This window comes from Lepeophtheirus salmonis, chromosome 6 (assembly GCF_016086655.4).
Source record: "Lepeophtheirus salmonis chromosome 6, UVic_Lsal_1.4, whole genome shotgun sequence".
Lineage (NCBI taxonomy): Eukaryota > Metazoa > Arthropoda > Copepoda > Siphonostomatoida > Caligidae > Lepeophtheirus > Lepeophtheirus salmonis.
Window position 1 is genome coordinate 53,389,328 of NC_052136.2, and position 144,179 is coordinate 53,533,506.

The 144,179-nt window shown below is 29.3% G+C and overlaps 1 protein-coding gene, 1 long non-coding RNA gene and 1 pseudogene across 5 annotated transcripts; all 3 read right to left on the minus strand.

The window, feature by feature from the left end:
* Window positions 1–1,657: 1,657 nt before the first annotated feature.
* On the minus strand, window positions 1,658–100,838 carry LOC121119809 (urea transporter 2). 4 transcript variants are annotated; one of them, XM_071889688.1, is made up of 10 exons: window positions 100,717–100,818; window positions 79,248–79,360; window positions 77,252–77,326; window positions 53,485–53,607; window positions 40,918–41,037; window positions 31,591–31,748; window positions 4,450–4,699; window positions 4,244–4,391; window positions 2,493–2,686; window positions 1,658–2,427 (listed from the first exon to the last, which is right to left on the minus strand). In XM_071889688.1, exons 3-10 carry the CDS (start codon window positions 77,297–77,299, stop codon window positions 2,257–2,259), a joined length of 1,212 nt encoding a protein of 403 aa, XP_071745789.1. In that variant the 5' UTR covers window positions 77,300–77,326; window positions 79,248–79,360; window positions 100,717–100,818; the 3' UTR covers window positions 1,658–2,256. The 4 variants fall into 4 exon arrangements, 3 of the variants coding, with proteins under 3 accessions (XP_071745789.1, XP_040570539.1, XP_040570542.1); XM_040714605.2 differs by lacking the exon at window positions 79,248–79,360 and having other exon boundaries at window positions 100,717–100,838; XR_005864846.2 differs by lacking the exons at window positions 1,658–2,427; window positions 79,248–79,360 and adding an exon at window positions 3,744–3,811 and having other exon boundaries at window positions 2,551–2,686; window positions 100,717–100,838.
* LOC139905874 (uncharacterized) lies at window positions 61,231–63,884 on the minus strand. Its single transcript, XR_011780983.1, has 2 exons — window positions 61,762–63,884; window positions 61,231–61,704 (listed from the first exon to the last, which is right to left on the minus strand). It is a non-coding gene; the product is annotated as an uncharacterized lncRNA (long non-coding RNA).
* Window positions 100,839–128,298: 27,460 nt separating the features above from the next.
* LOC121120082 (ADP-ribosylation factor 4-like) lies at window positions 128,299–131,982 on the minus strand (annotated as a pseudogene).
* Window positions 131,983–144,179: the final 12,197 nt, after the last annotated feature.

A 144,179-nucleotide genomic window follows, 5' to 3' on the forward strand; every position in this document is an offset into this window, starting at 1 on the left:
TGTATTATATTATTTTGTAAATCTTTAAACCTCCAGGGCTGGTTGATTTTTGAAGATTTATGTAGTATTTTTTTATGCTTGTTATATATTACAGACCTCATAATAAAACAGTGCAGTTTTCATGATTCCAAAATATTTTGTTTTTTAGGACACCTTAACGACCATGGCTGATGAGCCGAAGATGATTGAGGTAGCTTCAATTCTGCGCGCCAAACTCCCCTTTTTGATGTCATAAAGCCTAGTAGATCATTCCCGGCAACTATTTTTCGAATCCAGAAGCGTTTACATGATGGCCACGATATTACCACAAAGACGAATAGTTGTATGCTAAAAAAATGGACTCAAATGAGGTCAAGGAAGCTTTTCAAGCCAATCCCAAATATCCATGTCTATTTTCGCAAAGAATAAGACTGCCAGCTGCTCTATTGTGTCCAGAGCCATCAATTATGGGCGTGATACCTCTCTATGAGCTCGTGAGTACCCTCTCCTCACAGAGGCCCACCTGAAAAAACATAAAAAAACTCCAACATCATGCAATTATGGGGCACAAGCAACATGCCTTTCATGTGCGCCATCCAAATATTGAGTACATGCATCTTGCGACTAGGCATGGATCAGAATATCCAAATAATATCTCATCAAGGTATGTCAGGGCTTCCGCCACCGTATATAGGGGGGGAAAAAAAACTGCATTTTTTTTAGGTGCAAAAAAATTTCTAATTTAATATTTGAGTCATAGATTGAATAAACTTGTAGAAGTTTGTCTAAAAATTACTTTGTATTTATATATATAATATATTAAAATTAAATATGAATAATTTTTAAATTTTTTGAGGTTTTTTTCTTTTTTAATCAAATGTCAATTTTTAAGAATAAATGCCACAAAATGAGACATATTGGACAATAAATAACTCAAAAAGAACCTGAACATAAAACAGAGTATTTTTAGTTTTTGGAACATTTTATTTAATAAGTTTTGCAATATTTCCAAAAAATAAACAAGTTACTGAGCGGTTATTTATTACAATAACGGCGGTACAATATTATTCTCCATAACTTTCTTGGCCTAGCAAGTACATTACAAATCTTAGCATTCATTGGCATTGTATAGGATAAAACATAACTTCTATTTACTATTTCTCTTGCAAAATTAGTGCAAAACAATTTTTTTTTAAATTCATAATAATAAATTTAATATACAGTTTTTATATTATAATGCCTATAAGAATACCCTCACCGTACTGGTCTAAATATTAAATAGAAATATCATTTACCCTTGTCAATATCACTTTCCACTCACTTTTTGTCCTGAGCAACGCTTTGTAAACTTTTGATATTAGATATATATTTAATGTACAAAATAAATTGATTGAAGGTAAATTTAATAACTAAAATTTATAACTAGAAGTGAGAAAAATCATTAATACCTGAAAAAGCGATCGTAATAAAATTGACCACTCATTTAAATTTCTTTTTTTAGCATATCTGATGGATATTATTACAAGTGGTCATTTTGTAGTTAATAATTATTACTAATGACTATATAGACCCTGATAGATTGAAATTTAAATACATAATACAAGTTATCATTGAAAAAAGAAAAAAACTGTAACTCCTGGACGATATCACTAAATAAAAAAATCAAACTTATTAAATATTTAGATATCAACGTATCTTTATTATAAAATATAGCGAAAAATAGAAACTATTTCAGCATAAACTTGAAGATCATAAATGAAATCATGTCATATTTTCAGAAATTTAACATTTAGCAAAAGGTATTAAAGCAAATTTTTGTTACATGATATTGTGTGTCGAGGGTTTGTTCTGATTTATGTTACGACGGTGTTACTCTGTACTAATAAAATTGTCTAATTGGTTGTCTTGCTGTTACGTAAAATACATTATATCTTCTAAAAAAATAAGTTATTTTCAATTATGTAGTAACACAAGATGGTCATATGTTTATATTAATGATATATAAAGCCAATTAAGATGAATTAAAGATGGCATAACAATTTCAGTAAAAAACAGTTATGATATTGACTGTTTTTCGGTTCTAGTGTTAACCTTCAAGGTATTTTGAGTCGAAAGTATGAAAATTTCTTTGAGGTAAGATATTTTTCCAGAAATTTTAAATTTCATAATTTATCCTGCTAACATGAGAGTTATTGTTCAGTTGGTTCATATATCTACATATAAAATTTTATTACAATGATAATAATTTTTTTTTGACTCATACATGTTAAAAGCTATTTATTTGAACGATTTACAGGCTCTTAAATATTGTTCTAAATGTATTTCAGGGACAGAAGGAGATGCTACCCTGGAAAGGGCAGTTGACGTTTGACTTGTGTTTAAGTGGAACATCCAACATGCAACAACGAATGGTAAAGTACAGACAGGAATCTGTACAAGGGAGTTTCCCTGCAATTAACCAAATAAAAAATCGAATATTATTTAATTGTATTTTATTGAATAATTTTTCTTACGGCATAAGCTGCTCCGATCGCAATATGTAGTGTAACAGTTAATATTATTCCACAAATGCAACGTATGAAGGAATGCCATGTTAGAACCACGAAAAAACCTCCAAGAGCTCCAGCTGTTAATACAGAGTTATAGCCATAGATTCCGGTATATATCGCCTCCAGGGATTTTTGATCGTTTCTCAATAGAATTAACGCTGAATAAATAATGAAACATAGTTTTATGACTAGATTGTTTGAAAGTTAGACATAATAATTATACCATATTATAAAGCAATTGTCTACTTATTTATAATATTTCAATCTTTGAGTTTGTTATAGGTCTAAAATTGTTGGTTGGTTAGATATAGCAATTTATTTATTCAAAAATGTTTTTACATTCTATCTAATCCTACATGGTAGTTGTATATAACATTATGAAATTTTGAAAACTCCGGTTCAACACTTTCCATCAAAATATATAGACAAGTTTGATGACTGACTAAAATATGCAATACAATGAGATTTTTATTCGTTGAAATAAAACCTGACTGATACATTATCAAGTGGATGTAACAATTCGATTATGAGGAGTTCAAGATTTATCGGTAATCGATAAAAGTTTAGAAATTATTTATTATTTTCCCCTCCTAAAAAACAAAATCAATAGTCAATAAGAATGTTCTAAGATTTTAAAATTACTTAAACCTTGAGGACCCAAGTGTTTAGAGAGCCATATTGTAAATTTACCCCTAGTTTTTATTCTTATTTCATCATTTGACCTTGATAAACAATTTAACTTAAAAATGAAAGCTGTTTTTACTTTAAAAAAGAAACCATTTATTGCAAAAACAACAAAAATTTGTATGAAGTCAGAGACATGAAAAAAAAAAACACTTTTTGAATTCTGTAAATTCACTATATAAAAATTATTAAGAAATAACAATGGTTAAGCTTTTTTTCTAATTTTCTTGTCCAGATTTCAAATGTTAATTTAAAAATCAATGATCGACCACATAATATTCAAACTACCAATAATTTGACGTACACAAAACAACAAAAATATGGGGCCCAATATAAGTATCAGGAAACGATGAGTACAAATGAATTTATATAATACAAAAACGTACTTGTAAGTTCCTTAGTTGTTAAAAGCTGAAATAAGCCATACAATAGGTTACTTATTGAGGAAAAATGAAGAAAATATCATCCAGATAGTCTACATAATCTTATGTTCACTAAAGATAATTCACTACATAAAATAATAAAACTTACTGTAAGGGTCAAAAATAACATCCTTGATTGCTATGAGGGTGTGGCTTATATCTCGTACATCATTTAAGCTAAGAATACGAAACTATATTCATACTATGCTTCTGGTAAACTAAAAATAGAAAGCTACAAAAAAATTATAATTATCAATAGGTTGAGTCCTAGTCTGGATATATCAAATATACTGGGGCTATTTTAAAAACCTAAAAGACAAGTAGAAATAATGTTAAGGAAGTAACTTTGTAGTAAAGTTTTTTTTTAAACATTTTTGAGTATTTGATAAGCTAAATGTTTTATATAAATTGACCGTGAAACTACAAATATGAATTTATAACTATTCTATAAGTTTTTTTATGTTTCCATAAAAAATAATTTTTTAGATGATATGGTCCAATATTATATGAAAACTGTGGGATTTATATATATATATATTAGAATGTAGCACGTAGATGTGCTTATAAATCGATGTCATTTGACAAATCATACTTACACAAATTACTAACCTGTACAAGTTCCTAGAGCTCCCCCAAGTGACATGGAAGCTGCAAGTATTGGGGAACAAATAAAAAATCCAATAATCATCACTAGAGATCCAATCAATGTATTAATAGCATAGACCTGGCCAATTGATAATAAGGATCCTTCAGCAACCTATAGAAAAAATAGTTAAATATAATCGATGTACACAAGTTGTCAAACTAATTTGAACCTTTAACCAGTCGACGGAGCTATGAGGATTTGTTTCATTTGTATATACATCATTCATGGGCTCGTTAATGGACAAGGACTTTGCTCTCAGAGCCAAAAGAACAAATGATATTTGCCCCACAACATTGAAAGGAAAGGTGAAAGAGACCATTCCTAATTTTCTTTCCGTGAAAGAGCCATCCGATGTGAATGTGGAACTTTTTGTGGTCAAGGAGTGTAATAAATTTCCTATTCCGTTTTGAATTGGAATGCTAAAGTAAAATAACTACTAATTATTTAAATATAAATTGTATACTGGTTAAAACTAACCGTCATAGAAAATATCATTAGTATATTGTGTCAAACACAATTTAAGAAAATAATAGCATCTATCATAAGAGTATAAGATTAATTAGGACGATCATCTACAAAAAAACTTTTTATAAAAATTATTAATAGAACTACATATAAACGGGGAAAAACTTTCCCATCTCGTTGGATTGTGTAATATCATTAGTAAACATTAAATTATCATATAATTTTTAAAAAGATTACTTAGTCTTAATATCTTAAGGTGAATAATTTCTTGGGACTTGAAGTACCCCAAAAAAAAAAAAAACATGTTATTAATTTTGTATAAAATATTTAGTTAAAAAGTAACATTTTTTGCCATAGTTTAATGTGATAAATATATTATATAATGAGCAGTGTTAGGCGACAACACATGCCACAGCTCTTTACATAAGCTGTTAAATTTTCCTCAATGTAATATCTATTTATTAATTTCAACCAGTGGCGATAAATAAAGCCTCTAAAGTTCAAATTTTATTTAGTGTTTTTAAAATATAAAAATTATCATTCTTAACGGAAGTTATAATACAAATATTAAAACTTTGAAATAACGTGACAGTGCAAAGAAAAAAAACCCAACCAGCATAATAAAATAAAACACAAATGTTAATGATATATATATATATATGGATATACGTGTCAAACACAAAAAAAAACTAAAAATCCCTTTAGGTCAGCCTCACTTCCCTAGCGAAAGAAAAAAGGTATTGTATTTCAAAGACTCGTCGATCTGTAGTAAAAACCTTGCTTAGAAATGTCAATCTATGGTTTTAGTCAGTAACAATAGTGTTAACAAATGACTGACTTTCTTGTAGTTCATTATTTTTATCATAAAACACTCCCACTGAAATTGTGGGTGTGTCACTGTTTTCAGTAGAGGGTACTTTTTCTTCCTACTTTGCTTAATTTCCTTGAATTTTAGGAGATCAAATTTTCGGAGTTTTATAGATTTGTCAAGTAGATTTTTAATTGCCTTTTTTTTGGGGGAGGGATTTGCCATATCTAAATGGCTTAGCAAATCTTTTCAAGTTTTTCCATATTTTCGACTCCATTAAAATCTCCATTCGCTCCATAATCCGAATCTTAGTGTCGACAATTCCATCGTTCAATTATTCTTTGCTTACACTGTCTTTCAGAATGGTACTATTCAGAATCCATATTTTATTGTGTTTCTTCTCATTCGTAGTTGAAAATTCTAAAAGCATTTATTGATGATCAGAGATGAAGTTTGGAAGTATATCAATCTTAGATGGTTTGCATCCCCCATTGCTTCTAAAGAGGCACATGTCCAGCCTTGATGTCACGATTTTCTTTTTTCTTTTTTTTTTGGTTGAGAATGTATGATTATTTTTATTTAAAAAATCCGCACAGTCGATAATCTTCTTACTCAAATAAAAGAAAGAATGATGTTTTTAAATATATATGATATCTGTAGTGGCCTGATGTTTTAATTCTTTGTGACAGAAGAACCAGCATGGCAAACTATCATGGTATTCCCAAAATGTATTTTAACGAATCTAACTCAAATGAGGCAAGAAGGGATTCAAGAATTGTAACAAAAATCTGCATTGAAGTCTGTGATACCTACATACATATAAGTGGAAATATATATGTAAGGTCAAAATAAAACTCAAATATTGTATATATAATATTTTTGATATTATGTCCCGAATCAAAACAACCATATTTTTACTCAAAACTACTTTCCCCACTTGTGAAGAGTTGTGACTCAATATTTGCTGATAATTTTAACTTACGTTTTATTAATGAAGACTCCATAGCAAAACGAAAAGGTAATCATAAGGCTTCCACAGCACTCATAGCTATGATGTTGAACGATACAATTCATTGTTGAAATCGAAATTTCTGCTTCAATCATTGTATATTTGTATATCATTGTGCCATTTTTTAAATTTCTTACATAACTTTTCGTAAAAACAAACATTCAAGTCTACAATGTTTGTTTGCCCTTATTAATTATCCCTTATTACTAAAATACGACCTAAGAAGTTCTTATTCAATATGTAATACAATATGTTTACTTGTATTATGTCACAATAAATGATGAGATTTTAAAAACTGTATAGATCAATTTTTTTAAATCTATTTACTAAGACTTTTTTTTTAATGATGAAGCCATTTTGAAACTAATAATGCTCGAAATATACTTAAATCATTTAAAAAAAAAGAGTTTCGTAATTGGATAATATGAGAAACAAACAGTTTCCATTACAAAAAAATAATAATAATAACTAATTTGTTTTGAAAATAATTCTTCTTAATTGAAAAAAAATACTTTTATGTTCTCAATGTCTGGTTTGAGCCAATGAGCTGAATATGTTTAAAACTATTTTGTATGCAGAGATTTAAATACTTCAACAACTTTCTTGAATAATAATAATTTCAACAATTTGCTACATTTAAAAAAACTGAAATAATTAAAGATAACCCTGGATAATTCAACAAGTTGGTATTAATCAATAGATGTGATATTACTCTCTTGAGTGTAAATATGTAGATATATCAGTTTGAAATGATCAATCTAAACATAACATACTGAGAAAATTATACTTTTGTATCCTCAATTTTTTATTTTTTATAACATAAAGTTTACATCTTAATTATTTTCAGGTCGTGAATGTCATAAGTAGAGATGGATATACATAAACTGGATTGAAATAATCTAATAATGACCATATTTCATTTCATTTTTTTTTAACAACTGAAAAAGTTTATGATTTACAGTTTTTAACAAAACTTTACACTCTCTTCTTTGCTAATACTAGGAATAATTAATAATAACAATATTCTTTGCAGGTTATTAACATATTATACTTTTTTTTAAATTTACACTCACCTAAATTTAGACTCTTACAAAATCTTTGCCGTAGGTAACCTATTTTTTTACTTATGAACCATACTGTCAGGAACAAAGTTAAAAAATGCCATCAAGCATATAAAATTATCCTGTCACTTCACTATATGAAAATAAAAGCGAAGAAAAACTTGACGTCACAAAGTCTTAATCAAATATCTATTGATTAAGTCTATTTTTTTTTAAATCATGCAGGTTTTCCTTTAATACGGACTTAAAATTGGTTTCAACTGACATCCTGTCGTATCCCCGTCATAAGTCTTTGAAAAACGTCTCATATTTTAAAATACCCTCCACGCTTAATCTAATTTTTAAGAACATTTGACCTTGACTCTTTATTTAGGCTTAATTACTGTTTTTATTTGTAATCCAAAGACAGGATTTTTATACTTCCAGGTTCCAATATCGATTAGATATGTTATCTGCTAACCTTGCATGTAGATCTCTATCTATGTTAATATCATGGATCAAAGTTTGTTCCGAATAAGAAATGTCCATAGGTTTTGAGACGAAATGAGATTGAAAGTCAAAATTTAAGGAACAATACATCTTCAATAATTTTTTTTTTGTTAAATTTGGGGGTTTTAACGCGAAAAAGTGGAACTTTTTTTCTAATGACGATATAAAATAATTGTTGAGATAAATATTATATTTTTATGATAAATTTACTTTTAAGTGTTATTTTTTGAAGGTTTTTTTTAGATTTAGAGTTGATAAATAAGACAAACCGACAAAAACTATCAATATTTTAGGTTACATCCGAAAATCAATAGAGTAGAGAATGTGCAGTTTTATTAACAAATTTTTTATAATTATTTAATTTTTTTTTTTTTTTCGAATCGAATACTTTTTTATCATTATATACATTATAGACATAATGTATAGAATAGATCGTTTCACATAAAAAAATTTATTTTTGCTATAAATATTAAACTTTAATACAAAATTAAACAACTTCTTATTTATTATCTTTTGACATGATTTGAAGGTCATCAAAGAGCTGATGGTGCTGCAACTTGACATTTGTTCCATACAATTAAAAAATTTAATCTCTGACAGATAAGTTTGCTTTTAAGTAGTTTAAGTATTTTGCTTTTAGTGCAACTTTCATTTTCCCCTGCCATTTTCCTAATGCCAACGTCCGAATGTGGTAATGCTCATGAGGCAACATACTGACAACTAAAGTTTCTGGGTTGGAAAAAAAATATTTTTTTCGATGAGACAATATATAACAGACTTAAGATTTTCTGATAAAAATCCAGAGCAAAGCCTTTGTTAAAAAACATGTTTATTTCCATCATTAAAATACATGTTTTTCTTGATAAGGAACCAAATTGAAGCGTTGATTTTAAGCACTTACTTGGCAAGCACTTGCATAGATGTAGTATGTATTTGAAAAAATGTTAGGTTGAGTCAAAACATGTATTTTATAAAACTTAAAAACAAATTTTAAAGCTACGAGCAAAGTTATAAGCTTATCGGTTAAGTGGTTTCGGTTCTTGAGCCTCTCGAACCGGGTCCCAAAGAGTCGAACCGGTACAGCAATATATTGATTATCGGTCTGTGTTCTTGTGCTTTTATTCTTTTTTAGAATATATAATGAAAATATAATATACAGTATAAAGAATAAATTATCTATAAAAATTATTCAATTTTCTTAGGTTTTTTTTGTGTGCAATTTCTGCGTTTTCCAATGATTTTTTTATGTTACCAGGGTGATAAAGTTTTATCTAAGTTAAAAATAGCTATGGGCTTCGTATATATCTGGTAAAGTTGTTTTAGACAGTGTAAATAGAAGAGGGAAGAGTGGGGTATAGAACAGATATAGGTTCGCTACTAATCTTGTTGGGTTGACTAAGATGTAGCAAAATATAACACAACATACCTAATTCATTTTACAATTATTATAAATAATTTAGAGATTAAACTGACTACGACGACAATCGAAACAGTTGAAAAATAAATTTTAATACAAATTTAGTAATCTCGTACGCTAATGTAGAAATTACATCGTCTATTTTATGTACCCTCAAATCATTTCATAAATTAATATTGGTCGTGTTGGATCGGCCTAGAAGGACTGCAGTACTATCAGTCCTGTTTAAAAAAATTTGTTTGTCATGGGATGGGTCCTCATCGGTATTTTATCGTTACTACAGAAGCTGAAACGAAGTAGTTAGTATGTCCTTTTAGATTTTGAATATAACCTCTTTCAAGGGATAAGATATGTAAGATTTAAAGTAGGAGGTGTCTGGCTACAACCTACTATTTTACGTTCTAGCTATCTTTTATTGATTTCTTTCTATTTATATTATTCAATCTTAGCTATGAGGGAAGAATAGCTGGGATCGTAGGAATAAATGACCGATGTATCTGTCCTTAAGACCATGGAATGGTAAAAAATATCGGACAGTTAAAATCAAAGACTGAAAGGGGGAAGGGGGAAAAGACTGATTAGGCAATCAGAACTAGTACCGATTCAATACTAATAGTTGGATGTATTTGACAAACGATTTTCAATCTAAGGAATATTTCATTGGCAAATAAATTATTAAATTAAATACAAGAATATAATTAACAATGCGAGACTCTGGTTAAAAAAGAAAAAGATTCTACTATTAAGATGAATTTTTGTTCTCTATATATACTTAAAGGGCCATAAAAGAAATTCATCAGGAAAAAAAAGTAAAAGTAAAGAATAAATGGTTACAAAGTGTACTTCCACAAGAACTAATTAGGTTTTTTGAAAAAAAATATTTCCCTTCTTAAATAAGGGAGAAATAACCACTAAAAAAAGGTGAAAAAATCAACTTTTTAAGGAGTTAAACTTTTTTATAACCTTTGGTAGAAGTATAGTTTATGTAATGTATAACTATTGCTTCTAGGCTTTAAAAAAAAATTATTTTTATTTTTTTCAATGATATTTTCTGCTGTAAATGATATTATTTGTAACCAATTTCTGAAAAATTATGGAATCCTCAATACATCAGATTTAAAGAGACAATTTTAGGCCAACTATAAGATAAATATAAAGCTTTCTAATAGCTACCATTATTCAACGTCAAATTAAGTAGGATATAACGAAATTTTTTCAACTTATAATGTTTGCTTAATAGTCATTTATGTGTAACCAATGGATACACTGTATAAGTTTGCCCACACGTCATACTTTGTCTTTTTATCTTGAAATTGGAGACAGTAACAGAGGATAGTTGAAATTCAATTATCGCAACCTTTCAATAAGAAGGAAATAACTTTGGTACGTCAAGCGTAGGGACGCGAATTGAAAGAAGAATATTATTGGCTATTCAACTATCCACTGTCGCTGTTTCCAATAGAAAGAGAAAGTATGACCTATGAGCGAACTTATACACTCTACCCTAACCAATCACATGTTTCCTTTCTTTTGTCAAATTACCTTATTAAATTGATATATTCCAAATAGTTAATTCAAGTATAACAATCAACATTTATCATATTTATAAGGCGTCATGAATAGTACAAAAAATCGACTGCTGACAAAAAAATAAACGTAAGTGGGATAACGTCGTGAGATAAGTTTCTATAACGCTTTATACCTCACGTCATGGGCAATAAACAATAACGTAGTTTGGTAGATACGTTATTCAAAGAAACTTGTAATTATTTCTTACTTGATTTTTTTTTTGAAAAAGTTATTGGAACGATTAGAATTTCATATACAGTAATATCTTGATTCTTTCTTCTAATTTACATGTTGGATTAAAAAAACCTTAGCTTTAAAATACAAGTTTATTATATATAAGAACTGGTTGAGAGTAATTGACAGTCAAAGATACCTCTTTCAATTTATTTAGTAATTTCGTATATGATAAATTGCTTTGACTTATGAGTTCTGTTCAGGAAAAAATAAATTAAAACAAATTAATTTTTGTTTTTATTTTTTGACAAGTTAATTTTTCTTGGCCCTGACTTCGGGCAATATTTTGTCCTGAAAGTAAACAAATAAAAGTAACAGTGAAATAATTATTATTTTAAAACAAATATTTAAAATAACTAACACATATATATTTAAAATAACATAATTTAAAAATGCCGAAATAAAGTATTTACATATCTAAGAATAGTTTATCTTTTGAAATTGATTATTCATAATCAATAAAACTTCTATACAGAGTTTTTGATTTCTTTACAATTAATAATAGTCTATAAATTGTAGACACAGATTTCAGTGTAATAATATTAACTCTCATTAAGTTCAACGACATGTAGATGTCCCCCTCATCAACAATTGCCAAATATTGTCTAATTCTCATTCTTCTATTTTGTGAATAAGGACGCTTCACGAATAAAGGAAATTCACCATTTTCTTTTTCCTCTCACAGCCTACAAATATTTTTACCGCTCTTTTTTTACCCATTTATTTGTAGGTAGCAAATTTTGAATGACCCTATACCTTACCCACCACATGTTAATAGGAAATCAGAAGTTTATGAGTTAGAATATGTATATATTGACAAACGTTATATAAAATTAAAACAAGGTCAAATCAAAGTGGTTTTTTTAATAGTATTTTACACTTTTTTTTAAAAATTTTAAATTATAATTAAAAGAAAATTACTTATGAACACATTCAAAGACTCATATTTGAAAATATTAAAAGAAACAAAATAAGAACAAGAGAAAAAACTGCCGTCAAAGCACAACAATACTCGCACGTGTGTGTAACATAAATATAAAATAACATATGATTAGTAAGATAATTTTTATTTTCCCTCAATCATAATATAATTTTTCAAAAGTACGCATTAACATACACTTACAACGCATTAGCCTAGGATGTATATATAAAAGAAGAGATGGAAAAGAAACCCGACCTAAAAAAGATATCTTGAAAGTTTCTTAATTTTTCTCTTCTCCCTCCCTATCAATCTTATTTCCTCTCGGCCAACCTTGCCCACCTGAACTCATTTAATGCATCCAAAGCTAAACGACTCGTAGGAAAACATTACAAGGTATGTACCTATGAATTGATACTTTTTTACTAAATTTTGAACGTTAATTGTGAAAAAATGGTTACATATTTAATTTTTAAAGTATGCGCCTTCGCTAGCCATCCATTTTCGCCATCTTGTAGGGAATTTGTGGATGCCTTTCCAAAAAAAAATGTTCATCTTTAGCTACAAACCCGCCATTGATCCATTTTTGGCTTCAGGGTGAGAATCGAAGTGTAAATAATTGAATGCATGGCCCCTCGATGCAAACAAGTGATAATCGGAAGGCGCCAGGTCTGGTGAGTAAGTTGTATGAGAAATAAGTTCCCAGTTGTACGATTCAACAAGCTGGTGGGTGGCTATAGAGCGATGCGGTGGTACGTTGTCATAAAGGAAAATTACCTTGTGTTGCGTGGCTTCATATTTTGGGCGTTTTTGGGCGTATAGCATGGTTCAAATCGGCCAATTGTTGTTGGTAGCGATCATAATTAACGGTTTCACCGGGTTGTCGAAGGTCATACCATATGACACCCCACTGGTTCCAGAACACAAACAGCATTGCTTTCTTTCCAAATCACCACCTTGGAATTTTTAAACCACCTGAAGCACTGTGCTCTGCTTAGAGCCTGCCCACCGTAAACTTCCACAAGCATTCGATGGGCTTGAGAAGCGTTTTTCTTCAATTGGTAATAGAAAATCAATGATGTCTGCATATCGTAGTTTGTAAGCACAAAATTGGACATTTTTACGTGCAAAAAAAGTGCATTGCGGAATTAAACAATGATTTAAATATTGTTGTCACATGTCGAAATAAGCATTTAGATTTTTGGACCGATTTATAATGTTAACTGACGACACCTAGGGACCAATAGCCGAAAGTCTCATTTGATAGGCGCATACCTAGTATGTTACTTTGCCACAGACAAAAAATACTGTAATTTGATTACAACTGTCGAGGCCACTCGCTCGAGATCGCTGACATCATCAAAACTACTTTTTTTTGGGGGGATGTTATATTTGATAATTTTCAAATATGAGATTATATATGATGTGTAGTTGTACAAGCCTAAGAAATGTTGATTTTCATTTTCAAAAGATTCTTTGATTCTACTCGGCCTAGTTCATCGGTGATTAATTTTTATTAAAATGCCTGTATGCAAACTTTGCTTGATTTTAATATAACAATAAAAAACTTCATTATTTTACTATCTATTGATTTCCTATTTTAAATATTTTCCTAATCAATTACACAGTATAATTATACATGCTTACAAGTAAAGTGGTTTTATTATGAAGCTACATTCTTTTTAGAGCGAATGATGTAGTTAATAATTTTCTTCAAACTTTTGTGAGAAAGTTGGACTGAAAAGATTTATTGTGTAATGTTTTTTGACCGACTTTTTTGAAATATATATAATTAATAAAAATTCAAAATGAAAAGTTTTAACGCAAAGTTGTATTAAAAGGTTCATTTTATATACAAAATGTATAGATAAAATACTTTGAAAATGTCATACATAATTTGTAAGTATAAAGATGAGACAATAAATTTATGGATCTAACCATACTTTTCTAATAATAATTATAAAAAAAAAGATGTTAATGGTCCTTGTGTTTTATAAATTAATCATCACGTCTTTTCTTTCACGACATTATTATGTATACCGTTTCTCTGCTGGGATTTATCGATTTATCACATTTACCAGAAAATCCAGACAAAAAAATGATTTTTTCAGAAATGTTCCATTTAATTATATCTTTTATAAAATTCCATCAATAAAAATTTGCATGACATAGCTCAATGGGGACTCTGCAAAAAATAATATGTTGAACTTGATGTGGATAAGTTTGTGTCTTAAAAAATTCAAAAAAAAACAAAAGAGAAGGGATAGACAATCGTCGAGCGAAGGGACTACCCCCTCAATTACGGAAAGTAAAAAAGCATGCATATCTAAATAATACCGATATGAATGTATCGAAAAAACTAGAGGCCTACGAATATTGCAGACCAATATTGATGGGCTCTCATCCAACAAAAAAAAAAGAAAAATAGTTCACTAAAGTATTTGATTGCAATCGATCTCCCCAAGGTGGGCTCTTAAAATGATACGAGGCTGCAAAGTGCAGGTGAATGGTCCTTCATTTGAAGTAATTAGAAAAATTACTCTTCCAATGCAATTTTAACTGGAGCAAATTACCCAGCAAGGTGTGTTAAAATACTTGTTACAAGAAATATCTCGGCAAGACTGGTTGATGAAGATAAAAATAGAAATTATGTAGTCACAGAGGTGTAAATTTAGCCATCTCTATACCATCGGGGGATAAAGAATTCTTTAAAACTTTGCTAACCAAATTAAGATACAATCCCATAACAGAAAAAGTTTTAACAGCTGGAGAATTGAATGTATCAGAAAGAAACTAAAGGGGATTTTACGCCCAAATGTGGTTTCTCTAAAAGAAATAATTTTATAGCATGGAAGATGTCAAATGAATTGTATGATCTTACAGATATAACGGGCAACTACAAGCCAACCTTCATTAAGCAAAATGCAAAAGTTAAATCAAGGACAGAATAGGCCATGTCTATATCTCTGATGAATGACTTTGTAAAAATATCAGATGAAAAGATAAACACAAATGGTTTATCAGATCATTTTTTCTTCGAGGTAGTATTAATAGAACGTGAAAATCAGAGGAATGCACACTCAACCGAATTACGAGGAAAGGGAGTCCATATAACATTCCAAATGGAAAGATGAGAATGAACTTGGCAAGGACGGTTTCAGAAATGACTTTACTAGGGCAACGGTGAAGACGGAAATTATAGATAAATATCTCGTAGCAATTTGGGAACCGGTCCTCAATCAAACAGAAATTTACTTGAAATATCGGATATCATTGGGGGTCTTCTTTACTGGGATACATTTTAATGACGCTTGGGCACACTGTGTGGAGTGTAAGTAAGGCAAGACAATTTCTTGCATAGTCTGGGACTGTGGAACATTACGGGACATGATAGAGAATGTGAGAAAGGGTGTAGGGGAGAAAATAGGAATAAACACTGATCCAGTGAGCTTCTATACGGCTTCAAAGGAACCAACGAGGGACTTCGTCTGCTGTCGAAGGTTATATGCAAGATTCAGACTTTTATCTCTGCAGCGCGTTTCAGAGGTGTCTGCCCTTCACCAAAAATAGAGGAGGTGGCTCTTGGGGAGTTTGAATTAACACTAATAAAGACGGACTTCTAAATTTCATTTAAATGCAACGGGAATGGTGTGGCCAAGATTATTTTTGGCTTAAATGTTGTCTATTACGTCATTTTTTAATACTATATGTGTTTGTAATTATCTTCACAACGAAAAAGTGACTATTCTTCTTTTTTTGATCACTTCAAGCCACCTTAGCTACCTGTAGTTAGTTAGTTATCCAGTACTAAAGCATGAAACCAAGTAGCGAAACGCGACCGTTAGCCAGAGGAGAAAGAATGGTGCTGCGTTATAATTTTTTTCGCGAGATGTCGCTGTTGATTTTCCTGCCACCGAGTCTCACCAATATAAAGTAACCTTCAGTGAAGCTCTTAATGCGGTAAAGTTTGAATTACTTGAATTTAAATATAGTAGTATGGATGATCATTATCTACGAAACCTCTGAAATTCACGTTTTTCATTTAGTTACTCAAAGGTTATTGCTTCCTATTACTGTTGTAATGCCTTGTACCTCAGGTAATTACATTTTTGAGAATCACAAAAATTAAATAAGTATATTTATGAACAGCAGCAAGTCGCCCAGAGTCCTTATTTCTTCACCAAATCACGAGACAGATAAGTATTTACTTCATTGTCGTCATAAAGGATTCAAGATGTCAAATTAAGTAACAGTTAAGAGACAGTAAGTGTATTTCCTTATAGTGGTGGAGGATGCTAGATATTCCGTGATCAATTACTTTCGTGAGAGGAAAATGAAAAAAACCAAACGGAACCCTCATCTATTGAAATGCCTTTCGAACTCCAATATTACTAGGACACTAGTGTTCCTAATTTCATAATGCGAGGGATTTACCAAGGAATATACTAGTTTCTACAATATATATCTACGATATCTTTATAATCAATCACGCTGAGGTTTTCGAAGAAAAGTTATCACAATCAGTATAATCGTACGGAAATATGGGGATATATCATATAATATAAGAGTTTATTTTTTTACCAAAGAAAATAAACTGATGTCATACTGTAAGAATATTGTAGATTATTTGGATCCAAGTGGTCAGCTTCAGCTTTTCTGTCATAAAGACATATTGTCTTCCTGTATTTATTGTGCAAATACATGTATAATATCAATATAACATTAAATACTTAATATTTCATCTTAATTAGTATTGTTTCCATATTTTTACTTCAAAAAGTAAAAATACTTCATAATATAACCAAAGTAATTCATTACCTTCAAATTTGATATTCAAATTAACTCATATGATCAAACTGAATCTATTTATTGAACATCCAATAAAATTATTATATAGACGGTTTTTAATAAGCTCTATAAGATTCAAAATGATACTATAAAATAATTTTAATTTATTGACTTCAGAAATGAGTTTAATAGCTTTTGACTTTTTTCTCTATTCTCTGATAATAAATTTTTTAAAAGATATAATATATTTGAAACTTTTTTTTGGTTGTGTTTGATGGTTATTGTATAGTAATAAATATATTTTAGTTTTGAAGTTTTTCTATTATTATTTATAACAAGACAGTATTACTGCACATAGTTTATATTTATGGAAAAAATAATCTTCATTTTCAAACAAAATAACTGAAATTCCTTTTCGAACGCAATTCAAATCCAGTTTTTTCCTTCAGTTTAAATAAAGACGAAAGACCATCATTATGGTATAAAAGAGTTTCAGACAAACGATCAAAATTATTAATTATTTTATCCCGTTGTACTTATAACGATCAATAAAACTATAACTATTAAATCAGGAAATTAATTTGGTATTTAGTAAGGAATGAGACAAATAAGTACATTATGAATGAGAAAGTTAGTGAATCTGAAAATATAACAAAAGCTAAAGAGTAAATTATTTTTGATACTCATATAACGCGGCTCATTCTTACCACGAAACACTAAACGGGTTGAGGAATACTGATACTCAATTCCTATTACACTCAACAATTCAATTTACGTCTCCTGGACCTTCAATGAGCATCTTCTAAGAGTAAAATCTATTCCACGATCCTATTAACTCCTCCTAATTATCTTTCCAAACAATAACCCTCTAGTGGACAAAAAATACTGTGCACCATGACTTTTTCAGCTGTTCATCACGTGGGTCCTTGTTTCGCTACTTAGTTTAAAGCTTTAACCACTACATACCTACGTACGCGCACGCTTATATTTATTTAGCGAGAAAAAACAAGGAGCAAGATTTTATTGGTTAATTATTGTTATGTTTTTATTTTAATGTTACTGATTCCCTTGGGGACAAATAAAAGGAAAGGGAGAAAAATAGGGATGTTATATTATTACTCATTAGTCATAATCAACTATGAATCATGACTTGGTATTTAAAATTATTTATATTTGTGCTCTATGTCGCCCCTAAAAATTTGCAAAGATTCATTGTTATGAGGGAAAAAAAGAAGAAGAATGTTATCTATATGTTTGTATACTTACGCATATATTGTTGTGTTTTTTTTTAGAAAATTTAGTTTTAATTCAATCACGTGTAAAGTTGTATTTATATAGAAAAAAAATGATATAATTTGTTTTTATGGAATATATATATTGAAAAAAAGACAAAGAAAAAAATTTTTCGTCTCGGTTCTTCCAAGAGAAGGAAATATACTCTAAATACAAATATTGACTTCGAAGATAATTCCTTGGTCAAAATGAGTATATGTATGTAATGCTACTTATAATGTGTACTAATATTGAATCAGAGCAAAGAAGCAATTAAAAAATGTGGAATACAAGTTTATGTGATATAAACTGGTTTAATTATTTATCCTTTACAAATGATATACTATGAATATTTATCAGAAAGTGGCCAACGAACCACTATGACAAAACCTAAAAATTATCATTTAATAATAAGTTCTAAGAAAAATTGGGTGATTTTTTTTTCCTGAAGGACATTTTGCAAAGGGCATATTTGCCATATTTTTCCAAGAAAAGGATATATGTTGTATTAATATATTCATTCATATTGAATGAATACATCGAGTGGTACTATTTATATTCTTTGATAAATACCATTCCAGACAATTATTACAATAATAGTTACATATTTTAATGCCATTGTATCATACAAGAAAAATAAACTTAAAAACTTGTTGAAGGAGCTTTTAAGTCACTTGGTAAGGTGTTCATATCTTAGCTTGAGATCTATTGGAGGTATGAACTTACATTCTTAGATTTACAACTCCAAAAGATTTGAGTCTCTGAAGTACACTTTTTGGATTAGATGGCTGTCGTCTGGAGGGTTAAGGTTTATTCAACAATGGTGAAGACATCAAAATAAATTATGATGTTTTATAATTTTTTTTGTGACTCTAATTTTCTAAATTGTATAGAACATAAAGAATTCTCGCCTAGATATAATATATAAATCTAGCTATATATATAATAGACCTTAATAAACTTCACCAGAGAAATAATAAAAGGAAAACCTTTCTTTCTTTCTGATTAATTAGCCTTTGAATATAATATTAATTTAAATTTAGAATGTAAATATTGTATTTTTATTTTATGAAGAAAAATAACCACATTTAGAGTGTTGTACCACCCCCCCGAAAAAAAATGTATTTATAGATATATACCTACACATATTAATAAGAAATAAAATATTTCAGAAATTGAAAATTCATAAATTTTTAAGTATATTTTTATAAATAAACATTCAAAATGCATCTTTTTTTTGGAATTTTTTTAAAAATTCAAATTGATGTTCCATGAAAAAAAAGAAAATTAATTGGAAATTGACAAATATTTCCGTTAAAAATCAATTTTTATGTGTTAAATTTATATGAAAATGCATTTTCTATCCAATATTATTACATTGGCAATATATATTTTTTTTTGCAACTGAACAAAAACCAAAAATAAAATTTTGTACTGATTTCTTTTTTCGCCCATGACTTATTTGTTATTTCATATATTTATTAAATATCTGTAATTGTATGGATTTTTTTGGTGACACCAGTCATTTTTTGGTATCTAACTCAACCCTTATCTACTCTCCTTGAGCTTCAAAAATATTTTTGTGTTTTGGGTATACAATAAGCCCCCTTTATATTAAACTTTCCCTGAAAATCGGAATATCCATTATAGCCATAAGTTCACAGGAGGTTCACATGCAAAGTTTAACCCATAGGTCCAATGGTGAGGGCACCCATAAAGGACACCGACAAACTGTATTATATAATAAGTTGGGGGAAAGGTAATTTCGTATTTCCGGCCCCCATTTTTTAGTTAAGTGTATTTTGATCATTATTGGTCACATGGGATCATACGATAAAGCTTTGTACGGGTATGAGTGCGTATCAACGACCATAATACTGACAAAGAGAAAAGAAACATATTAATCGACAGCGTACAACAAATGCAATGTAAAATTGCACGTTACTTAGTCGTCGCATTCTTTTTAATTATATTAAAAGGATTGTTATAAATAGTAAATATGACAATCCTTTTATACAAAAATATAAATATTTTAAATCATATATTATAAAATACAGGCAATTTTTTATCATGCCTATTTTGTATTAAAAGAATTCCATTAACATAAGGCAACTTTCTTTTGGAGTTTTTTTTCTTTTTTGTATCATATAAAAAGGAAAAAAGAAAGTACGTTTCTCTCCCATTTTATTATTATTTTTCTGTGCTTTTCTTCTACTTTTTCTCTCTTTATCTCAAAATATACAGAGTGCCCCAGGAAAAAATTTCTGCGATGAAGAAACAAAATCATAACCTAAATAACTTTTTATTAAAAAAGTCTAATAAAAAATGTTATTGAAAAAACTTTCAGCAATCAATCATGGCAAGAATTATTCAATATGGTTGCCTCAAGCCTCTATCTTACCCTCGACTTGAGGTTGGAACTTGGTACAGGTTGCCACAGTATAATCACTTCTTGATGCTGGCCTTGAACTCCTGCACATTTCTGTGTGATGTCTTCCCAACCTTGCTCTCTAAGATGCTCCACATACTGAAGTCGAGGGGATTGATATAAGGACTGGGAGAAGGCCAGAATATCTTGTTCCAGAAGTTTTTAAAGTTCTCCTTGTAAAATTTATGCATATTCAAGGCCTTATGACTAGAGGCACCATCTTGGGAACACACATAGTTATTCACATTATAGTTAGCCTTCATCCAGGGCGCTTCAAACCATTTTCTCCACTTCTTGCGCGCCTTCTGACTCCTTCCCTATTCGTCTTGGCCACTGTCATGTTCCAAACTGTCCTCACAGTCACACTAACAATGTCTAAAGTTCTTTTTTGATCTACAGCCGCGTCGAAAAGATCCGAAACTCTCTGCCTTTTTCATTCCTGTTCACTCATTTTTTGTCCGATTTTGATCAAAAGCAAAACAATCCACAAGAAAAATAACATATGTATCGAAACATTACTTGACATGTTACCAGAAACCTTAATTAGTCCAAAAAAAAACCTCAATGACGTGGAAAAATTCCCTGTCGCACTATGTATACTTATACATAATACTACCATAGAAAAGTATATAACCGAAAAATCAACAACAATATCATCAAAGTATTAATATATACACACACATATATATACATAATATATATATAAATAAGTATTTATATTAGAGTAATTAGGAACAAAGTAGCTAACTTAAAACATATAATATAGAATACACTATCTAATTTTGGGTTTTATATTCTTTCCTTTACAAAATGACCTATTTTTGATTTGAACAATACAAAACTGACGCCTTGCTGGTCATTTAAATTTTAAAATGTGATTTTGGAGCGAAATTTTTCATTTTTAAGCCCTTCATATCGTCTAAACTATGATGTTATGAGTTAGCCATTATATACTTCTTTTATTTATCAGTAAAATATATTGTACACCTTGTTTTCAATCATTCAAAGCATCTCTGGTCCTTTCCATAAGGAAAAGTGTTTAACACGGTGCTTTATTTTGATTTGTTTGATATCAGCGTTTTTATATAAAAACTATTCACTACGCCATAAAACTAAAGGTAAATAAAACAATTGTGATACACAACATAACCCCCCTATATATTACCATTCGTTTTGTAAAAATCGTATAAAATAATGGAAATCGTCAAGAATGACATTAAGAAATAAGCGTTTTTACGAAAATTCACAGATCCTTGATAAGGGCAATGAATGGTAACGAAAAGGTCATTCATTACATCGCTGATGAGGAGAAGCAATATACTTATGAATAATTAGATTGTGAATTAAGGCAATCGACAAAAACACAAGAAACACCATAAATTTTATGATGCAGCATCAGACAATGGCTGAATTTATGATATGTTAAAATTGATCTGTCAAATATCATGGAGGATATTATATTTATATTAATGTGGCTTTAGTTAATTAGTATTTACATATTATACTTATGTTTAACCGTAGGTATGATATATTTGTTTAATTAATTGTGAAATAATCACTTAAGCATATATTATCTATTTATATTAGGAATAATCATCTTGAAATGTATGACGTGCTCAAGAGGATTTTTATTTAATTATAATATTTTCTCCTGCTCTTATGCTATTTAAAATGTAGGAGTTTCTCATCTTTATAGCAAAAATTCATTTTCTCCCCAAAAGACACATCAAAAGAAATTGATTTTAATAAAGGTCCCATCTTTAATTATGAGTAATGGGAATCTTACTAATAGAGAATGGAAATGAGTGTATTTGGCATATAAAAATTAACTCTTCATAATTTGAACAATTTGCTTATGCAATTTACAATTTTTATATACTATCAGATTTTACAATTTACTTTTTGAGTATTCCCAGCAAAAAATATGAAAGATATAGGTTCATGGTAGAGAAGTAAGACATTGACTCGAGAGATGGATTTAGAAATACATCAACAATTTTATATTATCAATAATAAGAAAAAAAAATTCTTAACCACATATGTAGATAAGGTTTTTGCAAAACTTTTTGTACTCAATATGCCCACCTTCATTATGAATCACAGCCTTTACACGTCGTCGGAAGGCCATTCAAGAATTAATGATAAACTCCTCTGACAATTTGTCATAATGGAGCACTTCAGTATGTACACATTTTGGTGTGAGGTTCCTGTTCGTTTCCCTCTCCAAAGTGCCCATATTGAAAAAAGTGAGCTCAAATCTGGTGAGGAAGAGGGCCATATCTCTTTGGACCAGAATTGAGCCATGTTAAATGCGCAGAACTTTTTGGTACTTGGCGGACTTGAGGGAGGGGGTAACGTCCTGAGTCCACGCGTTGTTACCCTCCGGATAATTGGTATTCAGCCATGGCAAGATGGTGTACGTAAGCACCTTATAGTAGGGTTCCTGGCTGATTTTCTGTCCAGCCTTGAAAAAGAACAAACGCATCTTCTTTACATAACAGGATATAACACTGAGGATCATTGTTTGGCCTATATGTTTGGTGTGATAACCCATTGGACCTCTTCTTTTGTTCTTCTTCGGTCGTTCCAGCAGTTGTAGATTTGATCAACTGTGAAAATCTTCTTGTCCAAGAAAATTTTCTGAATTGCCTTGATCCATGGAAGGATGTTCTTCGAACCCTCGAGCCTCCTAGCGTACATGCCCTCGGTCAGAAGGTGGCGTGGTGTTCTTATGAAAGAAACTAATCCCAAGTTGAGTTTCATTGCTCTCCTGATGGTCCTAGAAGCCCGATAGAAGTCATTGGTGAGACAATTCATCGACTTAGTGAAATATTCCTTTATATTCTTCTTCAAACTTAACAAGACCTTCTCTGGAGAGGTCTTTTTCAATTTTTTTCATCTTGACCAACTTAAAAGTCAGGCTCCTAGAACACTTAACAATGTCCGTAATCTTCATCAAATCATCTTAAGGGTCTAGGAGATCTAATTTGCAATTATTTTTCGCTTGTTGTATGATGATGATTTGACTAAATGATTAGTTGAGTTTGTTTATGTAAAAAGAATGGCGGAAACAGAATATCACGAAAATAATCAATAAGTCTTTTCATAGCAATGAGAAAATAAATATAAATGAACAATCCACGTTTTGCTGCCCTACCCTGTATATGTACTAGGTCAATTGAGAAGTCCCATACCTAACATATAAATGGCACTACTAGAATGATAAGAATATGTTTTTAGTTAGTCTTAATCCTGAAAAGATGCATGGAAACATTAGACAGCTGTCGGATCATTAGTTTCTGAATTATAGCATTTTGAGTGAAGCAACTTTTGTTAGTGTGAAAAAGTAGATAAAATTAATTTTGTGTTTTAATAAAATATTGGTTTTGAAGGGAAAAAATATAGTTGAAGCAAAAACTTGGCTGGATGCCAAGTTTCAGGACACTTCTCCAAGAAAATCAACCATCAAGGATTGGTATGCTAAGCTTAGACGTGGTGAAATGAGCACCGAAGACGGTGAACGTATTGGACGCCCAAACAAGGTTGTTACCGTCGAAAACATTAAAAAAATCCACAAAATGAATTTGAATGTCGGTAAATTGAAATTGAATGAAATAGAAGATACTCTAAAAATATCAACTTAATGTGTAGATCATAAGATTCACGAATATTTGGGTATGAGAAAACTAAGTGTAAAGTGGTCGCCGCGCAAGCTCACTTTTAAACAAAAACAAGGACGAGTTCGATTCGGAGCAAAGTTTGAAGATGATCAAGCGTAATAAACCCCAGTTTTTGCGTCGATATGTGACAATGGATAAACCTTGGCTCCATCATTTTACTCCAAAGTCCAATTAACAGTCATCCGAGTGGACTGCACACGATGAACCCGCTCCATAGCGTGGGAAAATGCACAATCGGCTGGCAAGGTTATGGCGTCTGTATTTTGGGATACACATGCAATAATTTTCATTGACTACCTTGAAAAAGGAAGATTCATCAACAGCAACTATTGAATAGTGTTATTGGATCGTTTGAAAGACGAAATTGCCGAAAAACAGCCGCATTTGAAGAAAAAGAAAGTGCTGCTTCACCAAGACAATGCACCTTGTCACAAGTCAGCGAAAACGATGGAAAAAATCCCTGAATTGGTCTTCGAATTGCTTCCTCATCCACCTTGTTCTCCAGATTTGGTCCTTAGTGACTATTTCCTGTTCTCAGATCTCAAAAGAATGCTCGCTGTGAAGAAATTTTCGTCGAATGAAGAGGTGATCGCCGAAACTGAGGACTATTTTGAAGCAAAGAACAAATCGTACTACAAAAATGGTATTCAAAAGTTGGAGGATCGATTTAATCATTGTATCCCCCTTGAAGGGATTCATGTTGAATAAAAAAATTAATTTTGCCAAAAATGTGTTTACTATGGTAGGCCGGGGACTTTTCAATTGATTATTTTATTTTTTGTTTCTTCAATTTTTAGTTATAAAGCCGTGAACGGGACAGAATAATGTACCATTTATCGACTTCTTTGTCATACCTTCTAAGTATGTAAGAATCTGATACAAAGGATTGAAAAAATAAAAAAAATATTCATTATACTACCCTATATACGTAAACAACTTTATATTTAGCCAAAGTATACTTTTTTTGAGAAAAAAAAGAGGAGTTTTACATTATTATTGATAGTAATAATTTAAAGTATGCGTACGTCAATTGCTTTTGCAAGTTTGCTTAGTTATTTAAATACAAAAAAAGTATATTTATGGGAATCATTGGCCTGTGAAAAAAATTGAACAAATAAAAAAGGACGGCAATATGTTGACATGAGAAAAATGAACTTTTAATAGATCTGAGGTACAAATATGAAACAAGATGAAAATGATAAAAATATACTTTTTTATCTTTTTTAACTTAATATAAAAGCAAAAAGAAAATTGAAATATACTATTCAGCTCTATAAAATAAAATTTTAAAAGGAACTTGACGGAAACAATACATAGATGTGACCCGTCAACACACAAAACAATTTGTAGTTTGGATTAAATTTCTAGTCATTTATCAACAATCGTGAATTTAAGTATCATAAATCTCATTTAAACAGTGGTTAAGACTTTTGGATGTCTTAACTCAACTCAAAAAATTTAATTATCCCTATAAGTATGTCTTTCAAAAGTAGGCATGTATATAAAAATGAACAATGTTATAAAAAACATGAAGATTTTTTTTTGTTTACTCACATTTTGAAATTATATTTGAATTGAAATCAAAAAATACTAAATTGATAATACTTTGGTAAGAGAAAAAATTCATTTACCCTTACGTTATTTTCCCTTTAAATACTAATGTATTTATTTCCTGGGGTCTTTAAGTCCCCTTATAAAAAAATGATTTTTGTATTCACAGGTTTTTCCATTAAATGATATATCAGATTGTAATATCGAGAAATATAACTATCCTTTTAACAAAGCCCTTACCTTGTATTTTATTTCTTGTCTTTATGATGTAAGATAAATCTTTAAAATTGTAGTTTACAAACAAATAATGATAACCCTCAGGAATAAATTGAAATTAAAAAGTAAATTCAAATTGTTTTAGAGATTTTTTTGTGTCCTTATCTTCTTTTCTATTTTTCCTCTTTGGTTCCAGTTTCAAAATTCTTATATCCAAACTCAATTATATCACAATATTTTCCATTAATCAGAAACTACCAATACTATGACTAATTTATAGTAATTCTTATAATATTTAAGATATTTAATGACGCTTATAAATCAGGACATTGTAGAAAGAACAAAATAAGCACGGTAAAAAAAGAAAAACAAATGATCATCTTTGAAAATTCCAAGTACTCTAAGAAAGTTAGAAATGGTTTTGTAACAACAAATACACTTATTTATTTCGATTAATTAGAGTATGTTCATGATTATCCTAAATATCGTAACCTAGATATGATTTAAAAAAAATCATTATATAAGTTAAAGAACATTAGTTGAAAATAAGGATCTCTAAGACACTCTAGGAAATAAAAATATGTATGTTACTGTTTTCATAATCTGACATTATAAATAAACAGATAGTTCAATTAAGATCATATTTTTAACTCTAAAATACGGAAATAAAAGAAAAATATCAAAATATTTTAAGTAAATTCTACTATGAAATTGTTTACTAACTGTTCATTCCCCCTAAAAAGACTATAAACTAATTCCTCTTTTTATGAAAGTAATTTGTATCTGCCTTTTTAGTAAGTAGAAAGTAGTAAAACATGACTTAATTTAGAACATTTATACTATTATCTACAGATGCTTATTTCTTTACTTTATTCTTGATAACCTCTTTATTATTTGTATCTGAAAACATTTTCAGATAATGAAATAAAGTAATTTTTCGAAATAAATTTTTTTAATTAATATTCTCCATTATATCGCTGAGGTCTTAATCTATCCACATACTGAAATATCCGTGTAATATCTGGCATATACAGGGTAGTTCAAAATGGTACCACTATTCAACGTGAAAAAACTTTTGCTCGTCCTGTGTTTCAATTTATTCAGACGTGATACAATACTTTAGACATTTATTAACCACACAATGACAGATATGATTTACGAATTTGACCTCCATTGCTCTCCATGACGGCCTTCAAGCGGCTATGGAAGGTGGGCTACACACTGTCAATGTAGTCCCTTCCCATGAGTCTCCACTATTTATCCACGGAAAACTTCAGGGCAGTGACATTTGTGCGGTGTGATCTGCAGGACTTGGACTCAACTTGCCACCAGATAGAGTAATCTAAAGGTTTCAGATCGGGGCTTAGGGGAGCCCAATAGTTCTTGGGCCGAACTCCATGTTCTTTTCCATCCAGGCTTGCACAATATTGGTTGTGTGGGCGGGTGTCCCGTTCTGCTCGATGACGTAGGACGCCTTGCCAACTTCTTGGTGATCTAAAGACCTACGGGAGTACCTTGGTCTTCAAAATCTTCAAGTAGTCGTGTAAGTCCTTCGTCTTCCAACAGGATGGAGCACCCGCCCACTTGTCTTGGACACAGGGTGGAGTCTTTTTTTTCGGTAAAATTGGCCATGGACATGGCGAGTTTGGCCTCAAATGCCTTTTGGCCATTTTTGGGTCATTTTGTACGGCCTTTCGGTATTTGGCTCGATTTTAAGGCTATTCCCCTATTTCATAAGCTTTCTGACCCTGTAGACTATGTGCCTCTCGATCTCGACATTCTTGACAATTTCAGGCATGCTATGGCAGGCTCAAATCAAAGCAGTAGTTTGATTTCTTTTTAATTCCATTTTTGTTTACAAGAATAACAGACGCGATAACAATATCTCATTCGAAAGCTTAAAAAGTCAGCTGTTACGTGAAACATCGGAAACTTACGAATTACTACACCTCGAAAAATTAATATGTATTATTGGTATATCCATTTTGTACTATGCAGTATCTTATTTTTGTTGCATTTTCTCTGTAAAGGGTTAACCCATTAAGGACGGCGCTAAGATAAATCTACGTTCAACTTATGTCTGATGGCATATTAATTTCGACGAATATGATTAAATTTTTTTCCCTTCCCTTATGTTTTTAAATTTTAATCATAATTGGGAGATACTACGGTGCAACAATGAAATATTTTTTTTATTTGTTTTCCACAGTAATTTTTCACGTAGATATATTTACACTCCGTTTGTACATAAAAAATAACAATTTGGGATAATAAAATAGTATTTTAAAAAGTATATAAAATATTATTATTTTATTTATTTTTAACTGGCAGTGTTAGCCCTTCTAAGTAAATATGCAAAAATACCCAAATATATCTAAATTGACGATAGTATGATTCCATATATTGGAAAGCATTATCCCAAGCAATATATCCAAGCTGCCCAAAGTATTTGGTTTCTAAATGTGGACAATGTGTTCGAGCGGTCCGTATCTTCATTCTTTTGATTTATATCTGAGTAGGGAGCCAGAAAGTGTAAAAAAGAATGTCTCAAAAATTCGATTGGGATGAAAAGTTGTTCTAAAATTGATTGAGCAAGCAAAACTTCCAACAAATAAAAGACATAAGATTATTTTTGACAACCACTTTACATTCATTTACTTAATAGAATTACTATTATGTAAAGCTATGGAAATCTAGCATCAGGCACATGTTGGGACAACCGTACAGAAAAAAGTCTTTTATCAAGAAAAGACCACATAAAAAAAGAAAAAAAAGAGGTTCATATAATTTTTGTTTATCATACCAAATTATGCTTCTTCGTTGGAAAGATAACAAAGAATTGCATATTGCCATACATTTCAGATATTTGTCTACAAAGAAATGTCGAAGATGGGACCGAAAAAATAAATAGATATGTATCCGGATGGTGGAAAATATCCAGTAAGAATGCGTGCTAAAAAAATTGTAGTGACCAATGTTTTCCTTTATGGTGTCATCGACAGTAAATAAAGCTTATCAATTTATGAAGATAAAAGGAATAAAAATGACAAAATAAATTAAGTAATTAATAAAATGCATTTATTGAAAAATTAGGGATCTATGATTGCAAAAGTTAAGGAACACCGAATTTGCAATACAATTATATACATTCAAAGCAGATTGAACCTTCAAAATTTGACAGAAAATATTACTGGATAAGTCCCACACAGATAACGAAAGTTTGCAAAGAATTTAATGCAAAATTTCCCTTTATTTGTGATAAATGTGAAGTATTCTTTAAAAATACTACATTCCATAGAAAAATAAAATAAAATAAAACTAATATTAATTGGTTTTAATATTTTGTGTATGTAGTTAAATTAATGGGTTAATTTGATATGCATTTTTTGGTTATCACATATTTACAAGTTTTCAAATCAAATGTTCAGTTTTTGAAAAATTGCTTTTATACGCAATATTTGAGTAAAGGAAAAATATATTAGAAATATTTTATATCCGTTCAAAAATGAATAAAATATTTCATTATTATAATATTAATAACTTTAGCCTGTTGGAGAATACTTTTTTTTATCTAAAGTTAATTCCAAATAATTGCAAAGGAAACTACAGATAAAAAATATTCTGATTTAGTTCTTGTTTAGGGGAGTCTAGAGCTAATCTAAATCAAAAGATATTTCATGCATTTATTAAAAGTAATGTTGTAGCTTGTCGGTATTTATGTACAAAAATATTCTTTAATTTTCTTTTAATTAGAATAATTCACAAATGAGGACTGTCCCCATTTATAAATTATTTTAAATTTAATAAAATGTAATAGGTAAACTAAATCAATTGGTTGAAATTATGATATTTCAAATGTGCACTCCAATCGAAAAATGCCAGATTATTAACATCAGTGTTGAGTAATCCATGATCATATTTGTTTCTAACATTGATACCAAGTTATAAATTAGTTCATGGATTTTAGCTTCATTTTATTTCTTAATGTTCCTTTAATTGGTTACATGGAGTTAAACTGATTAAGTATAAGTAAATATTTTAGTATTACATTTACTCCCTCTAACCTAGGAATCTTATTGGTGAAATCCATATTCCTAGACTATACTTGTTTCTCTAGGAATCGCCTGTGTGCAAACGCACACACATTAAGTTCAAGGGAATAACTTTTTCAAAGCGCTTAGTCCCTGAGCTACGGGGATTCCATAGATTTTTATGATTCTAGATGGAAGAGAAATTTCTCTAATTTTTTTTAGTTAGCACAATAAAAAAAAATTGTCCTATCAATTAAAAATTTATTAGATATTATGGATAAAAAAAGAAAAAAAAGGTTGTAAATGACATGGATAACATTATAAAATTTTGAATAAATTATATTTTTCCGTAAATAGCTCATTCTTAAGATTAATCTTCCACGTAATCTACTTTTATTTTTGAAAGAACACGATTTAAATCTATATTTGTTTGAGTTCCGACAAATTTGAAATCTTCTCTTAAAAACTTTTGCACCTTTAATTCCATTTAATCACTTTTCCATTTACGCCTCACCTCAGCCATTGACATTATACTATTTGCTTGTTTAACTTCTATTCTAATCCTACAGAATGTAAAACATCTTTCTAGTCTAGGAAGAATAATCAATTTAAATGTAAAATATATATTAATTTTTAACAAATTGACGGTAACTTATTGCATCAAAACAGTAATTTATAAGAAAACGTACGATATAAACTCAGTGTTAAATTATTATTTACTTAATATTTTTATACAATAAGTTAAACATTGATTCTTAATTTATTACATATATGTCTTATGCTAAGAAACCCTTACTAAATTTATTAAGAGTTATGTTTAGTGACTTTTTGATTAAAAAACAATACTGAGATTATCTCTTTATACCTTAAAAATTTGTATTGAAACATTCATTGTTCAAATTTGCTTATTAATTACAAAACTAAAGTATTAGTTTCAAACAAAAAATGGTAATATTTGAAATAAAAGTATAACTGAATTTATTTCAGCAAATTATTAAATGAAACTTAGTTTTCAGAATCAAAATTAAAAATAATAATTATGACTTTTTTTTTAAACTAATTCTTGTACGTAATTATTATTTTCTTTTTTGTAAAATACATCTAACTTACTTGTATTATAATTAGCTTCCTATATTTCTTGGGGAATATGTAAACTTAGTTATAAAGATAACTAGTTAGTGTTATTGTTTTATTATCTATTTCAAGTTTTAATTACGAATATTTTATTTGGTTCTAACTTTTTCTCTCTCAAACCAAGAAATAATACAAAAAAGAGAAAAATATTATTTTATTCATAAACTAAATTTGATTTAAATTTAAATCACTTGCGAATTTTATGAAATAAATTTTACATTTTTTAAATATTAACATACCTTAGAATAGATCCAAATATTATTAAAATCCATAATTCAATATCAGTTTGTGATCCTGAGTATAAGGTTGGATAAAGGGAAGAAAGAACTGTTCCGATGAGAACGGCATTAAATTGATTTAATCCGTTTGTAACATTACAGAAGGGTTGATCAAAAATCTAAAGAAATTTAATTCAATTTATAAATATACATATATATCCAGAGATATTAAAAAGATTAAATTTTACGCACTAGATCAGTTTTTCTCAAACGTCTCCTCAAGAATGATGTAAAATAATTTCAAGTAGGAAATAAAATATTATTTAAATTTTTTTTTGTTTAAAATACTCAAAAAAATTCATAGACTATTTAGCACACTAGTCAAAAATGTTTAAAAATGAGCTAAATTAAGAAAACAGTAAAGATTTTTTTTTTCATTGACTATTGATAAAAGAGGTAAAAATAATGTCTAAGTAGCTTAATGCTAGAAAAACTAATTTTTCCTTTTATTCACTTATGGATAAAAATGAAATTAATAAAATGTCAACTCACTTTCAACTACCAAATGTTAGTAGTAAAATAACTTAAAGGGACATTTGAATTATCAAGTTTCCGTACGGTAAAGAAATGTTATTATGAATCATGTAAATTAGAACATGTGGAATTAGTGTTATTATAATATTTACTTAAAATAAATGAACTTATGTCGAATGCTAATTGGGAGCATTTTTGGAATGTTAAAAGAAAGGAACCAAGCACCACTTTAGTAACCCTTATAATTTTAAAAATGTGTATGACGTAATATTAAATCTGCTTTAATTAGCTGTGACGAGGGAGGAGGAGGAGAAGGAAGTAAACAAAAACAGGGACAGGATTTACTCCTATGTAGATCTTAAATTTTACTATGAGTTCAACTAGGACTTAAAATTATAGCTCTGCAACAAATCTTCATATGCATTTAATTGAAAGTTCACTCCTCAGGAGTTACATAATAATAATTACAGCTTAGGAAAGGAAAATCAATCTTTAATTTCCTAACTCAAAAAACAAAAAATAGGCGAACTAAAAACTACACTAAATTTTCAAAAATACTTTTAATAAATGTCAGAAGGGAAAATGAGCTCATTTGTCATGTAAAAACTTACTACTTCTTTTTTCTTGTACGAGGAAATTGTGTTAATGTACCCACCCATGATTAAAGATGCATGCATTTTCACCTTTCTCAATATTTATATCAGTTTATGATATGTTGGAATGTGAATATTGTCTAAATTGCGTTGAGCATAAGGAAAAATGCCCTACAAAATATGGCAACATTGAGAGGTGACAAATATCTGCTGACAACGTTCAGTACCGAGTGGTCCACCGAATACTTTTAATTTGAAACTTCAACAAGAAATAACTTATTATTTAATAATATAATTTCAAAGAAAATAATATTGTAAATAGATGTGTGTCTAAGCTCTCTCAATCATTAATGTAGCCACCCTTAGAGCAATGATAGTTCCAGGCAGCAGTGGAATGCTTGACACACGGTATGGATGTAGTCCTCTGTCATGAAGGCCCAGTGCTAGCTGATAGTAGGTTTGAGAGCCTCGGTGTTTGGAAGACGGATATTCCTCTCGACATGCACCCAATATTTGTAGTCGAGGGTGTTAGATTCAGGACTGTGATGGGGCCAAAAGTGTAAAAAAGGATTTAAAAGAAACACAAAAAGTCTTGAAACGGAGGAGATGGGGTTCTTTCATTGCTGGTGTCACCCTCACAAAGTTCTTTTACCCACTTTCTTGATAAATCTCTGGACAATTTCGTGTTCCACCCCCATATCTCTTACATGGGCCCTCATTGACTTAAGGGACTGGTCTGAACTACTTTCATTAACTCCTTCGGATCTAGTTGGTCTTTTTAAGAGATCATTCTTCCTTTTCAAGTTTTCATACATGCTGACAGCGTAGTTAGTTGTTTTGGAAACACCCAACTCCTGGGAGTGCGCGAATGGAAAATCGTCAATCACATTCAAATGTTATTTTCTCAAATTGTACGTAAGCTATTTATTACTGAATTAGTATTTATATTTCGAAGCAGATAAACTATAAAGTTTTTTGCTCAACGGTACATTATAATTTCCAAAATAAGTAGAAATAACTAATAAAAACATTTGAATTTTTATCATATTATCAAATATGAACTTTAGGATAACTTCAGTTTAGCCAATATTCATATCCCTAATGATTAATATGCATGTAAGTGAGAGGAGATAGATACATAACTTTTCAGTTTTTGTTTTAGATTATTAACTGACGGTTGGATTGACTAAGACAGAGTTGGAGATGGCTCAATAGTTAAAAATTCAATTCGTGTAAGAAATTCATAAACTAAACAAAATTAAATGGTGTTAAGGACTAAATATGGAGAGTTTTCGAGGTCTTGAATTAATTACTTTCATTTACATATTGCATATGAAGAGATAATAAGACCGACATATATATCAATTACTGGCCATTTATCTATATTATGGAATATGGATCGTATAAATTTACTTTAATTCAGTGAAGAATAAATAAAAACAGGGGTAAAATAATAACACTTTTACGAACTACTTTGTACCGAACGTTAAAATTTACATCCTTTTGAATTAGAGCACATTATATCAACTAAAAAAGTAATAAATAATTTTGGTAAACGGTAACATGAAATGAAAAACTGATTTTTTTTTTTAAATGTCAAAAGATTTTTCTTTGTATAAACTTCTATTGACAATTAAATCAATGAATCGATTGGTTTGGTTCTTTTCATAAAGTATGTAAAATTTAGTTTATAAAAACTTTGAATGGCAAGATATTAATGTTTTCTTCGAAAAATTTGTTTTATTATTAGGAAAAACAAGTTTATTTGATTCATAACAAGGAAAATATATTTTGTAAACAACATAAAACTCAATGATATAAACATTACAGTAATAATTTTTATAACTTATTAATAACTCAAATTACCTATTAATAAAATAGGATATTTTCTTACAAATTTCAAGAGCTTGGAAAATCATGATATATAAATATAATGTTCTTTAAAAAACTGAAAATTAAAGGCAAGTAAAAACTTGATTAATTCATATACCATTTGAAAAAAAAAAACAAACATATTTTATTCATTGCATGTAAAAAAAAAAAATCTCATGACAAAGTCATATAATTTTTTATTTTCGTAAATTTATATGTATGTGCAGGTTTAAGAAAAGGAAAGCCATCATTTTTAATGGATTTTCTTCATTAATATTAATATTTTTGGGAATTAAAACTCTGTTCACAAGACGGTCAAACTCAACCATTTTCATTATAACACCGATATTTTTGCCACTTAGCTTTCCACAGCAAGGTGCATCCAGTACATCAAAATGACTAAAACATAATCAATGAATCCAAAATTGTGCATGATTGGCTGTTATAATCATAATCACTATTCACTTTTTCGGCCACTTAGCTTGCGTTTACTCCATTATTTAAGAAAAACTGTAAGATATGAAGTATTTTCTCTTTGCTGAAGTCCATGTTTGACACTTGATCAAATAATACTAAATCAAACATTTAGAAAACTAGGGTATCATGTTTTTTAGTACATAATATTATCTTTTTAACGTTATCTAGTGTAAACCACACACAAGTTTTGTAATGATGAAAAAGGCATGATTTTTTTAATCAAGAGGGTAGAGATTAAGTGTTTTAAACTTTTTTTTATTTATAAAAAAAAGTACAATAAATATTAATACACAGACAAGCATGAACACGCTATCTTAAAGATAGCCAAAGAAAAATAGCTTATTTATGTTAAAATTTTAAACTAAAACGATTTACTGTGCTCGATTATATCAATTTTTAGCATACTATTTGGGGTCACTAAAGTGTTCTTTGGTTTTCAGCTTGTGGTAGATTTCATTATAGCCAAAAATAATCTTGTAAACATTTATGCATATGTTGATGACGTTACTATCTGTAGAAAAGATCACATTGAGTACTATAAAAATCTACAAGTTTTCATGAAAGCTGTAGATAAGTATGGCTTGACAATAAATGAGAATATTCAACCACAAAAATAAATCTTTCAGTATGTCAAATAGAAAAGGGTATGATGAAACTGGATCCAAATCGAGTGGAGTAACACATAAGAATTCCTGAACCTAGGAATAACAAAGAGTTACAACGAATCTTGGGGGTGTTTGCCCGTTATTCTCGATGGATACCATCTTTCTCAACGAAGTTAAAGTCCATGATTCACCCTCAAGATTACCCTTGGAATGCAAATGCTAAAGATTATTTCACAAAAATGAAGAAGGACTTTGGAAATGCATTCATCATAGTTTTTGATCCAATGGAAAGATTTACAGTAGAGACAGATACTTTGGAGAGTGCCATCGGGGCCTTCTTGAGTAAATGTGGAAACCCGGGTAATTTCTATTTTTCGAGATTGTTGAATAGGTCTGAGAGGCATCATTCTGCAGTAGAAAAGAATGCGTATACAATTGTAGAAGCTTTATGAACTTGGAGGCATTTTTTGCTTCTTACAGATCTGAAAGCTTTGAGTTTCGTGTTTAACCAAATATATTCTAGTAGGATCAAGAATAAGAAAATTTATATGTAGAGATTGGAATTGTAGTGCTTTTCTTTTGAAATTCAATATTAACCTGGAGAGAAAAATGTGATTGCAGATCAATTGTGGAGAATGTGTGGTATAATGTTTGATAAGTCATCTGATGAACTGCAGAGTATTCATGATAAATTATACCATCCTGGGATTACCTGACTGTTCCACTATGTTAAATTTTGTAACCTCCCATTTTCTATCAAAGATTTCAGGAAGGCGAGCTCCACTTGCAAGAAATGCCGTTAACTGAAACCTAAATTCATAAGGAATGACAGTAACAAATTATTTAAAGTTACTCAGCTTCTTTAGAGGGTTAGCCTTGATTTTAAGGGAACCTCACATTCAAATATCAAAAAAAAAAAAATATGTTCTTACCTAAGAAGATGAAAATTCAAGATTTCCTCTCACTTATCTATCTGTAGATCACTCCTCTAATTCTGTGATTAGATGTCTTCTGGATTTTGGTTCCATTTTAGTTTTACCGGAATATATTCACTCGGACTGAGGATCTGTTTTTATGTCGAAAGAATTGAAGACTTATCTAACTCAAGGATGAGTTAGATAAGTCGGTCTAAGCCTGACAATTCTCAAGGGAACGATATAACAGCATTGTTTGAAAGGCTTTGACATTAGCTCTCAAGTCTGTGGAGCTGCCTATGAAGAACGGGAATTAGTAATCAAGCTCTAAGATCTATCAGAGGCTTACTCTGTACTATTTCTAATCTGACTCTACACGAAAGGATGTTTAGTTATCAAAGGAAGATGGGCCTTCATCTCAATACCATATGATTATTAGAAACAGAGACGGCACTTCTTTTTTTTTCTTCTTAACTATTATTATTTATTCTTTACCAAAACAGACAAACATAATTATAAAATAATAAGTAAATAAGTCCATATTAATAACAAAATACACATAAGCATTATAATTATAATAAAAAAACTTTTATAAATTCATTCTTATTTTGAAAATGAGACAGTACAACTTAACAATCACGTGAGAAACAATCAAAACGTTCCTTTAGTTAAAAAGGTTGATTTAAAGGAAGTGAATCCTACGTACACACATGTCCTCATCGAAAATGGAAGAGGTAGTTGATAAAAAAAGAGTTGTGAACACAGTAAAAGAAGTAGATGAGGAACAACCATTGAAAACTGTCATAGATAATTATAGTACAGAGCCCAAAAGATCTGATTGAGAACGGTGATGTCCCTCTTTTTTAGGAATTGATAATTAAAAAATAAATAGAACAATAGACCGAAGGGAGGATATGGTGTTATATTGTCCATCGTTTTTAGTGAATGTTATTATTATCTTGTTTATATTGTGTTTGTTTATGAAAGTATTGATGCTTTCTTAGTTGGATATTAGTGATAGTAGATGTTAGTCGAATAAAGCCAAATTTTGGGTTAAAAAAGGAAGTACATATAGTGAACACATCTATATTTTGTATATACTAAGGTTTAAAATCATGTCCTAAAAAGCGGGAGCGGCTTTTTCTAGTTGGGCATCTGAATAGGATTTTTTTATTTTCAAACGCTTTTGTGATTATTATTTCATTCTTGAAGACAAAACATCGCAGTATAAAGTAATAGCTATTGCAGAGGTACATTCAGGACGAAGAGTATCAATGAGGCTTTGCTCGGGAGTTATTGGTAAGTGTAAGTCTTTATTGGACTCGTTGTAGAATTGATGATCAACATCAGAGTAATTTCAGAATAAAATTTCGTTGCTATAAACGAAGTGGATTTTGTGTTTTCTTCTTTTTTCTCACAGCTGATCTAATAAACGTCGTGGAATTTTCTATTTCTTCTATGATTACAAATGGGCGAAACATATATTATGAATCTATGTGAATAGAACTTGTCTTTTTTGATAACCATTAATTTATTTACAAAAGGATATACCCTCTACATTTAATAAAATTAAGTAATTTAAGTTGTCATTTCACAGGTCCAGCATACAATACTGAAAAAGTATTCAATTTGTTCACTGATGTTTATAGCATCATATGCAACAACTAATAAGATAAACTAATGTTTTATAATACTAAGTATCCATTTTAATGTTTCAGTAGCAACAAGAACGTCCCTCTATTATAATTTGAAGAGATAAGGAATGATAAATGGTGAAAGAAAAACCTCAGAGTGTAAATAATTTACCTGATACGTATTCCTAGTAAACCGCTTCAATACATTTTATCACATTATGTTGCGTAAATTTGGTTATCAAGTAACTAATTAGATCGCATTTAATAATAATATTAATTAACTACAGAATATAGGAACTTCATTAAACAAAATATTATATTGATGTTCAACAAACATGCCTTTAATAAGAGTTAATTAAGTAATTTGAGAGTTTTAACGATGTGTATTAAAAAAATCCAAAAGTTGTATATAAAAATAATTAGTCAGAGAATATATGACTCATCCAAAATAAAATTAAATATTGTTAAGTTAGTATTTTCAATCTATTTAGCAAAGGGCTGGGCACTTAATAGTCAGAATATTGCCAATGAGAGATAAATAAAATTTAGAAAAATAAGTAAATGATATTTTAGTATCAATAGTTTAAAATATATAGTTTTAGACTAGTTTTTAAGACATTATAAACGACTATAACCGGTCTATCCAAAATTACACCAACAATTATACCTATAACACAAATTTTATGATGTGTTGAACTATTTGTTAGTATAAATAATTATTTAGAAGAATAAAAATGGGAGTTTGTATCTTTGAAAAGAATGTATATTTGAGGACACAATATTTATTAAATATACACACCTATTTTTAAATGAATGTGTCACTAATGTTGCAAAAATAAATATGTCTTAAAATATTTATTACCCATTATCAAATAAATACCAGTACCTTTCTTATATTTGTTAGAAAAAGGATATTTGTTTGACCTAAAAGCATAAACGTCATTTTTGAAGAAAAAAAAACATGTCCAAACAAAATAAATGATTATATATAGATGTGAATTTTTGTTAATGAACAAAATGAGCTTAATACATAATGGTAAATTTTGAAAAATTGCAAAATATTTTATACTTTAAAATACCATTTTTTTACATTTAAAAATATATTTGCTATCAAGAAATTATTATAATTCAACAAATCCACATTTTTTTGACAAAGGTATAAAAATAAAAAACAGATAAAATGTTATCTTTTTTTAGAATAACATTGTAAATAAATTAATTAATAAGAAGTCAATATGACTTCCGATCTTAATTATTTCAAATTTCAAATATTTGACATATATCGAGAGTTGAATAAGTTTTCTCCATAATGTAAATGGATTAGAAAAAATTAAAAAAATTTACAAATCGATTAAACCTCGTGTGGTATTTACTTTTTATACAGACACGTTATTTCAAGGGTCAAAATGACTTAAACGCCAAAATATTCCATAAAATAACGTGTATCTTTGAGGTTTGAGACAAATTATAGAACTATAGAATGAATTATCTAACGAATAGATAACTTTTCATCTAAATTTATAATTAATTTTCAATGTAAAATTGTTATACAAATATTTGATATAAATCTAAGTGATATGAAAAAATATATTGTTCTATGACATATAGTATAACTAATTTGATTAATAGTATGAACGAGACTTTTTACGTTTTGTGTTGAGTGCTACTCATATCTAAACACTGAAAACTCAGATAAGAGAAGTAGGATATCAGAGAAGCTGACAGAAGGCTACCCTATCCAAAATTAAGATTTTTGAGCTATTTTTATTTCGACAGCTGAGAGATACTATGTTTTGTCATAAAAATCCGTATTCTTTTAATCTAACGGGGAAGTACACGGATAATTTGATACGCTACTACCCATATGGTTCAAAAAATAATATGACGTTTCTTCGCCGTCTAATACGCATCCACAGACAGTTTAAAATTTTTTTGTGCATCCATTACTTAATGTCTCCATTGTACTTTTTTAGTCGTATAATTTGGATAATTTTTATTCATGTGTTTTATAGCAGATTATTTTACTAATTTAAAAAAAGATTTTTTGTGAAATGTGATAAACTACTACAGAGTATTTTTATTATCTTTTGACTCACTTTGCTAATTAATTGTTGTATTGACTTTTGTTTAGGCATTTAATTAGGAATCAAAATGTTGATTTGTATTTGCTATTATATATGTAACTTCTCCAAACGAATAAAGTCTTTTTTTGAAAAATTTAAAAAAACTACTTGTGGTCCCACAAAGGATAATTGCAGATTTCTGGATAGCTTCTACTGGCTCTGTTCTAAATATTTCGTCAAACAATAAAGTCCATATGTTTGAAGGCCATGGTTGCCCGAACTTATTGTTCCAGAATAAGGTGTTGCTAGTAAGGAACATCTAGAAAGTTTTGGCTGTGTGATTGGATGTACTTAAACAAAACTCCTGACTACTTAGAGATCTTCATATCCTAGGAATAATTTTTTTTTGGATGATCTCAGGGTTGTCAACATTTGGGTGAGAAAATGAAAGCAACTTCCATTTGCTTACGTTTTTAAGCCATGACAAATCAATATTGTGACAAAATAAAATCATCAGCTGTTTGATGTGATTGTGAGATTTCGAAAAAAGTGTAGGAAATTTAAACAAGATTATTAGAAGCAGAATTATAAGTATTTAAATTTTGACAACATAGTTTTTGCAACAGTCAGTAGTATGTAAACAGTTTTGTACTTACCAATGAGGAAATAATTGCTGAGATGGATGCAACAACAGCTGCTAGAGCAACCACTGGGCTTCCAAGATATAGTCCAACAAGACAGAATGCTCCAGAGATTGGGTTATTAGCAAAACATACCTAAATAAGTGAGGGTATAAAAACATAAATAATTATGATTATTTATAAGCACAAATATGAAAATTAAAATACATCAGTGCTGGCGAGCATTATAATATATATCGTAGCACCTGTAAATTATATTAAATGAATTATTATGTACTTAAAAAAAAGTCAAAAACTTCAAATAACATATATGCATGAAAAAAATATAGTTTGGGAAAACTATTTTTTATTTTGTTAAAAAGTCGACATTCTCGAAGAAAATTGGAAAAAATGTTTTGTGCGAATTTTGCAAAAAAAGTAGTATAAAAGATAATACAGGGAACAAATAAGGGGGTTGGAAATTTTGCACAAATGAATTCAAGATAATAATTGAATTTATCTATGAGCACAGAATCCAAAACTGATCTCAGTCATCTGAATTCTGAAGTATCTGAGATGATAGTAATTCGTCCTTACTATCTTTCAAAGTCAATTTTTACCCTTAAAACAATCACCAAATTAAAAGTAGGAATAATAAAACTATTGTAAAAGTGTTTTTATTGATTCTGTAACTTGATTTGAACTACCATTTTTGGGTGAAAAAGGATAAAAAACGACATTCTTCTTTAGAGCCTTTATACTTATTCATAATACATAGTGATGAGAAATATCATAGCTTATATTATTGAAAATATTCAATGTATAGCTTAAAATTGAAGATTAATTTTGATGTAAGACATCCAATATTTCTCTGAGTTAGACTTGAGAGAAAAAAATACAAAGATTGTCCTTTTTCATCATTTTTCAGCCTAAAAATGGAAATACATTCTGTCATAAAAGTCCCGGTAATTGTTTAATAAAGCACAAATTTCACATTTAAAAAGAAAATTTATTAGTTTGCCTTCAAAGTAATCTCCATTTGATGCAATACACATATAACAACGTTTTCAAGTCCTCACAACTTTTTCTATATTCACTTTTTGGAATGGCGTTTACTCCTACAAAACATGTTCCACGGAGTCGCAAATTAAGTTTGGGTAACAAAAATTAGGTGAATATAGTGGTTGATAGATGATATTTATTGGATATTTGGTTTTAAATTCGCTCACAAATCGTGGCTCTGTTCAATGGCGCGTTATTGTCGTGTAAAATCCTTCAGTTGTTTTTCCATAATTGTAGCAGTTTTTGACGGATTTTCTCACGCAAGCGCATTAGACCGCAAATATTAGAGAAAACGACGCCAATTTTCTTTGACGATTTCTAGGCCCTCCTTGAACGCCTTAAAACACTCATATTCATGATTTTGTTTAAATGGATTCACCAAAAGCTATTTCTAACGTTTTCAACGCCTCAGCACGAAAAAATTCGTTTGCAACATAAAATTTAAGCCAAATTCTTTCAATAAATTTGTTCATATAAAAATCGTGGATCACTAGAGACGTAGACTGACTTATCAAACTGTTGCAAATAAATTGGTCAACAGAGTTTCTTGAAACTAGGCATCATAATGAAAGATAGTGCTGGTGACCTAGAACAAAAAAAATATAAAACCATTCACTGCGAGCAATTTAAATTTAAAAAATTTCGGTAATTTTAGACAGAATGTATATCTTGTTCAAATCAAGATACATAATCAATAAAACACTTTTACATTAGTTAGATTTATCCTTTTTGCATATTGGTGATTGTTTTAAGGCTAAAAAATGACTTTGAACGATGGTAGTCCCGAATGACTATATTCCCTGACATTTAAGAATTCAAATGACTGACACAAAAACTTAGATCACTTATAGATTCTGCACTCAAAGATAAATTCTTTTTTTGGCTTTAATTTATTTGTACAAAATGAGTGTTTGTTCCCCTGTGTAATTTATCGACATTGTAATGATGAACACACATCACCAAGTTTTTTCTTACTTGCAAAAATAAAAAAGTATGGAGAATAATGTCGTCAAAAAATAACCGTACATTTATTGCTTCATTTTTGTAAATATTGCAAAAATTAATAGTAAAATGTTCTTGAAGTTTTTAGGGTGTTTAACTTTAAGTAAAAGATATATCATATCGTGGCATTTCATTTTGATAATCGAAAATATACGTTTGATGAAAAAAAGCGAAAAATAATGAAAAATTAGTCAAATAATGATAAATATTTAAGTTAATCATAAATTCTCATTTTTTCATTAATGCGCCAAGGAATCTTTCGACAAATTTCCATAATCTATGTTTTATCTACGAATCCAATATTTAGGCAATTGGTTATCCATTCTTTCGTACTTGAAAAAATCGATAGTGAAGTTTTCACCGATTCCTTTTTTGCACATTTTTTTTTTTTTTTTTTTTTTTGATTTTGAATAAATTTAGAAAACGTACTTATTCACATAGTCTATTTTTTTTAGAGTACAGGTAAAGCATCCTACAACACCACCAAACAAAAATTGGCACCCCAATCTTAGCCTCGCCAAGCTTAAGAGAGGCACCAATTCAAAGCTTCGCCCTTCTTGCCCAATGGTGAGGGCACCCATAGAAGGAGACACGAATACACATTATATTTTATACCTATACTAGTAAAGAGTTTTGCGGTGTAGGTTGGACCAAGGAGGGAGTCGGAAATAACATTGATGATGGTCAAAATAATTGAAAAATTATTCAGAAAATACTTCATGTATTATAAACTTCAAATTACAGACAAAAATATATATAAAAAATTATCTAGATGAGAAGTATTTTTTTTTATTTTTGTAAAAAAATTACCAGATGGAAATGAACGAAGACAATTGGAAAAACACTTTTTGTACTAATTATTTATTAGCTAATAGCATTGTAACTAAAAAAACAAGCCTAATAATATTTTTGTCTATTTTAAAAACAAAAAAGTTATCAAGAATAATGTTCTTGAAAAAATAAACATTATAATTGTTTTATTTTAGAAAATGTTGGAAAAATTAGTTGATAATATGTTACAGAAATTGAAAATAAAATTGCCATTTATTTTTGATAGTTTTAAAATTTACGTACAAAGTGCATCGTTTTTTTGGCATTTCTTCTGAAAAATTTAAAATTCTCAGAAAAAGATAAAAATTGAAAAAAAAGATAAATTATTCAAAAAATGATAGATATTTCAGTTAAATATTAATTTTTATGTGTCAAATTTATATGAAAACGATGTTCTAGACCGATTTCTAATAATTGTATTTTATTTACGAATCCAATATTTCATTGGAACCTCATTTTTTTTTTTTTTTTTGTAACTAAAAGAAACGAAATTGCAATAAATAAAAATTAATTTTTTTACTCAAACTTTTTTTATTTTGAATATGTTTAGAAATCCCCCCCTTAAAAAAATTGGCAGTCCTGTTTTACCTTGACCATGTTCGAAATAGAAGCATCCACAAAAATTTCAGCCTAATAGGTTCAACGGTGTGGGTACGCATTAAGGACACACACTCAATTTTATATATACAGAAGATAGATGTTTACAAATCAAACTATATCTTTTTGTTTAAGTATTGTAATCGACAAAGTCGATTTGTCGACCCCCCCTAACAAAAAAAAAATCTCTTTTAATGGCTCTTACTATCATTATTAATTTTAAAAAAAAAAAAATATTTTCTAATAAACTTCAAATAATATACAAATATATATTTAAAAAAATTGTTTAGACTTGCCAAAAAATTGCAAAAAGTAAATTTGCACTTTGCAAAAAAAAAGTTTATAGCATTTGTAAAGAAAAACACAAACCTACCAATATTTTTTTCTTACTTGTAAAAAATTAAAATTTATAAAAATAATGTTATCGAAAAAAATAACCCGCGATAACTAGTTCATTTTTGCAAAAATTACCAAAAAAAATTAATATGATGTTGTGGAAGTTGAAGATATTTAAGTGTATAGTATAGTTTTATGTACAAAATGTAGTGTTCTGTGACATTTCATGAAAAAAAAAGAGACAAAAATAAAAAAACTATTCAGAAAAAGACAGATATTTCAGTTAAACATCAATTATTATGTGTCAAATGAATATACAAACAAATCTCCAGACAAATGTACACAGTTTTTTTTTTTTTTTTATAAATCCAATATTTCATTGAAAGTTTAATTTTTTTTGCACCTGAAATAAACATATTTGAAATTTTCAGCAAATCCTTTTTTTTTTTATGCTGATAACTTTTTTGACTTTGAATAAATTTAGAACACGTACTTATTTGTATAGTTGTTTTTAAATACCAATCACCTATGCATTCATAATTCCACTCCCGACGCAAAAATTCGGGCTACTCGGTTCAATGGCGTGGGCACGCATAAAAGACACAAACTCTATTTTGCCTTTGTGTGTATTTAATATTTTAAAGTTGAAATGGTGCGAGTTTATAATTTAAAATAAAGAGAAAAATCGATATCCTCATAATATTATTTGCAGTCTATAGAAACAAAAACAAATACTTTTATTTCTATTATATCTCTTTATTTACTTGTACTAAAGTCTTCTATTAACATATATTGTTATTAAACGCCACTTTGACGCAAAACATTGTATATATAAATTTAAGTATATGCAAATGTTGGTATTTTAAATGAGCAGGTGAACACTGCATATATGTATGTACTATAGGAAGAAAAATGAATGGAAGATACCTATAAATGAAACTTGCATATTGTACAAAACAATAAAGTCCAGTTGAAAAAAAAAATATAAGAAATACCAATAGGTTTGTAGGACACAAAAGATTAAAATAACATTTAAGGTTTAATTTTTGCATAATTGATACACGATAAAATAAGGCCAATTGGTTTAATTTTTGCCAAAGTTCAAATGCTAACTGGGGTACTTTTAATAAACAACCAGTGATTTTTGTGTGAACAAAAAAAAACAACAACTTAACTTTGCATAGTTACACAGTAATACAGTGGAAAAATTTGTTCGGAAATTACTTCAGGATTTGTATAAAGCAATAAAACGCTTTCTTTTGACATTATCATAGTTGAAGTTAGGTATTTTTGAGGTATAAACAAGCATATTTGATACGAATTGAACCCGTTGACTAATATTTATTAAGTAAAATTTTTTATGGGAGCCGTTTATTTGAATGTTTTCTTACAGACAAGAGGAATTAAACCTTCATTGCTTATCAAAAAAAAAAAAATTTAAAAATCGCAGAACCTAATTTTATATAGTTTTAATATGTTTCCTACCATTTGAAATTTTTTTGTTTTTTTTATTCGTCTAAATGATCAATTGTTACAATATATAAACTTATAATAAAATGATGTGGCGACTTCTTTAGCCCGACGAACCACCTATGCAGATGAGGAATAACTAATAATTTGTATGTATTTCTAAAATAGAAAAAGGGTTAACAAAAAATCTTAAGACTATACCTTTCGAAAAGAAAAGGATATCCCTATATTGGTGACCCCAACGTGATAATATCAAAGATGGAAATCGACAGCGTAGTAACACATATCGTCGGTGCACTGTCTTTTAAACTTCCTATGTCTTATACCAAATAACTATCGTTATGTTTTGCCCAAGCTGAACACCAGTATCAGATCAAAAATATAACTCAAGAGAAAATGAAGTTTGACTACACCTGCTTGTCACTAGATGATATTTCAACTTCAGGTACCGTTGATAGAAATCCTTCTAAAGACCAACATTCTCCTATTAAAGGTCGTTTTCTGGACATATATAAACCTTAAAACTGCAATAAGTTCAATGCTTTTCCGAATATTGGGGAATTTGGTGTGAGCTTACTCATTCGTCACTGCCGTTTCCAATGGGACTCCAACTTGAACATGCTGATTTCGAAGATCCATATCAACTATAACGTTCCGTTTATCGTTTGTATGCAAAGCGCAAAATACATCAAACAACGTCTTCCAACACGGTAAGGTCAATAAGTTAGATCGATAAGACTGACAAAGCCATTTGCTACTTTCCTCAACGATATGGAACTGGCACCAGGAGATACAGGTAACCTTGTACATGGAAACTCCCAAGAAAGTCAAAAATAGCTGTGAACGATTCAATCCTCCCTGCTTACTCACGATTTACGATAATTTTTTGGAAAAAACTTCCATGTCGATGCAGGCGCAGAAATCAGTGTAATTCTGGTAGTACGTCAATGGATAAAACCCATCCTCTCTTATTAAAGGTCGTTTTCTGGACATATATAAACCTTAAAACCGTTCATTCATTCCAGCGTACGACCGTGTTTAGCTTAAACTTATCATAAACGATCGTTTTTTTCCTTGTACATTAATCAAAGCAATATATTAATATATATCTATATGTCTTACTCCTCAGCTGATGTAAATTTTTGATAAAACCCAGGAATGTCTATTTAAATAGAGCTCTACCTCATTGTGTAGGATATCATATTTATTAAATTTTCTGTAAGTTTATATTTTATGAGTTACTCCAGAATGAATTCGTGTGAGACTTTATCAAATGCTTTTTCAAAGGATAAAAACATTCCACCACAATTTTTTATTTATTAGTAATTTTGTCTTGGAAACTCCTCATGATTCATCTGCGAGCGTTCATTTGACTAATCCTTTCTGATTTGAGTGATTCTTCTTGGTATTATGGTAAGTAGTCTCTGATTTAATGTTCTTCTAAGTATTTTAAAATATGGATTTAAGAGTGATATTGGACGATAATTATTTAAACCAAATCTATCCTTTCCTTTTTTATGTATCAACGACAATATACATGAGCTCATAAAGGCTGGGACTTATCTTTTTCGATTTTTTTTTGTGAAAAAATGATGCCAGTAATGGACTTAGAAGTAAAGCAAACTTTTGATAATATTCTATGGGTAGACCTGTGATACCTAGAGAATTAAACTATCTTTGTAAGTACTGATAAACGTTACAATTTCTTCACAAGATATGGGGGACTGAATATTTTTAAGAAATTCTGCTTCCTTTATGTGTTCTCGAAATTATATTCGTGGAGAAGTTGCTCTGAAATAATTATATGCGATTTTTTTAAATACTGGCGACTTCTAAGGATTCCTTATGTCCTACAAAATATAAGAAAATTAGGGAACATAGAAAACAAGCCAATATCATCGAGTGACAAATTATAAATAATCTTTTCCCCGCATCTATGTTTCATCTAATTAACGGCTTCATTTAGTTTTTTCGCCATTAATGGAAAAAGTCATTTTTAATAAACACCAAGACTCCCCTTGAAGGATGAAGAGTCTTAAGTATTGTATGAAATTCAAAGTTTCATACAAGTGTGGTACAAGTTGGTTTATTTTATTTTCTTCTGTTGATGAGATGTCACATAAAATTACTTTATCAGGGATCCCTACAGACTGAAGATAATTAAATACCTTAGAAGCTCTCTCGTTAATAGGCTATCAAATTAACGTAAGTCATCAGGATAGTTGGTTAGATAACAAATATTGTTTCATAAAAAAAGAACAAAATAAAACATAATTGAATGATAGTAAGGCCGTGCCAAAAATGATTTTTTTGTAGGTATGTTTTTCTTAGTTTTTTTTCTTCTGTTGGGATTAGTGTTATGCAGTGCAGCCATGATTAAATCTAAAGCTTTTTTGCCTCGAGGAGTCCTTCATTGGGCTTGCTAATTGTTGATCTATCAGTTACGATGAGTCATTTTTTAGTGATATTTTCAGTTGTGGAGTTAGATGATGTTGAACCAATATGCTGTTCCATCTCCTCACTAAATGGAGTATTGGAGACGTCTTCACTCTCGATAAAGAGAGATCTAGATTTTTTTAGGCTTATTGGACTTCTGAAGTTGTCCTGAAAGCATTCTTGGGGGCTCTCAGTAAAAAAATTTCAGAATTTCTTCCCATTTAACAGATTAACGTTTTGTCACTTGATCCAAAGTGGCAAGGCTATTTTTCTTTTGATAGCCAGGAGGAATTAACATAATGTCATTATCATCGAAAATGACCTTGTTTTTTTCATTTACGATCTCGTCAATGGCATAACTTCCCTTGTTTTGATTTTGTCAATTTTGATCTGTCACATTCTTAACAACTGATGGACCCTCGTCCTTTCTTAGAGGCAGAAAAAGGATTTTTATATTGCTTCACTATTTTTCTTTTCTTTTTGACATTTGGAAATTGTGTGACTATAATTAAAGCTGTTTGAATACTTCGCCCAGCTTTTTTTAAGTTTAATTTATTTATTTTCCATCTTTGAGAAGTGATTTTATTAAAAAATCATGTTTTCTATTCAGCTTATTTTCCCACTTCTGTTTTCTGTCATTCAAGTTTGTTCATATGCTTTAAATTGGTATTGACCTAATAATTGACTTCATTTACTAAAAGTTTTCAAAATACCCGAAGCAAAAAAAAATATTGTATCTCATTGGAAATTTAAATTTTAGAGCTACATAGATAAAAGATATAAACCGAGGTGTTGCTAGCTTTTTTGGAGTGGAGGGAAGAGTAGCTAAAAAAAAATATCAAACCTTATTGAATTATACATATAAATAGATTTATTATATGTATAGGTAAATACTAACAGAGGGTGCCTGCGTTGCAGGGATGAAAAGAGGGGAATAGAAACAAAGCATGGAGGTAGAAGAAAAGTGACAAAATGAGGGATGTTGAAAGATATATAGAAAGAAAGAGCGAAAATGAGGTTTATTTTGGTCAAAAATAGGGTCTTAATGACTTTGGATGTCCAAAAAATATCATAGGATAATGCTTATTATACGTCTACTTGCTAAATTTCAGACAGATCTATTAGATCATTTTCGATTCCATGTGGGATAAAACCAAAAACAGTCTTATGTATATATATATATATTAGATTTGTTAGACATTAGGTGAGTTCATGAACTTTTGGGGGACTCAAGTACTACCAATAATAAGGGGATAGTGATTCCACTGTGTATAATTATCTTTAAAGCACTGTATACGATTTGTAAGGCGGAATGCACCTAGTGTGACCTCATTTAATCCCATTAAACATGTTTATCAATGGATATACATAATTGTTATGATAAACTGCCCTATTATTCCTTCGTACCTAAATACAATTTGAAATACTATATTTTTTATTTGAAGATGGTGAGGAACTCACGAACCTGGCAGAGAGAAGAAGACACTTTGAAGAACAGATAAACTCCCCATTCAAAAATCAATTACCAAAATACGCCAATCTACAAGGAAATCGGCTGTAAAACTTACGAAAAACGGTATCACATGAAAATGGAGAAAACATTTCAAGAATATATCAATTGCCCTCCATATAAGTCAAAGCTTAACCCGAAATAAACCAAAAATAAGAAGCGAAAAATTCCTTAACCCACGCAAGGAGAGAAGATATTGGGGCATTTTGGAATGAAGGGAGGTTTTATTTTCACCATCTCAATCCACTAAATGATAAGAGTATGAACATGAAGTAAGGAACATGTTGAATCCACTGAAACAGTAAAATTTCCTCTGAAAATTAAAGTATTGGGATTTTTGAGCTACAGAGCACTGAGTGAGTTGCATATTAGGTCACGAGAAAAAACTGTTACAGCCTAATACTAAACATCCTAAATTAGTTTCCTCTAACAACAATACAAAGGAGTAGAGAAAATTGATCAATTATGAAAAAAAAGTTATGCATGATATTTACAAGGGAATTTTTCAACACAATTGGCATAAGATTGCCTTCAAACCAATTTCGATTCATTTCGAAAAAAGATACATGGCCTAGCAATAGTCCAGATCAGTTTTCAATTGAAAATTAGATCATTAGAGCGTAAGGAATCTGAACCTCTCAAACTTTGGATAATAGAGAGGAGTAAATTATAACAGTTGGCCCGGTATCCACTTTAGCCTATAACAGCGTCACTTTTAGTTTATAATGTAACCTGTGAGATCAGTAAAAATGGTGCATTAGTGTATTTTAATTTGCATGAATGGTCAAGATGGTAATCGTATTTTGCCATTATTGTAATTCTGTTATTTTTTATCAAATTAACACATTTTCTGTTTATAAACGAATACATGATAATAGTAGAGATTAAAACCAAAAAAAAAAACAATACCAATCTTGTAAGGAATATTTCATCTTAATGATTATTCTTATCGGGGGTTTTCCTTTTTATAAACTCATATATAATAATATTGATTTTAATAAGATATTTATCTAACTTTTATTGGTGAGCTTCAAACTCATTGTTTAGCTAGAAATGATTTACTTAATAAATCAATTTATATACAAATATAGATGGTTATTTCAATTTTTATCAAGAAAAACTGACAGTAACAATCAATAATGTTGTTTGCATAATTATTTTAAGATCTTAAAACAATTCTATTGATGTGAGAATTAAATGGCTGTAAAGATAATGTTTTAATTTCTAATCTCACTTATATTTATCTTTTATGAAACGAAAAAACTAAAATTTATTTAATGTCAATTTTCTTTTATGATCCAATTTTTATTGTTATTACTACCTATAAAGATGATATATGGTTAAATGGAAATATATAGCTAAGTTTATTTGATTTTACTTTATTTATAGTAACTTTATCGTTTTTTCATTTCGAGTAGTTATATGGGATTTTGGCATTTGTATTAAACATCTCATTTTGTACTTATATTTATCAAATATAATCTTAGTAAATATTCAATAAATTATTATTTTTTTCTCTATATTAATATGCCAAAAGCAATGTTCCCTGACGTTTTTCTCTTTGATTAAAAAAAATGATAATTAATTAACTTAAAATTAATTAGTTTAAATACGAAGGGATGATTTTTATGAAAGATTTAAAAGTTATTGAATGAGGGGGTAGAAGTCCCCTATATACAATAAAATATAACATGTGTAACTGTATAAAAGTCAATTGAGTACATATTTCTCAAAATTGACGTGTTCAGACCTTCAATAGAGGAGTCCTTTTTTATATGCCTGTATAGATTATCTTGAAGAGTTTTTGCTGTTACAGCCTCCACTTTAATGTGATTTCTCATTTCATTGTAGGGAGTAATGAGCCAATGTGACTCCTTGAGACTTATGTTAAATCTATTGGTAATGATACTCTACACCATAGATAATATAGATCTCACTCAATCACAAAAATAAAATTAATGAAACGAAGCTTCCACTGCTTCCTTTTCGTAAAAAAACATCCACAGTCCGTTTTATTAGACTTGTTGGTGTATCACGAGGATGCCGCCAACCTTTACCGATAACCCTTCTGCGACCATGTACTAAAGGGATTTGAGTGTACTATTCTTGGGTTGATTGCTTCTTTTTTTTATTGTTGAGGTACATATGTAAATTTATGATCATATCGGCTCTTCCCATGTATGTATTTGTCTATATTGTTATTTGAATGATTATTTTGGTATTATGATATTTGTAGACAGCATCTTTATGTTCATCATCTCAATATTCAAAAATTTCAATAAGTAGCAAAATGAACTTTACAAATTGATATCTTCAAAAATAATATCATATTCATGAATATAACCTACTAATTTTAAGTGTTAAGTATAACAGTTTACGTATTGTGCATTTATAAAAATTGAATTTTTTCATAAATGACGCTAGGTACATACACATTTACAAATATCTGTATTTAAAATATATACAATGATACTATTTGGTAGCTATAAATGTTTATAATTTATAATTATTAATCATAGGAAATAATTTCATTAAATATAAATACAGCAATAAATTTAGATACGTGCAGTAGCTTCAATATAAAAAAATATACATAATCCCAATTGTCATTATTAATTTGTTGAAATAAGCTAAAATAACCTTGACTCAAAATAAAGAGTTTAAGGAAAGGAAGTGACAAATATCAAGGGGGGATATCAATTTAAACTCTGATAGGTTTAATATTGTCACATGCTCTCCAAAAAGTGTCATCTCTACTCAAATTTTCGATCAAGGGTATGTGAAGGAGTTAACAAAATTGAGGTACATGTTTTTTTGTTTCATTATTATTTCAAAATCAGATAAGACGTCTGTTTTTTCCAAAGAATATTTTCAACTCAAAATAACTATTTAAGCTAGTTGCAATATCAAAATTCGATCCACACATAATGAAAAACATTTGTAAGACAAATATTCATGTGTTGCGTTTATTAAAACTAATTATAAAGCTATCATTTCCTTACAAACAACTTAAGTGTAATGAGTTTCAATATTTTATATTCTTAATTTTGGTTATAATGGCCCTTAACTCATTTTATGTTCATACTTTCACTTACATAAATTGAAAATATATTTTTAGGAGGTTAGTAATAAAGTTATATAATTTTGGACAATAAATACCTCAGAAAAATTGTCAATAAATAATAAATTGTAATATAATACACAAACATTGTAATATAACTCCACATTATGTCAATAATAATTATAAACTTATTTCTTTAGCATTGCTTAACATACATTTTTGTTTTTTGAATCGTATTTGATATGTTGACATAAAAATTACGTGTTTTAAAGAATAACTAAAAAAATTAAATGAATACCTGACCAATGCCTCGAAAAATGGCGTCTATAATTTTTAGCAAAATCCATCCTGAAGTATTTGAGCACTTGTTTAAGAACTCAGATCCAATTTGAAACTCTCCAAAAAATTTTATGAAAATTTTCTGAAAAAAATAAAATAATAAATACATGTATACCAATAAATGAAATTTTAAAAAAAATAATAAGGAATTATTTTATGTTACACTATTTTCAGCTCAATGTTGGCCTAATTTTGCATTAAATTATCGGTTTGAAGAAACCGAAAAGATACCTATTTGTTGGGCAAAAGGGAAATATTTGTCAGTCAATTTTTATTATTCTAATAAACCCTTAGCAACACTAAAAAATGGCACAAAAGGCCAAGTATAGCAACAACAATCCGTCAATATATTTTTTATCATCACAGCAAAATCAGATTTATCATTTACCTTCTTTTTCTTAGTCATTTAAAATGTTTTCCTTGTATAATTTTAAAAAGAAAATTCATTGTTGCATACCTGACAAACATTTATTTTGACATTTATCGAGTTATAGGCAAGTAGAAAACAAAAGAATGTACCTTATTTTCTATTATTTGCATCATTTTTAAGGCATAATAAAGCCTAAAGGTTAACTTAAATTTACACTTTTATTTTATGTATATGTGTTGGGCTTTAATCTTTTAGTATACAATTAACTCATGAGTTGAAAAGTCTTGGGCTTAACAAAGAAAGCATTTTTTTGTTCAAAATTATATGTTTTTAAATTATTATTTTTCTTGTTTTGGGAAAATAAGCACTGCGCGACAGTTATTTTGGAATGGTAAAGGTATAATAAAGTTTACCAGCATATTTTTTGAGAACGGTATCGAGATCATCTCTTAATCTACAATTTCTAATTTTTATCCCCTCCTGTTTTTTTGTATTTTCTTATTCTTTGATGAATAATGGAATTTAGAAACTCATTAAAAATAAATAATAATTTAAAAAAAAAAGAAAAACTATCCCATAAATTTAAGTTCACAGGCAAGGTATGTCACAAAAAGGCAATTTACAGTGCAGAAAAGCATGTAGGAGGCGTTTTGGGAAGTCTAAAAGTGTTTTAGGGATCCACATAGAAATGGTGGATTTTATATCTTCAATGGGAGACATCAATTTGACATTATAAATAATTAATGTATATAAAAAAAATCTTTAAACCAGTCAAAAAATAATCAATGGTATGCTTTGTCAAATAGCACCTTTCTCTGGAATATAAATCACTTCAAAATAGCATTCAAATTAACAAATAATATGTAAAATATATAATCAAAGGTATAATAGACATTACAACATTAATTTATTCAGTATCTTGTAAAGTAATTTATTAATCTGTTAATGCCATATACATAAATTATAGCCCGACATTAAAACCTTCAATCCATCTTTATTTCTGCAAAGCATGAAAATAATGGTAGTCGCACTTTATGGAGACAACGGACTTAATGGAGAATTTCAATAAAATTAATTTCTCCATAAAGTTTTTGAACGAACTATATGGAGACTGCAGACTATTTGGATACATTTTTGATAAAATTAGAAGTTCGAACCGTTTTTTCCTAAATATGGAGGGGGGATGAGCAAGGAAAAATAATACAAATGTGAAATATTGCTTATTTTTATACGATTCAAATCAAAGATTGATGTTCTGACCGATTCCTTCTTTGAATCAGAACAGACTCGTGTGGTAGGAGGACTACGGGTAGGAGAGAGATCCAAGATTAATTTATCATGACTTGATGTGCACAGTCGCCGTATCCCTAGATCTTTTCAAGAGTTCCTTGTTAGATGAATGAGCAAATTTTCTTCCTACTATTGTAAACAGCATACTATGCCAACAAATAACAGATGAGATGCCCAATGCGGCAGTTTATTGTTCATCAAGTAGTAAAGTTCAATTTTCAGTTTGTTTGTTCATACCCTTTTATAGGTCCCTGTGCCCACGAGTAAGATAAACAGCTGACAATAATAGTTGAAGCTTATGGAAGAGTCAATAGTGAATAAGAATTATTGTTCTGCGTTAGTCATTATTTTTTAAGAATGTCTGCTTGCTCTTTGTTTCGTTGCAAAATCACTTGAAACACTGGGTAGTTCCCCAGGCCCTGAAATATCATTTTCCAATGGAGTCTAAAGAAAGGAAGACTAAGATAAGTATTTTGAGTAAAAAGAAAAGACTCTCATGTGCCATGTTTTGAGCACTTCAGCAAAAATAATATGGCCTATTAGAATAAACGAAGAAGGAAGCGTCTTTTACCTGGAGCCATACCATGCAGTTTATATTTTCGAAGGTGTCAAGACCAAGGACTACAACCAATTTTGTAAAGTCGAGAGAGCAAGTAGCAGAGGATTATGACCTAATGTACAAGATTCGACATCCCAAACTGCCCCAGGTAGTAAAACAGAAGCCATTTATGCCTCTAGTATCGGACCATATGCTGACTGAAAAATTATAGATACAATACTGTCTCCATATAGTCCGCTGTATCTATAAAGTTCGGGAAACAAAAGTAATTTGTCAAATTATTATAATTGTAATTCTGTATTCTGTAATTCTTAGAAATTTCATTCATTTATTTGGATTTTTAAGAAAGATGTGTTGTTTTATTGAAATATCAAATTAGATCACAGATTTTGTTCTAGGTTATAACATAAACAGTTAGAGAAAAAGGGATGGAATTTCGATAAAAAGTTGTTAATAACTTCCTTAATATTGATGCTAGAGACATGATTTTCGTATTAAACTGTCTTTTTATCATTATCTATAAGATAATAAATATTTTAAATGAAAATATTGAATATGAACTTTTTTGTAACATACCTATATAAATGACTCAAAACTCAACTCTTTTTTTGACATATTTAATGAGCATGGGTTCACTGTTAACCCAAATATTTATAGAAATTTATTTTTAGAAACACACTTGACGTAAAATATCCCTAATTATTTATAACAACATTAGATTTGGGCATCAACATAATGTTTATTATTGTTCAAATAGTATATTTTCCTTTTTGATCAAAACGTCTATGAAATATTAATTACTTTTAACGAACATTTAATACTTAAAATGTATTAATTAATATTGATGAGACTGCGTTTCATATATTATGATATTATATTTGTAGCAATGTGTATACCTCCTTAAAAGTCAAGAAATTAATCAATGAAATGTACCAAACTGTGATTAAAAATTACAAAATTTGCGAATAATTCCAAGAAAATATATATTTTTCCAACAACAAAAAGTTGCATATATTCTGAATGATATTTCAGAAGCATATTAATGTTGTTTTCAACAATAAAATCAATTTTAAACAGATTTAAAAAAATCTTATCAACATTGGGGTGCAGAAAATCCCAATTCACAAAGGAAGAGTTAAATAAAAAAATTTGGATTTACTACTTTTCTTGATTTTGTTCAATATTGTTTTAATGCTGACGTATCACATTTGTAAGAATAAAAAAACTATTTTCTAACAGATTAGTAAATTGTTTTATTCTATTCCTACAATTTAATTTTTTTTTAAATTCTCAAATATAATTATATGTGTTGGCATACTTTAATCTACTTATGTATATTAAATTATTTAATAAGGAAGAGGAAGAAAAATATATCAAATCTATTTTTTATTTTTATTTTCAAAATTTGTATCAAATCCTTTTTGTACAAATACAAAAAATTGTAACTAGAAACATATTAAAATAATTAACCCTTTGTTTTCACTCAAAGGTTTTTCTACACCAGAAAGTAAAATATCCTAGTAATATTGTTACTCCACATTCCATATTTAATTTGTATCCGTATGCACTTCTTTAATTTATTTGTGACTTATTAACAAATTCTGGAATTAATTATCAAAGTTTAAATTAATATCTTTAATTATTTCTGATTATTTATCTACTCCAACGATGAGTAGGAAAAATGAAGGGTAGAAGAGAAGTAGAATATGTCTGATACTGAATAGAATTATAGTGTGGCCCATCAACGCAACAGCAAATTAGAAGTACATTTGTATTTTTTGACTAAATATCTTTAATTTCTATTGTTTCATTATTTTTATTAAATCTTATTTTATGAATTGATGCATGAGACGTGCGTCTAGTCGCTCTTCATAAAAAAAAGTTTTGAAGTGAAAGAAAAATAGTTTCTAAGAAATAGTGTTTCATTTATTTGTGTAACCCGCAAGTGATCTCCCTAGTGATAATTTTAAAGTGAAAAGTGACCTATTTGGCTCTGTTACGAGGAAGTTGTCTTTCTAGGAATCCTACTCCTGGGATCCTGGGACCTTTTGGAGCTGACTTCACACATACATTTTTGATCTATCTTCGTTGGAGTTGATATAAGACTTACTTGATTCGTTTTTTTTCCCGCCTCATATGTCTTCCTTGGATTTAATTCTTTTCCCTCTACGCTTCCAAATTTTATTTTTCATTTTTCCGTTCTTCTTCAAAAAAAAATATTGTACCTATTAGCGTGTTTAGTCCTGCTAGTAGGGTAATCTACGTAAAAAAGGTATAATATATATATTCATTTATGTTCGTATAATACAATATATCCCTTGAAGTGGAAGAAAATGCTAATGCCCGCCCTCCAGAGTCCAATAAATTGCCTGAAAAAAGTGCAAGATTATGTATTATGCGTGAGTCCATTCTAAGAGAGAGGAAAATGTCAAAAACACACTAAACAAAATTGACCTTAGTGTAATCTTCCGGTGGGAAACGTTTGTTATAGCCTTAACAGAGTCAGAAAGCCAACGTACTTTCAACTATGTAAATATGAAGCAGTTACCTATCTACAAAGTAGCTATAAATTATGATTTCACAGAAGACAAAATCGCTGGTGCACAAGCCCGATATCGCTTTGGATACTCTTGCTTTTCCAACAAGGTCCCTATGGTCCCAAAGCTGGAGAGATTTACGAAATGTTACAAAATCGAAGTAACAAGACTTACGGGTAAAATTGTGACCATTGATATGAAAATTAAAAACATTGACAATTTTAAATTAGATAAGAAGAAAAACTGAATACTTTTAAAAAAGTCGACCAAAGGAGACTGAAAGAAATTGATAGTAAATTTGTTTACATTGTTGACTCCCATCCAAAACCAAAATCCTGGAGACTCAGAAGTAGATGAATGCTTCAATAATTACAAAATGAAATAGAGGACCCGAAATTATAGTTTTGAGGTGGCAGGGGATCCCTTGAATATCCCCCAAATAATGGCTGTGAATGAAAGTCTTGTTAATCTCTGATATCCTGGGTTTCCACCACAATGCCAAAGATGTTTAAGATTTGGACATCCTCGGCTGAATTGCACCGAAAAAAGAGTGCAAATAAGCGAATATGAACAAGTTCTATAAGAAAAAATCAGAATTTTTAATAAAAATCAATGGAATAAAACTTCTGAACTCATTTATCAGGAACGTTTGAGCGCAGAAAAGCCAAAAAAAGAATTTTACATTACATAAACAGACTTTAAAAACCTGTAGAACTCGAAACAAGGGAAGAAGGAATGGTGGAAGAAAAAATACGAAGTGTCACAAATAAAAACAGGAGGACAGAAATTGTCAACCTCTGAAGTGAAACAAGGGCCAAGGGAAGGGGAATCTGCTGTAAGAAGAGTAGATGGAGAACAGCAATATCTTACGCCTGACACTTAGAAGAAGAAGGGTTGGTCCCAAAAATATATATCAGGACAGCCAGAAACTGACTCACCAACGAATTCTATCGGTCCTCTTTCTAAGAAAAGTATTTTGCCCTTTAGGTCTAGATCTGTATCCAATCCAAAGAGGTCATTTTCAATTTCACAATCGTCTCCTATCAGTTTGTCTTCAAAACTTCAAAAGAAGAACAGCCCTGCATGTGAACCAGAACTCGATCCTGACGGCTCTCGTGGGGTGTTTAGTCTTCATGGAAATAAAAAAGTAGTTGGAAATTGATCATCAATAAAATGAAAAAATAGATATGAAACCTTTTTTAACCCTCAATTGTAATTATCTGATAAAATTGTAGAGAAAGTACGCTTTAATGAGACTTCTGCAACATCTTGATTACCCTGACATTGTAACACTGCCCGATACTAAGTGTTGTTTAGATAACCATTTTTGTGTTCCGGACTTTTATTTAACTTTCAGTGCCTTCGACAAGTAACTTTCAAATCCGAAACGTGGAGTCACACTGCTGATCAACAAGAATTTCAAACCAATAATTCAATTTCGAGAATTGGATGGGAACCTTATAAAGGTATCCTGCAACCTTTTGTGAATTACTTTTGATATTCTTGGAATTTATGGCCATAAGTGGGACAACCATGAATTTTGTAGTACAAACTTTTACCAATTTTGGCTCACAGCCAAACAATTATGAGTGGGGATTTTAATATAAAATTGGACACTAACAAGGACTCTACAAAATCTAACGGACACACGATTGCCCGTGCAAAGGAAATAATTTGCTCCATCATTAAGTCATATCATCTCTATGACCTAGCTGAAACAGTAAAAGATTATAGCCATACTTTGTTTTCTTCTGAAAAATCTTCCAAACCCACGCCCTCAAGAATTGTTCTATATTTTTTCAGTGGCATTAAAAAGCAATCAGTCACGTAATATAAAGTAATCGATGCCAAAATATCCTACCATAAGGGACTGTACACTAAAATTAATTTAATACATTTCCCTAATCATAGAGCTAAAAAAGCATGGAAACTCAATCCATCACTATTATATATACCCAAAGTCAAATATGAGATTGTAGAAATAATTGAGACCACGAGATAAAATGTCAAAATAGGGCGCAAAGTCTTCTATTAAGTACAAAAGATGCTAATATCAAAAGAGTGGTCACAATTTAGTTTTGGACAAAACTTCAAATTATTAGGATTATGGGTTGGCCCCGAAAATGTGTTGATGAATTATAAAGAAATCCTCTCAAGGATAAAAATAGCTGTAAGCCAATAAGCCTACCTAAATTTATGCGCATGGGATAGAATAAGCCCATGGAACACGTACATTGTGCACAAAATCATCCACTTGTTACGAATATCTCCATTCTGTCCAAATATAGCTTCTGAGATTAAAGTAATTGAAGAATCTTTCCTTAAAATTTTAAGGAAGGAAAATATATCAACTCAAAGAATGCACAATCCGATAAAATATAGTGGCTTAAGCGTAATATCATTTGCTAAATTTTGGAAATGCCTCAACTCCTATTGGATCAGGAAACTGTGGTACGCAATACTTTTGGAGTCTCCAATTGAACCACTTTCTAGTTATAAAAAGATTAAAATACACCGAATGCCCAGACTCGAGCCTCTCCAACGTCTTTGATAAACTTGGTTGATTCTCGACTAGGCTCAAAGGATTTTGTGATGGGCAGTGCCGTATGTCAGGAAGATTTTTCGGTCCGCTTTACAAGGGTGAACGGTTGATTTTCAGTGGTGAACGTGGGATATTTAAACAGGGCAAATACTACAGCATAGATTAAATCTTGCAAGAATATCGTCCAATGGACTGTCTGACCATTATTTTCTTCAGGCAAACATTGGGAATAATAAAATGAAAAGGAAAAACTCTAGACGGAAAGTCAATGCCGACCTATTCATAAAGGAAGGAGTATAATGGATTATAAAATGCACGGTGCAAGAATGAGAGAAAATTTTTGAACTATACAATTAAGTCAAACAATTTAAACCTCCTTAAATATTTTTAAAATAATAACGGATGAAGATAATGAACGAGATTATAATATACCATGAAACGGTTACATCGACAGAAAATAAATTATGTTCACAAGTCTTGATGTTCTTAACTCGCATGTTTACGTGGTGATGTGTTTGAAAAAAATGAAGAAAAAAATGCATGTGTTCTTTATCATGATTAGAAGAAGAAGTTTTTCCTCTCTTTCCTTGACGCAAAGGTGTCAATCAAACTGTCCATGTCTTCATGGAGCACCTTGTCCACCATCACCCTGTCCATGTTCAAGAGGGTGAGGGAGGAGAGCCTCTCCTGGTCCATGGTGGTCCTCATGTGGTTCTTGAGCCTTCTGAGACAGGAGAATGACCGCTCCGCCTCACAGCTGCTGATGGGCATTGAGGCCAGGATAACGATCACCTTGTATAGCTCCAGCATCAGGCGGAACACTCCCGAGCTTATTAACTCCACAGCAATTTGTGACGAAACCATGTCTTCTGTGTCAATATCTGCATAGAGAAACATAAATTTTAAACATATAATGCAAAATGAAACATTATATTAACCTTGAACTGCTGGAAGATTGCATGGTCTGACTGGAGCTGCTCGAGTTCAAGTCTGTAGTGCTTGGCGACACGCTCAATGACACAGGTCTCCACTTCACTGTCATTGACGATTGCAATGAGATCCATTGTGATGTTTGTATCGTCGGTGGCAAATCTGCTCTAAAGTTCTAATACAATCTTATTGATTGCAACATCGAAATGTGTTTCACGGAAGTAGGATTCAGTTGTTCCTTTCAACTTTATTCTCCTTGGAATCTTCGCCTCCTTGAATTCCAAATCAATTGAGTCCTCCTGGTCAAATACTGATTTCATCTCAGACGACTTCAACTCAGCAAGTTTCCAGATTGATTCAAAGATTTTCTCATTCTTAAGATCTTCAAGAGTCCTATTCACTAGGTTGACGTGTTTCCGGGCCTTTGTTAGGTCAACCTTTCTGCCTTGAAGTTCATCTGACAAGCTAGATGTGTGTCTGAGGAGTGTCTTCAACAGTTCAATGCCGAAAACAAATTCGTGACTAAAGATGCTGTTGAGCAGAGAAGTTGCTGTTGAACTCGACAATGTATCTTTATCTTTTCTTATTATAATGAGGGTCTTCATTATTCTGACCATCTCTAGAGATACAGCGTGTACAGCATCGTAGCGGAGACTCCAGCGGGTAGCAGAGTGGTTCTTCAGGGTCATCACTCCTCATATTTACTTGTTATCTTCACCGACTTGTAGATTGCTGACCTCTTTGGTGACCCTTCAATGAAGTTGTATAAAATTTGTACTGTCCCCATTGTATTTATCAACAGGGTTATATCTGAGAGAAGATCCTTGACTACAAGATTGAGGACATGGGCGTAGCAGTGGATGTAGACACACAGTGGGGTTGCTTCTTTCCACCTGGCGGCAAGACCCTTCTTGATGCCAGATATGTTGGAGGCACCGTCCACGGCCAGGGAGACAGTGCGGGCGGGGTTAAGGCCAAGATCCTTGACAGCCTCGTGAAGCTTCTCAAACAAATATTTGCCGTCAGTCTGGGTAACTTTTACAAACTTGAGGAAGCTCTCTTTCTTGATGCCTTCACTCGTCAGATATCCCAGTGATAGACTGAACTGCTCCGTGTTTGACATATCTGATGTCTCATCAACAATCACAGAGAACCAGTAGTCATCATTGCCGGCACAAGCCTTGACATCTTCAATTATATTTCAGCTCATTTTGGATGTCAGGTGAAGTCCATTTGGCAAAACCTGCCCCAGCTGAACCAAATTTTTTGACTTCGGCCTCCAGTTTATCTTTGAGAGTATGATTGTCGTGTGAACGCAGGGGCAAAAGCTCCAAGAAGTTTCCTCGATTGTTTTCATTAGATTCCGTCAACTTTTCTCTTGTTTCGGAATCGCCCCTAAAAGCCAATCCTTGCTTTGCGAGGAACCCAACAGTTTGGAAAAGATACCTCAAATAAGCTCGCCACTTCACGACTTCGTCAGCATGTTGAGACTGAACATGGCCGAGAACCAAGGTATTCTTTCTTTTTGATGTGAGGAAATTGATCCACTTTTCCATCGACAGTTTGTGTTTTTTGTTGTTAGAATGAACTTTCAACGAGGAACTGTTTTTCCATGTTTTGAACTCAAATTTCCCAAGGTTGGAAATGGAAAATTTGGAACAGGCGAAACACTTGGCTGACTTTTCAACCTCGTCATATTCTAGACACGGGAACTTACGGAACCAATCATATTGAAAGTCTCTGGAGTATTTGTCATCTATCTGAGGACTGTATGTTTGTAACTTGGGCTGTAGAGGATGCTCTCTCTCGACTTTAGGCACAGTTTCCCGCTCAGTCTCCACTCTGGTTCTGGTCTAGATATGTCCTTCCGCTTTGGCTCCCGCCCGGTAAGTATCGGGTCACCCAGCTGGCTCGTGAAGACGACAGGGTACTCTGGGCCTCCGTCCACAAACTCCATCTCCTCAGTCTTGCTCTTCTCACCTCCCTGGACATTGTTGCTAGTCTCAGAGTCCTCTGCAGAGGGAATATTGTTGTTGTTGACTACAGAGAGCTGCTCGGGAGAGAAGATTGGTCCGATATCGAGATTAGGAAGTATTATTCCATGAGAAATCCGTCAGCTGGGGTAATTTGATGAGTCGCCATTATTTTCTGTGTCTGCAGTAACTTTCTCTTCAGTAGAAACGGACTTTTCAGATATTGGTTCATGCAGTAAGGCCTCAACTGGAGCAGGGTCATCGGGACAGGAGGAGGCAGTGACTGAGGATGTAGCAGAGGAAGTTTTCTTAACAGCAAAGTTCAATGTTTTCTGCTTCTTATGATAAATTTTCACTTGATACTTGCAGCTGGGGTCATTCTTATGGAGTTTAACTTTGTGATCATTAAAGTTGCCCTTCTGTATTTCCTTCTGACAGATAGAACAAATCACCAACTCTCTGTTGAAATGCGTTTTCCGCTTCCCGTGATACATTTCTGATAATTAATAAATTACTGCAACAATCCACTCTAAAAAGTACATAACTATTATTTATGTCCCTTTTAAGCAGTAATAATTTAATTTATCTTGTATTCAATGAAACAAATTCTCACGCTCTTAAATATTTCAAGAGTACTCCATACGAAAAATGTTGTGTGCGTCTTTTTTTTTTTTTTGGCTGTAAAGTACTTCACATTTGCAACCACTAACGTTAAACGTAATATCTAACTCAAATATCCACTCAATGTGAAGTACTTTAAATCCATACAAAAAATGTTGTGTGCGTCTTTGTTTTTTATTTTTGGCTGTAAAGTACTCTTGAAATAATTGCAGTAATTTATTAATTATCAGAAATGTATCACGGGAAGCGGAAAACGCGTTTTATATTCAAAGGTTCAATCATTTATATTTATAAAATGACAGGCAATATTTGAAAGAGATATTACGGTAAATTACAGGATTTGAATTCAAATTTCTGTGATGAATTGAGATACCCGAGAGTGTTAACTGTAGTTTAAAACCTCCGTTTTATCTATTTGACTTAATTTGGCCCCAATATTGTCTTAGAGATATAATTTATTAATTTACTAATTCTATAAATGTGCCAGTGAATTTTGGCTACTTTAAGTACAATTTGTGGTGCCTCCAAAGGACTAATCAGAATCATTTTTTCATTTAAATGAATTATAATTTGTTGGAAAATGTATTCCATGTTCAATTTTGAGAAAAACTATCTAGCTTCCTTTTGGGTGGACGTACTACAAATATGTAATTTTATTATAATGACTCAGTACTATTATGAGATGGTCATAAGTTACATATATATAATAGATTTTAATAATTAATTATGACTTAATTCATCTATATTGACATACCTATATGATTGGTAGACGGTAGAGTAAGGGTTTTTTTTTTGGTCCGCTGAAGCGGACAAAGCGCAATACTGACGTACGGCCCTGGTGATGGGCCTTGGGAAGTAATCAAAAAAATTGAAGCTTCATGGGATGGGAAATGCCTCTGAAAAATTGTATTAGTTACAATTATATTAGTGATTTTAAATTCGAAGTAGCCGCAGATTTAAAAGAGTGAAACTCTCTTGTAAATGATATGGAGTTTTCCTCCTATAGGTCATTCTTAGGACATTTTTTACCAGAAGAGTGACCAATATTTATTTTTACAATCAAGATAATTATTTTATCCACATGGTACCTGAGAAGGTGTCTAACACAACATGCCCTTGCACCTTTCATTGCTTATTTAAACTATCGCAAAATCCCAAGAACTCCACAGCAAAGCATTAAAGCCATTAAAAATAAATATTTAACTGCTCGAGAGAAATGGTTTAAGTAAAGAAGTACTTTTGTGTACTCTTGAAACGGCCAGGAAATACTACAAACACGGGCAATCAGATTGTTTTTTCTGCGGTTTAACAAGAGTAACAACCAACCACATACTTTTGGAATGCAGCAGATTAACAGAAATCAACAACGGCGTACAAATCATCATTGAAGAGGGATTTGACAGCAAACTTTCGAAAAATGATTTTTTATCAACAACAAACGATGGAAAAATCGACGCAATAATTAAAAAACACACAATATATAATATCCGAATGGCACGCTACAAGACTATTAATACAATAAATTAGGGTTCTTATTTAGGTAAGTATAATATTATTGAAATTTAGATATTTTATTAAATAACAATAAAAACAACACTATAGATAAGTTATTATACTAGAATCGAGAATGGCAGAAATAACAACTTATCAAACGAACTGTGACGTTATGTTATTGTATTTATTTTATGGATCCTTGCATTACCTTTGTGCTACTTTCATACTTTTGCTACTTTCAAACTTACTGATTATCATGAAAATATATTAACTGACAAAATTTGAAAACATTAACTTGGACGAGGTACAATTTCATAAATGAGTTTCCACTGATTAAATTCTAAAGAAAACTGTAAAGTCTTCTTGAATTTCAAGTTTTACGAAGAGAACATTCTATTGTCTGCTGAGTTGCATTTGTTCGCCACAAGCCACGGTAAGGAACCTTCAGATGGTGTAGATGGAACTATTAAAAGACAAGATACGAAAGAGAGCCTATGAGATCTTTATAAAATCAAATTACAAAGCCGAGTGATTTATTAGAATATAGAAAATACTATTTTTAAAAAAGGTTCAGTTTTGCAAAACCATTTATGCTATACAAAAACTTCTTTCATTTATTGTCAACTTAGACGAATCACTAAGAGTTCGAATGAATAGTGAATCACTGGAGTCAAAATTCGAATTTGTTATATAAATTATAGACTCCGTCATACTTTTATTTGTTTTGTTATTTTATGAAATATCTAAACTTTATTATAATTAATTATATTATACTTACTTAATTTTCTTTGTTTATGAATCAAAAGAAAATAGGTACATTATGTAAAATAACATTATAAATATATATCATATATTTACTTTTTTTATTAATTATAATCAAGATACAGTAATAAATAATTCGTTTTTCAATTGTTTAATTTTTGTATCATTTTGTTATTTACATTTAGTTTCATATATATACAAAACAGAAAACAGACAATGTCCAAATAATAATTATAAAATACAAATAAGTCAATTTAAGAATTTGAAATATTAAAAGTTTAATTATCATAATAAAGGAGGAAAATAAATAAGAAAACCCGGCAGATAACAAATCAGATCACGAAGTAAAGGTTGTCCAAAGAGCTCTGACAAGTTAACATAACATAACACTTTATATTTGTATATTCATATTGTGTATAGTATTAGTATTTCCCTTCTACAGAGAGAAAGCCGGGAATTATTATCACTTCAGAGGCGTCATCACACAGCCAAGAAGGAAGTTCCTAGTTCTTGTGCTTCACAGCCTATATTATACCTTGCTCTTTGGAAATTAGGCACTCAATTTTCTAGCTATCCTTATACTGTAAGGACGTTACAATGCGCCAAACCGAAGGACTTAATCTTGACTCCAACTCTTTATGGCAAAAATAACAATGTATCTCTTTAGGATCTTCTCGTGATTTTTTTGAAAAAATAAAAGACGTTTCTAATCCATACCTCAACTATTTTTGACGTGTATGAGATAATGGATTCTTCAAAATGACGTTTGTATCCGCTGGTTTCATGCCATTGCTAATACCAAGCTCTTCGAACCTTCACCTTACGATATATATAGGGACCAATACTAACACTCGAACCTTGCTTAATCTTTGGGTCTGAATTGACTTCTAAGGCAATGAAAGCAGGGTCGGAGGACCGAGATAATTACGTTTGAAATCTCGTCCAGAGAATATCCACCGTGTTCCATGGGATACAAAGAAGTTATTCAACACAAGGCTCATGTCTGACATATATTGGGTAATCCCTGCATTACTAAGGAACACACAACTACTGTTCAGTCGATGATTATTATTAATTGGTTCGTTTGAATCTAGTAAAGGGAGGACATTCTCAATGACAGAGCTCCATACTGAGCATATCTTCTTCCTGTGATGATCCGATCTTTTCACCACTCCAAACATTTTAAATGGAACCATACAGATCTGTTCAGCAAATAAAAACTAATCAGTTGTAAGATTTATTTTTATTTTTATTAAATCATTTATCCTCGACCTTGAAAAGTATTCTTTTTTATGCCCTCATACTAAATCTTCCCTTAATTTATATATGCTCTAACATATCATCTTTGAAAAAAATACTCCGATATTTTGCTTGAGGCAAGTTTTATCTATGTCATTTTTCCTCTCGAGAGCGATTTTTCCGGATTTTTGATTTCCCTTTTACATTCTACTTCACCATTTTATTCCTTATTCTTATCAGTGTTCCCATCTTTTCATATTCTATAATTTCGTCCAATCTTACATTCTTGGTATTATTATCATCCCTCATGTCTTTCATATTTTCTTTACTTGTTTTTCTTTCGAAGGTAGCCTGTTTTCCTTTATGAATGAATATCCCATGGCAATCCCATGAAAAGATTTTACCAGCATCTAATAACAATTTGTTCCTTTTAATGAATTCAGATATCTCGTTACAAGTTTCTTTTGCTTTTAGGAGCGACACATTCATTTTCCAGAAAGATCTTCAAGGCTTCGATGGGTTATTGAATGCTGCAAAAAGCAGGACAATAGTCAGAAATATACGGTGGGAGCACCAAAAACTCTACGAAAAGAGAGGATGGTATTTCATCTGCAAGGAATCGCAGATCAATGTGGGGTTGTTCATTTGATAATGAACCAAATGGTTGTTTTAAAGAAGTCGGTTGGATTTTGTATCAGATAAGATATCCAAGCTTGGCAGAATTACTAGACGATGAATCTTCTGTTGATTTTCAATTTTCGGTTGCACTTGTGTATAATAGTCCTTCAGAGAGAACCAAGTTGGATTTTGGGTGTGTTGAGGAGTCTGATCCTGAAATCACATATTTCAAGTGGAAGACTTCCCCCTTGATTTCACTGCGTTTGAATATGAACTAAACTTGCTATCAACTATCCCCTTTTTAATTAACGATTCAAAAACAATGTTTTGGTATTTTATGATATTGAATAGTTTATTTTTACACATTGTGCAAGTATGTTCAAATTTGAAGTAATTTGAGCATTGTTTCTTTATTCTGTCAAATTATAAATGTATTATTTGTCCACTAATAGGGAGGAGAGATGGGAGATTTTCTGACTTCCCCACGACATCAAAGCCATCCAAGCCCGCCTCTAGAGATATATTATAGGATTTAAGCGTAGGATGTTTTTAAGGCTTCCTTTATTTGCATCTGACCTCACACACCCTATATCCTTCACTTCCTTGGTGAAGACACCTAGTGTCTGTGCCAATTCGGTATTTTCCACACGGCCAACCGTCTTCAGGACTTTTACTCATAAAGATTTCGTTGAGTGTAATTCCATTGCTGTTTTAAAGCCTCTTTTGTCGATTTTGAAAACATTTTATGAGGGGTTACTTTCATAAAAGAAACGGGAAACTAAGATTTTTGAACTTAATTAAAGTATTGATTGGTTTTTTCACCCCGATAAGACTCCGGCCAGGACCCATTTCAGAACTAAAATGAGACAAGTAATACACTGGAATGCCCAGCTTCAGAATTGGAATTTCAACTACGCCAAAGTCCATGAATTCTTTTTCAGATGGGTCTGAACCATCTTCTTTCTCAATTAAAAGTTTAAAGAACTCCCAGTTGATGCCTTTAAAAATAGTAATGCTATTCTCTGATTTTTTCTAAAGGGTGAATAAATCTTTTCAGCCATATGGATCCTGTTGGCCTCCGGACCCTTCTTATTTTGGGAATTCAGAGGGGAGGATTGGTCCTCCTCACCAGATTACATCTTCAAAACGATAAGAGATCTATAAGTGGATTTTTCTTAACTCTCTTTTAAGCAAAAAAAAAAATCGTAGCAAGTTGAAAGAAACATTGCTATTTTATATCAATTTATAAAAAATAAGTGAGTCAGCACTCGTCAGTTCCCAAAAATATAAATTTTATATATTTATAGGACTATTATACATTACAGATACATCAAAATATATATATTTAGCCTTCAACAAGTTACAAACTATTTAATATGTTACTTTATGCATGTAGGGTCCACCTATGAATAATCAATAAGTAATGCATTAATGAAAATCGTCATAATTTATATTCAAATAATATATTTTATAAGGTTAATTAATATTTTTCTTATTCCTTCATATTATATATATATCAACCGAGCAATTGTAAAACTAATAAGCGTTGCCTTCTTTTACTCTATCTTTGAAACGTTTAACTCATTCTGTAATACATCCTTAAATTAAAGCTACTTCAGCTTAATAATAATATAGATAATTTATACGTTTACATTATATTCGTATGCATTTTTTTTTTCTAAGAAAAATACTTAAATGAGATAAAAATAGATTTAAAACATATTGAACACTTTGTAATGTAATTATATTGCAAGCATTATACATTGAAATAGGGTTATACAGATGTGTTTAAAGATAAACATATGCATAAAATTCTTTTGAAAAATATTTAAAATATAAATTATCAACTTTATATTGTACCTACAAATATGTTGTACAGTGTCTTCCAAAATTAATATAATATCTTCCATATAAGCTTCAGTCATGGTATTTCACTAAAAAACGACGTTAACAAGATTCAGTATCATTTTCTAAGGATTGAAGGCTCTGATTTCTACAAAATAATGGTATTTTGCATTATTTCTATCTTATTAGAATATGTGCCCCATTATTAAAAAGCCTACAACCATTATTTATGCTATCCATTATAAAATTTTTGCAATAATAGAAAAGTATCATTTATTTGACTACAATTTAAATTCAATACGATCACAGGTAAAATGGAGAGGTACAATCACATAAAAGTCTTCAAACTTCTCTGCAAGAGGCACTTCTATAGCGACATCACCAAATAGATTAGTTTGGACAGGAATAATTTGTTCAACTTCAATATTGTAGGATGATGCCCCTCCTCATTCTGCTAATGTTACACAGCCCTTCGTTAGCGCAAGGTACAAGAACATATGATCACCATCTTCGTCGTATACCAGCTCTCTTCACTTCTGTTTCTGTATGCATATTGAAAGCAAAAATGTTACTCTAGTCCAACACCAACGTCTTTATGGGAGAAAAACAGATGGAACCATAGTGACGGTGGTACTTATTGCCTCCAATACACAATTAGAGCCAATTATTAAGGCTGATGAATTCTGAGTTTGGTTGTACATTATAAATTACAGCCAGAAAACTTTCTTAGTTTTTTCAAAACCTACACTTTAACAGATTTACAGATTCATATCTTGCTTTTTGGCTAGATCTTGATGTAGTTTTTGATGGATGATGAGGAAATAGTACTGGAACACCGTTACATTATACATACATATGTATATGTATATAGGGTATCAGGATTTTTTTTTTTTTTTGAGATATCAAGGGCCCATGCCTCCCAAAAGTTTAATTTTGGAAAAATAAGACATTGTAAAACACAGTGCTTAGTAACTTTGCTGTTTACTATATTTCCTCAGAACATTTTGCCTTATTAACAGAATATATTTCCTTATTATATAAATAAATGAGGCTTTTATGTCCTTATTGTTTATTTAGGACTGAAATCAAAATATGAACTATTTATTAGTATGAATTGCATTAAACAATAAAATTATGTTGGAATATTGATGGAATTAATATCTTGCCTCATATTATGCTTTATTTATCAATGGATTCGTCAAAATGTCTTGAGCCAAAAAAGCTTACAGAAAAATTACCAAGAGCCCTAAAACATAGCTTTGTTTAAAACTATAAGAAGGGATTGATAGATGAGACCACCAGCAGATATTTTTCTTAAGAATTCAATCATAATTATTAACATAACACAAGCTTCTATATTAATTAACAGTATTTTTTTTTTTCTCAATTTTAAATTCTTAATCAAATTTGCTAGCAAACATCAATCTTAAAAAAGGGAAATATATTGCTGGGATTCGATTCTATGTCTCTTTATGTGTGTGATTGATGTTTCATTTTTAGAAATTAAATAAGTTTTCTTGAAAATCTTAGGGTTACAAAGCCTTCAGCTCTATAAAATTAACTACTTCCCTGATATTTTTTCCAAAAAAATAAAGCATATCTTATTTTGGATATTCAATAATACACTATGAAAGAGGAAATATTTAGCTGAAGTGTCTTCAAAAAGAAAGGGATATATATTTTATTTGTATAATGGATGATCATTTTGTTATAATGAATATGAAACAATCTTAACTAGATTTCATAAGTAGCATTAAGTTGTCACATTAATGCATAAAGGCTTCTTATATAGCGTAATAATTAGTTGTACTTCATACGAAAACCTGCTCAAAATCGACTAATATATTTTTGTATCAAAGTCTTAGCTTTTTTAAAGATTTTTTTAAACTGAAAAAGTGCAAAGGAGCAACATAGCTCAATAGACAATATACTAAGGAGAAATCAATCTCTGTATCTCAATGTACGTAGGTTCGATTCTCAGTCGCACCTAAAAAAGGGGCTTTACTTTATGAACAAGACCTTCAGAGATAGTCTTTATACATAATGTCATTTTAATAAGTTATACAAAGCTTTATCTCACTAACACAAAAGAAATTTCAGCTTCGATCCCTTCGTTCCAATTTTGTAATGTATTTTTTTAAAATAAATAAACGAAGTAATATGTTATACTACACTTAAATGCAATATCCAAAATGGCAGGAATATAATTTCTTGTTGATCCTTTGTTGTATATATATTGCCCATTTTATGATTTTCATAAATAAATTTTGGATATTATAAAGAAATACAAATGTACAGCTACACTTTTAACAAAATATAACTAAGCAATATAATGATACAATAGCGACCAAATACTGGAGGTAAGATTTTAATATAATGAAATATATACTCGTATATATGTAATTCATTTAAAAATTGCGTAGAAAATATGAAAACGATAGTCTAATAGTACATAAAAAATGAATAGTAGTTGGTGTAAACTTATTTGACTTACTACGAGATGATTCCAGACCTTTTTCTGTTTCTTTGTGTGGGAAAGGTTGCATGATACAATAAAGGTAATAGCGTGTATATTGTTTACTTTTACTTAATCAGTGAAACTGCATTGGGCCAATTAATAGAACATAAAAAAAAGTGAATATCTTCATTATATTTTTAGATATATGGCCAGCTTTAGTATATATTATCACTATTTGTCACTATATTATGTGGTAGCAAATTTATTTTAACTATTCATAACCTAAATATATGAGGTGATCATGGGATTTTATAATAATAATCTAATGATGTATTCCACAAAAAAAAAAAAAAAAAAATTAGATATGTTGGAGCCACACATTATACTACATGGATTTCATAAGAGATATATTCAATAAAAATACACACTTTTTCAGCTAGAAAAACGGTTTGTGAAAAAAGTTTAGATTTAATAATGTACATTAAGGACAAAAAGTACAGATTAGACATTGTACGACAATACTTTGTTCTTCATTTGGTAATGAAAAACAATTGTTTAAGGGAAAACTATATAAAGTGTTTGAAATACTTTTAATTTGTCTAGCAAATTTATTTTTTAAAGAAATGTTATGCTTTGACTTAGGTTGACTATCTTAAGTTAAAAATACTATTTTTTCCTAAACATTATGCTATTTAGAAACTTCAATAGCAATATGAAATATAGATAAAAATGAGCTAACGATATATTTCTATATTTGGAATATTGTTTTTTGGACAATGTTCCCGAACATTTTAATTTTTTTTTAAAGTACTAGTCTTTTATAGCACGCATAACAACCTCATTTTTTTTTCTTAATAGTTCACAAAACGTTAATTATTCCTTGATGTCTACGTATACTTTTTGATTCTGAAAGTAAGAAAAAAGTTCTTTTTAGAGGAAATCGAAATTTTATGTTCAGTTTTCCATTTTTATTGATTTTATTTATAATAAATCAACAAAAATCAAAGTTTGATAAATGCTTATAAAATTAAAAGCGTTGTAGGTACTGCAATGCTACTAAATTACATCAAAGTGTCGATATAAAATATTTAAAAATGTCAATATTAATTTTATTATAGTTTTATTTATTTCGATAATCCTGCTATTATATAAAGGAATTTATTCAGATCAGTATGGGATATACAGAGTACCAATACCAACTATTGCATAGTTGTTACCCTCTTTTGGGAAAGAAATATCAATTTTGTATAGAAAAATGTATATCATTTGTATGACAGATTATGTATTGTTTTACAAAACTGTTTTTCTCAAAAATATTTTTTAATAATAATACCACAGAAGCAATTGGACCATAAACCCGTTTTGGGTACCATTAACTATCCCCCAAAGCGCATGAAGAAGACATGGAATCTGAATCCCTATTAGAAGACGACCAAACAGATGCAAAGTTTCGGGAAATCATTATGTATATATCATCAAAACTACATTTTAAAATACTCAAAATGACTTCTCATGCCCTTAAATTAATCTTAAACTGCACTAGGAGAAAATACATTAAGCTAGGAGTTAGTAAAAGTGAAGGAAGGAAAAGGAAGAAACTAAAACTAGAGGAGCTGAATAGAGGTGAATATATGTTATACAACTATTAGCTAAACCTGAACAATTTAGTTAATGCGCCCAGTAGAGGCTTTCTGATCCGAACTGCCTTAATAATATTGCAAAAGAGTATGTTATATTTGAGCGTATAAGGAAACTGGAAAAAAAAAATTAGATATCAAAGAGGGGGATTAACTTGTTGATCGATGAAAATGATAAAAAAATAGAAAATCAGATATATATTAACCAAGCAGTAACTAATTACTACCGAGAATTATTTGAATGCCAAAACCTTAAATGATATTTGTGATCAATGTGGATGTTACAGTAAATTATCCTTGTGAAAATAGTACCTTCAAATGCAATACCCAAACCCTTTCTCAATTATTGGAACCCATGAGGAAAACTTTAGAAAAAGAGATAACTGAAAGGGAAATGGAAGATTATATAAAGCTCTACAACAAAAAGAATAAATCTCTAGGACAACATTGTTTCCCAATGGAATTTTATAAGAAATATTGTTCTTTATTATGTCCTTTGTTTAAACAAGTTTATAGTGAAGCACTCTCACGAGGTTTTTTCGATCAGTATATTACATTAGGAACGCTTACATTATTTCCCAAAAAGGAAAAGACCCCAGATATGTCTAAAACCTAAGGCCACTAACAATTTTAAATACCTCCTATAAAGTATATAGGGGTGAAGGAGATTCATGGAGAATGTAAATAGGGGAATTATGGATTCTACAAAAGTGTGACGTTGATGTCCATTGATTTTATGAAAACTTTTGACAGCATTTATTACGATTTCATATTTAAAAGTTTAATTATGTATGGTTTTGTTAGTAACTATACGAAGATGGTTGTGCATTGCATATTTCTAAACAAAATACTCAAATGATGTAAACAGCTTTGAAATTAAACGAGGTTGGTGCAAGGAAGATCCTTTGTCTCCCACACTATTTATCTTAGCAATGGACCAACTAATCAGGAAAATTGGCTGAGAAGATTCGATAAGGGGCATCAACTCTGTGGTTTCTAGACACAAGGTTAAAGTTTTTGCAGGCAATTTGACTGTTTTGTATTCTGGGATATTAGAAATCGTCCAGAATACAAAACAGTCAAATGTTGTATACTAGAAATTCTTAAAACTTTTGAAGAATGTTCTGGATTGAGAATTAAATTTTCTAAGTCAAAAATTCTAAGCAACATAAAAAACATCATACCTGGTCTAGAAATACAGATAGTAATTGAGATAAAAATCCTTGGAGTTATAATATCTATCCCGGGGGACTCTTTTTCCGAAAACTCGAGAGAAATCGAGGAAAAATTAAGAAAATTTCTGCTAGATAGACATATTTTGTTGGGAGGAAACTGCCAGGGTGAATTCATATTTGAATCTCTCTTATCTTTCTTAAAATAACACACCTGTTAAGAATTACATCTTATAATTAGAAGTGCCCAAGCATGATAGAAGAGTTTTGTGCGGATTTTCTGCTTAAGTCCAACCAGAGAAGGATAACGTGGAAGCGAATTATCTGTCCTAAAAGTATGAAGGATTGGGTCTAATTATAATTAAATTTTTTTGCGAAACACTTAATTTACGTGGTTCAGAAGATTGATAAATGAAGAATGTACATGGTCTAAGCAATTAAGAAAAAATATAGAGGTTGAGAGTCACTTTCATTTTGACAAATTTCGAGGTGAGGGATTAAGAGAAATAATTGGAATTTTAAACTCACAAGGGACTCTTTGGAACGAAGTTGCAAAAATAAGCAATTACATTTGTGCAAAAATACTTCCCTTAACGACATGGCAGGAACCAATATTAAATAATAAACGTTTTAATTTTTTATCTGGTATGTCCATCAATAAAAAGCTTAACTTCGTTGGAGAAATTTTTAATAACGAACTCAAAATGCCCATTGCTGAGGAAATGGAGCAGAAAATAATTTTAAAATTAATTACGGATGCGTAGAAGAAAAATTGTGAAATGGATTCCTTCTTCAACTTTATAAAAGGAATGACCGACAAGTCGATTCGACTTATACAAATTGATGATAATGTCAAAATTCAATACCTAAGACAAATAAATAGAAAGAGGGATTCATTCAGAAAGACGGCCCCCATTGACGAGATTTTTGTGGCCCTGTCTAATAATTTGTTCGAGTTTTAACATATTAGTTCAAATACAGGGTAATAACAAACCCACTTACTATGGGGAATATTCATGGAAATACTCCAGAAGATAGGGGTTGCTTCTTTTGTAAGTCTGCAAAGGAAATTGCAAATCATTTTTTTCTGAATGCTGTGCCACAGAAAAATACAGAGATAGAGTAGTGCAAATAGTATACGAAAAACAAGAGAATAATTTTAAGAACTAGCCATTTTACTTTTCTTTATATTAGCCCCTACCAAAACAAAATCAAATATTTTGTTTCAAAAGTTTTTATGGTTTTTATAAATTTAAATGTACAAAAACATACTTTCGCTTGACATGCTAAAATATGTAGAAAATATTTGTTTGAAATTCTAAATTATGGACATGTTTTAACTTGGTGTTTTTTTCGTATCAAATGTTTATATTGTATTTACAGTAAGTTACTTAATTAGAATAAAATTGGTGTACTTCTGTACAAAAAAATAAAGTATGATTATTTAAAAAATTTAAATACTGAATTTGTAACTTTGAAAATCAGTGCTCTATATATATTTATAATTTATGAAAGAAGAATTGTGCATTTAATATTTTATCATATTTGACATAATTTATTAAACTTAAAGTATTACATACATATATTATACATATTATATCTAAATATATATTTATATTAGTTATATATTATTAAAACATTTTGTTTGAGCAAATTTGGGATAATCAATGATAAATTACCTTCATAGTCGACTTGAACATTTGCTTCTCGTTTCCTTCGCTTTCCATTTTGTTTTTCTAGTATCTATTATATTCCTATAAAGTTGTTATTAGTTTTTTTAAAGCGTTTCTATATTTGATTATATCAATTTTTATATAAGTATCAATATATATACAAATACCCTGGGACAATAATTGTAATAGTTTGTGAAAAAACACAATATGCCTACTTTTTAAATAGACTGTATTTATATATAAGAATATTTTTTATTGAATATTTTTATTTATAAGAAGATAAACCTTATTTTATTAAATATAAAATCCTATTATAATCGTTGATATAAAAAATATGTGGAGTATATTGAATTATCTATATTGTAAAAAGAAAAAAGAAAATTGATTTAAGAAATGATTTTTATGCTATACTTAACTATCTTCAAGAAAAAAAAAAGGTCTATGTAAAATATGTTTTATTCTCCTGAGTAAATTATTTGAACGTAAAAAAAGTGTTAAAAGTTAAATTCATTTGGGATCCATGAGGGGTAAAATATGAAAATTAATTATTTTTTTATGTTAAATCAGTGAATAATATACCAAAATTAACCATAAGTTTGAAAAACCATTGTATTTATCACAAGTAAAATACTACGAAGTATAGCATTTTTTGATAGTTGGTAAAACATTGTGAATACTTGAAATAAAGTAACTTTTATACAGGGCTCTGAAACCAAATGTATTCGTAAAATCATTTTTTTAAATCCTGATTAATAAATAGACAAAACACATTCACTCAGTCTAATTGTGTCTCAATTGAAGAACTATCGTGAAAACTGCAAGAAATTCAGTTCACAGAAGAAGAACTGAGGTGTTCACCATCATTGATCGGTCCTCGACAAGTTCCTTCGTCTCAATTGGAAAGTAATTTGAAGCCTGTAACGAGATAGTTAGGCCTTGTATTATCGATGATCTCAAATGACTGTCTTACAAGATGGTAAACGACCAAATTTTGACCTCCAGCTACCCTATCTTAATCCGTTTTATTACTTTGTCTATTTTATAATTACTTCGACACACACTAATAGACGTCCACACACAACTAACCTAAGTTTTTGGTGTCCACCATCAAGGAGCACTTCGCATGCATGCCCAGGGACCTCTTCAACAAGGCCTTCTCACGCTTCAGAGGGTGTAATCAAGGCTGAGGTTAAGTATATCGAGTTAGCCTCAAGACAAAATCCTTTTTTCTTTGTTTCAAATAAAAATATAATAAAACATTTACAGATTTTGATATTTTTTGATAATACCAGAGAGGGTGCATATTTCATCTTTGAGTAGTATATTATTGACACCTAGTTTTTTTCAAAGTTACAAAAGAATTTGCAACTTCTTGCATCCATTTACTAACATAGTTAATGTTATTTTAGCTGTAATTTTAATTTTTGTGTTGGTTATTTATTAGATAGTGTTGGTCAATCTAAAATACAAGACAATACAGACACAAAACAAAAGGAATAACTATAAATAATAATATTTAATTTTTACCAAATTCTAAATGTAACAATTATTTTTGTACAAATATCATGAATATTTGCCCATAAAATCCTCAAGTAACCTTAACTAATACAAATTTAATTATTGGTTATTTCTTTAAAGGGCTCAAGTACGAATTATAAAACTTCTATGTATATTAAAGTGTATCAATTTACAACTATAGCCCTTATGTAAGTACAAAAAATCCATCCATTATGATTTTTTACTTGCTATACATAACAAACTATATTGAAGTATATGCAATTTTTATTTTATTTTGTACTGCTATTGAGTTGCAAAATATTTTTTACTAATATTTAGTATGGAAAAATATGAAAATAAATTTTTGTGAATTATTTCATTCATTAATAACTTGTTTTATAAAATAGTTTGATACTAAAGAATAAATAAATATATAATTTTCCTATATACTTCAATAACCACACTGAATTAATTTGATAAATAATTATTTAAATATATATATTACCCTGACTGCAGACTAGGTTAATATGGGCACATAATTTGTTGATTTTATTAGAATTATAACTTTTTTCCATTTTTGAGAAGAAAAAACTTCTTTTTTTGTTAACTTTATTGCACCTAGAGAGATAAATACATAAGACTTATGAATAAAAAATATATTTTATCCTACGGTTTCTAGAAATAAAGTTATTTACATTAAAATATCTCTGATATTTTAGACGTAGAATGATTAAAAAAGTAACTTGAATAAAATAAAAAAATCCGGGTTTTGAAATAATTCAAATAGATGTCTTCAAATGCACGGCTTTTAAAGTGAATAAGAACTATATTGTGAAATTAATTAAGTTCTAATAACTATTTAAAACAACTAAATATGTTAAATTGATTCATTTTGAAAATTTCTAAAATTTCCAAACAATAGACGCAGGAACATTAAACTTTTGTTCTGAATAAGAGGGATACTATTTATTAGATCTCCATCATTACTCTATGAAGTTAAACCAATATTTGGAATCTTGATTAAAAAGGATGAATATCTTGCTGTAGACGCAATCATTATTCTTCTAAGATTTTCTACCCTGATAGACTATGCAATAGTTAATTTTTTCTATAATCAAGCTCATGAAGCTTGAAATAGCATGTTCAGATTCTCAATTTCTAGTATTACGGCTTTTCGAAAGGAGTCCAAATAACAATAAAGGGTGACAAATTTCTCTGTAATCGTTTGAGCATTCAGTGTGATAAACTCTCTTACACAAACGTTGTATTTGTTTGAAATTTTTTTGTGTTTGTTTGAAAAATTGTTGAGTTTTTTTTTTTGTTTCTTGTTATTTTTTTTATTCAAAGTAACTGACTTACTGTTTTGCTAAATTTTATTCAGAAAATTATGATATTCTGTATATTTACAACACTTTTAAAAATACGATTTATAATTTTTCAAAAAATGCATGGTCGTAGCAATTTTCGATATGACAAATTTTCAATAACACTAGAACGTCATACTTACGGCCGAGAAAATAACAGTTTTGAAATTTGAAGTTTTAAAAAAGATAAATGGTTGTGTGTGTATTCCTTATTTTATTTATTTTTTCATGTTTAAATAGATTGTCGTCGAATCAGTTTCTATCTTAGAGGGAAAAAACTTTCCCTTATCCTTGTTGTACCTTTTTTTTTAAAAATGAATTGTAAAATATATAAAATTATTATAAATTTGAATATAACTAAAATATTTTCCTTGAAGTAATGCAATTTTAAATATAGAATGGTCTTCTCTTTGCATTTTTGTTTTTTAATAACACAGCAAAATCTTACTTTTTCAATAAACTTTTTAATTCTATATTTGATATTGATAACCACTTCTATTTCCAGCAAATACCATTAATATTTTACTCAAAAAATTGTAGACGATAAAAAAGAAATCAAAACCATATATAACTCCATTAACTATATTATGAAATTAATGCCAGAAGTTGCATATTTTTAATTCATATAAGAAAGAAACATAAATTTCAATATCATTTCTACAAGATTAATAATATGCAAAAAGTGAATTGTGCTTCAACCCGCATAACCTTTTAAAAACATCGTTTCTTTATATTTAAATGTTCTTCTATAGTGACATAAATAAAATATCTACAGGTTCGTTCTGGTAAATCTAAATCATGATGTTTTAACTACACTATGAACAGGAAAGTATTTAACTAGTTTATTTAAAATTTAAAGTGAGAATTTAAGCTTTAGTTTTACTTATTTGCGCGACTTGTTATTCAAAGCAGGTTTTTGCAATGTAGGAGACCAGGTGGAACTCTATCATCGAAATGGCTTGCGTAGAACACAGCCCAGTGTGCATCAAGAAGATGCTCAAGTATACAATGAGCACAGTTTACGATGTCTAAAACTGCTGAAAGGAGTTATATAATAGAAAAGTCCCCGAGCTATAAAAAACTCTGTTCCATATTTATCGTAAGCCTGAAATGTTCCTTGAAGTCATCTCTTGGGACTCCCATTAACTTTCTTGCCAAAAAAAAGCTAAGTATGTAACAGTCTCCAGGACCATAAACATTGGCCTGAGGATGAAGTCATGCCAGCTTTACAATGGAAATATGCTTAAAAACAAAATAAAGAACACTCGGGCTTCCCACAGAAGAAAATTGTTGGACATTTTGGAGTCCCATGTTAACCAAATCATATTTTATTCGGATGAGAAATAATGGACCGTCGACGGATCCTATTATATATCCACAAAGGCATTTGCTTGGTTACAGAGTGAGCTAACGCCCCCACGTCTTTAAAACCAAAATTCCGCACAGCATAATGACCCTTGGGTCATTGGTAATACTCCATCTTCGTTGAGCCAGAGGAGTGGGCGGGTAACCGCAGTTATTGTGGAGTCCTGTCTGACCAAGCGATACCTACGACAGAACTGAGGATAATACTTTGGAGTTCCTGTTTCAAAAGGCTTTTACCCCTTTGACATGGCTGCAAGACCAAAAACTTATTTAAAGAAGATAATATTTCATTTTCATACCCCCACACCTGCCCATTTAATTCCTCTTTATAAATCCAATTGATTATTTCTTTTTGGGGAAGTTAGAAAGGAAGGCTTCTGCCAATTTTCATAGCAGCATCGACTCATTGAAGGCCTCCCTCATCAAGTACTAGAACAAAGTCTTCTCTACGTACGTGAGATCATGGTCTGCAAATATTTTAGGCTTCGTCTCGGGCGTATGATTGGCAAGCAAACACATTTAATGATTTGTTTTTGTATTATTTAAACATGGAAATAAAATTTCCAATCTCTACATACTTCTCTTATTGATCAGGATGCAGTTAAAGGTAGTTTTGATTTACCTGAACGACCCTGTAATGGAGACACGTATCATCAGCTATTTCGGTATCTTTTCATCAAATTTATTTATAATTCAATTTAATTATTATCAAAGACGATCAAAATTTATATAGGAATTGAAGTATTTCTTTTTAATATTAATTTTGTCTGATTTATAAAATATGCAAAAAAAACTTATTTACAAAAGTTGAATCTTTCGGATTCTACAAATTATATTATAATAAATATAATTATGTATATATTAAAGAAAGTAAGAGATAAGCTTAAGAAGAAAGTAAATTACTTTAATATACAAATATAATGTGTCTTGTAGGAAATAAAAAATGACAAAATCTGTGGTTTATTTCTTCATTTATCAAAAAGTATAGAAAATATTTGCTTTTATATAATTCAAGATTGAATAGTTTATTTTTTAGACATTTTCCAATAATTCAAAAAATAGACTTAAGTTCATAGTAGGTACATATAAAAAAAAAGAAGAAATTTTTTGAGCTTTCCTATTTGCTTGCAAAAATTTGTCAAAATGATACATATATGTAAGTTTTTTTCTTGGGATCCTGTTATTTCTCCATGTACATCAAAAATTAGACTCAACACCATCTTTTTTTTTTTTTCAGGTTGGATAGGGCTATAAAACTTTTTAAAAAATGAACCTGCATGCTTTGAAAAAACAACCTGTCAAGTAGTAGTGCTACTTATAAAATGAAAAGAGAAAGATAATTGATTATATATTTGTAAGATTGGTTTAGATTGTATTATTTTATTTTCTAAAAGTTAAAATATATATATATCCTGGTGTATTGCACCTTAAAAAAATATTCCCTTAGAAATGGGAAGTCCTAGTATATATTAAAAAAATAATCTGTACTGTTTGTGTATAATGAAACTTTTTTATTATTTTTCTGAATACGTAATTGTTTATTATAGAAAAGCAATAGGCGTTCCTATACTTAGTCAAATAGAGTTGCACTGATTACCGGGCTGTCAGAAAGTCTTGGAACATAATAAACGTTGAACAGTTAATTACACTTAGCGGCTTTAAATGAAATTGTAGATATTTTTGGAAATTGGAATTTGTTTATTTCTCATTAGAGAATACTATTTATAAATTAGATTAAATTTGGCCTGAATCACACGCTCCACTCGACACTGGAACGCTTTGGACAAGTTAACAACGTAGTGTTTCGAAATTCATCACCACTCATTCTCAACCAATCACTTTGTGGACTCAATACCAATGTGACGTTATCTAAAGGCCTTGCTTTCAATTTACCAGCATATTCAGTAATCAAGGGGATTCAAGTCAGGGCTCTGCGGTGGCCAGGAGTGCTTCGGGCAGAAATTCCTATTTTTTTTGCCATCAAATTCTGCACAAGTTTTGCCATATTTGCCGGATCCCCGTTCTGTTAAAAGCAATAATTGGCTCTCTTTGATAGCTTTGTATTCTCACAAACCAAGGGAAGCACTTTTGTTTACATAACCATAAAGTAATCCTTGCTAGTCAATCTGTATCCAACGGGGAACAAAATCGGCTTCATTTTGTAACCTTCAGATGGAACAATATCGAGCATCATAACTGAGGCCAGATATTTGTTGCTGGGCACTTCAAGAAAGTTTCGGTTGACTTCTCCAAAACATACAACCCGATCTTTTTGCCTATTTTAAACGGGATCCACTGTAAATATCTTCTCGTCCGAGAAGAACAAAATTCGGTTTCCTTAGGTCATTTTAAAGGTTTTTGGACCAATCAAATCGTAATGGTTGCTGTTATTGAGTGAGCAAGGGTAATTCAATGTGTCGGAGAGATTGCCACCAACTTTTTTACGACATTGACCATCGTGGAACGGATCACCGACCGCTTCTTCACCAAGTCCGTCATCGTCATCTTCGAATTTTCCGAAAAAGTTTTTTTTTGCCTTTTTAGGCTCTAATTTGATCGAGTTTTCACTACTATGATGATCACTGATGTCTTCGCCATTGTTGATCTTAACCCTGACCCTCCAAACAGTGGTTCTCCAGACATTAAGAGTCTTTACAAGATCAAAATAGCGAGTGACCTGATAAATTAGGCGTTTAAAACGTAAAAAATAATCAACTTATCTTTTTTGTTAACACAATTTTTGTATAAAATTAACGAAAATCTCCAAAAACGGAATTAAAATAATATTCCAAAACTTTTTGACGGCCCGGTATGTACCTATCAGTTAACATTATCGTATTATAATTTATCCATCTGACCAAGAAAATAGCTTTGAATCTTATAAACATTAAGTTTCCTTTCTGTAGGAACGACTGAGACGCGAATCTAAGAATATTGAGTTCAAAAAAATAAATTCACCCGAGCGCATTGTACATTGATATACATAGTATATTTCAATTTTATTGTTTATTAATGACTTAGGCCTATAATTTTGGCTCCCATACTCATGTCCTTATTGCTAGGAAAAACTAAGAACAAAATAACAAGAGCTTGATGGAGGAATAATTATTTCAACTATGCAGGGTGTTAACTAACATGTGCTTCAAAATCTACTCAAATATCTTCTTTTATTCGTCAAGCATAATCTATCAAAAAATATAAATAACAAGATGGTACCTATTTTTCGCTTTGGGTAGTCGAGTCGATGTACAGTGAAGTTAATTTGGAGGTCAACTTATCTTTATTGATCTCAATGCTAGAATATGTCTTTGGATCGATATATAATATCGTAAACTACATACGCTTATATCATATTTAAATCATGTAAATTATAATATAAATTTGATTTATAAAAATTTGGTTGTCCGTCATCGGCGGTGAAATATTTGTTAGGCTTAACGGCACTGCCATTACAGTTTTCAATACCAACTTAGTTTAATACCGTTTAAATGCACCAGTTCTCCGTTATCACTATAGGTGTAACTGATATACCGATTAATACTGTATTTATGGGTCTTTTCATGGAAAATGTGAACTGGATTTGATTTTTTCAACTGACTAAAATAAAATTTTGTATGTCTAATAACCTATCAATAGAAAACTAAAAAAATGAAATTTCAAATCTGTAACACTGTCACCTCTGAGATCCTTGTTTATGATGAATTTGATCAAAAATCGTATTGAAGACCCGTGTGTTTTGGACTGTAGTTTGTAAACTACTTAATTGATTTATTACATAAATATGCTTGACCTTGACAATATTTGTTGACGTTAAATATCTCAAACATAATATCCATCATTTTTAATAAAATATCTATCAGAACAAGATTAAAGTAATATCTCACTGTAACAAATAAGTTAAAGTGGATGCTCTATATAACTGGAAGAGAGTTATCTTTAACCATTGGTTAAATTAATATTATGAAACCGATAAATAATGAAACTTAGCTACTATTGTAATAAATAAAAAAAATCATTCTGTATAATTTGAAGATTGACGATGCTTTATAATTATGAAAACCCATTCAATGCGAAATAATATTTATATGCAGAATTTAAATCTCTCATATTTCTGATAATTCACATTTAATCTTCAAATTATGCAATAAAGTTGTTTAGTTACTAAGATGGTTGTTTAGTTTCTTGGTTTATTTTTTTATTAATTAATACCACCAATAATTAAGTAAAACTAATGTTTTTTTATAAGAAATACATTTTAAAATAACCATTTTCCCAATGGTAGATGATAAACATTACAAATATTTGAGTGTGAATTTACAGCCCATGTATATCTACCGATGGGGAAATTGAAATATATGTATTTTTTATAGAAATACTTTGTTTATTTTTCATTCATACTCTAAATAACTATAAAATAAATTGAGTATTAGTCATTCATCTATGTCTTCTATTTAATTTTTAAATAATAACAATAATCAATGAAAAAACCTAACTTTTGTAAATGAATATTGATAAAAAGAATAAAAAAATCCTAATCCGATATTTTGAGCCTAATTAAACTTTCATTTAAATTGAAATATCCATTCATTAAATGTATTTCATTGATGACAAACATAAGGAATTACTGTCAAGGCGTTTATGTATTTTTAATAAGCAACTAACTACATATTTATTATGCACCTGTTTAATGAAAGTTTTTGATTGTAAAAATATCAATTAATTATTATCAAGGAAATTGTTTATAAGATAAATTAATTTACTAATTAAGGAAAGTAAGAATAAAAAAACAAATTATTTTCGTGGATATACTCTTATAAAACATGCATAACAAATTACTTACACATCAGTAGAATACAAACACTTGAATAAAAATTATATATTGTACACCAAACAAAGGATTTTCATCAGGTTATTTAAGAAACACATTAATGCTACCTTTATTTTTCCCAATATTTTTTAATTAAAGAAAATATATGGTCTTGTTTTGAGTGATTATATATATAATAAAAAATTCATAATTAAGTAATTATTTACATGTAAAGATTATATTTAAGTGATTTTGTCAATGTTTTAGTTCAGATTAAATCCAACCAATATGACTTTTTCGTAGCCGATTACAATTTTTGGTATGATAAAAATAGATTTTTTCTTTATCATTTTGGAATTTTATATGAATTATTCTATAAAACACATTTATAAGATGTTTGGTGAGCCAAGTTGAGAAATGCATGCCAGTTTTAAGTCTCAGAACAATAACAGATCAATAAAATTTTAAAAAAATCAATGATTCTGCTAGACTAGACCTAGTAGAACAAAGACTCTTTTTTTATTAAAATATAAATTATTTTCTCAGCATATTAACTCAGTTGACTTCAAACAAATGCGTAACACTATTTTACAGCATTTTATTCCGCCGTATAAACCCCTCATTTATTACTGTTAATCAAGCCGTAAAACACGAAATTTAGACTTGGACTTTTAAACTTCTTTAAAAAATCATGTTTTTAGGGTTAATTTCAATATAATGTAATACTTTGACATAAAATAACTATACTTATAAATGGAAATAAAAATGAATAACAGATTTATGTTTTGTTTATGATGAAAATTAAATTTAACCCTTTTTTGTTTGAAGTAATATGATGAATTTTATAAAAAAGGTGTTGATGTGAAAACATGTACTTCAACAAACCCATATTGGTACAAAATAAGATATTTCTGCTTACAAAATTTTTGCTAACAAACATTTTTTAAACAAATAAATAATCAATGATAATTTTAGATAAATCCTTATTATATTGTGCATTAAAAAATTGAAATTTATTATTCAAGATATTGAAAAGTTTATTTATATATTCCTCTAGAAAATATATTTATGTCATTTTTTATACTTATGTAACTTAAAATTTATTTTATTTTTAAACTATTGCAACCATCCTCAACGTCTATTACAGTCGTCACCTACAACAAGAAAAATTTTAAAAATTGGTGTGACATATTGCAAATTGTAAAAATACTACAAAATGGATTTATTAACAGATTGAATCAATAAAAAATGATGTTGGTATTAGGGTACATTTTACAAGATCTCTTTTACCCTAAAATTATATATTTTCTACCAAAGTTTGCATATGATAAATTCATAATATAAACTTCCTTTAATTATGATCATTATTTAAGCTTACCGTGTTGTCTTTTTCCCGCGGTAAGATTGTATATTTTCCAGTTATACAAATCCTAGACAATCAAAAATTAGCTCATTCCACATACCATTAAAGTAGTTTTTGCCAGTGTTAGGATAAAAAAAATTGGACCTGCGAGCTCCATAAAAAACTAACTGCGAACTGTTTGTGATAATAATAAAAATTAAGAGCATTACGATGGATAAAGTATTGGTTAAAAACCCAAAATTTAAAAAAAATATATTATTAGGGATCCCATTCTACGACAATCTCCAGGGAAATAAAAAAACCCTAGTGGGTATCTACTGTGAAATTTTGGTACCTCTTAATTACTGAAGTAAAAGCAAATATAAGTTATTACTGTCCCAGGTTCCTTTCACTATATCGACAGTCGCTTTGATTTGTAATAAATGGAATATTGGTATATTTCACAGCTTTTGTTAAATATGTATTTTCTTAAGAGTTTGAACATAATATTAATTACTGAATCTAATTTATACGAGAGGGATCTGAAAATTTTCTGACCTTAAAATGAAGTTGGCAGCACTCGTAAATAAAAGTTAGTTTCATTTATCAAGCATCTGTTGATAGTTACTCGCCAAAGTTTCAGTTTTTTGGACGCCCCGTTGTTATGTAACAGTTGTTGAGTTGATGCGAGTGTTTATTTGAAAATTGACAAAATCGAGTATCTGTTATCTTAAGAACGATCCAATATTGATGAAAACTGATTATTTTCTGATATACAATTAAGTCATATTACAACATCATTAGTAAATAAGCAATACATTACATACACAACAGCATGGTCAGTCAAATATTAATATTGACTCTTCTGTCAAGTACCTTCTGCTATAGAAAGCGATGTTCCAACCTGCTTATTAAACTATTCAAACCCAAAAAGTATCGAGCTGGCATTAAATATTTGTTTTTGAAAATGTAACTTTTAAATACATTCAAACAATAGGAGACATAAAAAGACTTATTCTTTCAATATTTGACCCTGCTAACTCAATCCAACTCGGAGTAATTGTGCCAATAACAAAAAGAGTATGAGAACAATTATTTTTGTAGTGAAAAACGCCGATTACTATTTGTACAGGTTACAGAGATGGGAGCATTCCTGAAAGAAGTGGAGACTATCTTGAAAAATCAAACAAAATTTCGGGGAAAAATATATCGTATCTTTGCCTGGTCGGAAACTTTTCAGAACATCATTGTATATGTAAATAGTTTTTGTAGGGAGAAGGGAATAATGTAATTCATTTCTTGGATTTTTACAATACTCATCCATATTTATATTTATGAATCATCAAGGCTTACATTTCTAACGTCATAAATGAGAGTGTGCACATACATTATATATGTATAATGTAAATAAAATTAATAAAATAGATTGAAGTTTAACAAATTACACTCTCTTCTTTTTTTTGACAGTAATGATGTTCTAAAAATGAAATAAAAATCCGAAAAATACTCTGAAACACGTACAAACCTCGACGTTACTATAAGTGCAACTACTTTCTTTCACTCATAAAAAGAAAATGGAGAAGAAAAAAAGAGAAAAAAAGGCGAATCCTATCTTTGCTCTTTAGTTCTACCATCCGATTTTTTCATTTTCTTCCTTCCACTTGACACAAACTCCTTAATCCTTCATTTCAGAGTAAGTAGCCTAGTCATTCTTATCAAGTTCATGCAGACATCTCAAATTTAAAAAGACATTCTACATATTCAAAATTTAATTTAATTTCTATCCTGCCAAAAAATAAGAAATCCTTGAAAATATTTTGAACAAATAATAAATGCAAAGAGATCAATTGAAATTTTAGACTCACATAAAAAATCATTTAAAGATATTTTCAATGTATATCAAATTGATATCTTTTATTAGCTCTCCCAACCTTTGATCTAGAAAGATGAATTTTAAAAAATGGTTAAAATTTTATTTTTTTCCAACTTTTGGGTTTTATATTCCAAACTTCATTAATTAACGATTAAGAACACAGATGAATCAAGAACTGATCAAAAATACAGAGTAATTTTTAGTGTATCAAGTAATATTGTGAAAAGAATACTCATTTAGAGTAAAACAATTATGAAATAAAGAAGGTTATTGAACGGAGCAATTGTGTAATGAATGTAGTAATATATTTTTAATTACTTACCTATTAATATTATATTATCAGAATAACAATTAATGAAGCGGTAGTCATGTTTACTCATTTAAAATTATTTGTAGCTTGTATATATAGTAAGATGGGAAAAAAGTAATTATGTATTTTTCGCTTTATATCAATGATTATAAGGATTGTAACAATAATCTGAATTCAAATCCAAGTTCATAACGCCAATTTCTTAAAAGCGTTTGTCCCAATTGGTGAAAAACTGGGACAACCACTTTTTTTAGGGCTCTATTGAGGTCAAATTTGTACCCCCAAGGGCATTGGACATAGAAAGGAACATGCAGTAGTCACTTGGTGCAAGTCCAAGATGTAGGATGGATGCATAACAATTTCCCATCCGATTTCACAGAGCTTCTTGCGCATTACTAAAGATGTGTACACCCTGTCCTTGGCTTGATTGACGATTACCAGCTCCAAAAGGATGAGTTGTTTACAGAAGAGGGCAGAATGGAGCAGAGAAAAAGTGGATAGAACCACTTTTGTGAAACACAAACCGGAAGAGTATCGGCACCGTATACATCCCAAATTTTGTTGGTCGCTTTTGACTCGTTTTTCCCTTTCAGTTGATAAAAAAGTAAAATATGGCGAATTTTTACCTTTGATACCTCCAGTCTCGACGCACTGTAATTCAAGACTGTACTAGTCAAGCGCAATAATGTCTAAAAACATTTGTAGTTTGTAATCACAACTTTACAACGCTTTATCGTATGATCCAATGTGACCAACAATGAACAAGATATATTTAGATATAAAAAAAGGCAGGGAATACAAAATTATTTTTTCCCCATCCTGATATCTACATTTTGGCGTAACAAGACGTCCACCTCTTGGAAATGCATTCCCGTTATTTTATAATAGAAAAGAGGAAAATAAACCTCCCTTATAAGCTGGGAAGACCAATTTCAAGATTCTTATCCGTTATTTTGACTTAAAACTACGTCTTAGCAAGGAATATATTGCATCTGACTATCCTGACACAAGATGCAATCTATGCTTTCGTAAAGCAGAGTTGGAAGTATGGATATGGATAAAAATCTTGAGATTTGTGTTTCCAGCATATGAGGGAACTTGCTCTTTTTATTTATTTTTCTATTTTTTATTGATAAATATGAAAAAGAATTTACTTATTGGTTCATTAATAAATTGAATACTGTCACGTCACCTTGCGGATAATGCATATTTATATATTTGCTCATAACTTATACCTTAATTTAATCATTATATGCTTGTTATAATTCGTTTATTTCCTTCATCTCATAAAAATACTTTTGTTTGTCAAAAAAACAGAATATAAAAAAAGAATGCACATTACATATATAAGGTATTCCTTACATTGTGATACACTGTGGCAACAAGTTTAAAAAAGTAGGTACAATACATTTATAAAGTTTTTTTCCTTGGAATTATTATACATTTCAAGGAAAAATTTGAACTTAATTAATTTAAGATTTTTTTAGGGCTTAACAAAAGGGTTTTCCATTTAAAAGGTTATGAGAAAAGTAATATATCCATTGTTGTAAATTTTCATTTTGAAAGAAAGTCATGTAGGTACATTTTTTTTTACTTTTTTCAAATTTCGATTACAGCTGGTTCCAAAAAGTTGTGTTATGGTAAGAAAAAAACAAACAAAAATTCAAATGCCCTGGAATGTAATCCTTAGTTATCAGAATTATTTCAAAGTTTGAAAGGAGACAATAGTTATTTCTTTTGACAATAAAGAATAAAATACAGCATCAATTATTATTTTGCATCAAGGTATTATGATAGACATTTTTCTAACATATAAAAAATATTTTTCTTTTAAATTTAAAATAATTTTTTTATTATGTTTTTAAAACTACCCTTTTGAGGCAAAAAGATATTAACATAATTTTTTTTTATCTTTAATACGCAGAATATGAAATTTTCCTAATTCCTCCCCCTCTCCCCTTTATCTTGTTCCAAACAAGAATTTAAAAAAAACTTTCCAACCTCTTTTTATAGGGCTCAAAATGTCTATAAGAATTATTTAATACAAATTAACTGTGCTTTTGTCTTTGCGCATAATTTGATCGAGATGTGCAACCTAACAAAGACTTTTTCGGATAATGCAATTTTGAAAAGGTAATTTTCTAACCATATCCCACCTTTATACACTAGCCATAATCATAGTTTGAATAAAGGTTTTTAAAAAAACACCTATGGTAAATAGTTATTAGAGTGTGGCTTAATTTTGAAATAGTTTTTTTATAAACATATATTATACTGAGTAAATGGAACAGTTTTATGATATTCAAGATAAAGTAGAGGTTTTATATTTATAAATGAATCTTATATTTGTTATCTTTATAACTCATGTTCTTTCATAATCATTTAATGTTTAACATACACATTTGGGGGATGCAGTTAACCCCAAAATTAAAAATCCTTGTCAGAATCAGCGGAACCTAATTTTAGTTATGCAGCTAGGTTATTAGAATACAAATACAAAATTTTAGCAAATTTAGTTAACTTTAACCTCTAGTACAATAGCAATTTCTAAACTCGTATGAAGCAAAAAAAAATTGTGAGTCATTTTAAAAATATGTTCAACAATAAAATATTTCTATGTACAAAGAAAGATTATATTGTTTTACATACTTTTTTAATTTCCTTGATTGTATAGAGGAATAGGTGATGGAGCCTAGACCGTTTATAAATAAAATTGACATTTTTGAACTTCAGAACAGAAAATAAAATAAGGAAAACCTTTTTTTTAGTTGAACAAATATACAGATACAAATACTAGTAAATATGTCAAATTTTAAAGCGTAAACGTAAATTTTCATTTTTTTGTTTCAAGTACATATGGTACCTTACTGAAGAACTCGTACCATTGGTATTTCAAAATTGACAAATGATCTATATATTTATTTGTATAAATTAGTTACTAGTTTAATTATAAGTATTATATAAAGATGATAATTATTCCTTTTTAGAAAAAAACTAAAAAGGAAAAACGATTATTTTTTTTCGTTTTCTTTTCTGAACTGAAGTATTATAATGTCTTCTTTCTTTAATAAACGGTCTATGCTTGATCACTTATTGTTTGATACAACCAAAAAAAGTGAAGTGACAAAAAAAATTATAAGACAGAAAAACTTTATTTGATTATAAAAATATGTTACATTAAACATATTGTGTATAAAACCCATAATAAAAAAGTTTTGATTTATACCCATTTAGAAATTGCAATTTTGCTAGAAATAAATGTTAACCAACTTTTCTAAAATTTTGTATTTGTGTTTCACTTACCTTACCACATTAACAAAATTAGGTTGTACTGATTCATATAATATTGGGGGGAACTGCATCACCTTAAAAACTTTTTTTATAATTGGACCAAAGTAAAAGATAGGGAAAGATTACAACACTGTCATTATAAAATAGAAATTGGTTTAATTTTTGGGAGAATAAATTTTACTCTTGTTAAAGTATACATTAGTAATTCAAGGAGCTATGAATCAATGTATCATTTTTTGGCAATGGATTTCACATATGTCGGCTTCAATAAAAATCAAAGTGGCAATATATTGTTATAAAAGTTTGATGCATGAATGAAAAAATTCAAAGAATATAAAAGACAAGAAGGCCACAATATCGTTAAAGCTATAAGGAACTATTTTTACCCCACTTATTTTCAAATTGGATAGTAGTATACTATTGGCAATTTATGTAAAGTTTATTTCAAAATTGGGAAAATACATTAGCATCTTGTCAAAAATATGTTTATTGAAGAATACATGGATTATGAGCATACCATTTTTTTTTACTTTAAGGATCTTAAATAGTGTTTATTACTAGTACCCTTTTTGACTTTACTTTTATGGTCAAAACAATGATCTTTCAAAGAAAAATCATATCTTTATATTCACAGATTAATTGAAATTTATAAAAAAAATTTGTTGTTTTTAAATCATAATAATACAATTCATGTTACATACAGGCGTATATTATAATGCTTGTCAGCACCAAAAGAGTCTAAATATTAAGAATAAGTACCATCAACAAATCTTAACGGTATGTCTTAGTCCCTCCTTGGCCAGAGGAACGCTGGGTAACACTTAGCAAGTTCAATGAATTCCATTTTTAAACTTTTAAACAAGTATGTTTGAAGTACATAATTTTTAAAGTAATATTTTCATAAAAACACTTATTTGGATTGAATAAAATAAAATATAAACCAATATTGACTTTACATTTCATAGGAAATACGTATATTTTACTATGTAAATGTGGTTAAATACACAAAATTTATATAAAACATTTCAAAATAATCCATACAGCCATATTTCATTAAAAACCCACAAATGAACTATTCCTGATTGGCGTATAAAGAAATAGGACAATATAATACTTTACAGACTTGGGTTTTGTACCCTCTCTATAATTTCCTTTAAATTCTAATGTGGAAACTTTATAGGTAAATTAAAACATACAAAGTCTTATTATAACCATTTTTAAACATATTTTTCCTATCATTACGTCTATATTATTAAACAGTTGAACATTTTTAACTTTTTACTTCATATATTTTATTTGAAATAAATGGTGTTTTTTAATACATTATATTAGTAAACAGATATAAACATTATATGTTCATGTTACTCTTTTTGTGTCTTTCTGATGAAATAAATATATTTTTATAAAATTAATCATTTTGCATTTATTTTTACAGAAAAATGAAGCAAAATTTTTAATCATAACTTGTTAATAAGTTCTTGATTTATGAAGCAATCTAGCACATTGAACATCCACCTGCGGATGAAGTGAAAAAAAATTAAGAGAAGTTTTTAAATATTTTTCTACTTTGAGAGTTGGACGAAGTCAAATTATTTTGTTTTACTGGTATCATTTAGCAATTGTCAAGCTCAGCAATTACTGAGAGAGTTTCTTCTGTGTAATAAGGAGTGACATAAAGAAATTGCTATTTCTCTATTTTTAATGTTTTGATTATCAAGTAGAAAAGTTAATGCTCCATAACAGGTCAAAATTGTTGAATAAAAGCCGAAGAAAAAAAGTATAACCTTGATGTAACTTTAGTTCTTAACCGATTTTAGTAAAATTTTCACAAAAATCAACATTATAGTATAAATTTGACTTGTAAACAAAAAAATCGCTATTAGTTTGGACTCACGTTCAAACCGTCCCTGGAAATATCTCACTGCCTTCTTGACCTTTCCATTGGGTAAAGTCCCGAATACCCTCATTATCTCAGCTCTAAGAGATCTTGTAGTGCTGTGGTGACCTTTATGGGAAACTCTTTCGACATTGTTCAAGACAAAATAGTCGAAAGGTTTCAATTCCGATTAGTTAGGAGGAAAACCGGTGGGAAGCAAGGATTCTTCTCTTCCAAAGCCAGGATTCTTCTCTTTTTTTTTTTTTGTTTATTTTCCTCAACAAACCAAGTCTTTGGACAATTTGGACCCCTTCAAGGTCACAAGGCTGAGTTTTTATCTCCGAAATCATCGTGAGTGGATTTTCATCATTCTTTTTTATACAATTTTTGAATTTTTGGTAGAATTGAATAGTGCAGCCAGCCGCTATCCCAAAAAATTTTTTTTACTATTTAAATTATACAAAATTATACAACATTCTTGTTCCTGATTATATGAAGACAGGATATGTTGTCGTAAGGAAGAATAATGTGCAACTGACGTGATAGAGTGACATTCGTAGCGGACTAAGTTGCTATTAGTATGTGTTAATATTAAAACTGGTTGGGTGGGGGTGGGATGAGGCCAGAGAAAATAACAAACTTTTAAAAGAACTAAAATTAACTAATACTTAACATATTTATTTATTTTCCCAACCCCAGGTGGACCATACTTCAATTAATAGGATATATATTTTCACTACTTAACAAAAATGCTCAACTATAGTAGATAAACATTTTGTACAATAATGAAGACCAGGAATATAGAGATTTCTAACAAAAATACGGTAAAAATAATATTGTAAGTTGATGGCTTAAATAGAAAATTGAAACATAATCTATAACCTCTTGAATTGTTTTGAAAGAATATGGATATAGAAAGTTAAAATGATTCCAATTATAACCAAAGGCTAAGAATTGTTAATAATTATAGAGATAATTGGATCTTTTGAATACTGCAAAATTTAGGCCTTGAAATGTCTAAAAAATTTGGACATAAGAGGATACCAAACAAAATTATATTACATTATTAAATTATGAAATATTGAGAAGAGTGAGTATGCGAGGGATATTTTGTTATATGAGTTAGTATCCAAAGTTCAATGCTTTATTAAAAGATGGCTAATTAAAGTTCTATTACTATGAAGATTTAGAGAAAGAATAAATTTTGTGTACAGCACTATAAAGAGTAGGGTTGTTTCCAGCTTTAAAATAAAGTCATGTATATATATAGACATGATCATTTTATGCCCAAATTTTCTATTTACGATATCTGCTAGGAGCACTGAGACTACCATGAATAACCCTAGAATTATGTACGCAGTCTTCAAGAATCAATCTTGATAACTGAATTAATTCTTTCAACTCTGCAAATTATCCTTGTTAGTAATCCTACTGAATATATGTATCTCAAAAGTACAAAAAAAAAATCCATTTTTTTTATATATTCCTTTAATTCGTCAGATAAAGTTACATTGATTTGGGAAAAGTAACAATATAGTATTACATTTACTCCATTTGACCTAGGAATTGTCTTCGAACTCCATATAAATCAAGTATATTCCCTTCTCTAGGACCGACCTACACGAGAACCTACGCACATTGAGTTTAAGAGAATAATTTCTTCCAAGAGCGTTGTCCAAGGGGCTACGTCTTTCCAAATTTTTTACTCATAGGTAAGGCACTCTGTTCATACAATGTGTAATGCAGTTTTTGAGATATCAAAAAATTATATAAAAAATCCAGTTGAAAAATATTGTAGTTTAATAATGCATGGATATCCCCTATCTATATTCTAAAGCCAACCCATGTATGTATGGCACTTCTGATGTAAGAGCGCTTGAAATTATTTTGCAAATAAGTTTTCAGAGCATCATACACAGTCATAGTACACTACTTTATGTAGTCAATGTAAGTAAAGCTCTATATTCCTAGTCTTCAGATCAATTCCTTTGATACTAAATATGATTCAATATTACTTTTTATATATAGATATATTTCATCCAATGTACTATATAACAAACTCATAAAACAAAACAATTATAAAAAGAAAACAAAAAATAAGAAAAGTAGCACAGAGATAAATTGAGGTGTAATATTACTACTTTTTATATATAATTGATCCTTCAACAATATTCTAATCAAATTTTAACAATATAGGATATTTAAATTGCTACAAAGGCCTGTATTGATGTCTAAACTTGTGCTACATAAGTTTACACATCTATAGAGTTATAAATAAAAATACGTAACAAGTTTTCTTGTGTTTATTGTACGACGCAATAAAGTAATAAATTATACTTGAAACAAGTATTTTAAATTGTGGAATTATGTAATGTGTAGGATTATATAAATAGTTGTGCAATATATGTTAACAACTTAATTATGTAATAATATACTGCTTCCTCAAAAGTTAAAAAAAATTAAGTCATCAAATAAAATATCTAGTTATGTTTAAACCGAAATGATGTTTTCATATTTCCTGTTATTTTCCTGAGAATTGATAACATCATCTTTTATACAGAACCAGAAATGTGGAATTTCTGGTTTGTCATTTTCTTTACTCCATCTTCAATGTAAATTAATTCATATTGCTGCCTTTCAATAAAAATGGCCTACCTGCACAATTTAAAATTGTTCATGAGGACAAAATAAAATACAAAATGTTGCGTAAAAATTAAAGTTATTACTAGTAAATAAAAGATTTGATATTATTACATTGACATAATAAAAGCTACAATTTTAAGAGTAATAAATTTTTTTACAAACTATACTGAATGAGGCAAATATAAATACAGTAGTGATGATTAATTTTTTAAATTTGAGTTATTGGGATCTATTTATAATAAAGCGGCAATATGAAGTTTTTTCTTAACTCATTTTATGTATTCTAGAAATTTTCTACATTGTTTGTTGTTTATATTTCTTTTCATCGAGGTTTGCGAGATAAAATATTGAGTGTTACATTGCAACACGAGTAAAAAAATGTTTTTGAATTGAAATGTTGTAATTTTCATTGTGTTTACCTCAATTTAACAGGAGAAATGACCATTAAAATATAAAATTTATGATTTTGAGGCTACAGAGATTAATATTCATATTTTTTCAAAATACCTTGATAGACGAAAAAAAATTAAAATCAATCAACAAAATTTAAATAACATAAAAATCAGTTTTTTAATTGTTTAAAAAAAAAAAAAAAAGATATATTTCTTTAGTTTATTACAAACTAAGTTTTATAATATTAATGATAAATGAGGAACTGAGTAGGCCTTCAAAGAGATGATCAACTTCCCGTCACTGCTTTGTACTTACAAAACATGTTCTATTATTCATTATAAAATACATCAATAATTAATATATTTTTTGAATAAAAAAGTTGTACCTAGAAGCTATATTCCATATTTTTTCCTTATATTTAGGTTTTTCAAAGCTAAAAAAAAATTAAATACATGTAGTATCAAAGTATTTCTCAAAGCTGCCATTTTTAGGATTCAAAATCATAAAACCTCGGTTATTTATATTTTTTTAAGGTAAAAGCAATCAGGAGCATATCATTTTTATCCAAGTTGAGATTTTGTTGTCAAGTGACAATTGCGCTTGAACGTTTAAGTTAAAAAAGATACGACGATGGAGAATTATATAAACAAAGAAATTTAAGGTGAAAAAATGAAAAAAATGTTGGTATTTACTTTTTATTATAATAAAAACTTTAATTGGTACTGAGTAGAGCAAAAAGTCTCCTTTTAAAATCAAATTGAATTATTTATCTCCATTTGTTCCAAAGTTAGGCATTATTTACGTTTTGTGTTACGTGGATCTACTAAAATTAAATGGCCATGCCATATTTAATCTTTATACAATGTTTGGTAAAAACCTATTTGTAACTTTACCATTATTTTGGTGATTAACAAACGAACATATGTTGCGGAGAGAAACACCCAGGAAATATTTTTATTATAGATATACACATGAAAGCCACAAAAAAACCATGAAAAAGTTTTCAATTTTGAAGGAAAAGTAATATTTATTAAGTTACTTCATATAAATTCGAGGTATATATACTTGATATACATATATTGCACATGTACGAGTATTTTTACCCATATTTTAAATTCATTTATTAAAATAAAAGGTACTAATCAGCATAAATTTTACAGGTACTTTTAAAAAAATAAGTTTTAAATGGCATACAATAAAGTTTATTTAATTTTTTGCCGAGGTTAATTGGTTGAGACCAGATATTCGTATTATAGAACTGAATTTGTATATTTTTCTCACAAAAGTGATTTTCCAAAAAAAAAAAAATAATAATTAAATAATTAAGTAAGATCAGAATACTACTCAATAATAAAGATATATCGTGTTAAAAATAAAAAATAGAAAATAACTTTTAGTGTGATATATTATTCAATATAAAAAGGAAAACTATTTTTCATGAGCAAGTCAGTGATGAGATTTAAAAATAACTTAATTAAAAAACAAAAATGTACCACCTTAAAATGTATTTTTTTCGTTCAGAACTAATTAAAATTTGATGAAACGATATTTAGATGTTTTATTTTTCTCTTTTATTTGTGTAACAAGTAGGTATGTAAAATTTCCTCCAAATAAGATGAATGGTCTTAGAATTATATTTATAAACATGTTTAAAACTTTTCACAATACAGCTTTTTATGTAGTAAATTTTTTTCAAAAAGACTGAATTTACTAAAATATATATTTATGTTTGTTTGTTTTTTGAGAAAACAATGAAATGTTTTGTTTGTGTCGGTTCTTAATTTGGGATGTTAAATCAGTCCCATTTATCAGTTCTTCATAGTAAAAAACAACAACGAAACCTTCACAAGATTTGCACTTGCTCAATAAGTAAATAGTTAATTATGTTATTAATAGTGTGTGTACCCATTCTAAACGGATGTACCATGGCAGATGATGTGAATAAACTACCGACCAATCAGCATTAGTGAATTCCATTTTAAAAGGACGTACCATGGCAGAGGATGTGAATAAACTACCGACCAATCAGCATTAATCAATTAATCCCCAGAACCCTCAATTGAAACCTATTATTGGTAACAGTGATACTCAGCGTTTATGTGCTAAAAAAAAATAATAACGAGGAAGCGCCCTCTATAACAAAAAAAAATGATCTGAAAAATACATAAGTAATCAGCATTCATTTTGGATCAGAAATATCCTTGAAAGCTTTAGTGTTAACAAAAATATATATATTTCTCATTTTTTCATATATCGGACTGCTTTAATGACTTGTTAACAACTGGATGTACCTTAAATCAAAAAGATGTCATATGACCTACAAACAGGTATCAAATCCGTAACAATGATATAATTGACGCCATGGTTCGTTACATAGAGTAAACTAAAAGTATATATGTAGGGCAAGATATTTACAATATTTAATGATATTATGTGAAGCACCCTGGTGATATTATTAAAGCTAATATTATTTTTTCTTAAAATTATCTTTCGGAAACTTGGCATTGACAGGAAAAAAAAAAGATTTTTATATAATTAGATATATGAAAATGATGAATGGGTTTTCATTTACTCTTCCCAATAATGGACAAATAATGCGAAATAATATTATCATTATTTAATAATATTAATTATAGAATAAATTTATTAATTATAAATATTTGAATGGACATAATGTCGCGGTAATGAATCAAAAATAATAAATAATTACCTGAAACTTTTAACAATGCATATATAAATGATTATCACTAATTATCAAATATGTTAGAATCCAATTCAAAGAAACTGTATCTATGTCTTCACTCATTGGCTGTATAAATAAAACTACTCCCATCATTATTTTACACATAACAACGACTTGTTTTCTTATCAATGTCTCAAAATCGTTTTTATTAATTTTTTTAAACGGATAGCATAAAAGGGTTAGGTTTTTTCTTATTTGTAATTTTGTTGAAATGTCTTGTTTACTGTGATCAAATCTGTTATTTTTGAAAAAAAATATATAATTGGTAAAGTTTGAGCAAAATTGAACGATGTTTTGAGTTAGCTCAACGACCTCAAAGTGTTGAAAATTGCCAAATTTCTCAAAAAAAGTGACTTCTTTCTTGATTATCGTGAAAGCAGTTTACGACACAGCTTTTTGTTGTTTATAGTTTTTTTTTTAAATAACTTATTGTACTAAAATAGATATTAATGTATTTTTAACTTTCAAGTACAATGCAAAATAGTTAAAAAGAAAACTAATACATCCATAACGCATTGTGTGTTGTGTTTTTGTACTTTTCTATATTTTTTTATTGCAAAAACAAGATTCTATGTTTTGGTGGTGTCGGTTTTTAATTTGGGATGTAAAATTAGTGCCATTTATCAGTTCTTCTTAGGTGTCCTAAATTTAAAATTCCTCGATATCAAGCACCATTACTCATATACACATCTGGAGTACTTTTACTTACAATTTAAATCAATTCGCTAAAGAACTATCTTCGTACTACAATTATTAATTATAATAATTAAAGAATGTTTAGTAAAAAATAAAAATACGTTATACTTTCTAGTTTCCTTTTGGGTGAATTACCATGGAAGCTAATTTGAACAAAATAGAAAGGAAATATATTTCTAAAATATTTTCATTGAAGTAAAAGTTAAGTAGGATTAAATCTTATTCAACAAAATATCAAAGTGCAAAGACAGAAACTATAGAATTCTTCCAAGAGATTATTTTATATAATTTTTTGTACTACCTATAATATTTCTTGTTAGTTCTGCCTGCCGTTGAAAGTAAAGTAATGGTTTAAATTAATTTCTAATAAGGAATAAGGATTTCAGAAAAATTATATCTTTATCGTGCAAATATATTTGAAAGTATGGATCTCCGTTTCTAGTGCCTCCGATGCTCATTTAATTATTTGAATATGATGGAATCACTACATAATTATTCTGAAAATAATATTATAATTTCAAAAACGGCATCTGAAAAAATTTAAAAGTATGTATAGTATTTATCTGAAGAGCTTGTTGGTTTGACTCTGTTTGATAGTGAAGTCAGTTTGGCATCCAAAAAGAAAATACAATTTTAAATGAAAAATAAGCAAAAACAAGAGTAAAATTCCAAGGAAAAATATATTTATAAAATATTAGAACACTTCGCTAAAAACAACACAAAAATATCGTTCAGATGCTAAAACTACTAAATTAAGAACATATGTAATGCACGAAAAAAATAATGACAATTGCGCTATGCAACGAAATAAAGATCTTTGAAAGCTTGCAGGCTAACCCCATATTTATAATTGTTATTTAAGCCGTAGGACACGAATATAACCTAGAATACTTTCAACCGTTACAAGTTTGGCCATTAGAGCCTTTTTTTCAATAAAATTTGTAGGGTTAACTACTATTCAGTGCCATATTTCGCCATAAAAAAACTACATAGATGAAAATCAAAGTAAATAATAGATTGACACAAATATTATATCAATTGAAAAATGAAATATTTATTACTTTATCTTGATTAAAACTATTAAAAAATGTATATAACCACAAAAAAAAATGAGTAAAAAGAAGTACCTAATTGGGAAGATAATATCTTTTTTTTATTTTTTCTTCAAGTGCTTTATATCTTAGCTGGAGTTAAAGAATAGACCTTATATATCAATTTTGCGAAATTGCATTTCGGAAAAAGGTCAATTTTGATTAACTTTTGTCAATTTATTTTTTAATGTTTATTAAGAAATTTAAATATAATTAGCAGGTCAGGTTTTGTGAATATAGATAACGATAATATTTTGGGAAAAAATTAATCGCTTATTAGTTAATAACTATCAACTAATCAATTATTTTAACTTTTATTTCAATTTTTATTTCATAATCTATGAACTTATTTTAATCGCCTTAACCCTAAATTATTAATTATTTAAGTATAAATCATTATAAACGATTCAATTTTCTTCCACCACGCATATTATTCTAATCTATATTTACAAAACCTTGCCTGTTAATTATAATTAAATTCCTAATTTATATAAAGCACTTGGTAAAAAAATATCATTTTTAGTTAAGGTCCCTCATTTTACTCTATTTTTGGTGGTTATATACATTTTTTATTTATTGTAATCAAGATAAAGTAATAAATAATTCTTTTTTCAAATGATGGAATGTCTGTATCATTTTATTATTTACTTTGATTTTCATTTTACATGTAAACAAAATAAATATTTTTTCTCATTTTATTTGATATTTGTCTATTCATATTCTAAAATAGTAGTCTGAAATTAGAATCTTACAACTTTGTTGACTTTAAAGTATATATATTTTTTAAATTACAAAATACATCTAATACGATATGTTTTATGCAGAGTAAGAAATCTACCATTTGTTGTTCATCTCCCTATTTCAATTATTTTTGTTTATATTCAATTTTGGGTATATATATAAAGTATACATGCAAAAAACGTTCTTAAAAATCTAAATAATTAGCTTCAAAACTTTTAAAAGGGCACTAACTAAAAAAAAAAAATCATCCTAAAGTAATTGGTTACAGGAAGTATAACATAGATTACATTGACATTGAATTTGGCGATAACATATGATACACCCTAGATATTACAAAGATATTCCAAAATTAGGGGTCGATAAACTTCTGGAGAAGTACATGTATATAAAAGACAATACAGTGTTGTTGTTTTTTTGTTTTTTTAAATAATGGGATGAAAATTTATCTTAAACGTTTTTAAATAATGTTTGAGTTTTACTTTTTAAAAAGATTGTTTGATAAACTATACATATATTGAAGTAAATAAGAGTATTTTAATGTATCAATGCAACCATTCTCACGGTTAGAGCTTCATCTTTTTTAACATTAAAACTACCATAAGAAATTCTCTGATATCAGATAAAGAAAATGCACTATTATTTTCAATACGTAGATTAAAATCTGATGCAAAAATACCGTTGTAATTTTTTTAAAAGTTATATACGTTTTATTCATTAATATTTTCTCAACAATTATACCAAATTACATTTTTTTTATGGTACCTTTATTGTGGATCAATGAAACAGCAACATCAGTCTTCCTTTGAATTTGGCAGCAATAGCAAATAGTTAATTAAAAAAGAAATAAGTTTTTTTTTGTTCTAAATTATTTCAAAATAGATTGTTCCGGTTTCTATTTTTAATTTTAAAATATATGAAAGTATCACTTATTTATGTATTTATCTTATTTATGGGCACATATTTTTGGCTGTAGATAGCTAAAAAGTGATAAAAACTACAACTGCAGAGACGTGAGGTGGTGCATTGTGGAGATGGAAAGGGACTACTTCATTTTGAGGGTCAATTTGGCAAGTTTTTCTTGCAGTTCGATTTTCAAACGGTCCAATAAGGATGAATAATATGCACCTGTAATAGTATACCGTTTTCGAGATAGACAATGAGGAATATTTCTTGCAGATCTAAAAAACAGTTTCCATAATCTTTCCAGCTGATTCCTCGATTCAATAGATTGTAAAACAGAAAGAAATAGACCGGGTGTATTCTTCCAAGAAATGTTACTAACTAAACGTAAATTATATACACGCCAGTAGTGCCATCTCAGGGACTTTGCACAGCCTTTTCAAACAGCCCTCGTACTTATTTAATATATATCAGGTATTAACTTATGGGCCATGATGAATGATAAAACTAAAGATTTTTTTACACACTAAGATTATAACAATTAGTAGGTGTGTCAAACACCATTTTTAAGAGTGCTTAAAGTAATTAAAAATGATGTCTTACATTACAATAGCTATACACATATATTCAAATAGTAGAACATAGAAAAAAAATGATAATAGAGAAATTGCAAATGGGCTTAATGCTTTAAGTTACATTAGTAGAAATAATCAGTAATAGGTTAAAAGTGCTTAGGTCATTTTATTAGTATTATAAGCCAGTATTAATTTATTTGATATAAGTTCCTTCGACCAAAATTTATTTATCCAATATTTATAATTCCACTTATAAATTTTCAAAAATAATCTAAGGTCCGATTCGTGCCTATGATATTTATCAAACGTAGTAGATTGGTTGTTTAAAAGTATTATGTACAATTTGATATTATATTTGTTTCTTATATCTATACACAATCAACTTCATCCATAGTGATCCAGTGTTCTCCAAATCGTAAAAATCATCTCGATTCTTAGATAAAGATTGTCAACTCTTTTGAATAATTGCTTCAAATCCAAACCCGCCTTTAGATCAACAGACTCCGAATTATTAGTTCGGAAGATCTGGTTCAGGTAATTAAATATTTGACATAAAGTCTTGAGCTGAAAGCAGTAGAAAAAATTAGGCAGAGTTTATAAGACTACCGATAGTTCAAATACATAGGCACCAGAATAGGCGCAACAGTAGGCCAATATTCTTTCACTTTTTGAAAAACAAGGAAAAGTTATGTGATTATTATATCAATAATATATGATGTCATTTGCCGAAAACATTGCCAATATAGTGATTGTTCCTAGCAAAAAAACATATATTGTTTAAGGTTTAAAATATTAGATAAAAAATAGTATTCAGTAATTTTTTAGTTCTGTTGAAAAATACATTCTAATAATATTCTAGATTGAAATTGTAAAGATTTTTTGGATGTACCCGGTAATGTGATAAACTGTTTTCAAATCAATTATATTTTATAATTAATAAAGTACAATAAAGTTTTAAAGTTTGTTCATTATATCTTTTAATTGTTTTGAAAAACATTCGTCTACTTTTCCCCTTTTTTTATAATATTTAAGGTAGTAGCGCTGTTGTAGTTTAAAAATAAATAAATATTATTAATTTTATTTTCATTATTTTGAAAAAAAATGTATTAAAGAGATATTTCTAAATTTTTATCATTTATTACTTCATTCATTAGTTATTTTTTTTTATAATATACTTCATACAAGTCCGTTAGAATATGATAGTATTAAATGAAACTATAAAAATAAATTAAATTTAAATAGAGAAAAAAATATTACTAGATGAGAATAGTTTTTTAAATTCCCTCTATATATGTAACAACACAATAATACTAGGTTTATTATAAATAACTAAATAAATAAGTAGGACTACAATTACTGCAAAAAAAGTTATGACAATATATTTTAAACTTAGTATAAGAACGTTTTTCGATGATTTTCCTTGATAGACGGTAAGAGCAAGATCATTAGTCTTGAGTACCATTGTTGAATATAGAGGCTGCTTCATATTCCTAATTGCTTTAGGGACTTCTCTACGAATCTTATTCATGGTTCCCACAATGGAGTTTTTGTATTTGAGAGAATGAGCTAGTTTACACTATGTAAAGAAATTGTCAGAGGTAATGCTCCGTCCTTCGTGTAGAAATGGACCGGCAAATTTCAAGACTACATACTCGGATAGTCATTGGTTCTTTCGCCGAAGCTCGTCTTTTCTCAAACATGGGAATTTATTCAGTAAATAATGAGATTCGGTATCTACAGCCAACCAAAATTTAATGCCAAATTTATCGGGCTTGTTTCTCATATATTGAGTAAATGGATACCTTATTTTTGTTGGGAATAGCTGTTCCTCGATTGACATAGTGGCATCAGGCTTGTAACACGAAATGCAATTAGCTATAAGTTTATTCCAAATCGTAGAAACTAATACAAACTTATCACTCTTTATTCTTTGAATCCTAGAGGTTCGATTGTATGTCAAATCGAATTAATCTGAATAGTTCTTTATATCTATTTCGGTTCATTATATTTTTTAAATATGGAGGAACCCAAGTTTTGGACCAGAGGTCATTCACTGATTTTCCTTTTCCAATTATACCTCGAGCAAACGCTATTTCTAGAAAAGCGTATATTTCTTCTTTTGATGTTGACTACAAACTAGTTTTTAGTTTTAACCTTGCTTCTGTTTCTCTGCATGATACAATTTCCCGAATTATGAAGCCGTCAATTAACAAATTAAATGCAAACATCATATTCCCTTCAACCACATTTTTTTTGTAAATGAAGAGGGCCCATGACTACATCTACGTTTTGGGAAAATGTACGTCCTACAACAGTATAGCTATTTCTTTTTTCTTCAATCCATATTGTTCCATTGGGAGACTGAAAACTACTATCATTTGAGTCTATATCTACATTCCAATCATGGGCATGCTCTGTGAATTTAGTAAATTAATTGTATAACCAAATATAAGTTTACAAATGTATAATGGTATATTCAATTATAAACTAATGAAATATTGTTTCAAATAAACTATTATACCAATAACCTAAGACTGAAATTTGTACAGTCAGAGAGTTTCACTTTCAGAATTAAGTCAAAATTCAGAATTGTTCTGTGTAAATTCATCATTATTTTAGTTGGATTCCTCATCATCGTTGCCGGATTAACTAAATTGTATTTCAATAATTTGCTCATCATACAAAATAACGTTCAAAGTTCTCCTATACATCTTTACTGATCAAGATTTATCAATAATGTATTCTCAAGTTTGTATGAGTCAAAGCATTATATATTGTCAAATTATGTTACAATAGGTCCCAATGTCAGTCTAGAGTTATTCTCTACCAAATAGAAATTTAAACTATAAATAAAATGTAGGATTTTACAAGTTTTTAGAACATTCAAATAAAGATAGTCAAATTGACTTCTTGGTCTTTCTAAGTAACCAGTACAATATTTACTTATCCAATTAAAATATTTAACATTTTTTTGTAAATGAATCATGTGAGAAAAGGAATCATTCCTTTTCTCAAAAAATAAATGTCAAAAATAATAAAAAGATTTAGAAAAAAATTAAAAGGTATTTAAAGGAAAAAATAAGTAAAATTGACTTATTGGTCTTTCTAGTGTTAAATACCCTCTATATATGCAGCAACGCTATAATAATATTTGCATTGTAAATAAACAAATAGCCATACAATTACTAAAATAAAAATAATGACAATATATTCAATATGTTCAAGTAATTTTTATACATTTGTTTATTAATTAACTAAGAAAATTTTATGGCATTACAAAGTATTATCCAAGGAACAAAATATAACTAAGATATATATTCAAAAACTCAGTAAAATAGTCATTAATTAACATAATCTATAACATACTTTAATTTTATATAAACATGTAACAAAACTTATTGCCAGACAATATTACTCTTGTTACATAAAAGAAGTAAACCATGTATAATTTGCGGAATGTTTAATAGTTTTTTTTAAATTTGGATCTCTTAATGGATGCTTTAAGTGTTGATATGCTTGAATAAATATTTCTTATGTTTTATATACACAAATAGTGTCCAGAATTAAAGATTCATAATTATTTTTTTGAAGCACTTAGATTCTAAATATTTGGGGGAAAAGTTAGAATGGATTGCATTATATTTGAAATTATTTCGAAGAAATTATACTATTCCCCCCACCCCACCTTCTTGTTAAGAGACGAAATGTAGTTATTTTAACAATTGACTTTTGACATTGGAATTTTCAAAAATAAGGAGCGAAGAATAACATGTAAGAAATCTCCTGACCAATTTGGAATGTAATTTTAAATCACTAATTATTTAAGGATTCATCGCATTTTGTTTTTTTTTACATTAAAACTAAAACTAATTTCTTAACCTAACATAATATCTAAATTTCTGTTAGAACACACAATCATTAACTTTAGAGCCATTGTATTTATGATATTTATATTTACCCGGTATTCAATCTTAAAACAATTTTATCAAAAAATTGCCAGATTCAACGTTTAAAAACGGATATTTGATACATTGATGTGAAACATATAGTAAGAATAAATGCTTGTAAAAGTAAAAATAAATGGAATTATTTAACATTTATAACTAGTAAATATTACTTAGCTTCCTTTGATGTATTATTTCTATGAAAGTATAATTTGACAGGTAATTAAAGGATACTTTTAGGGTTTTATTCTTTTATATACTGTTATAGTATTTACCCATATCTGATATTATTTATGTCATGGGTATTTCAAATAAAGATAAAACAACTGTAAATATTTTTTACTAAATAAACAAAATCCGTATCAAAATATAGAATCTACTTAACCATGAAAACCATCGAGCTCAAAAATATTAGGCATTGTTTATAAGACTGCATGAAGAATATTAATTTAATTTCTAACATGATGAAAATAATATTTAACTCTAATAAATTTTCAAAAAATCTAAAAGGAGTCAATATTTCTTTTCTACTCCAAAAATTGATGGTAAATTGTACAAATATTAATCCCTATTGTAATTGCTTCTTTTTTTTATACAAAAGTTTGAAATCATTGACTTTCAAAATTATATAATATCAAATAAAAAGAGAAACTATATGGGTAAGATTATTAGCAGTATAAGATATAAATTAATCAGAAATTCATTTGATCTATAAAATTTACCAAAATCAGATATTTTTTTACACAATCTGTCAAGATGGTAACAATTTGACATGAAATTAATGCATTTTGTCCAGTTCATTATGACTCAACAGTTTGGGCTGAAATAATGCTTAGATAATAATGAATAACTTAATATTCAACTGTTACTTAATTATTCCTTATTTTTAATATAAATATTTAATATAATTATATTTATATATGACTTACCAAAAAAATCCGAAGTTTTTGTTTCATTCGTATTATTTAAACCAATTTTATTTTGACTACCAATATTATATTTCAATCGTAACTTTAATTTTCTAAAAAAAACTTAGTTTATCCATCAATCAATGGTAACCGGGATATTTTCTGTCAGTTAAATTTATATATTTGTATAATTCAATGACAATACATTTGAAATGAAATATTTTTTTCTTAAGGTTGTCGGAAATCTAAAAATTTATATTTATAATGATTCTATTGGTAATTAATATAATCAATATCAGTGTGATAAATATGAAATGTTGACTTGAGTGAAACTTGTTTTATTTCAATGATGTGGACTTATGTTCCTACCTTATTTTTGACATAATTTTTACTATATTCAATATTTATTAATATTATCATGGGTTAAAAAAAAAATTAACTGGCCTTATTATTTATGACACAAATTAAATATTGCTATCACTTTTTTTTTAAACGTTGGACAATTTTATTATTTGCCAAAATATATTGGTTATCATTTTTTCCAGAGGATGGATACCTTTTATTATAGCTAAATAATATATTCAACAAATAAATTAAATAGTCAACTTAAGTTAGTTTCATCAATTTTTTATCAGTTTTTATATTTTTTTTGAATTTGTGTTGTATACTCTTTATAATAGACTGATATATTAATGATTATCTCCTGAAACTGTATTTCTTGTAAATTTTCTATTATACAAGCGTTTTTTTATGAAAATACCATATGATTGTGCCTTTCAGAGGTTCTTTTAATAAATAACTTATCTTTTTTATTCAATTTTAATGGGCGTTATATGGAGTAATTCTTTTTTATATTATTTTAACAAAATATGTATAATTACTCTGAGGCTATTAATTCTTACTATACGTGTCATAAGGGAAGTTACCACATCTATCATTCGTGTAAACACTAGGGCGGTAACAATACCTGTATTTTATCATGATAAGATATTTAGGTATTGAATGATACTATTATGATATATCAATACTTCGAACGCCCACAATTATGTACAAATATTGAAATAGCTTAAAGTATCATTCAATAAGCTGGCCCAACAATTTCTTAACGCAAGAATTTTATTCAATGGATTTTTTATATATGATTATATTGATATCCGATAGCACCTGTACTATTTTGATGTTTTTATACTCCTCCTTCATGCAAACTGAGTGTCCAATAGGGATACATCCATACATGTTACCATTGTGAAGTAACACACGTTTTAAACTTGCTTTTGAGCTATCCATAAAGAGTCTCCACTCACTTGAAGGATACACAGGTTTTCTTATAACCACAAGAAGCCATTCAATTTCACTGCAGTGTACAAAGAATGAAGTAATTTCTGTAGTTCTGCAGATCTGTTACGTTAAAATGTGAAACTTGTACCATGAGTTAGAATGTTTCACTTTTGCAGTCTCGAAGCCAAAAACTCAGAGATCGTTTAGGTAAATTCAATGCTTGAATCAGGCATTCAATTCAGGTTGACTATACAGAGAAAGTTGACCAAACATTGAATCCAGTGGTGTGTAATTTGCATTTGCATCTTCTTCTTCATGATCATCGACTGAAGTATGTCCTTCCTCATCAATATCTGCTAACTTGTTGGAAACAGGTACAGGTATTTCGTCCGAGTGAGGAACTAGGCGTATTGCAAAGGAGATGCTAGGGTATATCACGTATTAATTTTTATTGAATACTTTAATATTTACATGGCAGAAGTAGAAATAATCTAGGGTGTATGTTGGTTATCTCTAAATCATCGGCACACCCAATTTGAGCTTAGCATTTTTTCCTTAAGAGGAAGATCTCAGAGTTTAGAGACAAGTCGTGCATAATATGTGAGGTGCGCATTTTTTTTCTTCATCTTCAAGGGGTCTTTAAAATAAGCAAGGTACACACTCTTAACGAAGGGAGTTATGTTCCGTCTTTGAAGTGATAAAGTGAAACATCCACAGGTATAGAAAAATATATCTGGCTCGCTACAGCACTTTCTTCTCCGTGAGGAGGAAGACATGGCTAGCTTATACACTTGTATAGATGCGTTCAAATTTCGTAAAAAGTTTTGATGGTGATTTAAAAAATGTTTAATAATCCCTAAGGTTTACTAAATCAAAATGAGAGCAACACAAGAAAGTGCATCCAATGAGAGCTACACTAGTATCGATCGGATTAACTAATTATAGCTAACTATATTGATTGCTAAAGAAAAAGTTGTCACACACCGATTAATATATTAAATACGCTAGGAACTGGAGTAAAAGAGAGAGAAAGATATTCATAAAGAACAGGAACACGAGGTATAGCTTTTTAATGTAAACATCCACGAATATTAAATATAGCACAAGAACTTTATGTAATGGTGTAAATCTAAGCATATATTCGGAATCAAAAGAATACATTGTCAAGGATCCCTTGTTATACTTAATTCTTCCTGAATAATGAACATTGGCTCTTTGCTGTTTACATCTGGTCAAGTTTGAGTCTTTCTTTTTGGATCTTTAATGGCAGTCAATGGAGGAGCGTCTACAGAATTTTCATAAATGGGATATCATCACAAATAAAAAAAAGAAGAGTAGATCATAAGTGTAATGAATAGTTATCCTATTCAGAAGCTACAGCTTCCTTAGACCAACGATTTGTAAATACTAAACTCACCTAATATATCATTTACGTAAATAATTAGCATTTAGATTTTCCATGATAAAAACAATTGGAGTCTATTTTCATTTATTATTATATTATGTACCAATTAGTAATTAGCGTCATCAGAGTTAGCTAGCTTATAAATAATGACGTCACATCAAAATATCTATGTCAATCACTACTTTTAAATAATTGTTTGTGAAAATTGGTTGTAATCTTTATCGATATTCTCAATGAATATCAATAATTATATGTTTTACTATGTATCCCCATATTTTATCATATCAATACTTTGAGATAGCCCTAAAAAACATAATATGTTTCTAAGAACTTTGGATATTATGTTTTTTACAATTCTACCTATCAAAATACAAAGATTATGTTTTTGTTTTGTTTTGTTTTTTATTTGGTGTAAGAAAATGTCAAGTTAAACATTTTTGAATCCACAAAAATTAGTTTATATATTCAATTATACAAAATACACATTTTAATTCAGAGAAAATTTTTACTTCAGAATTGAGGATTTTTAGATTTGAAAATTATATTATTAAAGCTCAAAGAAATTAACTCTACTGGACGTAGTTACGTGTACAGTGTACACGCATTATACCCCAACTTTAAGATTATAATCTTGTTTTTTAATTATCCATAAATTGATCAATAACATAGTTGAGTATTCTTGTTTTTTTTTTGTTTTTTTGACGCCGGTTGCCCTAGTTTTTACAATTCCAAATTTTAAAAAAATCTTGAATTATAAATATCTGATGTGTAGAAGTTCCAATAATTAAGTCTCATGACGCTTAATTTAATTAAATAATTACTCATTTAACAACCAACTATTCATATTATTTCTTTTTGGTCTATTAAAATTATGCATTTGTTTTGTATTACGTGCTATATAATATGAGCATTTGAACCTTATAATAAGATATTGAGTAACGTATCAAGTAGTAGATTTTATGAATATTGTCAATTATTATATTACTAAAAAATGGAACATACATTGAAAAAATCGATTTTACATTATCATTATCAAAAATACTCAAAATTATTCATTTCATATGTAAAATCTTGCAGAATTGGCTGATACATGTTACAATTTGGAAATAAAAAGCATTATTCTTCACCCCTTTGAGACTAAATTAATTTGAGACATTTCATGAATTTGGCAAAGATATCTAACTATATATATAATATATATTGTAGTATATTACAATGTTGCTTTTATAAGAAATGAGGCTTACATAAGCTCTTTTTTCTTAATCCTAGTGTAATTAATGAAAGTTTTTTGTTTTTTTAAGCCATGGATCCACTTTCCTATTATTTTCTTATAAGACTGCCAAGTTAAAAATAACTTTTTTCTTGTAAAAAGTAAAATCATTGTATTAATATAATTATTGTCAAATGGTTTATAAAATATTTTTATCTTTTGATTATTGATCATTGGGTCCAATAATTTAGGAAAATAAATTTAATTCACGATAAAGAAAACAAACTATTTGATAATTGAGTTATTTTTGTAATTTATAAGATTTTTTTTTCTTTACTTTGAATAACAGTATTGGTAGCCCATCAGCACGAAAAAAAAGTTAAAAAGATTTTTATCACAAATGAAACTTTATTTTACAAAATTTAATTAATTCATTGAAAAAATTATTCTTATTAACTCATTTGAGGCGCTGATAATTCCACTCAAAGTAATTAAAATTATATCAATTTAAAAAAGAAATAAGAGGAAATTGACAAATTAAATATGAAAGACCGTATTCGGAAGAATATAAAAAGTCTTAACTTTAACTGAGTCAAATATGTACATGAAAAATTGGCCTGTATGTAACTATTATATAAAAATAAAATTTTATTATTTTAGTACTTATAAGATTGTAAACGACTAGCCAACTATTTTTATTCAAGCAATCACTATCAAGAAAGGATTGCACAAAGAAGACGCCTGACCATGTGTTTGGTGTTTAAAATTATATTTTAGAGTGTTTGATATGATAATTGAGAGAAAAGTTTCTATAGAAACCAAAAAATATGGATCCAAGGGGAATTACATCCTAAAATTTCTGGGAAGGCTACTCGGAGCCTACTAATCACGGAGATTTTAAAGTAAAGAATGACAAAATGAAAAATGGTTTTTCATTGGAGGAAGGAAAAAGAAAAGAAAAAACCGTTGGTATTAATAAGAGGGCGAAATTAGCGTGTAATAAACAAGATATGATATGTAATGATGTAAATCCATTGTGATTTTGAGCTGGCCCTTTAATTTTTAATTGGTAGTATGAAGAAGGAATTTTATTTTCCTGAGCAATGGTCATTATTATTTAATTCCTGAGTAGTGAACATCTTTTCCTAAATATATTAAATTATATTCAAAACCTGATTTCACATTCGTGTATGCTGATAAATTACATCAGAGTAATTATAACAAATGTTCTTGCTTATATCCTTTTCTCCTTCCTCTCTCGTCACAGCTGATTTTAGCTTACCTAATGAAATATCATAAGCATTATTTTTTATCTTCTCCAAAACATTTTTCTAATTTTCAGGGTTACCATATTGATTTTTTTTTTTTTTTTAAATATGCCCAATCTACACTGGATTTTAATCATTATCGATTTGTCATATGTGATACGTTACCAGAAGTAGTGAAAAACAGTTCAATATGATAAAAGAAGTAAGAGAAACTAAAAGAAACAAAATAATTAATGACAACTCTGTTTTTAAAAAAAATTGCTTCTATATGAGGGATAGTCAAGAAATACAATTATAAGATTTATTTACAGTACTAAAGAAATAATATAATATTTGATGATTTTAAACTCAGCTGGGATAAAATAAAATGATTAAATGAATGTAAAAACGAGGCCGGGTATGTTGTTATTACAACAAAAAGTCCGGTTAACATGATTACTAAATTTAATCATATTTCTGGCTTAACTGAAAGAAATGAATATATTAGTTTTACAATTAAAGGGTTGAAGGGTTTAAAAGCAATTCAAACCCTTGTAGATGTCATTGTAACTAATGGCTCAGAAACGAATTGTTCTATTCTTAAAGAGGTCATAAGCAAATTTTGAGATTTGATTGGAAAAATAGAAATTATCAACAATGAATGGGAGTCTATGAATAAAGAGGAAAAGGAAATTATTAAAAAATTTAAGAAATTACTGTCTGGAAAATTTAAAATAAAAATAAAATTAAATAAAAAAACTCTCAGAATTAATTCTCGTGAATGGTAGAAAAGTTTATCCTCAACGACGCACAATGTCACTGCTTCAAATATTAAAGATATGGACAAATTAAAGCTATATGCACGTTCAAAAAGAAAAAAAAAGACTCTATATAGAGAGTTTGAAGGATATTTAAGAAGATAATTAGGAATTTTCTATTAGAATAAAAGGTATGGCAGAAATGAAGTATACCAACAAAAATTTAAAGAGTGATGAGAAAGGTGAAATGAACGAATATGAAAAAAAAATAACTAAAAGCTCCCATACTCATAATCTTAACGAAAATTCTATCAAAGAAGAAGTAACTGTTGTCAAATATGCAAAAACTGCTGAATCTACAACTAATAATAATTAGAATGATCAATGGCTGGAAGATGAAAGAAACGGAAAATACCCCAACACTACGAATAAAAGTGAAGAACAATCAGGGTCAATCCTTGAGATCGATAATTCTAGTGGCCAAAGGATAACCCTCAGAGAAGATTGGAATAAGTTATTTAGAAATAGATGGGATCTTCCGAGGAAAACCAAGTTCCAGTAAAAAAAACTGAATGACTTCGGTTTATAGCTTTTCAAAGAATAATAAAGAGGTCGAAAAGTTTAATACTGTTTTTTTTATGTAAATATTTTTTTATCCTTCTGTCTCTCAAGTAATGGAAAAAAAATATATATGAAGACTGAACAACTTTAATCAATTTATGAGTTTAAATAATAATAAAAAAACCTTTTTCTATTTTGGAAGATCATATAATTATATGTAATTTCGAGATGGAATGTATCAATAAATAAAAAGAATAAAGATAATTGCTGTAGAAAATAAATTATTATCATGTCTCTCTTCTGATTTTTTTTAACATACTGTTAGGTCATATTTTATACAACTCTACGGATAAGATTCGAAGTGACTATCCATTTACTTTTGTTTTAGCATGCATTAAAAAAGAACAAATTGTTTTTTTTATTAAATTACTTAGTTGTTTTTATGCACTAAATTGTATCTTTTTTATAGTCATCATCATGATAAAATAGACATTTTCTAATAAATAAATACCGGGTGGTCCATTGAAATCTGAACATTTACTAATTCAACAATTTATAAAGATTGAGTTATTGAAATTATAAATATTTCCATATAATATAGCATAAAAAATTATTTGCAGAAAACCTGAGCTCTTTAGCTAAGGTAGAAGTCGATAAAATACAGTTGAACGTGATCCACAAATTCTCATTCGCGAATTAAAAGCAATTGGTTGTCTCCAGGACTACTTTCTACGTCGTCATCAAGTCCAAAACGTTGAAGAGGAAGAAGATCACTGTCAAAAATGTCAAATTTGTTCCTGAGGAGTTACAGAAACCATCCCCAGCCCATCTCCTAAAGTTTATGAGAGCCCATAAAAGAGATCTTGACGTTTCACAACAGACTGTCCATAGAGATTTCAATTTTTTTTGTGGAAAGAGTCTTTTTGAGGATGAAGAAGCTACTTTTGATACCAGTAATCAAATAAACCCTTCTCCTCCGTTGTAATACTCTTTTGAATGAGTTTTGAATAATTATTTCGAGTTTTTTTAAACTATTCTTTTGACACTTTTGGCCCCTATAGCCCAAATGCCTACCCTATCGACCACACCTTTTGGTTGCATGTCGAAAGAAGGCCTGCAGTGTCCCTCATCTAAACACCGAGGCTCTCAAAGACACTGTTAGTCAGCACTGGGGCAACATGGCAGAAAACTACATTCCCAGCGGGTGCCAGGCTTTCCACAGACGCCTGGAAGCTATCATTACCACTAAGGGCGGTTACTAATTGCTATTTAATAAATTATATCTTGTTGAAGTTAAAAGTTCAAATTGTTCATATTTTGATGGATCATTCTGTAATCGAATTCAATTTATATGTTTTAAAAACTAAATAATGAAAACCCAATTCGACAAATTATACATGTATGTATATACCAACAGAAAAAAGCAAGAACAAATTCAATTGTTTAAATACTTTCCAAAGTTATATAAAGAACTAATGATTAAGTATACAGTTTAGAAGCCTTAAAATGACATCAATTATAATAATTTTAGATATATTTGCAGTATTTTATAAGTACCTTTTATATATGAATGTTAGTTACAAAAAGGAATGGATTTTGAATTTATTTGAAATCCTGAAATGGATGTATGAGTATTTTTTTTCTTTTTCTTAAATAAATCTCCTCCAACCCATAAATTTTTGCTTATCGAAATAAAAATAGAAGAATTTAATACATTTCTACGTATCTATGAGGTAACTTTTCAATATACACTTGTACAAAATAAAAAATGGACAATTTAATTACGGAAATTCCAAACAAAATATCCAAAAACATATTTTGAATGTAATTACACTCTTTATAAAAATATATAAAAATTTATACCAATTTTTTATAAGTTTTTTCAATATTTACATTAAGCATAAAAAAATTATTTAACTTAGTTGAAAACAAAAATATATTCCTTATATATATATAAAAGAGTAGACAAAAATAATTAAAAATTTTCGGGAGTTGTTTAAACGGGTAATAATAATATATATAAATTTCTCCATTTTTAGAATATTGAAGAAAAAAAAACTATTTGTTCTAATTATATAAATAAATATGATTTAAAAAATACCCGTGATTTGACCCTACAATATCTTATAAACATCCAAGTAAGACAATAAGAATTATATTCTTCTGTATCAATTGAGAAAAATGACTTTATTGAAAATTTTGAAATTCAGCAAGACAATTTTAAAATCAAAATTTTGAATCTTCTTACAAATAGAAAATTTGGTAAAAAAAAAAGTGGCTTTCAAATGACTATAGAGGTCACAAAGAGATTTTGAAGACTGAAACTAAACTTTTTTAATAAAATGCAACAGAAGATATAATTTACAGATTAACCTACAAATAAAAAGGAAAGTCGATACTTACAAATAATTTTAATTTTAATTTAAAATATTATAAAAGTATCGCTTTAACAAAAAAAACACATGTATTAAATTTAATTGGTTATATTCAGAAATTAAAACCTCTTCTACTGTAATGGTCTTCCATGACTGTCCAATACTCAATGACGCTTGCATTCAATTAGACCACATTTCGGTGACAGGTTGCAAAAAGGTTTATTCAAAGGTTTGGCCTCACATGCTGTAGTCCAGGGAGGTCGCATCAGAAAATTTTGGGGTCCACATATATTTTTCCCAGAGGGGCATGATAGCACTTTTATGTGGTTTTTGAGGTGTGGTTAATGGTCCCACCCTGCTGGAAAACAAGGGGAGCTTCTGGATCATGCATGCAGTAGTTTTTAAAATACCTGTTTCCTTAATATTTCTTTTCCCGGCGAGAAAAATGTTTTAACAATTTCACGTTAGTTCATTAACGATTTCCGTGTATTTATGCAACTACCGCTACATACCATGATGCAAATATTTGCTTCAATCGTCTACGTATGACAATAACAACTGGGGAGGACTGATACAGATGGAAGCCTCTTTAAGTTTGCTTCCAATCCGTTGACAGCAATCAGAAAAAGAGATGAAGAAAGAGGATTCCCCTATTTGCAACCCCAAGATATCTCGAAATCTATGTTCTCCGCCAAATCCAGTCTCGTTGATGAAAGTCTCAGGGTTAATAAACCCATATGAGAAGCCGTATTGCCTGAGCTGCGAAAGAACAAGCTGATGTGATACAGAGTCAAAACCTTTTTGGAAGTCGATGAACGTTACTACGTACTTTCGATTTTTGTTGTCAATGTATATGGGGCCCTGAATAGAATGTGGAATATTTTAGGCCCTTCTGTGGATATCTGATGAATTTTGGAAGAATTTGACAATCTTTTATTGAAAATACCAGTGAGTTTCATGTAGGAAGTGTTCAACAGGGTTATTGGTCTGTAGTTATTGGTGTCAAGATTGTCTTTTTTTTTTTTTAAATGAGAGTTGAAAAACTTTACCTTATAAATATTCCCGTCTGATACCGGATATTTCACTAAAGCAACTCTCCGGGATGGTTGCCAATCCGTTGCCGAATTTTTTTTATAAAATTTGAAGGGAATTCCAGACAGCCCAGGCGATTATAAATTTTTTTGTAATTTTTCATAAAATTAATCATCTTTTTTCAGAAATCGGGGAGTCCAAACCTGAGGTGTCTACTCTGGTTGCTTGAGGGAGATGAATAATAATCCAAGTAAATGGGAAAGCTTTCTCCGTTTTTTCTCCATCCTAGTCAGAATTGACATACGCTCTGCTCTTTAAAGTCTCTAAGTTTGTATAGCTGCGTATAGATCTTTATATAAATTACTACACTCAAAATATATGAATAATTTTTGATAATAGAACCATTTTTTAATCTTAACGAAGATATTTTTTGCGAGCTCTGTAGATTTTTTTCGAAGGAAGAAAAGGGTAAAGAACACTTTATATTTTTTTCTGTGAGCTCTGATTTAAATCTAATAGCTCTTCCTGTACCTTTATAACGTAGAATTTCTTCTAATTCTTTATTCATATCAGCGCTGTTATCCTGAAGGTTTTTGAGTCTCTGCCGATTAGTCACCCTTTTCCTTTGTTCTGCTGCAGCACAAATGCCCTTTTCAATAAATAAGATTTTTGATAGAATCTCTATTTGCATTAATGTATCACACGGAGATAAAAAGTTACTGTGCAGTAGAGTCTTGCCTTCACTGATCAAGTTTTGAATGGCTTGGACAATTGAAACATCTTCTAGAAGTGAAACATTTAATTTCCAATGTGAACAGAACTTAATTTTATCTAGTTTGAACTTGGCAAAGATTGGAGAGTGATCTGAGATATAGGGCGGGAGAGTCTTAAATCAACCAGATGTCTACCAAGGTCGGGCGAAAAAAAATCCAGTCTACTCCTGATAGTCTCTTTTGATAATTTTTTCTTTTACAAAGTGATACTTGGATTATTTTGGCAAAATATACCAGTATCTACAAGACAGAGCAGGCATATTGTATTTTCGAGGCCATCTGTTTCTTCATTTTCGTAATATGTATTGATAATTCATGGTGCTATACATATAGTCAAAACATCACGAAACCAGCCTTTCAAATATCTGCGAAAAACATTCAAATGCTGGACGTAGTCCAAACTCATACATTCTTGACGTTTGTCAATGACAAGTTGGGAAACTGGAAAAATTTATGCCCTGGCATCAAATCAATTTTATCAAGACTGGCTGCTACAAAAACTTTGATTCAATGAAATAAAGCCTTTATCCTTAAAACATCTAGATAATTTAATTGAATTAACTATAGAATAAAATAAATAATTTATGACTGATTTTCATTTGATTAAATTTTCTTTCAAAAGGGGAGCTCTGAAATGTACAAGTAAAAAGGGGGGGGGGGGATCTTCTCAAACATAAACCTTTCGACAGCCATTCTATGTAAGTAATTTATTAAAGTGCTTGTTATATATATGTATATATTTTAATCAACTACGAAAATAACCGAGAAATTAGTTCATTTTTACGAATCTTATTGATAGCATTTATTATTAGTTGAAGAGATTCATGTAGTCTGGCACTCAAAGATCTGGCTATTAAGTGTTGTCCGTGAATGACTTAGTTAATTGTAAAAACGTCACGTACATTACATATTAAACAACTTATAAAACTGCGATAGAAAAAACTCCAATATTGAGAAGGGTATTAATTTCTATAAAATAAATCATAAACGACTCCTCGGACGACATAAATCATTACATTTACATTAAAGATTAATATACAAGATTGTACAATTGTCCTCGAAATTATTCAAACCCTTGTTAATTTTTGTGATTTTTAATTTTGGTGATAGAACTAATGAATTTTTAATTGGTTTTTAATAAATTATATGTGAACAAAAAGTGATAAATGACAACTTCATACAGTTCATGGAAATTTTGATTTCATTGGTATTTCATTGATGGATAACAAAGGCCTCAAGCTGGGTTAGGTTTGTCAGTTTCTTAGACATCACTCTTGTCTTCAAGTCCCGCCACGAGTTCTCGATAGGATTCAAGTCTAGACTTTGATTCGCCCATTCTAAAATGTTGATATTATTATTATTTTATTTTATTTCTTTTTATTTGCAATATTTCATTATGAAACGTCGTTCAACACTACACACTATAAATAAAAAATTCACAAAAAGGAATAATGGAGGCGAGAGAAAAAAAAACACACTTTAAAAACTTGATAAAAAAACAGGATTCGACAAATAAGTGAAATAATCATCTAATAAAAAATAATAAAACAAACACGATACGGATTTTAATAAACTTAGCAGTGTAGGCCATATTTGTGTGGAGTGTAATATTTTAACAATGGGACATTGCAATAGTTTTGGATCCAATTCTGAACGGAAGAGCCACGTCGTTATAACCATAAATTTGTTTCTCTTAGTTTGGGCCTCTCTCTAGATAGTGAGTGAGTCTATTGCCCATTACCGACCATATCAATTGAAGTTCCTTGCAGTCACAAAAGACAAGGGCGAACGTTTTCTTTTTGTTAAAGTCTTTTCAGAGCGACTTTCTCTTTATATAACATACTCCAAGGCGAACCGGTATCTCAGGTAGAACTACTTAGGCGTGAAATACGGATCGAAAAATGAAATAACATATTTTTTCTGGATCCCTCGAAGGATATCCATATTGATACACAATTTTATTTTTTTACTATTTCCCCTTGTCTGTGTAAAATTACGCAAATTTTGATACCTCTTGTGTTTGCATAGCTATAAAAAACATACATTAACGGGACACCCCGTTCATATTCTTTACGACTATAATGATGTATTTTTACCCCAATATAAAGGGAGCGGGGATCAAATTGTCGCCAAAATATTTTTCTACAAAAAACAACACAAAATATACATTTTCTAACTATTTTATTGAAAATCAAAACTATGACGAGGATATAGGTATAAAGTAGCCATTTATGGCGGCATCAACATCCCAGGTGTCCTTTAACTTCTTACAGATACGCTGAACAGTCCGTAAATTCACTTCTAAGGTTGAAGCAATCGTTGAATCGGAGATTTCCCCTCCATTATTAACCAATGCTATGACTACGGCAGACCTCGAAAGCTCCTCGTTCCCCTTATATCTCTTTATCTCCTCATATGATGACGGCATGGTGCTAACTGAACTACGTATTGTCAGCTGACGAGAATAGCTTTCCTATTGGGTAACCGGTTTTTTTATTTGATAATGTCGTCTTCAAGTTATCAAGGTTTAAAGTAGGCGACAATTTGATCCTCACTCCCTTTCTATCATACACAATGTGTTGAAATCCCTTTCTAAAAGCTCATTCAAAATTATACACTTGAGCCAATAATGATTTTTAAGAATAATAGAGTTAATTTACATAATTAATCATTTAGTATCCAATGAATTCACCTACAAAAATTGCGAATTACATGTTGAAAAAAATAAAAATACAAAGATACCTACATTTTAAAATCTATAACATATTTAGAGTTTCTTTACATACATTTGAAATTGAATACTTAAAAATTCTTACATAGGGATTTAGTTAATAGCTCTGCAGGGAAACGCTTTTTGAATGTTTATCTAAATACGGATCATGTTGGATAAAAAGGTGTTAGTTGGATGTAGGATGGTAATTGCATCACATAATTTATTTATGAAATTTCAGTTCCTTTTGAGATTTGTTAATAAATATTATGGCAAAATTAAATTTTGTAGAAATTAACATTCAAAATCACAATCCAATTTTATTTTTGTTGCTCTTTTTTACAACATGACCAGATATTATCATTTAAATTCTTTAATTTTTGGTTTGGTCAAAAATAATCCGGCAGTAAATTATTCCTATATACAGAGTGAGGACTCAAAAATTAGAATCCTCATCGAGGCCGTCTAGCTTCAGTTATAAAAGTCTACCAATTTTGTAATTGGCGCCATTCGAGAGATCTAAAAAAAAAGCTACAATTTAATATTGCTTTTTTTTGTGCTATGAGAATTGTCGAAGCAAAATGGCAGAGGGTGTGGCATCTCCTTTTTACACAAGTCGATCTTCGACAAGAAGATCTTCACAGTGGACGCTGTTCTGAATAGGATAAATTATCGCTTTTTGACTAAATCAGGAAATGAGATTGAGGGAACCTTTAGGACCAAACATCCTGCTTAGTTCATGGTCCTCAGCGTCGTGGCGTCTGACGGCAGCAAGATGCCTCCCTACTTCTTCAAGGCCTCGAGAATGTCAACAAGGACGTCTACTACAAGGTCCTCGGGTATAATCTCTTTCAATGGCTGAAGATTACAAACATTCCCAACAGTCAACTATATGTTTACCAAAAAGGTACCCCGGTACACACGTCCGAGACGGTGCAGCGTTTAGTCAGGCAGAACATGGCTGATTTCTGGTCGGCAGACTTCTGACATTCGTCTTCACCTGTGGTGAACCTATGCACTTTGTTTTTTGGTGCGTCTTGGAGGTCAAGATGAACAATAGTTCTCACTCAAATGTCGATGCCCGGAAGGCCGTGATCACAGAGATGTGGAACAATTTTAAACCGAAATCCAGAAAAGGATAAATACAATTTTTTTTTTTTTTTTTTTTACTTCATATCTACATTCAAGCAAATGTTTCATAGTAATACTTGAGTGTATTATAGGATTTGTATTCAAATTTATGGAAGGAATGAAGACAAGGATTTTCAATCGTTTTTTAATGATGTACCACTTGTACAATAATTATTCAACCCAAGTACCCACCCGCTTACACAGGCTTACAGGTTTTTTTTTTTGGTGGGGAATGAGCTTGGTTATTGATTTTTTTAATAAGAAATCCATAAATTATATATTTTTTGAAAAATAATTTTTTTTCTTCAAAATTCAAAATATAAATTTTTTTTAAACCCAAAAATCATGGCTATTCTTAAAAAACTAAGTTCTTTGAAAAAAAAAATCAAAATACACGAAAAATAATTTCCAGATATTAAATTTTTTTGATAAATATTTCCATATAATAAATTTATTGAAAAAAAGCCACACATTACATTTTCTTGTTAAAAAGAAAACTTCATTATATTTTGGGAGCTATATCCCTACCAACCCACTCTCTGCAGACATCCCTGACTTATGAACCACTTGAAAAATATTAATTAAAAATTTCAAGTAACCCTTGGATTACCTCCACCAAGGGGTACACGTTTCCCCATTTGAGAACCACTGAGTTCAGACACACAAAAATTTGCATTTATAGTTTTAAACCTGTATTTCATTTAAGAAAAATATACTAGCCAATATGGCCTTTTAAGCCAAATTTGTCAATGTCTCTATGTTTTGTAGTGGCAATAAATTTTGATTTCTTATATTACAATTTTCAGAATCTCCAAAGGGATAATAAGAATCATTTCTTGAAAGAAATTAACGATAATTTTACGAAAAATATAAATATCCAGACTCAATTTTGAAAAAAAAAATCATGCTAAGTTTTCTGCTATACATAAGTGCGTCCTACTATATGTAATGAGAAATAAGTTACAAACATTTGTTCCCACAAATTTGTTCATTTTGTTGTAAGAATAGGTGTATCAATGGGTAAAAAAAAAGTAACATATAAGGAGATTTACTCAAATTAACAAGGTTTTTGTTTGAAATTTCATTTCATTTCCTTCATAATAACGACATTTTATTCCCTTATTGCTCGAATGTAGCCAAATAATTTCTATCTTATTTCAATAAAACACAAAAAATATTCTTATTCATAATTTTATTTTTCATTTAAGAATTGTTTTCGTATCTTTATAGTCTATAATATATTTAAACCTCCTTTGATAAGATCAAAATTTTACTTTTAAAGATTCATATTTTATCAGTCAACTAGCCTTTTTTTAAATTTATTTTTAATACAAAAGCTCAAGTTTTCAATTCAAACAACTTTTACCAAACCAAACTGCAAAACTTTTTATATAATATTTACATAGTTGATTATTATAAGCTCTATGTTATAAATTTCTATTTATTGAGGAAAAAAATACAACTGAAAGTAGTTTAGCTGTATTCAGTATAACAACTTTTTATGGTTTTTTACTTTTAAAAAAACACTATTTAGTTAATAGTGCCATAGATCTCGTTTTTGGAACTTCCGGTAAAATGGTCTATTAACATCTAAAACAGTTTGAATTTAGACTTTACAAGATATAATTTATGAATTAAGAATATAGGTTCAACAAAATAAATGCCATCAATATATGTGTCTTTAAGCTCTCTTAATCATTAATCCAGCCGCCCTTACTGGCAATGATGGCTTTCTGGCAGCAGAAGAAGGTCTGACACCCATTGAGGATGTAGTCCTCTGTCATGGCGTCCCTGTGCTGGCTGACAAAAACTTTGAGGGCCTAGGTGTTTGGATGACTGGTTTGGCAACGGAGGAAATGGGTTTCTTTCATTTCTGGTATCAAAAGTGGCCTCTCCACCCTAACAAGGCTCTTTCTACACAGTTTTTGATAGATCTCTTGCATGGGTCCTCATGGACTTGTGAAAATTGGTCTGAGATGTTTTCTTGAACTCGTCCAGGGGCCAGTTTGGCCTTTTTGACAGAGTCATTCTGCCACTTTAACGTTTCAGACTTGCTAACGGCACAAACGGGGGTCTTAAAAACACTCAATTGCTTGGAATGCATGAAGGGAAATTCATGGATCCCGTTCAAGTGTCATTGTCTTGAGAGAGTTCAAGCTTGTTTTGTTTTGTAACTAATTTTTGTTTATGCTTTTGTTTATGGAAATACGAATTAATTTCGATCTGTGAATCTTAATTAATTATTGAATTAGTAAGTGTTCTGATTTTAATGGACCACACTTTAGGCTTAATTCTAGTTTTTTATGTTCTCCAATCCATTTTATGTCAAGTTTATATCCTTGTATTAATTTAATAAACAGGCATAGGTCATTTAGCATTTTATGAGTGATAATATTGCATTCACTCCTCCGAAGTCTTGCCTTAATTACCCAATCTGACTATTCCTCTTACAGTCATAATTATATGAATGTCTTCCATAGCTTAAATAACCAGTTTTTTTTAAAGTAATAAAAGTCAAAAGAACCACTTCTTTACAACAAGTTGTAAATTATATAACTAATTCATAGCCTCAGATAAATATTTGTTGTTCCATTTTTGTAAATCTAAATGTTAAACATATAAGTAACGATATCATACTTACTTATATTTTTATAAGTTATTTAAAAAGTAAAAGAATAAAATTATAACTAAAGGATGAATAATTAATTAAATAAAGACCATAAAATCTTTTGACTTATTCTTTACTGAACCAAGTTATTTTTGGTTTTACAATAAAAACTTAATTTTCTTAAATTCACTTGTGAAATTTGAATAGACGGATAGCAAAATATATAGTTTATGCAAATATCTATTTTATGACTTGCTCTTTATATGTAATAAATTTCAAATAAATATGAGTTTTTATCTTGGAATTTGCGAATGGAAACTTGTCGATCACGTTAAAGTGTCATATTCTCAACTTGTACGGAAGCTATAGAGCTCATATTTTTTTTTTTGTAACCAATTGTTTATCCTTTAATATATTGGAACATGAACTAATTTCAATAACCTATCCTTAATTAATTATTGAATTGGTAAGTGTTCAGATTTCAATCAATTACCCGGTACTTATATATGAAATCTTCAGGTTCAGTAGATCCTACTCCTGTAAACTCCACATATAATCTCCAAATATGCCTACTATCACATAAACTACCAGTCTCAAAAGAAAAATTACTACTTAATAAGGAGGGTCCTTCTCCATCTTGAAACATAACAAGAATATGAAGTAAAAAAAGTATAAATGTTGAAAATTATTCCTTGGTTCCTCAATTCTTCAAGATGAGTAGTGAATATAATATATATAACTTACAATAACAATTATACTAAATATTCCCATGACAAAAAATTGGCAAACAATGAATTTTAGGATTGATTTCTGAAAGATCATGTACATGAAATTTTAATACAATTTATATTTAAGAAGGAATGCCTCTTAAAATATGAAATATGAATGACATGTTTTTCTATCGGTATTTTTAAACATTTATTTATGAATATGCCGAACTTTTGAGAAGATGTGGGATTGTTCTATTTTTTTGATTTTTTGTTTGTTTGTTTTTTTCAATCCTGAAAATAATACATTGATTAAAAATTAGATATAATTCAATTTATTTCAGTATTTAATTTTAGATTCGAGACTCTACTATTCCAAATCTTTGAATTTATCCGAAAATCAATTTTTTTATCATGATATTTTGTAGAAATATGTGCTTAAGTTTATATGAAATATATAGGTCAAAAGAATTAGCACAAGTATCTATTTCAGTTAAAAAAGGTGTTTATTTAAATGTGAAATTTGTTGTGACTATATGATAGAGATACCCAAAATACCACGCGGCTTATAAATGAAAGAAGAAGAATTATGTTTTGGAGAAAGAAAGTAAACTGTGCATATCGACTAAGAATATGCTACTAATTATTATTATAATAAAATTATAGAAAATTTAGATTTAATCTAAAAGAAAACGACATTACAAACTTTACAAAAAAAAAAATTTTTTTCATTAACATAAAATATAATACAAGCATGAATTAATTCGAAGTCAGGATTGACTTTACAACACTATTCATCACAATCTCATCTTACTTTCTCTTTCTCAATAAATGGCAGTTATTCATAAGTATAGCTCACAAAAACACATGTTCGAAAAAAATAAGTATGAAATGAAGTAAAAAATATGGAAATGCTCTTAGTATTCTAATTAAAATTATTAATTTCGTCTCTAACTGAGCACTTAGGACTTGGAAAATTCATTTGACAACCAGTCCAATCGCTCATACAATCAATTTCCTTCAGTAGTGCATGTTGCTTGGATATACCTTTTTCTGCTCTTTAAATCATTCAAACATATCTTATCTGTCAATTCAGTAGAGGCTCTTAACTCATCTTCTTGCAATATTTTCTGTAGTTCTTCACGGGCCTAAATGATGCGCTCTCTATCGTTGGAGTCCACAACGAAGATAATTCCTCGTGCATTTTGAAAGTAATGTCTCCAGAGAGCACGGATTTTCTCTGGGCTGCCAACGTCCCTAACAGTGAAGAAAATATTTTTTGTGTTCCACTGTCTCAACATTGAAACCATTAGTGGGGATCGTCGTTACAATTTTTCCAAGCTTAAATTTGTAAAGACTTATCGCTTTATCAGCGGCAGCCAACCACACCATTAAAATCCTCATTTGCTTTTTTCTAAAGAGGCGAGATAATAAACTAAATACTGTCAACCTCACGATGATACTAGAAATAGGAGTGGTTCAAATCCTGGAATAGAAAAAAAAGGCTTTTAATAATTATACGAAAAATGTCCCAAGCGATCAAACTTGAAAAGAACAATCTGATTTAATAATTGAATATTTTTTCTAAAAATCTTATTTTACTATCCATAATTATAAAATTCATTTTATATTTATCTATTCTTTTGACTATATAATGGGTTACTTACATCTAATTTTTAGAATATTTATTTAAAAATGTAACAAGGCTGGGTGGGATCAAATGGGGGTATTTTAGATATAAAATCTCATAATTCTTCAGTTCCAAATATTACATAGATTTTTTTTTAAAAATAACATAGTCCATGCAATGTTCCATCAAACTGTATAAGTTCAATCAAATTTCCGTAATTTATTGAATGTTTGCTTACAAAAATATAAAGAGAAAAAATATTTAAATTAAAGTCCCAGAAAAAAAATTGGTAGAAATTTTGTATAATTTTATTTAATACATCAAATTTTAAGGTTTTGGGAGTTTTAATGATTTTTTTTATCCTTTATTAAAAAATAGACAAATATAATTTACATTGTAATTTTGAAAGACTACATACATATAAGTAAATTATGCATAATTTTCAATATATTTTTTTAAATTGCTTGGGGAATAAAATCATTGTCTCAATATTAAGTATATTTTTGTTATTTAAAATCATCAGTACAGTAGAGAGGAGATCAATAACTAATATGTATTAAACTGGAAAGGAATATGGGAAAAGCACAAACTAATAATATCTTGAATATAAGAAATTTATATTTAATTAACTATGTTGGAAACATAACTGAATTTGATAATTTCAAGAAGTTCTTTTAATATTTGAGAAAATATTTAAACAATACTCGGGAAATCAAATTCTCTAAAGCATTCCTACTTCCATATTGGTGGAACAGTTTGTAATACAGAACATTAATAGTTCTACAGCTGATAATTGTAAAGATTTGGAAATCTATACTGGCTTGACTACAATTACAACAATGACATGGCATTTGTATGTCCAAAATGAAACCAAGTCAACCAATAAGATTAAAAAATATTCTGACAGATAACTTTTAAATAGAAAGTTTAAATTTTATTTTTAAATTTATATTCTATGTTATTATTTGTCCAGTCAATTCTAAAACAATCAAATGTTTTAATTACTGTCTTCAATAAAAAAAACATATAATTTGCTTGTATGGAATTTTTTTTGTAGCTAAATTTGTTATTGTGGATCTCTTACATTTTTGAAAGTGTAATACTCCCATTAGGTATCAAGCTATTTAGATGTTTAGAAGATTATTCCCATTTCAATAAGCTTGGGAATTGCAACGACATGCAGAAATTCCAATAAAAGTCTACAAAAGCTAAGACATCAGCTATAAGTGCCCATGTGGTTGGTATACCTATTCATATTACCCGTACCCTACACTCTCTACCTTATAAATGTGATTGAGATAAGGGAATTCTGCGTTCTACATCAATGGTATTGAGGAATCTTATAAATAATATAGTTTTCTTAGAGTAGATGACGTAATATAGTTGTCTGTAGGTGGAATGGACTGAAGCATTTTAATAAAGGAACTGTAGATGGAGGATGAAAAATCTCTCTCTGTCTGTTCCTCACTTGGTCTTTCAGTCAATTATTACGTCTTAATATGAAACTTAACAACACACACCTTCATCTAAAGGAACATCTACACAATGAGTTATCCTTTAATCAAAGAATATGAAATCCACTGAATGGGGCATATAATGACGAGATCCTTTAAACATTACGTTGAAGAAATGGTCTGAAAGTGTTTGGATTGGAAGAGTAGCTAAAAAGCTTACAAGAAATAAATCATATCTTCCTTTATGCCATTCATACTCCAAAAACGTTCCTTTCACTCAATATGGATAGTAAAACAGGAGTAACTACGGATCAAACATGTAAGCAATTAATCTTTGTTGAATTATCCATTGAAGAAGTTTTTGACGTTGTTACACAAAAATAATACCAAATACTAAAATATTCCTTAGAATTATGTACAAATTCTAAATATCTATTACCAGATGTAGAAAAAGTAATTAGACATTAGGGACCATTGACACCCCTCTACTTTTTAACCCTTTACGCTCGTATGTGACTAATTCGTCATACTATAAAAAATTACATACCGGATGTAGAAAAAAAGCTGAGGCCTGCCTATTAATTACAAATCTGACCACCATCCGCCTAAATGACAGCCTCCAGAGCCCCTTCCACATTGGCTAAGTAGTCATTTTTCATGAGCCTTCTTTGTTGGTTAACAGAGGTCTTCTCTATTTGCACCAAATAGAGTAATCCCATTGATTCCGATCTAGGCTTTGAAGGGGCCAAAGGTTATTGGGCCAGAAGTTTATGTTACTACCATTCCACTCTTATACACTATTAACATTAAGAGCCGGAGACTGTCTTGCTGAAATACTTAAGAGGGATTGTTGGACTTCTTCATAGTCTTACTGATCTATGGGACCAAATTTCCATCGAAACCATTAATTAGTCAGCCGTGGGTAACCAATATCCAACAGGGAACCAAATGGGAGACAAATGATGCCACAACACCCAACATCATCCCAAAAGCTCGATGTTTGGCCTATTGTCAGCCTTGCCAAATAATACCACCCGATAATTTTTCTTGTTGTAGACGGAGTCAATGGTAAAGGTTTTTTCATAGGAGAAGAAAATCACCGGGTTGCTGTTGTGCTTCACATCATACAAGAGTTGTTGACATTGCTTAAGAAGGGTTTTTTTTTTACGGTGGGACGAAATTGGCCTCTCCATTCTTCTAAGCGACCTTCCTCGAGCCTTTTGTATGGTCTTACCCATTGTACACCGATGCACCTTCTTCTTCTTGGCGTACTTTGACATCTTCATCGTTGTGTTGACAGTAAAGGCCTCCATGATGTCTTCAGGCTTCACTTTGGTGGGTCTTCTACTTTTGGATTTGTCCTTAAGGTTTCCCCCATCAGCCAAAGGATTTCTGATCCCACAGACTGTGGCCTTACTGACGTTGAAGGCCTTCATGATGTCTGAGGTGGTTCTCTGAGTACAGATTAAATTGCCAATGATGGCACTTCTTCCCTCCATCGTGAAGTATACAGAATATTTGTTTATAACATGTACACCAATCAAAAGAATTGGAATCTTAGTTATTCAAAAATAATCGAAATTTTAAGATTTAATCAACAACATCTATTCAAACCTGTATTTTTGGGAGGTCTTATTACTTTTGCAGGTTTGTGTAGAAAATGTATATCAAGATATCAATTTATAAATAACCACATTTGTAGTGCCCTATACGATTGAATTGTATCATACATCGTTCAAAAAGTCCTTAACGGTAGGAGTTGGGTTGAGTGGTTTATTCTTAAACCAGTATGTAACTTTTTCATCAAATATTTCTTTTTAGTACGTTTGTCGAATAATATTGTTTGTATCAGAACTGAAGACGAGTTCATATATGCGTAGTCAAAGTCGACTCATCAGTATCCATCCCAGGTCCATTACAAAAGAGATGTGTCCGGACTCGAGCACTGTTGTATCCATATTTCAATTCATCGGGAAATCATATAAAACTCAGTAAGATAATAGAAAATGATTATGGTCAGCGTCGCAGATATTTTTTTTATCGGTGATGCAGTTGAAATTATATCAGAGGCCAAGGAGCGAGGTGGTTGACTTTAAATATCTAACAAAAAGTGGAGCCAAACTCCAAAATAAGAGCCAACCAGAAAATAATTGTCTACTCAGCACAGAGGGTAATTAAATTTTTCACATTAAAATTAGAATTTATTAACATTCATAAATATATCTTTTTTCATTTCTGTAATTAATAAAAAGTTGAACATTAAAAAAGTATACAATTTTGCTATTTGTTCATGAAATTTATATACACATAAGTAATCGGTATTGTGATCGTTCATAAAGATAGTATCGGTACATCCCTTGTGATAAATGAATAAAAAAAATAAAGTTATTTTGAACAGTTTACCGTGCTGTAAATGTGTTTAATCTGTCTTCTAGTTACACATATGAAACATATAATCAAAAACTTTTTTTAAGTTACTCGTTGTACAATATCGTAGAAGAACTTTCTATATTCAAGATTACTTACTTCGTTAGAAATAGATTTTCACATTTGATTAGTATTAATGATTTATGAGGAAACGAGTCGTTGATATACTTGGTTCCTAAAGATTTTGCATCAACTCATGAAAAGATAATTTATAGTTAATGATTTTTCAAGATAAGGAAAATAATTAAGCAACATTTTGACTAATATTATTGTAACTTAATTTTATACAAGACTATGTTAGGGACAGGGATATGTATATTTCTTTAAAATAAGCTAGAAGCACAAAATATTAATTGAAACTATAATTATTAGGATGGGAATCATAATTATCTTCTAAAAAATTATAAATGTTATTATAAAAACAAAAATACATAAACCTAATAATTTACAAAGGTTAATTAAATATATTAAACATTTTAATATATTAGTATCAATGAAGAACATAATCCATGTATGTATGTTTTGTACTCTTTTCTATTACCACTGTTTATCTCATCTTTTATTTTAGTATCTGAAGTCTCAGCCATATAAATATTGTGTTTACACTGAAAAAAAGCAAAATAAATTTTTGAAGACGAAAATTATTTAGAAAAAATATGAATACAATATTCCCTATAAACGTCTCTAAACCTCTCTATTATAGTCATTATTGGTTTGATTCAATAATTTATATTATTTTATCGTCATTTAGTTAAAAATAAATAATTTGTTTAAAAAGTGATTATTCTTCCTAGACGTGAATATGCTTTGAATTTGCGTGGTTAAAAAAATAAATTATTAATTGATTCTAAGATGTAATTTTATGGGTTAATTATTCTACAGCAACTGATCATTGATCAATATAATTATAATTCATTCTTATGTAAGAAGATTAATAGAAGTTAAATATAAAAATAATATAACAAATAAATATCGGGGAGTAAAAATTTAACTTGTTGTCACAATAAATTATCAAAATCATTTTGAAATGAAAGAAATAACGACAGAGCCTCATTATGTACTGCCGTGTCTAAGTATAACTCAATATAGTGCTTAAGTATAGTAGCAATAGTAACGATTTGTTGTATTAAAATGGGGAAAAGACGGACTAATTCCTGCTTAACATGTTAACTAATCCACACTTTGGTTCTTAATGCCTAATATCATTTTCAAATTCCTGAGGTTAAAGAACATATTTAAGCAGATATCCTCTCACTATATATATAACTGTGTATAAGGTAGGAGGATATATCCTTGATAAAAAATTCTTCAAAAATGAACCAAGACATATACTCATCTGAGATATATAATAAGAAACTCCCAATAATTCAAATGTAAATTCAGACTTAGATAGATAAAATAGTTATTACATTAAAAAAAATTGTCCGTTTGCCAAATATGCTTTTTGCAAAATTGTTTCTGTCCAATATTTCACCCACGAATAAAAAGAATCAATGTCTGTTTAACTAAGTTTGAATTGAAAATATACATGAATCATAAATGCATTTTGGAAATTTTGAAATATTTGATTTTTTTTTTGATATTTACTATATATTTTAATTTGTTACAATTATTGAATGATATATAATTTTTGATCACAATAATAAAAAAGCATTGGTTAAAAAAATATATTTGAATTTAAAATGTATTTTTGATATTGATTTTGGAGATCTTTAAATATTTTTGATTATTGTTTTAAATATTCACATTACACTTTTATCATTGCAATGATTTGATGATTTACCACTTTTGATCGCAATGATACAAAGTTATATTGTAAAAACATAAGTAAATAATATATATCAAAATTTAGAATGCATCATTTTTTATATTGATCTTTGAGATTTTCATATATTCCACAATTTTAAAATAATAATTGTATAGTCTTATATCATAACTTCATTCCTGTTAAAAAAAGCGCAACTTAAAAAAATAATTTATTTTAATTGAGCTTTTTTTATAGATTATAAAATATTGCACATTGTATGCCAGAAGTACAAATTTTTAGTTATAATGATTATTTTTATGTTTCTTGAGATAAAAGCCATAACAAGGTAATTAAGGTATTATCTTAATTTAAGGGAAAAAATGGTTAACTTGTTGTTAAATTTTTAACTTTAAAGTATCATGATGTTTAAGCTTCTGTAAAAAACCATCCAAAAATTTCTTGGACAAATATTATGATTATATTTATCTTGAATTATTTTTGTATCAAATAAAATAAATTTTTTAAATTCTGATATATTTTCATAATTGTACAAGTATTCTAATTGTTCAATGATGTCAAAAGCAAAAACGTTTATTAAATTAGTTTTATAAGTTGTTAAATTTAAATAAGAATTTTTATTTATTAATTATTTCAAACTTTATATTTAGTACTGATTTTATTTCAAATTATATCACACATATCAAATAAAGTTTTGTACACATGTTAAAAAAAGACTATGATATCCTCTAAAATGTCATCATTCAATTATAAATATGTATAACTAATTTAAATTTGTCTTTACCATCTCCAAAAAATACGGATGACAGTTTATGACAAAATTTTAAAAATAAATACTAATTAAAAATGAAGTATATGTAAAAAAACAAACAAACATATTAATCATTCTAAAGGTTATAACAGGTAATTTATTATTCTATAAATGTAAATTGTTTTTAATATACAACTCTAAGCTTAAAAAAATAATGTAACACAGCTTAATTAATGTTAAGAGTTTTCAATGGTGAAAGTTACTCATGAAAAATTTATTTACAAGGAAATATTTTTTTAACTTTTCCTTGTAAAGGGGGGTCCTTTGGTGAATTTTGTCATGAGTCTTTTCTTATTAGCTGTTGATTTGTCATTTTTATAAGCCTTTTGATAGTTGATATCTAATAAATGAAAATCAAATAGAGTTAAAGATTGAACATATCTTTATTATTGAATAGAAAATAGTCCCTTAGTTCGGGATAATGATATAAATACCATTAAGCTATCGGCCTTTTTTTTAAATGTTGAATAATAAAATAAATATCCCATTATTTGAAATCAAACCATGCCACAAAAAGTTTCAAAATCAGTTGAAATATGTATGATAATTTTACAAAGGTACTTTAACATTGTATTAAAAAAAATGAGTTTTTTATTCTTCAACCATACTTCTAAGATATTATGAAAACATAAATTATATAAACAATAGCTACTCAGTAATTTCAATTAAAAATACTTTCAATTTAAAATATTTGATTTATTATTATATATTACTAAAAATATGAGGAGTTGAATATACAAACAAAAAAACTTCATTAATGATGTTGAGATTGTTAGCTATAAAAAACTCCTAGCTAAAAAATGCTTATGATTTACCAATACCAATATACAATATACATAAGTCATTATTTTTTCTACCACACCAGATAAACTGGACATAAGTGAGTTACATTAAATTCATAGTCAGTTAAGTATCCGATGTGCAGACGATATACATATACAGTCCTTTTGTTAAATTTGTAAGATTTATACTTACTAAATTACAAAAATCAACATGAGTTTAAATCTTTTTTCGCGAAAAAAAGTGTCTTTCATATATTTTCAATCTATGTATCTTGGGATCTACAACTCTATGTATGATTAAAAAAAATTGGACATTTCTCATTTAGTTCGTTTTGGCACTATATTATTTTGTGTTAACTCACTACAATTTTTGTGAATGTTTATTCATGGGTATTAATAAAGTTAAAATACAATCGAAATATTGACAATTTGCAAATCAAATTTTTATCCAAATTAACAAAATAATAAAATTTATGAACAAGAACATCTTACAGATGGTTTTAGTTAAGTTCTGAATTGAGTAATGGAGGTAAAAAGCTTAAGAGCCACGGATCAAGGAAAAATCGTATGATCTACTTTTTGTAATTTAAAATATTATTTTTTGAATTGATAAAGACTAAAAGGAATACATCATTCTCAATTTTTTTACGTCCCATCCCATTACGTTCTAAATCTCAAGGACACATTCGAGTCACACACAATGCCCCTCCTATGAAGCAAAACTTAGATTTAATAAATCATCCCAGATATCAAACATTGACGTCATTATGAACCTATCGCGACTATTACGGATGTAATTTTTATAAGTATGATCAATTGTATTGGAGTTAAGCTCCAATTAAGAATAATATCAAGCTTATATAGTGTAATATTTCGTTCCTGAAATATTACTGAATATTTTCAATTGAAAAATTTATGTACTTAACCATAATATTAGTGAAAATGAAGTCCCGTTAAGGACATTTAAGATGTTTCAACATAAGTAAAGATACAACTATTTAGATCTTATTATTATAATTAATAATTATTCATCTCCTTCCTCAAGTCGTAGGCATCTTGAAAGAACCCAAAGTTAATTCAAATCAATGAGCTGCTGATCATAATATTATAAATTATGGTTGAAAAAAAAGAAGGATTTTTTTTTTGATGCATCTGGTAGACAGATATTTTTTTTTTAGATGTTTAAAAATAGGTAATGTTGAGTGGGGTTGGGACTTTAGGAAAATTGACCCCCCTTCTGCCACTTTTCAACCATTTACATCCTTATGTGACTAATTCGTCATACTATAAAAAAATACATACAGGGTAAAGAAAAAAAAACTGAGACCTGCCTCTAAGTAGTCATTAAAATGCTAATAATTGATCAGGATGATGTTGTAAATAGAAAATTTTATTTTGTTTTATTTTTTAATATAAGAATGCACATTAGATATGAATCTCACCTCCAATGACAGCCTCCAACCACTTCTGGAACCTCTTGTACATATTTGCAATTTAGTCCTTTTTCATAATCCTCCACTGCTTGTTAACGGAGGTCTTCAGGGCATCAATATTTGGGTGGCAAACTTTACTGGCCTTCCTCTCAATTTAGCACAAAATGGAGTAATCTAGAGGATTCAGATACGGGCTCTTACGGGTCCAAAGTTTCTTGCACCAGAATGGCATGTTGCTACCCATCTACTCTTGCACAATATTAGGTGTATTGGCCGGAGCCCCGTCCTGTTGAAATAAGTACGTGGCCTTGTTGTATTCTTCATGGTCTTGGTGATCTATAGGACCACATTTTCTTTCAGCACCATCATGTAGTCGGCTCTTCATCTTCATCGTTGGGTTGACCTTAAGGCATCCATGAGGTCTTCAGGCTTCACATTGGTGGGGCTTCCACTCTTGAGGGTTGTCCTTATGGGTGTCCCCACCAGCCAAACGATTTGTGGCCCGACAGACTTTGGCCTTTCTGACGTTTCAGGCCTTCATGATGTCCGAGGTGGTCCACTCGGCGCGGATTGAATTGTCTATGATGGTTATTTTGCCTCCATTGCAGCATACATGGTTATATGGTTTCTAATAACTTTAATTATTCATTATATCTCATTATTATGAATTTTTAGGCATGCTCCAAAATTATCCACTTTTGACGTCATTGACAAATTAGCAATTACATATTTATGTAGACAGGGAAGGTTTCATTAATATTTAATAAACAAATGCAATAGTTTTAAAAAATATATACTCCAAAGCAATTCTATTTTAACTACTTTACAAAGTGTTTGACAAAACTTTTATAAGATAAAAGGATTTTATTTTATAGTTTTAAGCTATAAATATTAATCTCGTCAACTCTTGCATATGAAGGAAAATAGTAATTATATGATGTAAAAATGTTAATTAATCAAAAATTGTACATTTTATGCAAAAAATAAGTAATCATTTTTAAATGATAAAAAATTTATGGAAATTAGAAATTCATTAATCTTATAACTTATGTAATATATAAAGAAAACTAAGGAAAGAGAGAAGTATACATAATTTGTCATTCAAACATAATTTAGTAAAAAACATATGTACCTATAATATACTTAGACATTAGGGTAAGTTATGCATCGTCAGACATTCCAAATTATCGGACAGGGAATGGTTATGTCAATATAATTATTTTGTACTTCACCTTGGGTTAACAAACGAGATTATTGTGTAATCTTTACACATTTCTAAATAATTAAAATTGATTGATGGAGTACTTTTTGCGAAATAAAACCTTAAATTTCTAGGCTCTAATAATTTGGAGTTAAAATTCAATACTTGTATATTTTCTGGTGTGATAATGTAAAGATATTTTGTCTCCATATGGTTACATTAGAGCAAAGTTGCTATGTTCGAGCTTCAATAGGAGTTTAGAAAAAGTATTTTATTTATTTCCTGTATTTCAGTCGTATTTTTTGAAAAATAATTTATGTTTGATAATATGAACCAAATAATGGGCAAATTCATACTATCGGACAGTGTCTGACATTGAATAAAATAACAAATAGCCAAATACATAGCTAGAAAACGAAAAGAAAATCTTTCATACAGCTGGGGATGAAGAAAGCGAGAAAAAGATGAACTCTCATACCTCAAACTAAGTCGTTGCTCAATCATTAGATACCTTGTTAAACGGATCAACTTCGTCCAATATCACTATTTCCCTCTTATTTTCCGGATATTATACAATTTTGTCATCCTTTCCTGATGAGTGACATCTTTCTTGGTTTTTCCAATCATTTGAGAGATATCCTGTTTCGATTCCTTTAGATTCTGACAGTTTACTGTTATCATCTTGATCAATTTCTCTATCTTCATTGATATCTTTACCTTATTTTTCTGGAAATATTGTCTTATCAAGTTCTTTGACAAATTCTGAACATTTTACATAGCTATTTGGACAGCTTTTTGAAAATTATGTGATAAAGCATTTTACGCATGTTTTAGACTGACTTGGATAACTGATTCGGGTCTTAAACCCCTTTCAGGTAATTAAAACCCGTCAAATCACACTTTGGGTCTATACTCACAACGAAGTTTCTATTCCACATACCCTCTAAACTTATATTATGGAAGACAGTTGCTTTTGCTTGGTTCACAATATTTCCATAATTCTCAAAATTATAATGAATTTCTCCTTTATTCACATCTTGATGAGGCGAATGAATAGTTACATTTTTTTGAAAAGAACCGGATTTTCAGAAGCATCTTGAGTTGATAGACATCTCAGAATTCCTTTGATACCACCGTCATTTTTATTAAATTGTCTAAATATAAACTTATCCTCTACGTGAGAAAAAACATCAACGATTTTTAGCTTCTTAATAAGGACTACTGCATATAATAATAATATTACTGGAGCCTGGACAAACATGAATGTCCTGAAGAACTTACTGGTTCAGTTTGAGCCTAGAGAAGGACGTCAGTCACCATAAACATTCTTCTCCTTTTCCCTATTTTTCAAAGCTGGTATCATTATACTTAAATCCTTGAGGAAGAGCGATCTAAGTATATACCTTTGTGATTACAGGGATAATAGTAAGTAATACTGAGGATTAGTAAGAAAGTTTAAGGGTAAGTCCTTGTTGACCTCTATTGTTTAACTAACTAAGAGTATACTTAATGATTGACATCTTAGTAATTTTGGCCTATATCCTTGATAGATTTGGTGTAGGATTTGTGTTTATTTCCTGCCTCTTACAGATGATTGCATCTAATATATATGTAATAAAACGTTATAACAGCTAAATGTATCTCTTTCCAAACCTTATTCCAATTCTCAGATTGACCCCATAAACTCCATTTAGACATTTATACATTTCATGTTATAAATGAAAATAAAAACTTTAATTAAAAGTAAAGAACTTCTTCAAAACACACATTAGAGAGTTTTTACTAACGTCATAATTTACATTAAAATGGAAGAAGACACCATATTGAGAGATCAAAGATGATATTTTTACGATATGAAATAGTCAAATTTCCAATAAATTCCGATGAAACTCCATCTAATGCCTTTAAAAAATTGAAATACTTAACTTTTGCAATGAATACTGCTTTATGCCAATTATAAATGTGATATTGGAATCATAGTAATGTGTAATTAAAATTCCTGTGTAAAATATAATTTTGTACTTTCTATTTCGCTTGACTAGGGATGAGAAAAAGAAGATGATTAAAAAAAATGTTGTTATTTCCATTCTTATAATTCATTTTTATCTACAATATGCAAATATAATTTCATTACGATGTAATTACATATTTTTAATATATTTTAGGTTTATATATAATAAAAATAGGCCTTAGAGGGAAATATTTTTGATATACAGTAATGTTTTTATTTGTTTGGTCCCATTTAACATTCAATATGCTAATATTATCTTTAATATTAATAAAACAAATTGTTATGGATATAAAACATGGTAGTTTAGGATCCAATAAAGGCCAAAAGTTGACAAAGAAATATCCACTCATGGCCCTCTAACTACTAGAATTTAATTCGGGAGTATATGTTTCAATAGTTTTCAGTGATTCAATAATATCAATATACTTCTACAAAATGTGTTTTTGGAAACCTTAAGAACCTTTGAATGCATTTGGATCGAATCTGAATGTCAAAAGGATAAATATGACTGCAACAAACTTTCCAGGAAAGAGTTATTATGATGAATATAATAAGAAGATCTGTAAAATACATAGGATTCAAAATACACCTGTCTTTATTTAAATTGACAGAATATGTCTTCAATCCATGGTTTATTCTAATTGACAATAGATGACAATAATATACATTTTCCTCAATATTTAAACAATAATTTATCATAATTAATTAAATATATTGCATTAAGCTAATATGTTAATATGTACAGATTTAAGCACATTTTTTCATTTGATGAGTATAAAAAATTTGCAACTTCTTACTTAATAAATAGGTTTCCAGAATATCTCTTTTTATTTTTTAGTTATTGTGCTTTGCTTCAAATTCTACAATTCTTTTTTTAACTTCAAAACAAACACAGCAATTTTTTCAATGGTAAACATATTCTTTTACAAATTCTCTGAGTTAAAAAAGCCTCTACGCGTATTTATAAAAAAATTTTTAAAAGATTTTATAGAATATTATGTTATACCTCTATCAAATTTTAACTAAAACTAGAATTTGTCCTTTTTGTTTAAGTTTGTTGGAATCGAACAAAAAGTTTTTGTGATATAATCACTTGAAATTGATTCAATGTCTAACAAAAATTGTAAAAAAATAAAACTTTATATATCGGAGATCAATCATTGAATTACAATGATTTGCTATTTGTATGTATAATGTAGGTTCCCCTGGAAGAACTACATTAGTGATGTTAATCTCGAGTTGTACTATAAATCTTATTCAAGACCGGCTCGCTTCATCACCTTTTTCGTCTTCCAACTACACCTTTTGGATGTTTGCCGAGTGGAGAGCCTGCAGTGAACGTCATCAAAACACCGAGGCCGTCAAAGAAATTATCTGTCAGCACGGGGACGCAATGATTACATACGCAACACGTGCCAGGCTTGCCACCACTGTCTGGAATTTATCTTTACCGCTAAGGGCAGATACATTAATGATTAAGGGAGTTCAGACACACATCTATTTATAGTATTAATTTTGCAAAAATTCTATTTTTAATTATAAATTACATCTTGTTGATACCACTTGATATTATATTTCATAAAGGATATGTTACAAATGTGTGGATTAAAGATTCTAAAATGATATTTTAGTGAATTAACTGAATAATTATTCGTAATCATATTTATGAAATATGGGATGTGGATTTAAATTTTGAAGTGGTTGGTTTTAATGTAGCCCATTTGTTGGCAATTTGAAAATTGACACAGATTTATCTTTTATCAATCTCGAGCAACTTTTACCTCAAAAAATTGAATCAAATATTTTTATTAAATAAAACATGAAAGATTAATAATTTACGCTTCAAATGCGCATATTTTATGCTTAGCTATATAAATACAGATGTCTATTACACACCAAATATAACCCTTCAAATGAAAATTTCGAAACATTTACATTTTTTCTTTTTATATGGATTGAATTGTCCACATATACACTTATCGTATCTATATACATTACATTTGAATTTATTTCTTTGTAAATATCTGACTTTTTGATTTTTACACATAAACGCTATTCCAACTTATAAAATGAAATCCCATATTCTCAATATTTGAATTAATAGAAGGAAAAAAAATCTGAAATTCATGGTTAATAATGGTTATTAAATAGTAAATTTAGTCTAAAATACTTCTTTTTTGATGTTTTGTATAATTAAAGCTTTTGAAAGTTAAAGTAGATGAACAATTAAGTGTCAATCATAAGTAAGTTAAATATATATATCTAATACATAAGTTCTTATTATTGTCACAGATCCTAATTTTTTTTTTTTTCGCGGTTATATAAAAGTCTGGTTTTTTATTTATTAGCTTAAACTTAAAAAAAAACTTTTTTGTTAAAAGTTTACCAAATTTTAATACTAGTATTTGTTAAAGTACAATTTTCTATCGTTTTTATTCAATTTTATATTTTCTTTATCAAAAATAAAAGCTTATTCTACCAAATCAATAAAAAAATATCCTTTATAAATTTTGTGATACAATTACCGTAGACCTGCGCAATTACAAAACATTTTTTTATCCTCTATGATGTGTAGAAGTATTTACATTCAAAAAGAGTTTTACTGCAGGGATATTAACTACACCATCTACGATATACAGGGGATGGACAACAGTATCCGTTTAATATTTTCAAATAAGTTTGAATTTTAGTAGAAGGAGTTTTATTACAAATTTTACTACATATCATACTTAAACTCAATAAGTAGCTGTTGTATCATTCAATATGATCACCCTTGACTTTGATCACCAACTGTAAACGGGACATAAAAGCTGAGCAGGCATTTATTACATTTTTCTGGTTGAAGTGGGACATGTTCCTCCTCACAAAAGTCTTCAGGGAACTCAAGGAGCTATGGGGATGTTCGTTTACCTTTCTTTTCAGCTCTGACCACAACTAGAAATCACAAGGGGTATGATCAAGGATGTTGGAAGTTCACTCATCAGCTTTGATTTCGATATTCGAGGTAATGCATTTTTGCTGATGTAACATGGCGCTGAGTAATAAATCCACATTAACCTTGTATATGGAGTATACGTGGCTTCCACCCATTGTATCACATCATTCCTAACAAGGTCCAAGTACACTGAGGAGATCAACATGATATATTTTTCAAAAATGTGAGCTGGAACGACATTCCTGTCACTGTTGATGAACCTAAACACCATTATTTTGAACAGCAACTTGGTCTTCGCCACAAGAAGAAAATTACCTTTGTCCTTTGCCAG

Excerpts from the sequence above, each read along its gene's own strand:
- LOC121119809 (XM_040714605.2), bottom strand. The coding sequence starts at position 77,299 with ATGGAAAGCGAAGGAAACGAGAAGCAAATGTTCAAGTCGACTATGAAG. Across the intron at positions 31,749-40,917 it reads CAGCAATTATTTCCTCATTG|ATTTTTGATCAACCCTTCTG; the intron begins GTAAGTACAAAA and ends AAATTTCTTTAG. Across the intron at positions 2,428-2,492 it reads CGATCGGAGCAGCTTATGCC|GGAAACTCCCTTGTACAGAT; the intron begins GTAAGAAAAATT and ends GGTTAATTGCAG.